The sequence below is a fragment of the Rattus norvegicus genome, chromosome 16, assembly GCF_021556685.1.
Source record: "Rattus norvegicus strain SHRSP/BbbUtx chromosome 16, alternate assembly SHRSP_T2T, whole genome shotgun sequence".
NCBI lineage: Eukaryota > Metazoa > Chordata > Mammalia > Rodentia > Muridae > Rattus > Rattus norvegicus.
In genome coordinates this window covers 17,011,812-17,154,983 of record NC_141549.1, presented here as the reverse complement: position 1 = coordinate 17,154,983, position 143,172 = coordinate 17,011,812, and the positions used below count along the sequence as shown (strand labels likewise).

General features: G+C 45.0%; 4 protein-coding genes and 1 non-coding gene across 27 annotated transcripts; 2 read left to right on the top strand and 3 right to left on the bottom strand.

The window, feature by feature from the left end:
• Positions 1-4,638: 4,638 nt before the first annotated feature.
• On the bottom strand, positions 4,639-23,149 carry Mat1a (methionine adenosyltransferase 1A). The gene is given in 9 exon segments (NM_012860.2): positions 4,639-6,413; positions 6,990-7,123; positions 7,434-7,616; positions 8,670-8,888; positions 13,766-13,909; positions 14,348-14,460; positions 17,045-17,167; positions 19,228-19,305; positions 22,894-23,149. Coding segments are annotated over 9 exon segments (1,191 nt in total). The 5' UTR covers positions 22,988-23,149; the 3' UTR covers positions 4,639-6,310.
• Trnaa-agc72 (transfer RNA alanine (anticodon AGC) 72) lies at positions 20,961-21,041 on the bottom strand. Its single transcript has one exon. It is a non-coding gene; the product is annotated as a tRNA-Ala (tRNA).
• Positions 23,150-44,741: 21,592 nt separating the features above from the next.
• Positions 44,742-65,287, bottom strand: Dydc1 (DPY30 domain containing 1). 12 transcript variants are annotated; one of them, NM_001433194.1, is given in 7 exon segments: positions 44,742-44,944; positions 48,974-49,078; positions 50,033-50,086; positions 53,895-53,987; positions 58,446-58,547; positions 58,989-59,144; positions 65,044-65,287. In NM_001433194.1, coding segments are annotated over 6 exon segments (531 nt in total). In that variant the 5' UTR covers positions 59,136-59,144; positions 65,044-65,287; the 3' UTR covers positions 44,742-44,914.
• On the top strand, positions 64,270-118,851 carry Dydc2 (DPY30 domain containing 2). 8 transcript variants are annotated; one of them, XR_015639575.1, is made up of 7 exons: positions 64,270-64,386; positions 67,060-67,107; positions 72,582-72,737; positions 73,064-73,186; positions 77,703-77,820; positions 107,564-107,643; positions 115,661-118,851. XR_015639575.1 is itself a non-coding variant. In NM_001134797.1 (6 exon segments), coding segments are annotated over 3 exon segments (420 nt in total). In that variant the 5' UTR covers positions 64,322-64,386; positions 67,060-67,107; positions 70,044-70,188; positions 72,582-72,590; the 3' UTR covers positions 77,853-78,014.
• Positions 118,852-119,917: 1,066 nt separating this feature from the next.
• Prxl2a (peroxiredoxin like 2A) lies at positions 119,918-139,606 on the top strand. 5 transcript variants are annotated; one of them, XM_087588589.1, is made up of 6 exons: positions 119,918-120,027; positions 130,199-130,361; positions 131,831-131,922; positions 134,998-135,138; positions 136,056-136,220; positions 138,823-139,606. In XM_087588589.1, exons 2-6 carry the CDS (start codon positions 130,217-130,219, stop codon positions 138,934-138,936), a joined length of 657 nt encoding a protein of 218 aa, XP_087444715.1. In that variant the 5' UTR covers positions 119,918-120,027; positions 130,199-130,216; the 3' UTR covers positions 138,937-139,606.
• The last annotated feature ends 3,566 nt before the right edge of the window (positions 139,607-143,172 follow it).

The following is a 143,172-nucleotide window of genomic DNA, read 5'->3' as shown; positions in this document are numbered from 1 at the left end:
TTCTGAAGTAGATGAACCTGGTGGCATAGGCCTATAACAGACCTAGGTGAGTCTGAGGCAGGAGGATCGCAGGCTCAAGGCTTGCCTGGGTTACAGAGTGAGTTCAAGGCCAGCCTAGACAACTTAGTAAGAGACTATATGAAAAACCAAAATTAAAAACCGTGAAAAGGGGAACTGAGGATATAGACCTGTGGTAGAGAAGTTACCTGTATGACCACCTCCAGAGAAAGCCAGAAGCTAGCAGGGAGTCACTGCGTCCTTTGATGTTCTTTCCAGGAGTAACAGAATGGGACAGTTTACATCATGGGGACCCAGCCAGGCTCAGGGTAACTGTGGTCCTGGTGGACAAGGCAGTGCTATTAAATAGGGATCATAAAGTTCTAGGATGCCGGGGTCATGGGGCTGGTGTCCTTAAGCAAAAGGACCCCGCGAGCCCCCCAAAGAGGGTTGTTTTTTAAGCCTGTGGCTCTCCTCCACTTCAGACCCTAAGATAACTGTTCTAAGATCAATGGAGCTTGGTGCCAGCCACTCCCTCTAAGCCATTCTCCTCCATAAGCACCGGGTTTTTGTCCCTCAAGGCAAGCCCAGAGGGAAGATGGGGAACACACACACATACAGAATTCACCACACTTCACTGGGCTCCATTACTTGCTGATCACAGTAACACTGCAGCAGGCTTCAGTGATTGTATTTGTAAAATAAATCGTTGCATTTATAAAATAGTTCTTAGCAGATCATTGCTGCAGGCAGCCCACGGAAGAGCATTTTTGTGTTCGGTCCTACTCTTTATTAAAGGACTCTCTCAACAAAGGAGAAAAAACGAAGCATCATGGCTGGGGATTTAGCTCAGTGGTAGAGCGCTTACCTAGGAAGCGCAAGGCCCTGGGTTCGGTCCCCAGCTCCGAAAAAAAGAACCAAAAAAAAAAAAAAAAAAAAAAAACCAAAAAAAAAAACGAAGCATCATATTGGACAGGAGGGTTCTGGGGCGCAGGTACACGAAGGCCTCCAAGAGCCCTGGGTGAATGGGTAGAGAAAGTAATAAATCAGTTGCAGGCTCGTCCTCTCTCTTGGAATGACCAGAACTTTCAAGAGTGCTTTCCCACGAGTATTGTGTGAATCAGCTCCGCCCTCTGCTGGTTGCATGGGAAAATGTAGCCAACTGAAGGGCCGTGCAGACAAACGTTAAACAGAATGCGCCCTCTCATCAGGTTCCGCATTTACAGAGCGCTGCTTTGACTCAGGAGGCCTGACAGGGCAGGAGATGGGGGTCACTTTGCTGTGTAATGAATTTCTCTCCTGATCCCGCTATCCTCATGACCTGGTCTGAGAGACAGACTCTTTCTTTGTTCCTGTGTGTCTTCCTTAGTCGATGCCCTTCTGGCAGATCGGTGCTGGGAACCTGGGGAAGTCTAATGGGAACTACTATCCACTCTGGCGTCCTTCAGAGGTATCAGGTACTGGCTAGACCCTTCGTGTCTTCTACATCCATTCCTCACTCGCCTCCTAACAAAATCTATCTTTATTCCCTGTAATATATGGGGAAGCTGAGTTTCAGGATAGCTCTGGGTCTTTCCAGAGATGATACAGCCTGCAAACTGTGAAGCCTGGGTCAGATCTCATCTTGCTGGACCTCTGAAGCTCTGTTTGGCTTTTCCTGAAGACCCCAGTGCAGGTTCTGTTCACAATAACCAACGCCATGAGCCAGGCTTAGGGTGGTCCAGCCTAGACCTCAGCTCCCAAGACTGTGCACCCTATCACACCGCAGCTCTGGCCTTAACTCATTCTTCTTCCATGGTGCACACAGCCCTGCCATGCTTAACGTTGGTTCAGCCAAGCTACTGAGCAGAACAGCCCTCGCTCCCCAGTCTTGGTCCTGAGGTTGTAGATCACAAATGGTAAAGGCTTCCCCAAAGTCCTCAGCATGTGACCTGTAAGGATGGTAGTGGTGTTGAGGCAGGCTCTTGGAACCAGATGCTCTGAAGAGGTGAAGAAGGGCTGAGGAACTCCAGAGACTACTTCCCTTCTCCTTCAATGAGAGGCTGAGCTCAGTCCTGCCAGTATCCTGGTGGCCACAGGGTAATGACCCTGCTGAAGCCAGGCCATCATTCCATCCAATGGGGGTCCTGTTTTCAGTTCAGTAGTTTGCTGCTAGTGTTTGCCTCTGTATTTGACATGCTCTGGTTGTGTCTCTTCAGAGACATCTATATCCGGTTCCTGTCATCACGCACTTCTTAGCTTCATCAATCTAATCTAGTTTTGCTGGCTGTATATATATATATATATATATATATATATATATATATATATATATATATATATGAGCCACATGTGGGGCAGGCTCTGAATGGCCATTCCTTCAGTCTCTGCTCTAAACTTTGTCTCCATATCCCCTCCTATGGATATTTTTGTTCCCCCTTTAAGAAGGAGTGAAGCATCCACATTTTGATCATTCTTCTTCTAGAGCTTCATGTGGTCTGTAAATTGTACCTTGAGTAATTCGAACTTTTGGGCTAATGTCCACTTATTAGTGAGTGCATACCATGTGTGTTTTTCTGTGATTGAGCTACCTCACTCAGGATGATATTTGCCTGTAAATTTCATGAACTCATTGTTTTTGATAGCTGAGTAGTACTCCATTGTGTAAATGAACCACATTTTCTGAATCCATTCCTCTGTTGAAGGGCATCTGGGTTCTTTCCAGCTTCTGGCTATTATAAATAAGGCTGCTATGAACATAGTGGAGCTCATGTCTTTGTTGTATGTTGGGGCATCTTTTGGGTATATGCCCAAGAGAGGTATAGCTGGGTCCTCAGGTAGTTCAATGTCCAATTTTCTGAGGAACCTCCAGACTGATTTCCAGAATGGTTGTACCAGTCTGCAATCCCACCAACAATGGAGGAGTGTTCCTCTTTCTCCACATCCTTGCCAGCATCTGCTGTCACCTAAGTTTTATATCTTAGCCATTCTGACTGTCAACCTTAATTCTTAAGGTAGGGTGTCTCAATTGAACCCAGGTTTTGTCGGTATTGTCTACCTGGCCACTTGACTCTGAGTTATTTCTGCCTCCATCTCCCGAGTGCTGGAATTATAGCTGAGCTGCCACACCTACCTGAAATTAACCTGGGTAATGGGGATCTGAGCTCTTATCCTCATGATTGCCACCAGCACAGCAAGTGCCTTAACCGTTGAGCCAACTTCTCAGCCCTTCCCTCTTCTTCTATTGAGAGTGTCAAACATGCATGTAACTCACTTTGATCAAATCCACCCATTTTCCTCCCCTTCACTTTCACCCCTGTGCCCTACCACAGTTTTTTTCCCCAACTTTATGTGGAAAAAACCCCACTAACAACAGCAACAAAAAGAAAACAAAGCCAAGAGTCCATTTAGTGTGCCTTTATGTGCATAGATATGTGACCAACTACTGGAGCTGCTCAGGGGTTGCCTCCCTGGAGGAAATGGACTCTTCTGTCCCCCAGCATCACCAATTGCCAATGGCTCTTTGGTGGGTGGTAAAGCTTCATGAGCTACTCTCCTACCCAGGCTGGAATTTTGAGCCCTTCACTTTCTTCCTTTTAGTAATAATTTTTCCTGTTTTCATTCACAAACCTCCATACTGCAAATAGGCATTCCCAGATGTTTCATGGGGGTCTTGCTGCTCACAGAGGTTCTTGAAGAAGGTCACTTTTCTGTGAAGAAACTATCTCCTGACTCTAGGACTAGAGGCTGTTCTGAATGTAGAACCAACCACACCCAAGACCTGAGACCAGAATGTCTTTGACTGGTGCCTCTGTCCTCTCCTCTCAGCAATAGGCCTGGGTCTTAGACTCCAGTCCTTCCCGATGCCCAGGGCATGGGAATGAGGAGTCATGCTGACCTGCCCTCAGCCTCCTGCAAGCACATGTCCCAGAATCGATGCCTTCCCCAGTACCAACTCCTAGGAAATTACAAGAGCTCGGCTCTACCTGCTGCTTCAGCACACCTTCAGGACTTGATGACTGCAAAAGGAATTAACTATAAGAATCTCTACCTTAGAGGGACATGGAGCCAATGCAGTAACTCGCTGACAGTACAGGAGCGAGTCAGTGAGAAAATGTTAGTTCACCAGGGTTGGAGGAGCTTCCCTACAGGTCAGGGCTGGGGTAATCCTGAAAACAGCACCCAGATTTTCTGGGTGTGGGGGAGTCAGAAGTGCTCCACAGTGAAGCAGCTCATTTGCCAACAAAGCCAAGCATAGCAAGTCTGCACAGATCCCTTAGGGGATAACAGCACTTACTGTGCAAGCATGAGAACCTGAGTTCAAATCCTTAGCGCTCATCTGAAATCGCCGTGTGTGTGTGTGTGTGGCCATGTGCACACCTGCCACTCCAGCATGGTGGTGAGGGACGAAGAAAGGAGGCTCGCTTGGGCTTGCTGGCCACCAGTCTCGCTCTGTGAAGGACTGTCTCAAGGGAGTAAGAAGCAGGATACCCAGTGTCCTAGTACCCTCCCTTGGACATACGCACACACCATAAACTGCAAGAAGAGAGTCATCGCTCCTTGAGTTTTTATTCGCCAACTATCATCAGGTAATATCGACAACTAATGTCTTTGTTTCATATGAAATGTTGAAAGAAAAAAAGAGGCTCATTACACTCAGGGTTAGAACAAGTATACAATTCTGGATTTTTATTTAGATAAAGCTTAAGTTACAGGAATTCAGCCTTCTGCACACCCATCCTTCCCTCTGCTGTAAGGAACTTGGCTCCCAGGCAGCCCTGACCCCATGGAAAGACCCAAGCTTCTACATCACATACAGCTTCAGGATCTGTTGGCTCCTGGGGCTTTTCTCTCTGCTGTTTCCTCGCCCTGGTGGAATGGGGAAAGCTGGGGTCTCTGTCCAGTTAAGGCAGATGCAAGGTGTCTGCTCCTTGATGAAGCTGCTCAGTCCTTCTCCTAAGCCAGAACCATCGATATGAGCCAGGTCCCTTCCTGAAGCCACGTGTTTGAGAGCTATGAGGGCAGTATGCTGTGGGGAAGCCCCAACGAGGGACAGGCTGGGTGTGTGATGCTGATCATGATGGGACACCTAGAGACATGTTCTCAGGACTCTGCTAGACAGACACACCCAGGCTACCTGGTAAAAGTCAGTTCTCGTGAGATCTTGGGCAACTTGTCAACTGCTTGGACGCTGGCTCCTCACCTGGATCACCCACTTCCCTAGCAGCATTCAGACTGCATAAGTGTGAGGGTCCAGGGCACAAGAAAGCCTTGAAGGGTCCCCTATAGAGGCTGGTTGTCTGTGCTGGAACAACGAACTGCCTCTCCTCTGTGAGGAAGCAAGCACATGGGGCTGTCCATGATTAGATCCCATGCTCAAAGAATTCACACACCTGTCTTTGAGTGTTGGGCGCTAGGACCATGAAGCTTCCTCTTAATTACAGACCCCAGTCCAGCTTTATAGACCAAGATGCTCAGCTTTCCTTAAGCCCTCTTCCAGAACAAATGAGACACTTACATGTTTCCATCTTGATTTTGTGGGAACACTGTCCAGGGCTCACCAAGAGCCATTAGGTTCATCTAATTCTCCTGAAACCCAGGCCTTAAATAAGAGGTCATAACCTCTTGTCAATCCATGTGTCGTCACTCTGGTCAACATCTTGTTTGGGATGCAGGTGTGAGGGTTAGAGTCAAAATTCCTAGAGTCAAGATCTGTTTCTTGACTCTGGTGCACGCAGCTATAGGAACCTGTCAGAGCTCCATAACTCTCCGAGCCTCAGTTTCCCCATCTGTCACTGTGGATAATGACGATACCACCTTATTGTGTTGGGATGAAGAACACACAGCTCAGTCCCTCACAGAATGCAGATGTTCAGGGGACACTGACCATATCCTAGGGAGCAGATGCCCAGTCTCAGAGGGACCCTGAGGAAGCCCCGGCTCAGGACCTCTGGCTGCCAATGTAAAGGGGAAGCCAGAGATATGGGACAAAACATTCATCTGGGCACATGTCCAGGACGGAGGAAGAGATGGCCTGGTTAGCTTCAGACTACGGGAGGGGATGACAGGAGCAACTTTTACACAAAATTAACATTGCTGTCATCTGAGAGACAGGGAGGGAACACTGACTATCCTTGCAAGGAGACCTGATGACCTAGCACCAGAAACCACCTGCCTTGCCACTATTAAGATGTTTGCAGATTGCCGGGTAGGGGGAAAATCGGAGGAAGCTGGCTTTGCCATGAGGGTGGGAAGCAGGGAGGGCTCTCTGAGACCAGGGAGTTGAGATCTTGAGGAGGTTGAGTATAGGACAGAGCTAAGCTTCCCGGCAGCTCTAAAACACAAGCTTCTTGGGGACCTCCCAGGGAAACTCGCTTCTTCCGAAATGACCATAGCATGCAGTCTTCTGGTAGATGGGCTTCTTCAGATCCAAGTCCCTGCACAGTCGGGGAAGGCAAAGATCATTTTTAGATGGGAAATGGTAGTGGGCCCTGGGGGTGGTCCTAGAAGGGGCTTTCCCTCCCACGCCTGCACCCTATCTACACCACAGTGCTCTCCTCTTTAGGTTAAGAAGTGGAAGCTCCAAGTCAGAGATGGCTGAGCAATAACACGCCAGGACCAGGATAAAAACTCTGCCTGAGGTAACTCTCTCTACTCCATTGGTTTAGCCAAGGCCAGTGTTCTCATAGCCAAGAGCCAGAGACTAGGGATGCCATGACAGCGTGTAGGAATGGACTGGCCTACTGAATTCCTAGACATCTGGCTGAGATGCTCCAGTTGCTCAAAGATGGATTCACCAGCACTACTTTCTGCTGGACCTCCTTCTGCTGAAAAGCAGACACCCTTGTTGAGGGCATGTACTGATCTATGTAGAGTCCAGGCACTGTGCTGAGGGGCTAGGCACTTGAGACCCTCCTGTTGTAAGTGTCTGAAAAACCCTTTCTGTTTGGGTGCCCACCTAAGGGTAGGAGTGGGAAGGTGCCAGGCAATGGCAGCACGATGGCACTTTTTACCTGACAATAACACCCGGCCGGAGGTCAAAGTTCTTGTTCACAACCTCTAGTAGCTCTCGCTCGGTCTTCTTGGAAGTTCCGTAGGTGAAAATGGAAATGGACAGAGGTTCTGCCACACCAATGGCATAGGACACCTTCAAGAAAGATCTGGCTCAGAGACCGAGCCTCTCACAGACTTTACAGAGCAGAGGCAGCAGGCATCACACTTCTCCTGCCAACAAAGCCCCTACTTCTCCTGCCCAGTAGCCCTCTGTCTTCAGGTGTGCTCCCTCCTTCCCTAGCTTGCCAGGGCTCCAGCCATGGTAGCCAGTGCAATCTATGCAGAGATGCAACCAATGACCAAAAGAAGGCTTTCCCACTGGGCTCATATCTCTTTATCCAGGCTAGGCTGGAGCCTTTGGCAAGGACAGGAAGGTAGGATCAGAGTAGGTGGGGGCAACCTACCTGAACAAGGACTCTCCGGCAGAGCCCAGCCTTCACCAGAGACTTGGCCACCCAGCGGGCGGCATAAGCTGCTGAGCGGTCCACCTTGGTGTAGTCCTTTCCAGAGAAGGCACCACCACCATGGGCACCCCAGCCTCCGTATGTGTCCACAATAATCTTGCGGCCTGTGACACCTGCATCCCCCTGCGGAGGGAGACAAATGGACAAGAGAAGAGAGCCACTGAGGCTGAATGCAGATTGAAAGGAAGAAGCGGTGCTGATCTCCTATGGATGCTCTCCAAGGCCCTTTCGTCAGGCAGAAGCCGTGAGTTCTCTTGTCTCAGTCCTTCCTGGCACTGACCAGCTATGAAAATCAGGCAACCTGTCAAAGCCTCATGGAAAAGTTCAGGAGATGGGCGAGAGGTCATCCAGGGTCATGCCTTCACTTTTGAGTCCACTATACAAAGCCATCCACCTGCGGTAGGAATTGTACTGCAATAAACATAACGCCAGGCTATCATCCTGATCAGTGCCACCATGTGGCTCACCTCGTAAGTGTGCTCTGTGCACACTTCAGCAGTTCAAAAACACATCTTCAAATGGAGCTGGATTTAACAAGTTGGAGAGAATGCAGTTACTTTAAGTCTACTTAGAGAGTCACGCTTTGCACTTACCCATCTAGACTTTGAGACATCCTTCAAGAAAACAAGGAACTTAGCCTTCTGCCTTATTATGACACTGTTTGATCATAGAACTTATTATAGGACTCAACCTTGTGACAATACCCTCAGTTCTGCTAACCCCTACCTCCCCAGTCCTGTGTATAGGAGAAAGGGACAATGGCTATATCTGCTTTTATAAAAATCACCTCTGCTGTCCTGGCAGTAATAGCTGGAGAGCCCCATAGCAAATTTCCAGCAAGTATGGCCTGGAGCAAGCAGTACAGAGATGAGTGAGTACCCGACCAAGCAGGGAGAGGTGACTGTGGCTCTGGGCAGGCGTGGGGGCATTTGGAAGGGCTGGTTAGGAGGGCGTAGTAGTACTACGTAGTAGACTCCTATGCGCATGTCCCTCTTTTTCCATATTGACAGATATACAGAGCGTCTACCATGTCTGCCAAAGCCCACATTTACTTCGTGGGCAGACACTGCTGAGATACTTAGAACGACATCTCTCATCTCTGTACACTGGGACACGAGCAGTGCAGGCATCAAGACCCAGCGACGAACGGGGCCTCATCCAGAGACAAATACCCACCTGGGGACCTCCGATGACAAACCGCCCACTTGGCTGCAGGTGGTAGATGGTGTCTTCATCCAGGTACTTGGCTGGCACCACAGCTTTGATCACCTGCTCCTTCAGGGCCTCTCGCATGGCCTCCAGTGTTATGTCTTCGTTGTGTTGCACAGAGATGACGATGGTGTGGACGCGAACAGGGATGACAGCACCATTATCCTGCACGTACTGAACTGTTACCTGTCCATCAGGGGAGATACTGTGAGGTCCAGACTTGAGCTGGGAGCATATGGCTGTCAGGCACAGATCTCCAGGAGGTGGCCTGAGCTCCTGAAGGGCCGAAAGAGTCCCCATGTCCCTAAAGGCTCTTTGGGGAGTGAATATGGCACATGCTCATATTTGTTAACTTGCTCGACTCTGTTGTGACAGCATAAGGCACACATATATGGCACTGTCTTTCAACTGGGATGGCCAGAGACTGCTGGTGCTAATGCCCCTCTCTGGTTACTTCCCATGCACTTCCCCCATTTCTATGAGTAAACACACAAATTCATTCGCAGAGACAAAGGTACCTTGGTCCTAGAATGTGAAGGACCAAGATGCATCTTTAGCCAAGGCTATATTTGTTGGCACAGAGAGCTTCTGAGATAGAGAGAAGGAGCCTGGCAAGTGGCTCTCTGCATTCAGTAAAGAATCCAGCAGTACGTTGGGACCAGCAGACTTTGCTAGGTGGATGGACAGGGTGAAGGAGGCTCTAGCCAGGACTGTTGGCTAAAAGGGCAGAAAGCAAGGAGTCCCCATTGTCCTGGTACTTTGCCAAAAGAAAGAAAAGCAGAGCACACTTGGGTAGAAGTCAGAATCCTGCCTATGAGGTCCTGTCGCTTCCACCATGTCCAGTTCTGTTCCCACCCTGTGTTTTACCAATTAAGATCTAAGATATCACAGTGAGGGAGGTGTCATGCCCCACACACTTTACAAATGACATAAACTAAGAGATCAGAACTTGACTCACATCACACAGTTTGGGAGGGTCCCAAGATCCAGACCTTGGCTCAAGCTGACCCAAAGCTTGTCACTCCTACTGTAGCATAGCCAAAATGCTCTTTAGCTCTCTAATGACATGTCACTGGGCACAGACACACGATATCTCAGGTGGCAAGGAAAAGCAGCTAGGTCCCCTTGGGTTTGCAAAGTGGAGGGGGGTGGGTTGGCAGAAGAGGTGGTCAAGAAAGAAGCAATGAGTGAACAAGCTTTGCATGTTAGAAGCCATGACATGAATTGGTCGCCATTGTGGCCCATTCTATAGACAACAAAGGTTAGGTTCCACAATGCAAACATTTTGGTCAAGATCACACACAGGAGCAGAGTTCTGACCCAGAGCTTTAGAGCTAAGGCTCTATTTAGCAGACAGTTGCTACTTAAGACCATGAACCATATTCTAGGTATCCATGCTGCCTGAGACAATATGTACCTAGGTGCAGTATACACACAGCTTAGGGTCATAAGATGCTTGCAACAGTGTGTCTATATTATACCAAAATCCTAAGTAGGGGTCTGACTGGCTGACCAGACAACATAGATGGCTGTCTATCCTAGGGCCCAGTTAGGACCCTGCAGCAAGCAATCCCTTGCTGAGGCCGTGCTGAAATATGGTCTCTCCTTGACCATGCCTTAGACAGCCATCCAAAGCCATCTGTTATTTTGCAGTCTTTCAGCTAAGATCAAGTATAGCCAATGGGGTATGTATCAGAATTCTGTTCAGTGTCCTGCTGGTCCAAAAAGCAACAGAAAGACATCCAGAAGAAGACACAGAAAGAGCCCTGGCCATCTACCATCTGACCCTAGTGAGACTGGCAGGTACACGATCATTGAGGACTAACCTTTAAATCCTTGTTTGTCCACACACGGGAATTACCCTCACATAGGACTCCACAAGGGGGAGCTAGAGTGGGGATGGAGACCCTTGGTAGGCTCCAGGATCAGAGTTATCTCATGTATCCTTGGGAGGAGGTTCAGTCTTGAGACAATTCTCCAACCAATCTGCTTTCCACTGAGCCCTGATGGCTCTGTCCCTACTGGGCAAATACTAGGCTGTGTTTTTGCAGAGCTCCAGGAACGGCATGACAGGGCAAAGGCCTGAGCTCTGCTCTTATCTCGTCCTGTCAGCAGATATGGGCAAAAACACACTATGGAAAACAGAGCTCTGACCTGGTACAAAAATAGCCACTGGACTGCCAGCCCTGATTCTAAGTATCAGCAGCAACAGTTTGTTCAGGTGGAAAGACTCATCCTGGTCACAGTCAACACAGGTGACAAGGGAAATCCTTTACAACGAGGCTGTGGAGGAGGAGGCCAGTTACTGTCCTGGAACAGCACTGCCTGCATAGAGGCAGACCTAGGAGGCAGCTGGGCTGTCCGGTGTCCCGTGGTCCCCTGTGACAGGCATATACATTGCATCTTATGGAGGCTCAATGTATCCTCTCAGGAAAGGACACCCCCTTAGACTCCCTCTTTCCCTAACTGCTCCTAAGACTTGGAAACCACTTTCTTATGCAGGGGAAATGAATGAGGCCTTTCTAACTGCAGCTACAGGAGCTCAAAGCACTCCCTCTGTTCCTCCCTTACCGGAGGGAAAGGAAACTTCAGGAGGCCTGTTGTCTTCTGCCCACCCCTACTCTGGGATGGTCTTTTCTGTGGAACTCCACATTTCTAAGCCCTTTCTTTTGGTACCACCGCAGTCTACCTGTTAGCTCTTCTGTCCCATAATCTCCAGCAATATTTGAGAGATCCTGATGGCCCCAACTCTACCTTGAAAGTCATACAAATAGCACAAGAAGCCCTACGAAAATGTTTTTTTTTTTTAGGACCATAAGCACATTCAGTTGCCCCAAGTGGAATCAGTATGAAACCTACCCAGAGAGAAGGATGGATCTTGGTGGTTGGAATAACTAGGCACAACTACATGCACCATATTGGGCCAGAAAAGCATCAATTGCAATTACAAGTACAAGAGAGAGAAAGAGAAAACAGTCTAGTGGGGCCACAAGAGGTGTTCACAAGGATATGGAGATGGCTGACCCTGAAGAAAAAACACAAATAAGTTGAAGAATGGTGTACGTGCCCTATGACCCAAGGGTAGGTCAAGGGGGATGATGCTAGTGAATTGGAGATGCTGAGAAAAGGGATGGCAGAGAAAAGTTATAGTGGGATGGCATCGAAGTCTAAATTCTGCCATGTCATGTGCATTCTGCTCTCCTCTCACAGGAAGTAAAAACTATAGAGAATTCTGAAGAGAAGGGGATGATGAGGAAAAATTAACTGTGGCTCGCAAGCAGGGAGAACCTTTTGGGGGCACAGAGTACTGTTGCTGGCTTGGATGAAGTAGGGACCAGTCCAAGAAAGGCTGGGCTGTGGTGAAAGGGATGCTCATCCGGGGAAACATGAGACACTAGTACCATGGAGACGGAGGGCACCACCCAGTCCTCTGCTGAGTAAAAGGTAATAGTGAGCAGCACAGGACGGCCTCTCAGCATGTGAGCTCGCCATGCTAAGAAACAGGGCTGCTGATTTGGAGGGACCAGGGTTGGAAGATTCATGAGCCAAGTGTGTGAAGAGATAAAGATTGCATGTGGGGAAAGATGTGCCAAGACCTTGGAGCATCACCCTTTGGAACATGAAAAAGGAGCCAGGGCAGGCAGCCATTGTCCAAAGGCCATCGGGAGACTGAAGAGGGTCAGGGAGCCTCAGTGTGTGCTAATGTTTGAAAGGGATTTCATCATGATGGGGAGGGAGGTCAAGGCCCGTGGGGCTGGAGTGGGACAAGTCAAGGGTAAAGACAAGGAAAGGGTTTCCGGAGAAAAGGCCTGCTCATGGTGGGAAGACCTGTGTGCTCATGGCCACCATGTCTGAAACTGGCAAGGATGTAAAACTGTGGCAGGAACTGAATTACCATCGGAGTCTACGTGTGCTGATGAAATAAAAGTAGAATTATTTTTTTAAGCCTGTCTGAGTTTTTGAATAATTTTATAATAAATTTTGACGAGGGTGAGGATGGGAAATGTATTTAGCCTGAAAGAGTTTTCAAATAAGTGAAAATGGATAATGGATAAGTTTCAAAATGGATAATGTGTTGAGTACCTAAGTAGACTATTTTCATCTTAAAAACAGCATGAGTAAGGTGTAATCAACCACATAGATTTGAGGCTCCCCCCACAAGAGGAGATTCACGTCTGGCACTGTATAGCACATGACTGGAGAGAGCGTAAGCCCAGTGAAGAGCCTACCAATGTTGTTTTACTAAACAGATGTGGTGTGAAGCAGCCTTCTACGGACTTTCATTTATATTCCCAAACTGCTAATGTGTCAACTGTGGTCGGAGAAGATCCTGTCTGCAGTCGGTGATGGCAAGGCAGAGACTCCTAGCAGATCGAAGTGCTGAGGACAAGCGATCGTTGAGTACTTATCCCTAAATGGAATGTTCCCATCTTGAACGCTCAGGGAACAAGGTGGAAGAGGGTGTGGAAAGAATAGGAGAATAGCCAGAAGGCGGGAAAGAGTGCTGTGAAATGCTGTTTTCTAGACACGACACGGCATTGCATCCATAAATCCAGGGGAGCTTGGCCTCTCTGCATGATATCTGCACAAGGTTGAGCCAGTCAATGCTTCATTGTGGATAGGAAAAAGGCGCATAACATTGCACTCTCCCTGAGGAAATGTAGGCCACGAATGGTCAGTTACCTTCATTCAAATAAGCAACCCCTTTACCCATGTTCATGCAAGCAACTATAATTAAAGGCAGTGGGCTATCCATACAGAGAAACACATGAAAGTGGGAGGGAGGACTGGAAAAAAGAAGAAGGGCTTGGTGGAAGTGGGAGGGAGATAAGGGAGGATAACAGGGCATATAACCAAGCATGTGGTGTGTGTGTGTGTGCTGTAAAAGGATGAATTAAAATACAGATCTTTTTGGCAAATGAATATATATATCATATATATGTGATATATATCATATATATATATATATATATATCATGGGGAAAATGTGCCCAGAACCACAATGACTCGGTGTACTTGAAGTTCCTGTAAGGAGGGCTGTGAGGGTGATGAATGCAGCTCACCTGAGTCTTAGAATCAGGTCTCAGCCAGGGAAGGACACCAGAGCGCCTCAGATCTGCCATCCGGGTGTTGAGTTTGTGAGCAAGAACAATGGTGAGCGGCATGCACTCCTCTGTCTCGTCAGTGGCATAGCCGAACATCAGACCCTGCAGTAGGACAGCTACCTTAGAACTCAGCAGCCACAGTCTCAAATCACACACACACACACACACACACACACACACACACACACACACACACACACACACACACATACACACACACATATATTTGGTGCTTCAACAGTTATGCAGAATTTCTCTCTCATACACAACACTGTTGTGTTTGGCATTTTAGAAGGAGAAGACATTGCCTCTGACCTCCAACACTCTGGAAGGAGGAAAGGAGACTAAATCTGTCATTAGCAATCACAGGCCTCTACCACACAGCCTGACATGGCCGCCAGGTAGCAACTTACTGCAGTCAGGATCCTCCCCATGTCTCCAGAGTGATGAGACCACCCAAGAGTGTAATTAACTCAGCAGGCTTCTCCTCATGCTCAGTTCAAACACCACACTGGTCCACCCCTCACACGGCTGACATACCTGATCTCCTGCACCAACGTCCTCCTCATTTCTGTCTAGATGGACACATTGGGCAATGTCTGGGGACTGTTGCTCCAGAGCCACGAGCACATTGCAGGTCTTGAAGTCGAAGCCTGGGTAGAAGTAAGCCGAGTAGGGACATGTGTCAAGACAGGACTGTAAGTTTCTTGGTGGACCTCTCGGTCACTGGTGTGGCATTTAGTGTTAGGGGTGGTAGCCTCTGGTTCACAGTTGAGGCCCAGGATATTGAAAGACCTCATATTTGCCTCCAAGGTCATGCAGAACTCTTTTAAAAGAGAATATTCTCCATGATATATTTTATTGTATTCAATTACATCTTGGTTTTTTTTTTTAAAAGGCTATCCTACACAGAAATGTGACAACCCACAACAATGGTACCAGCCAGACAGCATCAAGGACATTCTGACTGATGAGCAGGTAAGCAACATATGGCCTTGCTCCCTTAAGTATCCCAGAAAACCCTCCAGAATCCCACCTGAAAATCAAAACACTAGCAGGGCATGGTCCTGTTTGTAATCCCAGCACTTAGGAAGTGAAGCAGAAAGCCACTTTTGGTTAGTCTGGACCACTTTGAATCCTGTCTGAGAGAAAGGAAAAGAAAGAGAAAGCGGGATAGATGTAGGGAGAAAGGGAGGGAGGGAAGGAGGGAAGGAGAGAGAAGAGATAGAATATCACTGCAGTGATTGAAAATCAAGGGTCTTTCAAATATTGCCATTTAGAAGCCCAACTATATATACCTTACCCGTAGATATATATATGTATGTATATGTGTGTATGTGTGTGTATTTATTATTTGCACACATGTTGAATAATAAGTACCACGTATATGAACTCTCTAGAGAGACTCCTAGAGCTGGGGGTCCTATGACAAAGCTACAACTCTGGAACCAAGTCCCCATCTGCCAAGTTGCAGTAGAAAGTTGAGGTGGTCCTCTGCATGTTGTATGTGAGCTCAAGGAAGCCTCACTACCAGCAACCCCTGTCAGGGAGCCAGAACTCCTGTAGACAACAAACTTAGGTCTAGCTTTAAGCACTATGTACTTTTCCACCTCCCCAAGGTATCTCTGGATGGAATGTTCCTCCTCTGCCTCCTCCCCCGACACCTAAACTTGACCAGCTCCCAGTTAGTGTCCTTGAACATTTACCCACGCAATTCTACTCCAATATTGCATAAGATGAGAGCAGATTCACAGAGAACACCTCAGAGCTAGTCATTTGAAGCCAAGTAGTCCCTCTACCCCGAGCATGTGGTTTGCTTGGCTCTTTGTCTCCTCCTCACCCCCACCATTCCCCAGTGAATGTTTCTGATGCAAAACTCAATGGGTAATCTTTAGAGGGGGCCAATTTGAGTATTTCCATTTCCATTCTAATCATTGAGTAGAAATAATACCTCTTCCTGGTGCTAACTGAGTTCAATTTTGCCATAGTTGGGCTCAACAGACATTTAATCCTTTCTAAAGAACGTGCCTTATGGAAATGTTCTTTGCAACCTAATGCAAGGCATGGAATTGAATAAGGTATAGATGCAAATAAGTTGACTTCTCAGAGTATAACAGGGAGAGGCTATACATGGTAATGCCCCAAAATGCTGTTATTCAGGATTATAATTTTCTTCTATAAAGGCCACACATCTTAAATGGAAAATTAACTTGCATGTACTGTTTCTCTAGACATTCTAAAATATCCCCACACCCCAAGAAGTGGTCTTTCTCATGATTGTTCTAGGTCAACACATCTCTCACAGTGACCTCTGGAAATTGAAAGAAGTCCAACAGAGAGTCAGAGGGAATTTTCTTTTAGAAAAATAAGTCTGGAAAAAAATGAAATTTAAATTGCATGAATGCTAATTGCAAGAAGCCATAGTAGAACTTTGAGGAAGTCAGGTCTGAGCCTTTTCCAGGAAACTGAGGTGGATAAAGGACAAATCGAGGCGCCACCAAAATGTCTATGCAAGCAGGTGCCATCCCCTGGTCTCCTGATTCACCCCCAGGCTCAGCTGCTTCCTGCCATGCCCAGGCATAAGCAGTGGCATCTTCTGGGACGCTCTCAGTTCTGTTTGTTTTACCTGGTGCTTCCTTGTCCCCTTACTTCCTTGCCTGGCCTATACCTCTTCCCTGAGGCTCAGCTCCTTTATCACCTGGCATGGGTGCTAACCTGGATTTCCAGTCTCCTTTGCCTATAATTAGGCCCAGGTGCTTGAAAATGAGGCATCATTTTCTGTATCTGTAGTGAAACGGAGTATAGCTGAGTGAAAAGTACTGGCCAAGCCACCCTGTCTTTTATACTCTAGGCCAGGATGACCTCATTTGTCTAAGAAACACTCCAGGGTATTCTGGAATGATGATGTCAGATGACGTAAGTAGACACTAGCACCCCTGCTTGGCACAGAGCATGTTGTCACTAGAGGGCCACCTCCCTCATTTGGAGCTTCACTCAAAGCTTCTGCAAGCCAGGAAAGCAGGGCCTTAAATGAGACTTGTCAATAGTGAAAAGGTACATGCTGGCCCCTCCAGCTGTAATTCGCCACAGAAGGTGGCCAGACCTTGGTCTAGGAATGTTTACCATCCAGACAGGATTTCTACTTCTGTAAAACTGAAGGATTAGACTTGACTCAGTATGGGAAATGGACACAGCCAGAGACCTACATGCACACAGACGGAGCGAACCCATCCTTACCCTTGGCAGAGTCATCGTAGCCAATGTGCTTAATGGTGTCTCTCACCACCCGCTGGTAGTCAATCATGGCCATTGAGGTGATCTCTCCACACAGGAGCACCATCCCTGTCTTGCACACTGTCTCTGTAAGGAAAGAAAGGTAGGTAGTAGTCATGGGGCAGCAGATAGAAGCTCAAGCGCCTATACCTATCAAAACGAAGATGGAATGACTCATTGGGGGCTTCGTGAGGAGTAGTTTCTAAGAAAGAATAACTGTGCCAACAAAAAGAACAACTCCAGCACTAATCACTGATTATCTGCAAGTGTGGTAGAAGAACGAAGCTTTGAAAAAGATGAGTTGTATTTGAGTTTTGTACAAAGTACTTACTAACTCTGTTATCTTGGACAACCTACTTAACCTGTCTCCAGTCATGTAGCTTGCATGTGACACATCCTCTCCCAACACACACACACACATACACACACATACACTCACACACATACACACATACACACACATACAACATACACACCAAACACATACATACACACACACATACATACACACACATACACTCACACACATACACACATACACACACATACAACATACACACCAAACACATACATACACACACATACATACACACAAACACATACACACACATACACACACAAACACACACATGCACATATACATACACACATACACACACATACAACATACACACCAAACACATACATACACACACAAACACATACATACACACAAACACATACACACACATACACACACATACACTCACACACATACACACATACACACATACACACATACACACACAAACACACACATACACACACAAACACACACACATACATACACAAACACACACATACACACACAAACACACACACATACAAACACACACATAAACATATACATACACATACAACATACACACACAAACACATACATACACACATACACACACATATATATACACACACAGAGAGAGAGAGAGAGAGAGAGAGAGAGAGAGAGAGAGAGAATGCCAGAACATGTGGATTCTGATCTATAGATCGAGACAGACCAACTTTCTCAAAAGGAATTTCTCTTTAAGAACTGGAATCGCATAAATATCTACCATGAGAGGCTCTCAATGGAATATTTAAAAACAGAAGCAAGAGCCCTAGCTTCAGATCTAGTGTGGATACAGTGCCAGAATCTTACGGAAAAGTGTTTGTTTCAATGCTGTCGGGGTGAGATTTACTCTAAGAGTAACATGGGGGCTTGACATACATGTCATGGGCTGAGATGCCTCTAGAGAAGGAAGGAAGGTCTTCCCAGAGGACAGGACAAAGCACAGACAGTGACAGTGTACACTGGTCTCCACGCAGGGGCCTCCTGCACCGTAAGGTAAGGCAAAGAGCCTGGGGTGTACCTAGCACTGTTTCCCCATCAGGAAGGTCAACGATTAGACATGGATCTTCCACACTCTTAAGTCAAGGGATGTGTTGTGAAACAAAGCCTTCTTCTAGCACACAAGGATTTGATGCTGGAGAACTTATTCCACAAACAACAGTAAAGATATTTTGCCTACAGGGACTCCCAGAGGCCATGGGTAGACGGCGTGGATAGACAAGGGCTTCAGTGCTTTATTCAACGCTGCTGGCCCTTTGGAAGGCAGTTGGTTTGGTTATGGGTAGTTAATGGAACTGCTGTTCTTTGGTGCTGGCAAATGGGATGCATAAATTAATTTAACATCTGAGGCACACCACAAACTAGGAAAGGAAATCGAAGGAGTTGGACACGCATAGCCATCCAATGAGCCTCTAGACAGCCTCAAGCATTTCCAGCTCTTCATTTTCTCTGAAGGATTCATCTAAGAACTTAGAAAGCCCTGCATATGCACACTCCCAAGTCAAGCCTTTGCTAGGGAATCCATGTTTGCCACCTAGCCTTCTGCTAGTCTTGGTTGTGATGACATCTAACATCAACTTCTAGGTAAAGAATCTGTTTCATCATTAGAAATGTTTTCTGCCCTGATACAACATAAGAAAGTCACTTAAAGAAGAACTCTCCTGTGGACAGGAGGACATTGACTTTGGACTTGAATATGACTCTACGATCTATGTGCACCCTGAACTTCTTTTTCCAACATACTCAGGTCTCCAGCAAAAAAAGGGAACTTGTCTCTTACCACAGGCCACCTTGGCATTGGGGTCTTGCTTGAGATGGGCATCCAGCACTGCATCACTAATCTGGTCACAGATCTTATCTGGGTAAGAACAAACACTGAGTGTAACAAGTAATATAATTGGTAAGCATGGCAAACTTAAATGCTAAAATAATTAGACATCTTACGAGGCAGCCTAACCTACCTATCAAAAATAAACAGGATAATCTCTTATATATCAGAAATGAGAAATCCTTTTATAGATTTTGAATTTTTCCCTATTCTTTGACAGTTTTATATATATATATATACACACACATATATATATATATACAGATATATACAGATATATGTGTGTATATATATATATATATACACAATATATCTTGCTCATAACCAATCCCCATTACCCTTTCTTATAGTTGTTTTTTTTTCTTTTTTTTTCTTTTTTGCAGAGCTGGGGACCGAACCCAGGGCCTTGCGCTTGCTAGGCAAGCACCCTACCACTGAGCTAAATCCCCAAACCCCCATTACCCTTTCTTATTCCCCTCCATTCCCTTGGAGCCTTTTCTTTAGGTCCCCTCTCCACCTTGCTGTTTTGTTTTGGTGACCCACTAACTTTGACTGGGGTAGCCTGCATGAGTGTGGATGTGTTGTTATTTACCAACGCATGACAGCCTTGCCACCAGTGGCTATACCACAGAGAGAAAAGGACCTTCACTTCCTTAGCAGCCATTAAGGGCCAATACAATAATTCCTTGGCTAGGTGAGGCCCCCAGAAATGAAAAATATTTCTTCTAATTCCTCTCTCATTTAGGATGGCATGCATTATATAAACTCATGAATACCTTAAAAGAAAAATGCATTTCAAAGCCAGCTCTTCTAAGAGTCTAAGGAGCTCACAATCACATTTTACTGAGAAGCCTTTCATCCCCCAAATCCTATTCTCTAGTACTAACATCTAGAAAAGTTATGGCTATAACATCCTTCATAACATCGGTAAGATTGGGTACTAAGTGACCAGACAAATGCCTTATTGAGGTTCCACAGACGCAAGCTAAAAGATGCAAAACACAAACCAAGGTAGATGGCACCACCTACGATTCCCTCCACGAGGGAACCCACAGGCACCATTGTTGTTCATCGGAACACTACCATAAGCAGCTCTCAGATCCTCCCTCTGGTCACTCAGCCTCCTTGCAAGTCAGATGTCCTAAAAGCTGGGCTCAGATGGACTGACAAAGATTGAGCAAGAGGCAGGAATAGTCTAATATGTAGACCACCAAGTGACGTCTTACACAAATGTGCTCCAGCTTTGCAGTTCAAATGTGTCTACTTTAACTGCAAGTAACAGATTAGGAGATAAAAGAACTTCCTATTTAGGAAATAGTCTTTCACTTAACGTTCAAAATACCCAGAGTCTTCTCTTTCAGAGTGTTTTTAAGATTTCTCTTTATTTGTGTAAATGCATGTGTGCAATACGTGTGGGAGAATGTAGACATATGGCCACAGATACCCATGGAATCTAGAAGCAGATGTTGGTCCTCTGAAGCTGGAGTGGATGCTGGGCCCCAAACCCCAGCCTTCTGCAAAGGCACTGAGTGCCCTTAGCACTGAGCATCTCTACAGCCCCTAGAGATTATTTTTAAGCATTCAGATCCCGAGTCAAGGAGTTTAGTTATCAAACATAGGTACTAAGATATTGATTTATTTGCCATTGAAAGTCAACTTTTTTTTTCTTTTTTCTTTTTTTTTTTTTTCGGAGCTGGGGATCGAACCCAGGGCCTTCCGCTTGCTAGGCAAGCGCTCTACCACTGAGCTAAATCCCCAACCCCGAAAGTCAACTTTTTAATTTTAAATAAACGATGGAGTTTTTCTATCCATCCTCTTGCTGGTTTTAAATCTGGGAAGATGTGAGTCCACAGCCTCTGGGATTCATATCAGCAAAGGCCTCCTTACATCCTAAAATAAATTGCGTGGTGGCCAATATTGGCCTGTTAGCATGCACAGTTCTTTTTTTTTTTTTTTTTTTTGGTTCTTTTTTTCCGGAGCTGGGGACCGAACCCAGGGCCTTGCGCTTCCTAGGCAAGCGCTCTACCACTGAGCTAAATCCCCAACCCAATATTGGCCTGTTAGAATGCCTAGAAGCTATTCATCAGTTAACCACAGATAGACAACCAGAAATCCCTTTCGTTTAAAGGACCCAGCTCACCCAAGATACCGCACTATGTAGGGAAATACAGGTACAGGAAAGTCGTGAAGAGAGTTGGGTGATAAGTCCCTGAGAGACCTCTCCCTCTCTCCTCCCTCCCCCTCCCCTATGGGATTTCTGAGAGTCACACAATGAGGTTTGCCTTGAACTTGCTCTACAGTCAAGGGTGATCTTGATGTCTTAACTCCCCTGTCTCCAGCTTACAAGTATTGTGATTACAGTTCAGATCTTTTCTTTTTCCCTATCCAGGTGTGAAGTCACAAAGTAGGAGGAGGCAAGCTCCGTTCGCACTGCCGGAAGGCGTCTGCTCAGGATTTCAAAGATTCTATCACTCTGCAGGCTTAAGACAGTCATCTTTATCTTCCTAGTAGTGGAGAACTCCACCAGGCCTTCGAGGAAACCAACCAGCTTGGACACTTCAATTCACAGTGGAAAGTGAATGAGGGAGACAAATGAATAGGCTACCACTAAGGAAGCAAAACGGTCAGTGGATTGGCAGATGTCTCCGTGCTCTGTCCACTAAGCACATTGCTGTTAGGTACAATGGGCTAACTTGAGACAAGTAGCCACTAAGAAGAACTCACTTCCCCTGGGAGTGTTCTTCACACACACTGGTGACTATCAGAAACTATGGAGCTGTCCGGTGTGTACTGAGTACCAGAGATGGACTATGATGAACAGCTGCCCTAGTGACATTTGGGACCAAACTGATCTCGACGGTGGGGCTCACTCGTGTATTGTGGGATGTTTAGCTGCCTGTCTGGTCTCTACCCAACAGCCTCCGGGAGCATCCTGCCTCCAAGCCCTAGAGTGTAACAATCGAACAATGGCCCTAGACATACCAAAATGCCTCTGAAAGAAGAGGGCCTGGATTGCCTTCCGTTGGGAACCTGTGCATGTTTCATGTGCAAAACTTGTTCCTGGGGCTGGGGATTTAGCTCAGTGGTAGAGCGCTTACCTAGGAAGCGCAAGGCCCTGGGTTCGGTCCCCAGCTCCGAAAAAAAAAAAAAAAAAAAAAAAAAAAAAAAACTTGTTCCTATCTGGGACCCATTCTCCACTGATTTTTTTTTTTTTTTTGTTTTTTGTTTTTTTTTTTCAGAGCTGGGGACCGAACCCAGGGCCTTGCGCTTGCTAGGCAAGCGCTCTACCACTGAGCTAAATCCCCAACCCCCATTCTCCACTGATTTTAACAGATCACTGGTAATAGATGAAAGCTTTACCCAAAAATGTATTGTTTAGTTTAGTCCTGTTAGTGCATACAGTGCATAGCCACCAGCCCCTGGCTGCGGAGATGCTGAGTGGGCTGCATCATGGACCTAGGCTTCAAGATGGGTGACAGCTTTACGACCAGCTCACACTCTGCAGAGTCTCTACAGCAACCGATGACCCTTGTTTTTAAGGTACCTAGTTAAAAAAGGAACTCTCTGGGCACAAGCTGGGGACGGCAGGCTTGCCTGAGTTCAGGACAACCTACTTACCTGGATGCCCTTCTCCTACCGATTCAGATGTGAACATGAAGGCTCCCTCTTCACTTAGAGAATGGTCACACAAGCCATCCACAGGTCCATTCATGGTGTCACACTTCTCGACTTCACTTCTCCAAGGTGACAACTTCAAAGCTGAAAGTTTGCCTGTAGTTTCTTTTCTCTGTCTCTCTCTTTTTTTTCTTCCTCCCCCTACAAACCCAACGGGCAGATCTTGGGCAGAATCACAAGGAGATGACTTCTGCCTAAGTGCCTATGAGCTTATGAGAACAGATTGAGGATGGGCAAAGAGGGAGAGAATGGATGGAATACAGATGTGTCACTCCTGGCTGGTCACAGCTTGCTCCCGGGTGACTCCTATATATGGAAAAGTGAAAGTGGCTGAATAATCAAGTAAGGACAACGGAGGAGTCCATTTCCTGGGAGGGGAGTCTTTTTACCTTGAGGAATTTCAGCCTTCAGCTCTGACGTTTCAAGTAGGAAGCCTGTGGTCCATGGGAGATGAGGAAAGGCTGTTTAGCCTCTCAGAACGGAAGCGCCTCCTGGACTTCCTTCAGCTCCTTAGCAGCTCTCTGAGTGGTTCCCGAGATACCATCCCACTCTGGAGAGTTGAGGGCTTGGGGTTACTCAGAGGTAGCCAGAAACTCTCCCAGAGACTTGGTATGGGCTAAGGTTGCAACACTGTGTGGCTCTGTGAGTGCGTCCCTCCACCCCCACACCTGATCTGGATTGGGCTCAACCCCTCTGTCTCCTCAGGGCAGAGCAGGAGCCAAGAACACGCACCTGTACCCTGAACCAGCTGTACCATTACACAACAGATTCGTTTGAGTTCGAGGGAAATCTTTGGCGCCAGCATTTGCTTTTTCTGCCACAAGAAAGCACCTAAGTTGTCAATATCTCTTAAGAGACCTGCAAACAAATTAACAAGCTAGAGGTTTGGTGGTGGTGGTGGTGGTGGTGGGGATCCAGGACACAAGGATTATTACTATTTTAAAATGTAATTTTGAGAAACAGATCCATTATGTGCACATTAGAACACATGCGATAATCAAACCTTCCACGAATTCAGTTTTGCTCCTCTCATAAACACCGGATTCCTGTAACTTCCTCATTCTTTTTGCTTTGCCCAAGAAAAAAGGAGTAGGCAGGATTGATAATATCCTTAATTAGCTTGTGTCATAAATGATAGCATCTGTCTGCAGCTTTTTCTCCTACTCGCAGATCTATAGTCTTTGAAAAATGGGGAGTTGAGAGCAGACAGGGGAGTAGTAAGAAACCAGTTCCTTCTAGAATACAATAAAAAGTAACCAACCAAAACTCTGTGCATACAAAGTGGACTGGAGGAAGCTTGAAATAGGAGGAGGTGATGTCCCAAAAAAACTAACCTTAGTGACTAAAACCTCCCCTCCTCTTATACAGGTACTTAATACTTTTTTTTTTTCTGGCACAAATTCTAGTGCTCCAAACATCGAGGTGAGTTAATCAATACGTTCACTCTAGGAAATTAAAACTATCTTAAATCGACGTGGGATGCTATGAGGCAGTTGGTAAATACCCAAGTATCAAAGTACTTAGCAAGAAGTGAGCTAACTTGTTAGACACATGGCTGCTAAAAGGTGGGAGTGAAAATGGCTCCTGGGAAGGGACAGAAAAATGAAGGATCAGAGTGGGATTTTAGATCAAATAGCCAGCACACGAGATCTTTCCTGTGTGTACCGAAAATATTTCAACATTGTTGTCTCTTTGTAAATTACTTTTGGGTACATTAGTTTCAAGCCTAGAGACGATACAAGCTAATGTTTAATTTGAACCACAGACCTAGGTTGCCCTGGCTAGTGGAACTGTAGCAATTGGGCTATGAATTTGCTTCAAGAGCAACTTAAAGTCTAAATATCAAGAATTCTTCAAAGTTCTTAGATCCAGCAAGGAGAGAGAAAACAAGACACTTTTCTTTTGAATTCCAAAACAAGTAATAACATGATGGGGGCAGAGGGTACCAGTTAGAAGATGTCCTTTATAGAGAAGTGAGCCTTCAGAAATATGTGCCACGAATTCAAAATGAGGGGAAAATCCTGAAGGCAATAGATTCAGCCTAGATTCTATGCGAGCTCCGTACAACATGGCCACTAAATACAACGATGCCTCATGTTTTTTCATAAAATAAATGACAAGAAACCACAGAATATGGCAGGTGGCAGGTTAGGCTTCAGGGGTGGAGCCTCAGTTGTTTCTCTAACCTATTGCACAGCCCAGAGCAAACCTCTGTACTTCTGCAACAGGCAAAATAATTACCTGTCTTATAGAATTACTGTAAGAATGAGATTAGACTATTTATACAGAATGAGTCTTTAACTGCTAGAAAGCAATATGATGTTATAAATATTAGCAAATATAATTAGACAAGCTGTGCATGCATGTATGGTACTCTTCTGAACAAAAATAGAACATTGTATATGTGCATATGTTTATCCACATACACATATTTGCAGTTTTTCCATATCTATATGTAGCCCACATTTTATATTTGACATACAGATAGATATTTCTTCTAGCACCTGAACAGTATCCCACAATAGGAATGTACTATATATTATTCAGCTGCTCATCCCCTGGTGCTTGAATATTTTTACTTTTCCATTTATATTAACATCACAAATATATTCATCATACACATGTTTTGATGAAGTAGATAATGGAAATAGATTTTGCTGTTTTCACCTATAAATTGAAGCATTTTACAGGAGGCTGAGGCAAGAGGATTGTGAGTTGGAGGCCAGTTTTGGATAGTAAAATGATGTTTCCAAACAAAAACAAAGGCAGGACTTAGCAATGCTGAAGCAGATAAAGATTTAACCTCCATAATAAATGTTATTAGTTATATAAACACCAATCTATACAAGAATTAAAATAGTAGCTTCAGTCCTCTTCACAAATAACTAACAGATCTTGGCAGAGGTATAATTATTCTAAGAGCCAAACCCACGAAGACTTCATAGCTCTAAATTGCCAACTAAATGTAAATTGAATCTTTCTAGTGCACAGGCTGTCCTGGTGTCCCTTACGCATGAATTGTCCTCTTCCCAGAACTACTGATAACCTAAGTTCAACACATCAAAGTCTCAAATTTGACCTCAATTCCATGAGCACCCTTCTGCTCTAAAAAACAATTGACTGACAAGTCCCTGAAGAAACTTTTTGTTTATGCTCCTTAAAGGGAACTTTATGAGTGCCTATGTAATAAGATGAGGCCGCTCTCAAATAAATACCCTAATGATGTACCTCCAGGTCTTAGAAAACAAGCCAAACTTTAAATTTGGAGATAAAAATAAATAATAAAGATCAAGGTGGATATTAAAGAAATGGACATAAAAAGAATAATACAAGTAGTCCTAGTTGATGGAATAGTTAATTCTTCAAAAGGTTAAATAAGACAAACAGCCAAATGAAGGAAAAGGATATTCAGGTTAATACATTTTAAAACTAAAAGTGATATTAAAACAGATACCAGTGAGTTCAAGAGGAGCAGTAGAAAATATTTTGAGTTCCCTGGAAGACACCATATCCTGAAACATTCCAGAAGGTCAACTGTACTCAGAGCATTTGGTAAGAACCCTCCCAAAGTCCCACAGATGCTGCTGGGAGCCCAGTGGACTCGGGGATCCATCAACCCCCAAAACCTCCACCCACTGAATACCCCTCCTCCCAGTCCTTTCTGCTGGGACAGACTGCTAATTAGTCTGTTCCCTGGAACACACCATATCCTGAGGCATCCCCAGAAGATCCACTGTACTCAGGACATCAGGGTTTGAAGACATCCCAGGAGTTCCTCTGTACAGGAACTGTACAGGGTACAGGGTAACTGGGCAACGAACACCATAGCCTGAAGACTGTGGACCTATGGCATGCAAAGCAACTGACCCAAAAGACTGAAAATCTACCTGGAGTTCTGATGCACACAGGGAAACAGAAACCATACACCCCCACACCCACAGTACACATCCCCCCCACACCCACAGAGAACAGCTGCACACAGGACAACAGCTTGACTACTCTACTAAAGATCCAACAGTCTGAAGGCCCTGCCAGAAGATCTACTGCAGCCAATAGTAGTACAGACCAGCAACTTCTCTGTCCATCTGAAGACTCTCTAGTAGGAAGGCCCCACAGTAGGTCTGCAACAGCCAGGACTGTGGGCCTACAAAGAGACCTGAAGCAACCCAGGGACAAAAGAGGCAGATTCCAGACAAAGTTATCCAGACCAGCAAACACCAGGGATAGCCAGATGGTGAGAAGCAAGTATAAGACCATAAGCAGGGGCTGGGGATTTAGCTCAGTGGTAGAGCGCTTACCTAGGAAGCGCAAGGCCCTGGGTTCGGTCCCCAGCTCCTAAAAAAAGAACCAAAAAAAAAAAAAAAAGACCATAAGCAACAGGAGTCAATACATGTGGGCATCATCAGAACCCAGTTCTCCCACCACAGCAATCCCTGAATACACCAACTCATCTGAAAATCAGGAAGCTGACCTAAAACCCTATCTCATGAAAATAATAGAGTCCCTTAAGGAGAATATAGAAAGCTCACTGAAAGAAATACAGGGAAACAGGTAGAAGCCCTTAAAGAAGAAACAAACAAACCCCTTAAAGAAATACAAGAAAACACAATCAAACAAGTAAAGGAATTGCAAAAAGTGGTCCAAGATCTAAAAGTGGAAGTAGAAACAATAAAAAAAAAACCACAAACAAACTTGGAAGTGGAAAACACAGGAAAGAGGTCAGGAATTACAGGTGTAAGTATCACCAACAGAATACAAGAGATAGAAGAGAGAATCCCAGGTGTAGACAATACTGTAGAAGAGATTGACATAATTGTCAATGAAAATTCAAAATATAAAAAACTCCTAACCCAAAACATCCAGGAAATTCAGGACACAATGAACAGACCAAATCTAAGAATTGAAATAGAGAACAAAAATTCTCAACTCAAAGGACGTGAAAACAACTTCAACAAAATCATAGAAGAAAACTTCCCCAACCTAAAGGAAGAGATTGCCATACAAGAAGCCTATAGAACACCGAGCAAATGGGACCAGAAAAGAAAATCCTCTCATCACATAATAATCAAAGCACTAAATGCACAGAACAAAGAAAGAATATTAAAAGCTGCAAGGGAAAGGGGCCAAGTAACATACAAAGGTAGATCTATTAGAATTACACCAGACTTCTCAACAACGACTATGAAAGCCAGAAGAGCCTGGTCAGATGTCATGCAGACTCTAAGAGAACACAAATGCCAGCCCAGGATTCTACACCAGCAAAACTCTCAATCAACATAGATGGAGAAACCAAAATGTTCCAGGACAAAACCAAATTCAAACAGTATCTATCTACCAATCTAGTCCTACAGAGGATCCTAGAAAGAAAACTCCAACACAAGTAAGGTACCAAAAAAAGATATTAAGCGTATCCCAACAAAGCCAAAAGGAAAGAACCACAAGCACATAATGACAGCTACAAAAACAAATATAATAGGAACTAACAGTTATCTGTCTTTATTATCTCTCAATATTAAAGAATGCAACTCACGTATAAAATGACATAAGCTAACAGACTGGATATGCAAACAAGATCCAGCATTTTGCTGCATACAAGAAACACACCTCAATAATAAAGACAGACACTATCTCAGAGTAAAAGGATGAAAAAGCTCTTCCAAGCAAATGGTCCCAAGAAACAAGCTGGAGTTGACATCCTAATATCCAATAAAATAGACTTTCAACCAAAAGTTATCAAGTGTGATGAGGAAGGAGACTTCATATTCATCAAAGGGAAAAATCCACTAAGAGAAATTCTCAATTCAGAACATCGATGCCCCAAATGCAAGGGCACCCATATTCATAAAAGAAACTTTACTAAAGCTCGAAACACATATTGAACCCCACATCATAATAGTGGAAGATTTCAACATCCCACTGTCACCAATGGACAGGTCATTGAAACAGAAACTAAACAGAGACACAGTGAAACTAATAGAGGTTATGAACCAAATGGATTTAACAGATATCTACAGAACATTTCACCCTAAAACAAAAGAATACACCTTTTTCTCTACAGCTCGTGCTACCTTTTCCAAAATTGACCATATAATTGGCCACAAAACAACCCTCAACCGATACAAGAAGACTGAAATAATCCCATGCATCCTATCAGACCACCATAGCCTAAGAATGGTCTTCAATAACAGCAAAAACAACAGAAAGCCCACATACACATGGAAACTGAACAACTCTCTACTCAATGATAACTTGGACAGGGAAGAAATAAAGAAATTAAAGACTACCTGGAATTTAATGAAAATGTTGACACATCATACCCAAACCTATGGGACACAATGAAAGCAATTCTAAGAGGAAAATTCATAGCACTAAGTGCCATGGTAATGAAACGGGAAAGATCTTACACTAGCAACTTAACTGCACACCTCAGAGCTCTAGGAAAAAAAGAAGGAAACTCACCCAAGAGGAGCAGGACATCGTCAAACTCAGGGCTGAAACCAACCAAATAGAAACAAAGAGAACAATACAAAGAATCAACAAAACCAAAAGATGGTTCTCCGAGGAAATCAACAAGATAAATAAACCCCTAGCCGAACTAACTAATGGGCCCAGAGGCAGTATACACATTAACAAAATCAGAAATGGAGAGGGAGACATAATAACAAAAATGGAGGAAATTCAAAATATCATGTGATAATCCTACTACAAAAGCCTATGCTCAATAAAACTGGAAAATCTAGATGAAATGGATGGTTTTGTAGACAGATACCACAAACCAAAGTTAAATCAAGAGCAGGTATCTAAGTGGGCCCATATCCCATCAGGAAATAGAAGTCATTAAAACCTCCCAACCAGTGCAGAATTCTATCAGACCTTCAAAGAAGACCTAATACCAGTACTCTCCAAACTATTCCACAAAAGAGAAACAGAAGGAACACTACCTAATTCATTCTATGGAGCCCCAATTACTCTGACACCTAAACCACACAAGGACCCAAACTAAAAGGAGAACTTCAGACCAATCTTGCTTATAAATATCAATGCAAAAATACTCAATAAAAGTCTTGCAAACAGAATCCAAGAACACATCAAAACCATCATTCACCACAGTCAAGTAGGCTTCATCCCAGGGATGTAAGGTTGGTTCAATATACAAAAATCCATCAATGTAATCCACTATATAAACAAACTCAAAGAGAAAATTACATTATCGTCTCCTTAGATGCAGAAAAAGCATTTGACAAAAAACAACACCCCTTCACGTTAGATTTATTGGAGAGATCTGGAATTCAAGGACCATACCTAAACATAATAAAAAGCAATTTACTGCAAACCAACAGCCAATATTGAATTAAATGGAGAGACACTTGAAGCAATCCCACTAAAATCAGGGATGGGACAAAGATGTCCACTCTCCCCATAATTATTCAATATAATACTCGAAGTGCTAGCTAGAACAGTAAGACAACAAAAAGAGATCAAGGGGTAATACACATTGGCAAATAAGAAATAAAGGTATCACTATTTGCAGATAATATGATAGCACATAAGTGACCCCCCAAAATTCTATCAGAGAGCTTCTCGAGCTAATAAACAACTTCAGCAAAGAGGCTGGATATAAAATTAACTCAAATAAATCAAATGATAAGCAGGCATAGAAAGGAATTCGAGAAACAACTCCCTTCACAATAGTCACAGATAATATAAAATATCTTGGTGTAACTCTAACCAAACAAGTGAAAGATCTGTATGACAATAACTTCAAGTATCTCAAGAAAGAAATTGAAGAAGATCTCAGAAAATGAAGAGATTTTCCATGCTCATGGATTGGCAGAATTAACATAGTAAAAATGGCCATCCCACCAAAGGCAATCTACAGATTCAATGCAATCCCCAGCAAAATCCCAACACAATTCTTCAAAGACATAGAAAAAGCAATTTTTAAATTCATCTGGCAAGGCAAAAAACCCAGAATAGCAAAAACAATTCTTAACAATAAAAGAATGGCTAGGGAAATCACCATCCCTGACCTCAAGCTCTACTACAGAGAAATAACAATAAAAACTGCATGGTATTGGTACAGATTGACCAATGGAATAGAATTGAAGACCCAGAAATAAAACCACACACTTACACATAGTTGATCATTGACAAAAAAGCCAAAAGTATACAGTGGACAAAAGAAAGCATCTTTAATAAATGGTGCTGGTCTAACTGGCAGTAGGTATGTAGAAAAATGAATATAGATCAATACTTGTCACCAAGTCCAGGTGATCAACATAAAACCAGATACATTCAATCTAATAGAAGAGAAAGTGTGAAATAGCCTTGAAATCATTGGCACAGGGGGAAATTTCCTAAACAGAACTCCAATGGCTCACTCTCTAAAATCAAGAATTAGCAAATGGGACCTCATGAAACTGGAAAGCTTCTGTAAGGCATTGGACATAGTCAATAAGACAAATCAGCAACCTTCAGATTGGGAAAAAATTATTCACTAACCCCACATCTGATAGAGGGATAATATCCAAAATATATAAAGAACTCAAGAAGCTAACCACCAAAAAACCAAACAACCCAATCAAAAAGTGGGGTATAGAGCTAAACCGAGATTTCACAACAGAGGGATCTTGAATGGTTAAGAAACACCTAAAGAAATGTTCAAAGTCCTTAGTGATCAGAGAAATGCAAATCAAAACGACCTTGAGATTCCTCCTTACACCAATCAGAATGGCGAAGATCAAAACCTCAGGTAACAACCCAGGTGATGCGAGGATGTGGAGAAAGAGGAACAGTCCTCCATTGGTGGTGGGATTGCAAACTGGTACAACCACTCTAGAAATCAACTGGGAGGTTCCTCAGAGAATTGGAAATAGACCAATAGACCTACCTGAAGACTCTCAATACCACTCTTGGGATATACTCAAAAGATGCCTACCGTGTCACAGGGGCACATGTTCCGCTATGTTCATAGTGGCCCCCTATTTGTGATAGCCAGAAGCTGGAAACAACCCAGATGTCCCATGACAGAAGAATGAATACACAAAATGTAGTTCATTTACACAATGGAGTACTACTCAGCTATTAAGAACGAGGACATCCTGAGTTTTGCAGGCAAATGGATGGAACTAGAAAATATCGTTTTGAGTGAAATAACTCAGACCCAAAAGGATATGTACTGTATGTACTCACTAATAAGTGGATAAAAAAAGTTAAAAAAAAAGTACAGAATACCCAAGCTACAGTCCACAGAACTCAAAGAGTCAACAAGCTGAAAGGCCCAAGTTAGGACGCCTCAGTCCTACTTGGGAGGGAGAAGAAAGCAACCACAAGGGAGGAGGGAAGGAGGGACCTAGGAGGGAAAGGGGATGGAGCAGGGTAGTGGGAGGACATGATCTGGTATTGGGTGGAGGAAAAGGACTGAATCCCCGAGGGCCAGCATACAGAGTAGAAAGAGGCAACCTCAAGAGGTAGGAGGTTGGGAGGACCCTCCAAAATGTACCAGAGACCTGGGAGGTGAGAGACTCTCAGGACTCAAAGGGAGGGACCCTAGATGAAATGTCCTACAGTGGGGAGAGGGAACTTGTAGAGCCCACCTGCAGCAGAAAGACGAGGCATCAAGTGAGGGATGGGGTTGCTATCACACAGTCAAAACTCTGACCCATAATTGTTCCTGTCTGAAAGAACTTCAGGGATGGAAACTGAGAAAAGCCCGAGGAAAAGAAAGTCCAGTAACAGGCCCAACGTGGGAATCTAGCTCAAGGGGAGGCCACAAAGCCTGACACTATTACTGAGGCTATAGAGCGCTCACGAAAAGGGACCTATCATGACTTCCCTCTGAAAGACCCAACAAGCAGCTGAGTCAGATGCAGATATTTGCACCCAACCAATGAACAGAAGCTGCTGACCCTGTGGTTGAATTAGGGAAAAGTTGGAAGAAGCTGAGGAGGAGGGTGACCCTGAAGGAGGACCAGCAGTCTCAATTTAACCTGGACCCCCGAGATCTCTCAGACACTGGATCACTGACTAGCTGACATGAGGCCCCCAACACACATACAGCAGAGGACTGTCAGGTCTGGGTTCATTCAGAGAAGATGCACCTAACTTTCAAGAGACTGGATGTCCCAGGGAGTCTAGAAGTCTGGTGGGGAAAGGACATCCTCGTGGAGACAGGGAGGGACAGGGAGGAGGTATGAGATGTGGAACAGTTGGAGGATGGACAGGGAGGGGAATGAAACCTGAAGTATAAAAATAAAATAAAAAAACAATAATAAAAAGAAAATATTTTGAAAAGTTACATTGTAATACACTAGAAAAACTAGAAGAAATGAACAAATTTCAAATACATAAAACCCACTGTTCTGGTTAAACTTGACTGTGAATTCAGTAGGATGCTGAGTTGCCATGAAAAGAAACATCTGAATATGTCTATGAGGGAGTTTCTAGACTGTGTTACGGCGAAGAAATTTCACCCTAAATGTGCTGAAGTCCTGAACTGGATTTCAAACAGAGAAGAAGATAAAAGGGAGTTCCATCTAGATGGTGGTGGTGCACGTCTTTACTCCCAGGACTTCAGAGGCAGAGGCAGGCAGATCTCTGAGTTTTAGGCCAGGACATATTGAGTTCCAGGAGAGCCATGGCTACATTGAGAAACCCTGTTTTGAGCCCAGGGTCAGTCCATGTATAGTCTTTGGGTAGTGGCTTAGTCCCCTGGAAGCTCTGGTTGGTTGGCATTGTTGTTCTTATGGGGTTGCAAGCCCCTTTAGCTCTTTCAATCCTTTCTCTAATTCCTTCAATGGGGGTGTCGTTCTCAGTTCAGTAGTTTGCTGCTAGCATTCAGCTCTGTATTTGACATGTTCTGGACATGTCTCTCAGGAGAGATCTATATCTGGTTCCTGTCAGCATACACTTCTTAGCTTCATCCATCTTATCTTGTTTTGGTGGCTGTATATGTGGGGCAGGCTCTGAATGAATGAATTTAGTCTCTGCTCTAAACTTTGCCTCTCCATCCCCTCCTATGGATATTTTTCCCCTTTTAAAAAGGAGTGAAGCATCTTCATTTTGGTCATCCTTCTTCTTGAGTTTCATGTGGTCCGTGGATTGCTTCTTGGGTAATTTGAGCTTTTGGGCTAATATCCACTTATTAGTGAGTGCATACCATGTGTGTTTTTCTGTGATTGTAACCCAAGAATGTTATAAGCAGAGGTTAGTGGGCCATTGCCGTGGGTTTGAGAGAGCAGAATACTAACATATAACCCCCAGAGGGTTAGCCTCTAAGGTTTTGGAGAACAAGAACTCTATGGGAGCTGAAGCCATAACATATTCTGGAAAAGAATCTGGCTGCATTCTGCTTGTGTCCTGATTATTTGAGTCAGGCTACAATTTTTTTTTTTTTTTGGTTCTTTTTTTCGGAGCTGGGGACCGAACCCAGGGCCTTGCGCTTCCTAGGTAAGCGCTCTACCACTGAGCTAAATCCCCAGCCCCAACAATTTTTTAAATGGATTAGCTTGTTTAGCATACAAAATTTCAAGATAAAATACCATGCAGGGTATGCTATAATTAATGTTCACTGTGGTTATCCAGATATGTAATGACAGGTGGCAAAATATGTAGAAGAATATATATATGCAGATAAGACAAGTTTGAAAGCAGTTATGACTGTTAAAGAGATTTGCACCATTAAACAAATACCCAGTGCTCTGCATAGCTACAAGAGGATAGGGGCTGCCAGACATTACCAAAAGAAAGGTGTATGTTGTAAAAACAAAAAATGCATTTTGGGAGAGAATCTAAACTGAGAATTCCACTGAACGAGTTTCCCACCTCAAAAACAAGGAAAGTGGGGCTGGGGATTTAGCTCAGTGGTAGAGCGCTTACCTAGGAAGCGCAAAGCCCTGGGTTCGGTCCCCAGCTCAAAAAAAAAAAAAAACAAAAAAACAAAAAAACAAAAAAAAACAAAAAAAAAACAAAACAAAAAAAAAAAAAAAAAAAAAAAAAAAAACAAGGAAAGTGTTTTCTCAGAGTCAGAACACAGAGACTCACAGAGTCGGCTGCAACAGGAGTCCAAGGAGGCCCAGCTGCATACCGGGCTGGCCAACGAAACTTAGAAGCATTGTTCATATAGTACTCTGAGCATGAACAATTCAAAATGGAGTAGTCTGAGACCTTGAGTCATCATTTCAGAGTGCTGCTGGGGCAAGCAAATGCTCGAAAGAGTTGGAATCCTGCGTGAAGTTGGAAAGGTAAAAGCTAAGTTATAGTGATGATTCAAGGATGTTAAAGACACAGGAATCAAGGAATAGACAGTGTATAATGTTGCATGCATGGAGTGGGGCTGCTTCTCGGGAGAGGCTGCCTGTGTCGTAAGCAACAAAGCAAGAAAATGGGGCTACCCAAGCCCTTTGCAGCCCAGATGATTCTGTTATGCGCTCTAGATATTGGAGGTGGAACTGCATGGTTTGCTATGCACCATGCTGGGAGTTTGTTTTGCTTTTGTCTTTGCTATGCAGCCCCTCTTCCCTTTGTGATGAGAATGTTTACTTCTGTATTCCAGAAGCAGTTTTTTTTTCTTGTTCGATTGTTTGACTGTGAGGAGTTCATTATTAAGAGATTGGCTGGATTTTAGAATACAACGCTGTATGTGACACATTTTGAGCACTGTTGAACTATTAAAGACTGTAGGAACTCAGGTTAGCCTCTGTTCATTTCGTATGAGATGAACATGTGCCTAGGAAGACAAGCACTAGAAGGGTTAAAGTGATGAGTTCGGGTCTAGAGTTGACAAGAGGTAGAGTTGTAATGGTTAACCTTAACCGTCAACCTGTTTGGATTTAGAATCATCATGTGAACAAATCCCTGGGTGAAGTGGAAGTTTCTGGTTGTGTCATGTGATACAGACTCATATGGTGTTTTGCCAAAGGAAAACCCATGGGAGGTCACATGATGTTTGGCGATCGTATAAGTGAGCCTTGGCAGACATTGATGGGGCACTTGCATAGCTAGCTGTGCAACTCTTTATTGGTCCCTCATCTTCGATGATCTTCAGTTCATTGAGAGAGGAGCAGCAGAGAACTTCTGGCATTCCAGCTGGCGTACCATCCTGGCTGCTCCCACTGCCTCATGCCAATTCAGCAGAGGCCTGGTGGTTTCTGCTGGATCATGCTACTGTTGCTGATTTATGTTTGGTGACACTTTTGAACTGGACTGTTGGTATCCTAACACTACTGACCAGGACTGCTGGTATCCTGACAACAGACACTGGAATCACCTCAAAGAATACTTCTAAACAGGAGGACTGCCCCTTGTCCTACTTACCATCTTTACTTCCCTAACTTTATGGAGTAGGTTTGGAAAAATAGAAGCCTACAACTTGGAATACCTATTGGGCCAGTTTCTAGGTTATGCTGGGGGCACTATTCTATGGGGTCCTGATATAACATGACCAGCTGTCCCATGTTCCTGCCGCTATGTTTATCATCCACTGAGAAGGGAAACAAGGGACACTGCATGATGCTTAAGCTATAGAAAGAATTAGTCTCTTTCTTATAGAGAAAACTTGGAGGAAAGCTAAGGTTGGACAAATAACCTGGCAACTAAAGAGGTTGACTTTGAAAGAGGAACAAATTGCTGCCCCTCAACCAATTAATTAAAATTCCCTAGGGGGAACCCACTTTCCTAATCCTAGTAACTATTATTCTGAGTCTAGAGTTGTGTCAGAAAGCTTTGGCCTTCCTAAGCCAGATCAGTGCTGGGGGTCAAGATTTAAATAGAAGTCCTCCGGTTTTGCTGGAAACCTGTCTCTGAATTGGCCATGGAGACATCCATCCATCCATCCCCCTTCCAGTCTATACATTCTCTGAATGTGATTTAAAGACCTGCCATAGACCAACCCCATGGTAGTCTTTCTACAGTAAAAGGATCTGATGCAACAGAAAGAAAAGATACTAAGCCCATGAGTCAGAAATGCATGGGATCTCAGGGACACTTCAGGTGTGCTGTGAGGTTGGGGCACGGAGTGTGGTCTAGAAAACAGCCAGAGAGTAGCAAAGGAGTCCAGAGTCACAACAAAAAGAATCCTCTGGGTTCTGTAAGGAGTTTAGTCTTGATGACCGAGGTAAGTGCATGAAGGCTATCAAACAAACTATGTCAGTTGACATGAACTGTAACCAGATACAGTTGTTTACAAACATGTTGCTGGCCACTGGACTAGACGAGCCTGCCTTAGAGGAGCTAATTGACTGGTGTAGTCAGAGAGTAGGAGTATGGTCTGATACTTCATTGAGTCTGGTAAGCAGGGAAGTAGGAGGATTCAGGAGTGACTTCCAACTTTCCGGCCTGAGTAAATATGCAATAGTCCAGAAGAGACAACAACAGCAATAGATACAAACACTGTGCCCAGCATAGGCATGAGGTAGTGCTGGTGCCCTGGGTGAGAGTGCTACTCCTAGCAACCTTACTTGGCCTTTCAACTGTGCTAACATTGTATAATTCCCTTGTATGGGTAACTGAAGGATTTATTGAGCATGAATCTAAGAAGCGTTAAGCAAAACTCGTCTGTGGGCGAAAAATGTAAAAGTAAACAACTCTGGCAAAAAGGGAAATTTTTACAAGTCATGTAGAGTCACGTGGCTCTAGTCACTACGCAATCTGCTGAAGCCTCTTGGGATCGCTAAGTCAACAGAACTCACCTTGCATAAGCAAACACACCAAGATAAATATTCCAGCAGTGTCAAAACTGAGATGAGCATGGATGTGTTCAGAATTAACCAATAATTTCAGAGGAAAACACACAACGTTGGGCGGGATGAAGAGCAGGGTAGGATTGGCCGGTCCATCTCCCAACCAACGTAAGCACAGTGAGGGGAGGAAAAGGAACAAGATGCGTGCCCAGAACATATCAGGAATTCTGAGCTGCTGAGGACTCTATCCAGCTAACAGAACTCTATTCTGTTCCAATACTTTCAAGAAATTACGAGGCCAAATTTATGATTCGATCTACAACAATTAATATATTAAATTCTATACCAAGGAATCAGATGTTGCCTCTCCATTCTAGCCCTTTTTCATCTACAGCTTTCTTTGTTCTGATGTGTTGAGAATTGTGTAGACATCTGGAGGCATCCCTGAAGCCACTTTGAATAAGGTCAGCACGGCCATAGCTACCTAATGTAAAATGGTCTTGTTTTCAAAACAGTCTCAAGAAATCTTATTAAATGTATAGAGATTTCAACTGTGAACTCATCGAAATTCAACAACAAAAATAGGAAAGCTAGAAAATACACTTTGTCCAAGCTGAGTGACCTCAGTTTGCTCCCGTAGCTGACATTAGGTCGTCGGCCTAGGGTTGTGTAATATCACCAACAGCCGTGGCAAAGTCACTGACAGTTCATCTTTTCCCCAACACAACTTCTCCAGTAAACCACACACCAACACATCAATAAAGCAGGGATTTGCAACACCCCAAAGACAGAGACTGTGGAGGAAAGAAAGAGAGAGAGAGAGCTTGATTTCTTTTATTAATCTTTTGTGCTTTAGAAAAAAATCTTATAAGATTTGTTTTATTTTTTTATATGTCTGCGTGTGTGTGTGTGTGTGTGTGTGTGTGTGTGTGTGTGTGTGTGTATGCATGAGGGGTGGGGGTTGCCCATGAAGAATGTCAGATTTCTTTTTTTTTTTTTTTGGTTCTTTTTTTCGGAGCTGGGGACCGAACCCAGGGCCTTGTGCTTCCTAGGCAAGCGCTCTAACCACTGAGCTAAATCCCCAGCCCCGAATGTCAGATTTCTTGAAGCTGAAGTTACAGACATAAGTACTAGGAACAAAACTCTGCAGGAATAGCAAGTGTTCTTACCTGCTGAGCCATCTTCAGCCCTTAGACTCTCTCTCTCCCTCTCTCTCTCCCTCACTCTCACTCGCTGACTTGCTTTCTCTCTGTGTGTGTGTACATGTGTATGTATGTTGTATATGCATGTGTGCACACGTGCCTGGAGAGCAGAGGACAGCCTGGGCTGTCCTCAGGAGCCGTGCACCTTGTTTTCTATTTGTGATATGGCTTCTCTTACTAGCCTGACTGAGGCTTGCTCAGTTAGCTAACCCGGCTGATCGCCAGGACCCAAGGATCCTCCGGGCTCCTCTGCTGGAGTTAAACAAACGAGTTTTCTCCTTCACCGCCTGAGTTCAGGAGATCCAACTCAGCTCATCGGACTCAGCAGTCAGTACCTTTCCTGGCTGAGTCAATCTGCTGCCATCTTTTTGTTTCCACCCGAGTGTCTTGTGTACCTTAGGCCCCAGACCCCTGTGTAGCTGAAGCTGGCCTTGAACTCCTGGCGCTTTTGTGTTTGTCCTGTAAGTGCTGGAGTTCTACCCGTGGCTTCTGATTAATAATGATCACCTGTTACATCAGGAAGGGTAAAGTAACAGCAGCTCTTGGACTGGATTCAGATCCTGCCCCGTGGGCCAGAGGCCAGCTAGCACTGTGTCCACCATCTACTTTCCCACCAGAGGTAGCCCTTTCATGCCTTCCCCGGGGCTCTGCCCTGCTTTCAGAAGTCTCCAGCAGGCCATTTCTGTCACACTCCTCTCTTTTTCTCTCCAGTCCATGCTCTCTGAACTTACACCTCTGCCTCTATAAAACACAGACACTAGCGAGGCTCGACAGAGCCCAGATTATGTAGACTCTTGCATCATGTCTGGATCATAGTACATGTTTTCTTCCTTTTAAAGGAATGGACCAAAATACCAGAGGTAGCTGAATTTCAAAACGGGACTGACGCAAATAAATACCTCGTTGGGCAGAATGGTCACACGGAAGTTATTTTGGAGCATGTAAACATTTCTTGTGACTCATAAAATCTGTCCACCAACCATGGTCAGCCTCACAGCATGGAAAGTCAGTCCGTGTGCCTCCCAGCTGTGAATCCTCCCACACTAACTTGTACTTTGGGATTCAAAAAAATCTCGGGGTGGGTTGACCTGCTGGAGCAGCAGCAGACAGGTTCGGCCTCAGCGCCTCAAATCCATTTGTCACCGTTTGAGTCAGGAACCAGAATCCTTTTCTTCTGTATAACCGCTAACAGTACACTTTACCACACCTTTACATTTTAAGTTTGATTCCTGGTCAGCTTGGAATAGAATAAACTTGAAAAGATAATCCTTTGGCCAAGTGACCCATCCATCCTAGAAGATTTGAAAAATTATTTATGGAAATGGGGGAAGACATAAATGGAGTATTTAAATAAAATAAAACCAAATGCTTTTCCCAAACAGTAAGCACGGTAAGGCATGTGAAGTCAGTCTACCACCTGAGTGGTTTCCCAACATACATTCAACAAGAAAAATCAATAAGATAGACACAGACAAATCAATACGGTGTGTAAGCAAACACTGAGCATGTGGCCCCTGGAGGCGCAAATCAATCAGCAGTAAACACGAAACGATGTCGTCTTACACGTAATAGAAGAAAATGCAAATGAAACCACAAAGAAACTGTGAAGTGTGCTTCTGCGATGGGGGGATGGTAGGAGCGAAGCATTCCTGGGTACCAGAAAGGAAGACCGCAATAGGGACCCCCATGCCCAACTGAGAGCGCAGTGCAAATTCTTTGGCTACTTTGGAAAGCAATGCGATGCTCTCTAGGATCTTGGGAACGGACTCGACCTATGCCCAAGGCTTCCACAAGGCTCCCTTGTGTACCCTAGAGTGCCTGGAAATTTGGTAGCAATACAAATTTCAATCAGGGTGCGGTGGTAGATGCAGGAGAATTGGGAGTTCAAGGCCACATGAGACCCTTCCTAAATAAACAAATAAAATAAAGACAGAAAAGAGTGTAAGATTTTCAGTCCCAGCCCAGACTTACTGAGTGGGAGTTGGAACATCATAATTTTTAAATCTGAGGGACAACAGTAGGGGGCAAGTACTGACCCAGGAGGGGGAGCTGCATGGGGTTTCTATGGTTGAGGAAAAAAAATGTAACAACTGCTTAATGTTGATGAAATGAACCTGTCTTGGAGGCATTGAGCCTATGCATTCTAAGACTCTGGGATGGTGCTCTGGGCGGGAGATGCTGCAGGGTTCAAATGAAACCCCTTTGCTGACAGCTAGAGAAGCCTGGACTATTCAAAGCTGACAGCAAGCACACTTGTTTCCCACTTGTTATCACCAGAACAAGAAAGTCTGGGTAATGGTGGCATTGTCTGAAGACCAGTCTTTGGACTATTTTACCCTACAGGCAAGAGCATTCTACATACTGAAATAGCATGACTTTCAAGCATCTTTTGATCTTATGGGTATCCAAAGTACGTGGGCGCCATCCACACTGGTGACTAGCTTGAAGGCTGTGTTTACCAACTGTGACTACACTCATTCAACCAACGGACCAAGGTGCGAGAGCTTTCTTCATAGCAACCTATTTACAACAAATGGTTGCCCGGGCCATTGGACACGATCAAATCTAACCGAAAGCCACCAGAATTGTGGAATAGGATTAATGTTCTGCCGTCCAAACTGCTGCAGAAGCATCAGGAGAAGTCACGACAGGCACACCAGCGGCCTTTGGGAAAGCAATTAAAAAACATATTCAATGGTTAGGGTTATCCTCAAGGTAAGAGATTTATTGGTGCCTTGGCAAACAGGGTGGCAGGAGTCTGGAGTAAGTAATATCAGTTTCCCCTTTGCCTGGCAAAGTTTCTAATCTTAAAGGTTTCTGAGGGGAGGGGAGAGGAGGAGAAGGGAGGGGAGGGGAGGGGAGGGGAGGGGAGGGGAGGAGAGGGAGGCTTACGTTGTGAGGAAACGGGCTCAATGAGTATGTCGCCTGTGCCGTGCGAAAGAGAATGTACGACTCAGGCTGAGAGTTAGTCAGGAGACGTCCAGAACAGGCATTGATAAAGATCTTCACAAGCCCCTTGGGACGGAGGCTGAAGAGTCACAGAGTGGGAGCAGAGACACCAAGAAATCTCACGAGGGAGCTGGCAGAGGTACCCGGTATCCTCATCCAAGAGCACACAAGTTAGAAGAGGTAAACAGCACAGGTTTACAGGACCGGACAGGCGGACGCCAGATGCTCTTGATTTACCATGAAGAAACGACATCGAAAGAAGAAACGAATGGTGTAGCCAATGCTTGGTGTCTCCCCAAACAAACACTGTACCTGCTAAACCAGTCCTTGTACTTTCTGCCTCCTGTTCTTGAGTCTCACCATGAAAGGGAGGAATTCATGATTACGTCACCATAGCTACTGCAGGCGATTTTAGCGAGATGCCTTAAGCATCCTCAAGACCACGGTTCCTTCAGCTCTGTGGGTTAGGAACCTGTTCACCCACTCTGTTCACTTTCCGTACAACACGCAACAAACCTCCCAAGTATTAAACACTTCATTGTAACATTGGCTTTAAATGATTTTGTCTAGCTATAGACGTAAAGGAAGTCTCCCCAGCATGTTTAAGTTGGGGAATGATCATGGTTGACGGGATGGCCATACTAATTGTGGATTTGTTGAGCTGTAAGGCAAGGAGCAGCTCTGGTTGAATTGAATCGTTGCGACATCTAGTGGTCACAAGAAGTATTACAGCCACACAACCAGAAACAATTACAGTTTAGTAAGTCAAAATCTGGGTTCCTGGATTTTTTTTTTTTTTCAAAAGTTTCTGCTTTCACTTTGTAGTCACTGCTTCCAGGCATCTATAAATCTGTCTTTTCAATGTGTAGGAAGCTTTGGGACAGTGTGCCATGTATGCATGTGTTATGCGGGTTAGCAGCCAGCCTCCTGGCAAATGTAACCATTATGTCAGTTCCAACGTTCCTGGATAGGTGCCTCCTATCCCACTCTCCAGGCCAAGGAACAACAGAAAAAATCTCTGAGCTCTTGATTTGTGTGCTTGGAACCAAACGTGGGCAATCTGCATTCTTAATTGTTGCTGGGCCATTTCTTCAGTTCCGACAGTTTTAAAATAATATTGGGGCTAGAGAAATGGTTCAGTACAAACATGAGGACCTGTGTTTAGATATGTCAACACCCACCTGAAAGTCAAATGTGAATGCACAAGCCTGTAACATCACTGGATCTTGAAGGCTCACCGACCAGACAGTCTAGCCAAGAGGTGAACTCCAGGTTCATTGGAGAGAATCTGTTTCAAAAGAAAAAAAAAAAAAAAAAAAAAACTAGAGAAAAAGGAAGCTCTCAAAGCTAACTTCTTTTTTTTTAAATATTTATTTATTATATATGAGTACACTGTAGCTGTCTCCAGACACATCAGAAGAGGGCATCAGATCTCATTACAGATGGTTGTGAGCCGCCATGTGGTTGCTGGGATTTGAACTCAGGACCTCTGGAAGAGCAGTCAGTGCTCTTAACCACTGAGCCATCTCTCCAGCCCTCAAAGCTAACTTCTAAACTCTACAAGCACACACATACACACTACCACCACCACCACCATAATAAACTGAAGGATTTATCAGATCAATTAAAGATCATAAACCCATGATAATGAACATCAATTAAAAGAAAACCAAGGTGATGGAGAGGCTCGGTGGATAAAATTGCTTACTATAGGAGCCAGATAAAACAGCCAGATGTGCTGGTATGTGTCTCACAGCACTCCTAGCACTATGTGGTAGGAGGTAGAAACAGGAGAATTACCCAGAAGCTCGTAAGACAGCTGGCTTGGAATATACAGCCAAGAAAGAGGCCCTGGCTAACAACATGGAGGAAAAAATCAACTCCCTATATTGTTCTGACCTCCACGTGTACATCATGGTACACATGCATCTGCTGTACACACACACACACACACACACACACACACACACACACACACACAAGAAATTAAAGTTTTTAAAATCCAGAAAAAGTCTCTACTTACTTAGGAAAAGGATATTATATACAAAATCATATTTAAAAGCAAAAGTTTTCTTTCTAGCGTTTGTGGTTTTATACCCATGTCATTTATTTATTTATTTATTTATTTATTTATTTATTTATTTATTTACCTTTATTGTATGTGCACTGGTATTTTGCCTGCATGTGTATCTATGTGAGAGTGTCGGATCTCAGGGTTACGGACAGAGCTGCCAACATGGGTGCTGGGATTTGAACCCTGGTCATCTAGGAAGAGCAGTCAGTGCCACTGCTAAGCCATCTCTCCAGCCCCAATGCCCATGTCTTGAAGAACTGAAAACTCACACCATAATCTTGGATTTAGAAGAGTTCTGTAAAGGGAGTTCTCCCAAGATCCCTAGGTACATACTTTATAGGTACCAAAGATCTGTCTGACCAGTGCGCCCTGCTGCCTGTGCCTACTGGCTGATCAGGAAAAAGAACTCCCCAGGTTCTCCAAGACTGTTTCCCGCTGCACTGTCTCTGTGTGAACACTCATTTCACAAGCCTTGAATAGACAGACAGGACCTGGCTACCCAGCTGCACAGAGTGAAGAAAAGGAATCCCCCACATCTGTTCTCCAGTGGGGGTGGCTGAGCCAAGCTCCTCCTGACCCCACACCTCCAGAGTAATGGGGAAAATACTCTCTCCAATCCTGGCTATGTCATGGGAGTTTGAATGTTCTATGGGGCTCCACCTGCCAGCAATCTGGAAAATACTTTGCAGTTCAATCTCAAAGGAGGGGCCATATCTGAGGCTTGTAGAAACTCTTGAGACCACCGTCCTCTGTACAGTAGTAGTTTCTAGAACTTTCCAGGCAATCTTGTTTTTCATAGAGGTGTATATTCTTTTGGCTCATCTCTTGCCTCTTTTCGTTGCTTCAACAAATTCTGTCATACTCCCTCAATGTATCATAAGAAACCAATTTGTATTGAGATATCTAAACTTTATTTTAAGGATACACTTGAAGCCTGTTTATAAAATTAATGGGTATGGGGGGTTAGAGTTCAAGTTTGGAAGGAGAAAAATACATGCTTAGGGTCCTTGTGATTTGAAGTTTGAAGCAGGTAGAAAATATTTCTTTTCAGTTGGTTGGTCCTACAGATCTTGATCAATGTTTAAGGCAATCTGAAAATACAAGGTAAGTAAACCTTACTACAATGAAAAGACGCAAGGCAACGAAAATCAAGCTTAAATAATGTCAGCGTGAACCTATAAAGGTAGCTGTTTGAGTTCCAGGTGATTTCAAAGAGTACCAGTGTAGTATATAATTACAAATGATGTTCCAAAGAATGTCCTAGCCACACCTTTCTCATCCTTCTTGAGAGACCCTCCTTTTCCAGAGACATCCCATATGGGTAACATAAGCCTTGTCCTGTTGATAATGAACCTTGGCCTTTAAGGGTCTGGGAATTCCTAATGGTTTCTTCCTACCTAGACCTCAGGCCTTCCCACTCTGCACTCTCTTCAACGCTGTGCTTCCTCTATCTCAGTTAACATACATACCCTTGGCTACTAAAATTGTATCTTCTGTATGGCCCTCCTATCCCTACCAGAGCATGAAGCCCTACTTCCTTTTCTAATGTCCACCAGTTCACCCAATGATAACACTCACAGCTCAGCTGCTCAGGGAAAAAGGCTGGGTTTCCTTCTCGGCTCCCTCTCCCCCATCTCATGAGCCAAACTTAAGTCTATTCCGGCTATAACTTCCCAGGCCTCGGGGAAGCACCGAGACACTGTTCTGGGGGTAGGAAAATGCAGTCTGAGATGTGAGAAGCTAAGCGGGTATCCTCTGACCCCCAGACATCTAGTTTCTACTAGAGTCACACTGAGGACTCAGAAATGAGGGATCAGGGGTCCACTGGCCTGCAATGAGGGGTCCCACGGGCTGAGGATGGCGTTTAGCTGGGGCGGAGGCTGGGAGCTCCAGCTTAGCTCAGCATCTATTATCCTTAGCACAGAGAGGCCTTCTACAGGAGACTTGGGCAGTGCAGCTCTGTAGGCGAAGGCCTTCTCCATGATCCCCATGGTGGTGGTAGATGAAAGACAGTCCTTGGTGCAAAACTGTTTACTGGTTGTTCATCATGGAAAATGGATATGCACCAGTCTCTTAGCGTGGATAAATGCCCTTTGCAGGGAGAAATGTCTGGGAAGGGGAGCTTATTGGCTAACTCCTCAGGACCTCTATGTCATTCATTAGCCTAGAGAAGTCTGTTCCAGGCCTATATGACCACAGGTCATGTTTCCATATGTAGGAACTGTGGCATGTGTTTCAGGGCACCCCGAGTTTCACTCAGAGACTCAGGCCTGCTCTACCTTACCAAGTTCCCTGGCAAGGTCCATTGCCCCACACCAACATGCCCAACCCCCACGTGATCTGGCTTTTCCACTCCCCCAACCCCGCCTTTAAGTCTCACCACTCTCCCAGCTCTGTGACGCCAGAAGCACAGGGCTCCTTGCCAGCTTCTTGCTGTCTCTAGTTCCAAGTCTCTTTGCCTGGTCTCTTATAGCCCCTTCTCAGAGGCCCATAGGCTCAAAGGGGAGACATTATTTATTGGTTTAGCTCCCTGCTTTCTATCACCAAGTCCTGCTGGCCCCGCTTTCTGAATAGCTCTTGAAAACAACTTTTTCTTCTACCTCCCAATAAGCGCTATTAAATATTGCAAGTCCGAGTGGTCCCCACTCAACCCGCAGGCCTTCTTATGCTGTACAGGCCTTGTTCCTTCCCTTAGCTCCTTTAGCTCTTTCTTCCCCTTTCTCCTCCCACACTGTGGCTGCCACATGCTCTTTCCAAAGTGCAGCTCTGACAACATAGGCCTCCCTGCCCTGCCTGCAGGTAACATCAGAGGAAGCCCCGAGTAGAATTACAAGTCTTTTCAGGGTCTGGCCCCTGCTGTCTCCTGACTGCTCTTTACTCTCTCCTACCTGAGTCTTTTTACCCCTCTTGTGTTGTCCACCTGTAATTCTTCCTCGGAATTCCCTTTCCCCACCACTGAGTGACAGTCCCTAAGTTCTTCCCAGAACTATCCTCCTTCAGCTTGCTCCACCCTTGTCCTATCCCACCCTCTCAGTACCCACAGAATGAAATGGCAAGATGTCCTAGTTTGCTTTCTTTCTTTTGCTGTGACAAACACCACAGCCAAAGCAGCATGGCAGGAGGGGGGTAATTTGCTTCCAGGTCACAACTCATCACTGAGTGAAGCTGGGGCAGGAACTGAATCAAAAGCCATAGATGACTTGAACCAGGCCAGACTGAAAGGACACCACCATCTCCACTTCAGAACCAGGCCTGGCTTCAGAAGGAAAGACATCAGGCTCAGGAACAACATCATAGGTCACCAGTTCCATAAAATCCCCATCCAAAGAACACCTGGGAGATAACCATGAGGATGGGGAAACATCTCAGGATTGACCTGGGCAGCCTTGTATGGTTTGGGTAACTCATCCTATGGCTAAACGGTCATGACATAGAAATGCAGACCACCTGGCACAAGCCAATCAGAAACCAGCCCATTTAGCACCCAACCAATGAAATTTTAGATTACCTAACCAACTCTCTAAGGTCTCACCAAATAGAGAAGAATGTAGCAGCCAATCAAAATTCTACTAATGTCACCACTTTGGCCCCTACCGATCACATTAGAGATTACCTAGTCCCTCTGGAAAATTCCTCTAACCCCGCATTAAGAAGGGCTGGAAGCTCCTCTTGGGTGGCCATTTTGATGAATGGTTGGCCTCCGCATGCTGGTTATTTCTGCAGAATAAACACTCTTTGTCTTTGCATACTCTTTGCATACATATTCAAGCCTGGTGTCTTCCTTCAGACCCTAACAAGATCGCTACTTGCTGGCTGACTCCCTCACTTTCCTTATTTCTTATTCAGCCCAGGCCTACAGTAGCTCTCCTACATCAATTAGCAGTCGAGAAAATGCCCCCACAGGCTCATCTGGTGGAAGAAATTAAAATTCAATTCCAGGTATGTCACATTGACAACCAAAATTAGCCATCACAGTGTTCTCCTGGCAGGAAAGTCCCCTGATGGTCTGACCCAGTTATTCATAGGCCTCTCTCTCATCAATAAACCACACTGGTATGCATAGTAGATTTCCTGATCATTCTCATGAGGAGCCCCTAATACCGGTCAGATTGCATTTCTCCTCTAAACAGGCAACACCCGCAGGTAAAAACTGCCTTATTCCCCACTCCCTCTGGCACAACGCCTGACATGGACGTCACCACATGCTTGATGAATGAACATACGCACTCACATACCACAACACACTTGTTCACACTATTTATGTGTTTGCAGAGTTTCCGCCATAGAGCCAAAATGATCCTTTCCCTAGTGAATTCAAGAACTGCATAGCTCACAAAATTCTTTTACACATGTATTTCTTTTCTCTTTTTTTCCTCTTGTGACCTTGGTAGTCTTTTTATTATTATTTTATTAATTAACATTCCAGCCATTGTCCTTCCCCCCACTCCCTTACACATGTATTTCTAAGAGGTTCTGATGCTTTCAAAATTCAACTGTAAAATATATTACAGATTATTATATATTACATATAATATGGATTATTATATATTGATAGAAGCATAGAAAGCTATAGAGCTGTGCATGGAAATTGACAGAGGTGTTCTGGCGTTGCCTCCTTCACAGGCAGAACACAGGTTAAGAATTTGGTTTTGTGGGGTTAAGGATTTAGCTCAGTGGTAGAGCGCTTGCCTAGCAAGTGCAAGGCCCTGGGTTCGGTCCCCAGCTCTGAAAAATAAAAAATAAAAATAAAAATAAAAAATTTGGTTCCATGAGGCTGGGGAAATGGCTCAGCAGTTAAGAGCACCGGCTGCTAGAGAGGTCTTGGATTTCAATCCCAGCACCTATATAACAGCTCAAAACCTTTCCCAGGGAATCTGGAACCCTCCTCTGGCCTCCACTGGCACTGTACATGTATAGTACACGGACATGCATACATGCCAGCAAAATATCCACACACATAAAATAAAGGTCTAAAAAAAAAAAAGAATCAGGTTAGCGCCTGCACTTTTGGTCTTTCTTTGCATAAAGAAAAACTATTACTTGCCAACCAATTCCATACATACTAGACTTTATGAACATGAAGAATGATCTGTCTTGGGATGACGCATCGTGGTACTTACATCGGATAACATTGGTTCATCCAGTTCTTCCACTCGGCTTAAGTTAGGCGCCCCATACCGGTCGCTGATTTCTGCTAGGGTTTTGCCCGAGTCCATCATCGATTCCTATAGTGATAAAATTCACTTTCTGCTTTCACATAGCTTCAAAATGAACATGATCCTTTCCTTTCTACTTGGAAACGAAATTTCTGGATGAAACACTTAGATCAACACTTTCAGTTGGTCGAACTCACACCTACCACGGTATGAGAATTCTAGCAAGGAGCACTAAATGCTATTTTTAAATTCATTTGGAATCGCAAACTATATAATTTGCAAGCAACCCTATGGGCAACATAACAGGACACTGTGGCTTTAAAATATATCGGCACATACAGAGTGCCCGAATTCAAGGCACTGCACCCCTGTGACATTGCTAAAGTACCCATCTGGACTGTCACTTTCAAGGGGTTTTGGTTTTGTTTTTATTTTATTAAGGCAGGGTCTTACTAAAGCTTTAGGCATGCATAGAAGGAATCAGAACTTTCCAGCCTCAGGCGCTGGGATCACAGCTGTATGCCACCAGAATGGGGACATTCTGACATCGACAGGGCCCTTATTAAAAGTTTAACCACTTGTGATGGTTTGTATATGCTCATCCTTGGGAGTGGCACTATTAGAGGGTATGGCCTTGTTGGAGGAGGTGTGAGACTATGGGTGTGGGTTTTAAGACCTTCATCCTAACTGTCTGGAAGCCAGTTTTCTGCTAGCAGCCTTGAGATGAAGGTGTAGAACTCTTAGCTCCTCCTGTACTGTGCTTGCCTGGATGCTGCCATGCTCCCACCACCTTGATGATAACGGACAGAACCTCTGAGCCTGTAAGCCAGCCCCAACTAATTGTTGTCCTTATAAGAGTTGCCTTGGTCACAGTCTCTGTTCACAGCAGTAAAACCCTGTTTTAAGGTCTGGGTTCATTTCAGATGGCACACAGTAGGTCATCCCTCTCATGAGCTCTGACTGCGTGCCCTCCTCACCCCTAGACGTGCTATCACAGGACGCACAGTAGGTCTTCCCTCTCACCTCTGACGGCATGGCCTCCTCACCCTTAGATATGCTCTCTGTGCTCATCGTGTCCTGCATAAGGTCAAGAAAACATTGGATACTGTTCATTCCTGTTCCATGTTTAGCTTTTTAAGTCCTGTTTTTATAAAGTACTATGATCCGTTTGATGGCAAAAGCAATGCCACTTTCCAAGGACTCATCAGAACACAGTACACACGAAACAATGAATCACAGTTTAATTTATTACTGCCTACTAAATATGCATAACTGTTTATAACGAAACACAATTCTTTTTTAAAAACAGAGCAGACCGGAGGTGGAAGGTAAATCTCATGCCCTTCAGACACACAGTCCTGGGCTGAAAGAGACCTGACTACACTTTATCCTGGAGACCAGTTTTTATGGTACCAGAAGATACCATGCAAGCTTCCATAGGAAAGGAGCGACAGCTATGATGCCAATGAACCACAGTGACCAGCAGGGCAGGATAGCCCAATGGTCCAGTGGTGGTAACCAAGAGCTCTCTAATGGGACTTAAGATCTAATCAATAAGAGAGGCATCCTGCTTGGTCCCGGAAACCTAGCTAACCACTGGGGCTGAGTGAATTCACGGATCTTAAACCACCATTTTTCTAAACCAATGTAATTCCTAATGGCACTCTAAATATTTGTTCTTGAACCCATATGTAAATGTTTGGGCTCATCTAAGGAAACTCATTAAACTTCTCTGAGCAACAGGCAGAGACTGTTACAGAAAACCACATTAAGCTAAATGGAAACCACATTAAAATTAAATTAATATAAAACCTCATTAAATTAAATTGCGGAATCGAGGAGTCTAGTTCCAATGAATGCGTCTACAAAACAACTCATGCACCTAAGGCTCAGGGGACATGAACAAGGGGACAAAAAGATTGTAAGGACCGAAGGATCAGGGAGTTGGCTATGAGGCTATGTCTCCTAGTAATGTCAGAAGTCTCACAGCCATGATTGCACAAACACAAATTGAACAAGGACAACAATAGCCAAAGAAGACAGGGAAAGCAGACGAGACCGTAACCCTACGCAAAGAAGTACAGGCAGCTAAGGAATACTGGGAGTGGGCTGGGGATTTAGCTCAGTGGTAGAGCGCTTACCTAGGAAGCGCAAGGCCCTGGGTTCGGTCCCCAGCTCCAAAAAAAAGAACCAAAAAAAAAAAAAAAAAAAAAAAGGAATACTGGGAGTAGGAGAAATGGTCTTCCTCAGAGAAAAGCACACTAATGAGTTATCCAAGGCCAAATTCAGGGCCCAGGCCCTGAAAACATATACAAAAGTTACATAATACAGACAGAGCAGGAATATATATATACATATGTGGGAATGATGGGAAATTATTAATTATTAATGGGAATTATTAATTAATTAATTATTAATGGGAAATAATTAACTAATGGGAAAAGGCAATGAATTTGAAAGAAAATAAGGAGAAGTCTATGGGAGGGTTTGGTTGGAGGAAAGAAAATAGAGAAATGATGTGATTACATTGTAGTCTTAAAAATAAAAGGGAAATGTATAAAAGAGATACACTGTATGAAATTTTTAAAGACTTAATAAATATTATGAATTTTAAAGATGGGCTGAAACATTAAAACTGAAGCAAGCATTCTAACAACTATGAAAAACACCCATATTAAAAGAGCATCTTAAGTAAGATTTTTAAAGAGAATTTGAAGTTGGGTATAAAGGAAAAAAGGAATGTATATTTCTAAATGAATTAACCTTGTCCAAGCTACCGTACCATGCGCAAGTGGTCTCCATAGGTCCTTAGCAACACTTAGACTCTGCAGTGGAAATGTTTGCCCAGCATGGAAGGCCACTTCTGAATGAGAAGGCGTTCTTCTAACCAAGCCAACCTACTATGGCACCCTTCTCTTCATCACTATGACCTTCAGCAAGGTCACATGACTCTCGCCAGGTTAAGGCAGTTTGGTAGTTGGAAGAGGACTCGATCTGTGATTGTGCATATGACCACCCTACTAGAGATATATGTGGTACTATTTTGCAATGCTGATTGCATTTTTTTTCTGGGAAGTTTTCACCTCTTTACTTTTGACCTTTTTTGAGATGGGGGTCTCACCATGTAGTCCTGGCTGTCCTTGAGCTATGTGAACCAGCCTGGTCTTGAACTCAGAGATTCCTTTGCCTCACCGCATACTAGGATCAAAAGTACGGACCAGTATACCTGGCTTTTCCAGGAAGCTATTACCTTGCATCCACGCAGTAGCCCCAGGCTGTTTATAAGCTTACAAGAGCATGACCCTCAACCATACGGATGACTGTTTGAGACTACCTTTTCCCCAAGTTCTTTTAACTGAACTAGAAAATGAATGCATTCCTCTGTAATGCAGGGAGCTTCAACATATGACCCTCTGGAACCCAATAAATTCCAAGGCCCTCATCCTCTGCCATAAACCAGAGCATCAGGAGAGAGGCTAAAATCAACAGCAAGGTGCAGCAGGGGAGATGTTCCCTTTAGCTCTTTATGTTTGCTCCCAGGGGTCTGAAGCAAGCATCCCTGACTGGTCTCTTTTTAACTCGGGAGTCCTCATACATTTGAGAATAATAGTTTTTATATAGTGCATCTATAGGCCCCGAACAAGGGACATGAAAGGACTCTTAGCAGTGATTAAGTGTTTCCAAGGTGGAGATGAGGGTCATTAAGCCAATATGGACACAAAGTATTAGAGTTGTGTTGGCTCTGTGGTCACACAGGCTTGATACCTGGAGCCATTCATATGACCCTCTGGTGTGCTGGATATGTGTAAGCTTATGCACACCCCCCAAAAATGCTCCTGCTACCCAAGCTAACAGATCAGCATGTGGATAGTAAAGTTATGCAGATACTTGAATTCACCCTTGAACATCTCACCTCTTTTACTCAATTCACCCTGACCCTAAGTGTTTTTTTTTCTTCTTTTTTTTTTTTTTTTCGGAGCTGGGGACCGATCCCAGGGCCTTGCGCTTGCTAGGCAAGCACTCTACCACTGAGCTAAATCCCCAACCCGACCCTAAGTGTTTTTAAAGAGTTGTTCACCCAGTCTTTAATCCCAGGACTCAGAAGGCAGAATCATGATCTCTGAGATCTCTAAGCACTGGGCCAGCCTGGTATACAGAGTAAATTTCATGACAGCAAGGACTACACAGAGAAACCCTGTCTCAAAAAAAAAAAGTTTCAAATGATGGACTTTTTCCTCATTTAATGTATTAATAAACATATCCAATATATTTGATAAAAGTTGCTTCTGATATCAGTATTAATTGAGGGTTCAATAAAGAGAGCTTCATTGGATAGGGAAGACAGTAGCCATAGACAGTCATTCAGAACTCTGGCCTATATGGGACACATTTTCAGGATATCAGAGACTATTACCAATGAAAATAGGTGTTTTTAAAAATTAACTCACTTCATTGTTTATTTTCATAAGAGACATGGAAGTCAACATGAGAACAGATTTTTTTTTAGGTGTAAATTATTTTTTTTGATAAATGTAACATCATGATGAAAAGTTACATATCTCATCTACCAAGTGCCTTCCAATCAGTCGCCATAATTAACAACAGCTGTCTCCTGACAAAACCTTTGGCTGAGTCCCTCTAGAGACCATTGTGACTCACAAAGGTTCACTTCCTGAGCGATCCCTATGGTCCTCCTATCTACGCTGTAACCACTGTCGTTAAACAGGAGAGCGGCCAGAAAGACCAGGGCTTGATCCCATAGCTGATGGAAGTCAGAGCTCTGGGATATGCACCCTACAGTCTTTCTGCTGGCATGGCTGGAGGCAACAACCTCAAGAGGCTAGAAGCTTCTCACAAGCAGACATGTAACAGAGCTTCAGATTACCTTAGTGGATTTTTCTTGCTCTGTCTTGAAATCTTCTGTCTTCTGTTTCTCTTTTTCTTGCATTTCCAACTCCAACTGGAATGCCAGCTGCTGCTGAAAAATCACAAGCATTGAAATCATACGGCAGTTACAGCAGATTAATAGCTGCACATTAGCTCTACCCCTCCATTTTGCTTCTTTGTCTTAGACAGGTCTTGCCTGTATAGTCCAGGCTGGACTCTAGCTCCTAACGATCCTCTTGCCTCTACCACTCTAGCATTAACATTCCTGGAACCACAACAACTGCTTAGGGCACACTTTTAAGTCCCCAACTAAGTTTCAGGAAACTAGAACTTATAACAGTCAAATACTTCTCAGCTTCTACAATGATTGATTTCCCTAAGACACTTCTTTAATTGCTGAAGGCAGGAAGCAGCGCTCACAGTAAGTCTTGAGTGCATGACGACAAGAGAGAACGATCTGATAAACGTGAAGCTGAATCTGGAAACGGACTGACTGACAGTGTGCTTGGTCCTCACACACCATCAGGTCACGCTAGACAGATGTCCAATAATGCCTTTCGACCAAGGGAGACACTGCTCCTGTTTGGTTACAGCTCAGAAGCCAAACGTATCGTGTATATCCTGTGACGGCTAAGGGAAAGCATGATGGAAAAAAATAACGATGCAAAATACACGAAAAGGATATCGCACCCAAGTTTCAAAATGTGCAAATAAAGTTTTATTGAAATGTAGCTAGGCTCGTTGAATTGTGAATTGTCTGTGACTGCTTTTCACTGACCACAGAAGAGCAAAGCGGCCACGACGAAGGCCTGTGGCACCACTGCGGGACGGATCAGAGCTAACACAGCACACTAACCATGTTTGAAATGTTGTAATATCACTATGCTCCAGCGTTATCTTTAAAAGAAAATGATACCATCTTATCAAACAAAGGAGCTAGGTGCAGTGACACACACTTATAATTCCAGCTTTTAGGAGCTTAGGACAGGAGGATCTGGGATGGGAGGCTTATTTGGGTTAATACAATGAGACACTGTTGCAAGCAAACAAACAATAAAAGACCAGGATGTTGAAAGGCACGCTTTGAAAACACAGTGAGACAGGAATGTTTTCTTACCTCAATAGCAAGCTACAGTTTGTTTTCTTTAACATGGTGACACTGCCCTAAAAGAACCTGGTGAGTGAGAATGGCTAAGATCAAAAACTCAGGTGACAGCAGATGCTGGCGAGGATGTGGAGAAAGAGGAACACTCCTCCATTGTTGGTGGGATTGCAGACTGGTACAACCATTCTGGAAATCAGTCTGGAGGTTCCTCAGAAAATTGGACATTGAACTACCTGAGGACCCAGCTATACCTCTCTTGGGCATATACCCAAAAGATGCTCCAACATATAACAAAGACACGTGCTCCACTATGTTCATAGCAGCCTTATTTATAATAGCCAGAAACTGGAAAGAACCCAGACGCCCTTCAACAGAGGAATGGATACAGAAAATGTGGTACATCTACACAATGGAATATTACTCAGCTATCAAAAACAATGACTTTATGAAATTCATAGGCAAATGGATGGAACTGGAAAATATCATCCTGAGTGAGGTAAACCAATCACAGAAAAACACACATGGTATGCACTCATTGATAAGTGGCTATTAGCCCAAATGTTTGAATTACCCTAGATGCACAGAACACATGAAACTCAAGAAGGATGACCAAAATGCAAATGCTTAACTCCTTCTTTAAAAGGGGAACAAGAATACCCTTAGCAGGGAATAGTGGGCAAAGTTTAGAACAGAGGCAGAAGGAACACCCATTCAGAGCCTGCCCCACATGTGGCCCATACATGTACAGCCACCAAACTAGATAAGATGGATGAAGCAAAGAAGTGCAGGCCACCAGGAGCCGGATGTAGATCTCTCCTGAGAGACACAGCCAGAATACAGCAAATACATAGTTGAATGCCAGCAGCAAACCACTGAACTGAGAATAGGATCCCCGTTGAAGGAATCAGAGAAAAGACTGGAAGAGCTTGAAGGGGCTTGAGACCCCATATGAACAACAATGCCAACCAACCAGAGCTTCCAGGGACTAGGCCACTACCCAAAGAGTATACATGGACTGACCCTGGACTCTGACCTCATAGGTAGCAATGAATATCCTAGTAAGATCACCAGTAGAAGAGGAAGCCCTTGGTCCTGCCAAAACTGAACCCCCAGTGAACATGATTGTTGGGGGGGAGGGCGGTAATGGGAGGAGGATGGGGAGGGGAACACCCATAGAGAAGGGGAGGGGTAGGGGCTGGGGGATGTTGGCCCCGAAACCCGGAAGGGGAATAACAATCGAAATGTAAATAAGAAATACTCAAGTTAATAAAGATTAAAAAAAAAAAAGAAAAAAAAAAAAAAGAACCCGGTGAATGTCATTCACGGACGAGGCACCCACCAATAGTCTCGACTTACGAGAAGGCAAAGGTCAAAGGTCATCAGACAGCTTAGTGGGTAAAAGCACCATCAGGGAGCCTACTGACCTGAATTCAATCCCCATAACCAGTCTGAAGGGGGGAAAAACAGAAGCAACTCCACAATGCAGACTTCTGACCTCCGCACATGGGCCGTGGTGTGTATGCATTCTGTTCCCACCCCTGCATAAATCGCACACTCATAATAGTATTCTTTTAATTTTAAAAAGAAAGTAAATGTTAAAAAAAATAGAAAAGTTGCAGGGTGTGGTGGTACATGCCTTTAATCCCAGCACTTGGGAGCTAGAGGCAAATTGATTTCCGTGAATTGGAGGCCACCCTGGTTTACAGAGTGAATTCCAGGACTTCTAGGGCTACACAGAAAACGTCTATCTCAAAAAAAAAAAAAAAAAAAAAAAAGAAGAAAGAAATTTTAAGATTGATTCTCTTATTACAGCAAAAGTTCTTCATAAAACATAGAACAAGCCTGCAAAAAATATTGAGTATCTAAGTAATTCACTTGTTGTCAAAGCGAGAATGACATTTGCCAGTGTGAGTTAATTTAAACAATGTTGATTTCCACATTCAAAGAAATGACTTGTCCCCTGCAGAATCAGCTTGTTTGTATTATTAGACTTTTGGTGAGAAAGCCTTCTCTGCTGGGCCAGCCCTCCTCCTCTCATGTGTTTCTGCTCACCAAACCGACGCCTTTAACCAGCCGCAGTCTCCTTGTAGAATGTCACCGGACCTTCCGCATACCTGGCACAGGAAGTGCTTCGCTTTCAACGCACAGCAGATCAGCTTTGCCGGCTAGCATGGCTAGGAAAATGCTTACTTTCTGGTGTTGCTAACGTTTATTCAAGTAGGGTAAAAGAGATGAGTGAAAGGAAGTGGAGTATCTTCCCGTGAACTCGCTGTCCCAGAGAAGGAAAACTACAGAGATCCCTGCTTCTCTTCAGTAGGACACAGACCAGCAGAAGAAGCTGTCAGGGGAGGATGGGCCAAGGGACCAGCACTATTGTGAATATCGGTCTCGAAACGTGGCGTCATGCAGGCTGAGGATTTTGTTTCAGAGATGCTTCGGACTAGATCTGCTCCAGATCTCTTAATTTTGACATATTTACATATCTTTAATATGTAAATCAAAATAGAAAGATGCCTTAGGTATGGTACCCAAGCCTAAACATGAAATTCAGTTACGTTTTGCCTTCTACCTGAAAATAATTGTATGCCATATTTTAATAATTTTTGCGTGAAACAAAGATTAACAGTGTGGGATTTCTCACTTTTTGGTGTTGTGTAAGTTCACAAAAAGTTTCGTGCTTAGGAACAGTTTTTGGATTTTTTTTTCAGGTTAGAGATGTTCAACATGTAAAGCTTGATCAGCCCACTCTTTCATCCCCTACCGTATTATTTAATGATAATAAAATATAATTATTATTAGTACCATATTATTTCATTATTCTTCATGTGTGTTCACGGTTGGTTCTTACTTTGTACAGACAATAGAGACGGTAGCATGAAGTCTGCTTTTAACTTGTCACCAGGTGACACACCCACCTAAAACGGAGGCCACCCATTCTCTGTCCCTGAACTACAATAAGAAGCACTCGTCCACTCGTTTCCCAGACCCATTTTCTCTCATGCCTGTGGACAGAGCCTCTAGACTATTTTTTTCTACTTTCTAGTGTCACTCATTGTACTCTGTGTGTTCTTAAACCAAAATAAAGCCCACTGCTCGTCCCCTCACAAGCTCCATGAAAGGACTATGCTCACTCATTATCTCTCTCCTCACCTACCGCCCTCCCCCCTGCCCACTCTTCCTAGAGAGATTGCCTGGCCTTAGAATGAGCACCAGCTCAGCAGTGGGGCTGTTGGCTACTGTCCCTTGGCCTCACTGTTGCCTTGGCTTTCACCCCAACTCACTTTCTGGGTTGTCCTATTATCTCATGCTATAGACTTTTCCAGAAAGAGAAACGGAATACTGGAGAGCCATGTCTAAGTGGCCGGAGATCGTCAGTACCTCAGGATGTGGGTGCACTCACCAAGGGCGATGTTCACTTCAGCCACGCCCTCCCTCTTGTCTCACCTGCTGAAACAAGAGTTCCTCTGCTTTGAGTCGATCCATCATTTCCTGCTCCATCATAGCTAATTCTCTCTCGTGCTCCAACGCAATCAGTTCTTTCTGTCTCTAGCAATTGGTATGAAAGCAACAGCACACAGTTAGAGATCCAGAAGTGTGTAAATGCGATCTCAGAAGCGCCTCAATTACAAGCATTAGAAGGTCTGTTAAGCAAATGATGGTCTATTCGCTTGGAAACTATGCAACGATTTTGGGGGAGTTTTAGGTTTTAGCTGAATGAAGAACGCAAAATTAAGATTATACCATAAATATAAATAAAAAGAAAGCAGAGAGAGAAAAAGTGTACAGATAACTATGTCAACATATTTGACATATTCAAACACAACAGAAAAAGACAACACAGAGAAGAAAATATTGAAAATCAAAACAAACTTTCAGTTTCCTCCCCTCTCCACTTTTATATATTGTAATAGAAAAACAGATTGAATACAGAAATATAGACAAGAAGAACCAATTGTCGTGCTCTTCTAAAAGGAGCCCCATATTTACCAATTGCTCCATGTTCTCGTTTTCCTTGTACTTATAAATCCACAAGGCTAAATATTCAATGGGATCCAGTGGGCGAACTCTTGCAACTTCCGCAAGACCTTGAGTTAGGCAGGTCCCCAGGCACTGTTGAAGGTATCTTGACTCCATTTCTAACTCCTAAATAAAACCAGCCACAGAAGTTTTTCATTAGAGCCAAAAGTGTTCTGAGTAGGCACAGTTTGAAAGAAAGTGGAGGTTGGGAAGTCAGTGGGGGCGCACATCTTTAATCCCAGCACTAGAGAGACAAAGGCATGTAGAGCCTGGTCTACAGGGAGAGTTCCAGGACAGCCGGGGTGACACAGAAAAACCTTGTCTTGAAAAACCAAAACTAAGCAAATAAGCAAAGAGTGATCAAGGGAGGCCACCTGAACATTCTACCAGGCCACTAGTCATGGTGCTTCTTATAAGGCATGGCATAAGCAAGTTGGCCTCAGGAAGCTTCAAACCATCTACAAGAGAACTCAGCAGTAGCCATAGTTATATTAGCTTCTACATCCCAAAGGCTCTCCAGCTTAGTCCCAAAACCAGGATGAGACATTAGCATTATTAATAGCACTGTGCTAAGTAATGCTGGTGCCAGTTTAAGCCTACCCCATCCGAGGCAACTGGCAGATAAGGCGCTAGACTCAGAGAGCTTGACTGAACAGCTGTGAGCTCTTGGCTGGCAGATTAATGGAGGGTTTGTGCTCACTTCTTGACTTCAGGGTCATAACTCTAGTGACTCTAAGATACTTCTCCTAAGCACTTCAATAAAACATCATAAACTGTCCATCTCCTCTGTAAAATCGTGTATTGTCGAAGCCAGAGGATATCAGTTCAAATCCCAATAAACAGCAAGGGTTACTCATAAACTTCTGTATTAGTCAGGGTTTTCATTGCTGTGAAGCAACACCATGACCAAGGCAACTCTTACAAAGGGGAGCATTTAATCGGGGTTGGCGTACACTTTCAGTGGTTCACTCTATTATAATCATGGCAGGAGCACGGCAGTATCTGGGCAGGCATGGCTCGGAGGAAGCTGAGAGTTCTCCATCTTGATCTGAAGGCCTCCAGAAGAAGATTGTCAGTTTCAGGTAGCTTAGGGGGAAGCTCTCCAAGCCCAGCCCCAACAGTGACACGCTTCCTCCAACAAGGCCACTCCCTGGGCCAAGGATATTCAGACAAGCACGTTCCACTCCCTTGCCCCCATAGGCTTGTTCAAATACATGAGCCTGCGGGGACCATACCTAGCCATAGAATAAAGCAAATACATTTCTTCCAACTTCAAAAATCCTCATACTCTGTCACAGTTTCATCAAAGTTTAAAAGCCCAAGTTTGAAGTCTCTACTGAGGTTCATGAAATTTCTTAACTGTAATCTCCTATAAAAATCAAAATAAAATATCAGATCATATACACATGGCACAGTACCAAAGCAAACCCAAAAACCAGCTGAGCAAACTCCAAACTCCATGTCTCCAAGTCTGATATCCAACTCCTTTGATGACTACAATAACTTCTCTCCCCTGGGCTGGTTCCACTCCGTTGGTAGCTTTCCTTAGCTTTGACGTCTCTAACATCTTGGGGTGTCCGAGGCAACTTCAACTTCACAGCTTCTTGTTCCAATGACAGAGTCACACATGATCTTCTGGGCTCCTCCTAAGGGCTTGGGTCACTTCTCCAGCTCTGCCCTCTGTAGCACTCGAGGCTCTGGTTGACTCCACTCCACTGCTGCTGCTGTTCTTGGTGATCACCCCATGAGACGGGCATCTCCAATTCACTGGAGTCTTCTGTTGCAACTAGGCTTCACCAGTAGCCTCTCATAGGCTCTCTTCATGGTGCCAAGCCTCAGTTTCTTTGCATGACCCCTTCAGTCCTGGGCTATCAACTGCAATTGAGGCTCAATCTTCACCAATGTCCTTCCCTCATCTCAGTGCCTTGCCTCAGCTGCTCTCCATGACCACTTTATTTCTTCCAAACCAGTACCACCTGTGTGGTTCTTACCCATTCCAAGTCCAGCTGCAGCACAAGGTACAACCCGGAACACAGGTTCTGGAACACAGCTTCTTTGTGCTCTCAAAAAACACTTCCCAGATGTTACCTCACTGATATTGGTCTCTTCTTACTCACCACTAATTTCTTAACTGCAGCTAATCAGCATCAATTTTCCCAGTAGTCCTGTCTAGTTTTGACTCTACAGCCAGAGCTGTGTGGCTGAAGCTGGCGAGTCCTGCTGCTTGCCGAGGCTGGAACATTGCTCCCTCGTTCTATTACATTATTACCAGCCTTCTGTTTTCCAACTCCTTCACTGCTTAAGATTAGCTCTCCTGGAACTTGCTCTGCAAACTGAACTTCAACTTAGAGATGTACTTGTCTCAGTGTCCTGAGTTCTGGGATTATAGGTATGTACCATCACACCTGGACCTAAGCTTTCCTTTACTTAGAACTTGCTCCGTAGCAGACTGACCTTGAACTCAGGTATCTGTCTCTCTGTCCTCTCTCCTCTCCTCTCCTCTCGTCTCCTCTCCTCTCCTCTCCTCTCCTCTCTTCTCCTCTCCTCTCTTCTCCTTTCTTCTTCTTCTTCTTCTTCTTCTTCTTCTTCTTCTTCTTCTTCTTCTTCTTCTTCTTCTTCTTCTTCTTCTTCTTTTTCTTCTTCTCTTCCTCTCTCTCTCTCTCTCTCTCTCTCTCTCTCTCTCTCTCTCTCTCTCTCTCTCCCCCCCCCGGGATTAAAGACATGTACCATAATGCCTGGACCTAAGTTTTTCATGGTCACTGTTCCTCAAGATCTGGATCAAAAGTATGTGTCATTCTACATCAAGATCCGAATCAAGCCTGTCTCTTCCAACCTTAAGACATGGATCACAGGTGTACTCTCCATTTCTGGACTGTAGTTCATTCTAGACTAAAAGTCAAAATGAAAACAATAACCAGGTAACAATACCTAACGTGATATATAACTATTCCTTGTCCAACTGCAAACACATAAACAATAAGCTTAGCTGGGTGGGATCTTGTCCTGAGGTCACCACTCCCTTAATCTATTTAATATACTTGAACGCAGGATTTCATTCCATTGCACTTCCTGGTGCCCATTTATTATTTGAACCATACATCTTGTAGTTTTTCTTTTTAGGCTTGCTATGCTTAATCAGAGCAATCTTCATGACAGTAATCCAGAGGACAAAGTCTATGCTGGGTGTTCCTGAGACTTTCTTTATCAGTGTGATTAATCTGAGTCCTTTCACCTGAGTCTCAGACAGACTCTTCAGACAAGGGAAAAGAGCAGCAACATTCTTCACCAAAGCATAAGAAAGATCTCCAGAGTTCAAATCACCAATATCTTCTATATTCCTACTAGGACGAACCATTAAGCCTCACTTGAAGCATTCCATGGCTTTCCAAATCCAAAGTCCCAAAAGCCACATTCCTCCAGCCAAAACCATGGTATCACAGCGATCCTCAGTCTCTGGTATCAGCTTCTGTGTTAGTCAGTGCCCGTGACCAAGGCCACTATTATAAGGACAACACTTAATTGGGGTTGGCTTGCATTTTCAGAGTTTCAGTTCATTATCCATAAAGCAGGACCATGGCAGTATCCAGGCAGGCATTGCAGGAGAGAAGCTGAGAATTCTACATCTTAATGTGAAGGCCTCCAGGAGAAGACTGGCATCCTCCTCAGGCAGCTAGGAAGAAGCTCTCAAAGCCCACTTTCAGAGTGACGCACTTCTTCCAACAAGGCCACACCTCCTAACAGTGCCACTCCCTGGACCAAGCATATTCAAACCACCACAGCTTCCCTTAAGACTCACCTCAAGCACGTCCCTGTCATCATATATCCTGGGCTCTTACCCCACTGAATATCCTGCCATATTCTAGCTATCACACTGTGCTTTCCCATCTCAATAATCCTTTCCTCTCTACTCTTGGAACATACCTCCTCCTTCGAGCCACAGATCATGTCTGGCTCTGGAGTTTTGTCAAGCAGTACAAGGGAGTTTCTCCTACTTCAAGTAGCTCATACAGCCCTTGTCATGCTGCCTACAAAGTGTATAAGAGAGTGTTAGTATGTGTGTGCATGCATGCGCATGCGTGTGCCCTGCTGTCTCTCCATGGTGGCAAGTAATCAAACGTGTGCCTACTCTCAGCTGTTCCCCAGTCTTTTCAGGTATGAAGGCAGATACGTGAGTATTTTTTAGGGTGACTATTTCTATTTATAGTTATATAGGATAACAGACCAAACAAATGATCCCACCCAAGCCCAGAATTGTGACCCAATGAGATTAAAAGACCAGAATATGTTCACCATTGCAGTTCTCGACTCCTGTCTCAAAGGTGCAGACTCAAGACTGGAGTGACATGTGAACGTGGTTATTCACACGTTATTATTATAGTCAGACTGAAAGTGCTGTCTGAATGTCCTGGCAGGGGATCAATTACATACAACACCATGGAATCCAGCCACAATATAAGGGGCTGGAAATGCTCTCTAAAATAGGCAGTGGTTTCCTAGTGAGGCACAATGCAGGAGGAAAAGGGAGATGTAGAAATTGCTCCTGCTTCCAAAGGAATATACACGTGTATGTATAGTGTAGCCCTAAGAACGACTGGAGCTGGCACAAATACGCTGATTTCCAACTAGATTGGCACTGGTGTCCTAATCACAGAGAGACAAACACGGCAACTGACTGGGCTGTGTCTTCACGGTGCTTCTTCTGTGGGAAATTCTCTATAGATAAGATCACCACATGGACGTATCAGTGTCATTTATATACAACATGGAATACACTCTTCCTGCTGCTCCAAAAACATAGGATCTGGGGCTCTGGCAGCTGCTTAGCGTTCTCCGTGGGGCTTTCATGAGGTCCCTCTGTCATCTCTGCAACATACATTTCCTGGTCAGGTTAGGAAACTACTAGCCATCTCTTCTGTCCTAAGAAGTGTTATTTCCCAGCAAACACCAGTGCTCATCCAGCTTCACAGAAGAAAGTCCGTTCCCACAGAAACATCTGGAGCAGCTGCTCTGAGACACTGGAGGAGGTTCTCTGCCAGGACCTGGGAAGAGTGCTGGATTCGGCACTCAAAACCACCGCAGACCTAATTTCTGAGAAACAATGAATAATTGTCTTATATATATTTGTGCTAGCAAGTAACCTGCTTATCTAAAAGTAAATTTCAATCAGGCAGCCACCAACCTAGACACTTAGATTAGTTTTCCTATTGGGTGGCTAGAGGGCGGGAGAAGGAGGGGGGGGGGAGGAAGAAGAGAAAGAGGAGGAGCCGGAAGAGAGGAGGAAGGAGAAGGAGTCCTTGCGCTCCAAAGGCTCCTACAGGAGAACTAACCCTCCCTCGGATTCTGAGTTGAGACCTACTTGACTCTCAAGGTGAAAATTTTAGAATTGCTTCTGCAGAGACACTAGAGGGCCGGTTCGAAGGAAAACGCTCCAGCCTCCTTGGTGCACGCATCGGTTGCACGTTCTGGCCACACGCCAGTGAGTCGCGTCCCGTTGCCTGGCAACGAGAGCACGCTCTAGTGTAGAGCTAAGGTTCCATTGCAGCCCCAGTAGTGGAGGCAAAGGGAAATGAAAGGAGAATTCGCACTCTAGGGGAGGGGGTGCACGCTCGATAGAGCCAGGAACGCGCACTGTAGGGGAGGGGGCACGCAGATGGGAGAACCAGATTTATGGGAAAGGAAACACTGTGGAGAAACAGCGGGAGGAACCCAGCAGACACGGGGACTCTTCTTAGATAGGAGCCTTGTGGAGCAGCAGATCTTTGAAGTCAGGAGAGACACTTTCGGTCCCTGGGGGTTAAGGCTGCAGGCTTGTTGGCTTGGTAATTTTAAGACCTTTCAGAGTGAACTCACGGGCTGGAGAGATGGCTCAGCCGTTAAAGGCTAGGCTCACAACCAAAATATCAGAGTGAACTCACACACAAGCAACTTCAGCTAGCCCAAAGACACCCTCCACCAGGCTCTAGCTTGCACTCTCCCCTGGTGTGCGTGGTTAGTTCTTGTCAATGTGACACAAACCTAGATATACCTGGGGGCAGGAAATCTCAAATGAAGAATTGTCTCCATCAGATTGACTCGTGGGCGTGTCTGGGAGGCATTTTCTTGGTTGCTAATTATGGGCATATGTCCACTATGGGGAGTGCTTGTCCCTGAGAAGGCAGGCTTGGGCTGTGTAGAAAAGGTAGCCGAATCAGCCAGAGAACGAAAGCCTTCCTTTCATGGTTACTGTTTCACGCTCGCTCTCCCATTGCGTTGCTGGCTTGGCTTTCCTTGATGATAGACTGAGTGTAATCTGTAAACCAAATAAATTCTTCCCCCCTCCCCCCGGGTCATAGTGTTTACCAGAGCAACAAAAAGCAAACAATGGGCCTGGCATTGCTCGGTGGTAGAGGCTTGCATAAATGCAAGAAGGGACGCTGATGGATCAACAGAGTCTGAGCCCTTCCTTTGCCCACCCGCCCCCAACATCAGAGCACTCAGACATCTTTACTCGGTACTGAATGTGGGACAAGTGCCAGGGGTTTGTCGAGTTTAAGCAGTGCAGCAGTCACTCAGTAATCCTGGCATGGAGAGACGCTCTGGCAGTGCATTGGTGATTCTGTGCTGGGATTCTACGAGAATAGCGAGAGGATCAGTGACTGGGGTTTGCACTGGGGATTTCGTCGAGCCACACATATATTCAATCTACGATATCGGAAGTTGCACTTCACCAATCAACAACTCCTCGTCCGATCACATGAAGCAGCAGGGATGTGGAAAACTTAATCCACACAAACCCTTCTGTATGTTCCGTTTCCCTGTTTTCTGACTTCTAGAAGCTATCTCTGGACATGATCTTGACTTTCATGCTCCTTCTTCCATGTGTTTTGTCACTCTGCCACCCTCCACGTCTGGCCTTACTGACACCTCTGGCAATTACAGCCGTGCCTATGTGGCGCTTTCCGTGAGAATGAGCCCGAGAGGCTCAGATATTTGAATGCTTGGTTGACAGTTGCTGCAACTCTTTTGAAAGGCTTCGGAGATGTCTTGTTGGAGGAGGTGTGTCACTGGGGGTGGACTTTGAGGTTTCAAAAGTCCACAGCAGGCTCGCTCTGTCTGCCCCTACCTCCAACGTGAAGACAAGCTTTTGAGAACTGTTCCAGCACCGTGCCTGCTTGTGCCCATGCTCCCAATCCCATGGCGGCTGTGATTCCCCCTCTAAAACTGCAAAGCTTCAAGTTAAGTGCTTTCTTTTGTAAACCGTCTTGATCGTGGTATCTCTTCACCACCAATAGAAAAGTAACTGAGAGGTCCCGCTTGTATAACACACACTCCTTATTTAAGATCCTTAATCACAATTCCAAAGCCCCCTTTATCATATAACATAACATCCACAGGTTCCGGGTTTGAGATTATGGGTTCCTGTGGAAGCAAAAATGTAGCACTGGAATAAGCCTTCAAGATGGCTCCTGTGTCTACATTGTCAGAGTCTTACTTCCTGGCATAATAAACTGTCTCTGGCTGCTTATATTTTTTTTTTGCCCCAACCCTGGAGCCAAACTTTTCCTTAAGGATCTACGATCCCTTAATTCATGAACAATATTTAATCCCCCTTTGCAGCTGGGTATGGTGGTGCACACCTCGCATCCATCACTGGGAAGGGATCAGCAGGAAAAAGCATGTTCAACCATGGTGGGCTACCTAGGGAGTTGCTGGCAAGCCTAGCACAGTGAAAGCCCGCCTCATGGAGAAAAACAAAGAAACAAAGAGTGCTGGCAGCATTCACTGCTCCTGGGGTGTTTGCGATTCTAGACTCTGATATCAGTGAGGGGTAGAATGTATTTATATTTTCTATACCAATGTCTAGTTATTCAGTCGTGAGCTGAAAAACTGGGAATATGGAGGCTTGGTGCTAGGAACATATGTTGACAAAATCTTGTTCCGTAATAGCTCCTGTTTCTTAAATTCTTGCTGTATGCCAGGCTCAGTGCCTTTCACGTGATCAGTAGCTCCATTCGCTCCTTCCATATTGTGAGGTATGTATTTTACTTCTGTTTTCTAAAAGGTGCCAAGACTCTGAGACACCAAGCAACTTGCTGACGAGCACACCGCTGTAAGTGGCAACACCAAGACGTGGGCTGTCTGGTGCAGGTCTCTGTGCTGCTGTGGCTCTGCTCTGGTACTGCAACTTCTGTGTCAGACGACATTATCTGCCACTCTTGACACCTATTAGGAAATGCAGGATCATCCGCTCTCCCTAAAGCCGTGCTGTGGTATTGCATGTCAGATGAGGCTTGGCAGGCCCATCATTTGCAGGCCCATCATTTTCTTCCTCCTTCTCTCTCCCTGTAAAGTAAATGAGCCTCTGCTGTCTATGTCATAGAATAGCTTCCAACCTCACAATAGCACAGCTTGCTGTATACACAGAGTTTCTCTCCAGGGCCTTATTTTCTCTGTACTTAAGAGGGAATATTGTGTGGGTTGGTTAAAAGTCTTCAGCACCCTTGACTAATAATGAGCCAGGCCCTTTCAACACTGATGACCACTGGGACTCCTGGTCTGACGTATTCTAGCTGAAAAGCTGAAGAAGCGGGCTTGAACGTAACAGCGATCGGCAAGGGTGATTTGGTTGGTTATTCTAAGAAAGGTAATGTTACGGTTTGCATCTTTTAAGTGACCCCCAAAGTCTTGGTTGCCAGTCTGTAGTTTTAGCTCCAAATGAAATCACAGTTCCTCAAACTCCAGAAGGCAGTCCGAGTATCCAGAAATGGGTCCAGCTTGAACTATAGGAGAACTTGTGGTGCTTGTTAAGAGCCAGCATGCTGCAGGAACTTGTGAAGCCAAAGCCAATTCCTCTCTACCAAAAAAAGTATGTTCCCTTATCACTGGCAGAATGTGGTGCCTATTAGCATACCAAAGTGCATACTGACCTCCAGGCTCCCTCAGTGTCACACGTAGTGTTTCAAGGTTCATGCTAGCATCCAAGGTCTTCTCACCTTCTCTCCTACCCTAAACTCCATCATGGGCTTCCCTTCCCCCAGCTACTCATTCTCCTTATAACCCTGCTAATCTTGGTATACGTTTCCTGCCCCACTGTGTCCTCCTCTCCCATGCCCTGCTCCTGCTTCTTTCCCGGCCAGGTCCAGTCCACTGGCCACGTTCAGTCTGCTTCTTTCTCTGTCTCTCCCCAGCCTCTCTGCTCCTAACATTTCCAGATGCCTCTGGCTGTTCTCTCTCTCCTATCTACAATAAGAGCCTTCCCTGACCCATACTATGGACAGTCATGCCATCGGTTTGTACGTGTAGTATTGCTGGAGGCTGATGGAGTCTTTAATGGGTAGGGTCTACTGGAGGAAGCTGTATCAGTAGAGCGTGCCCTGAAGGGAACTGCAGGATTCTGACCCTTTATTCTCTCTCTCCTTATTTTCCTGAGGTAGCAGCTTTGTCCTCATATGTTACTCCACACCCTGAGGTTTCTTCTGCTTTCCAAAGGCCCCAAATCAATGAAGCCAAGTAAATATGAAGGCTTGGGCAAAAGTAAACCTTGTCTCTTTAGTTGATTATCTTAGCCTTTCTGTAATAGCAACATTAAGTTTGCTGATACAGAAAATCGGCACCATGAAGTCAGGCTTATCGCTCTGATGACTTGCTAATGTGCTTCAGAAATCTTTGGAACTTGAAAATTTTGGAGAAGCAGGCCTACAGTGCTATAAGCAGAACTCGATGGGCAGTTGTAGCAAGGGCTCAGAAGACCAGAGTACTAATAAGGATATAAACTGAAGATATGACTGATTGATGGTGTGGGTAAGGGGAGGGTTTCATTGTAGATGGAGGGAGAGAGCAGCCAGAAGTATCTGCAGAGTCCAGAGCATAGAGAGAAAGAAGTAGGCTGAACAAGAAGAAGTAGTTGACTGGACCTGGCCATTAGAGAAGCAGGAGCAGAGAGATAAGAGGAGAGGGGTGGGTGGAGAGAGAGAGAGAGAGAGAGAGAGAGAGAGAGAGAGAGAGAGAGAGAACACGAACATGAGGAGAAGGCAGGAGAAAGAGAGCACATAGCTGAAAAAGCAGAGTTATAAGAAGAATGAGTACCTAAGACGGGGAGGAAGCTGTGAGCTGGGGGAGTTCAGGTAGGGGAGGAGGTGAGAAGAGGAGGCTGGACTTTGAAGTGTGTGACAGGTGCTTGTGACACTGAGGGAGGCTGGAGGCCAGCAAGTGCCTTGGTGAGTTAATAGAAGCCATGGGAATTTGGGGAAATGGAGCTTTCTTTGGACCTGACACTAAGAATGTGAAGACAGTGTGGAGCCCACAGACAGGTTCCTGAGGTTCAGGTAGAGAGAAGCTCTTACTGAGAACTCGACTGGAGGCCCTTTGTGTTGTATTCTGGCAAACTGCTTGTCTGCATTTGTCCATGCCCGGCAATTTTACATGAGACGGAGTTTAGATGTAGGACTAACCTGGCAGGAGAAGTTTTCAGACAGTCCAGCATTCAGGCTAAGTACTGCAGGCTGTTTATTGCCAGGTTTACCATGAGATTGGGGAGTGAAAAGTAAAGAAGAAAGATTCGAAGAGCTTGCAGTTGAAGGAGTGTTGCATTAATTATTAACACTACTCAAATCGTCCTGCCAGTGGCTGTGGCGTGGGTTCCTTGCCACTAGCCAAAGTGCTCTGGATTCTCAAATGAAAGACACACATGCACGTACACAGTGCACGCACACACACAGCCTTTTATTTTAATACGCCTTAAACAGCTCAATGGCTGGACCCCTCTCAAACTTCTATGTAGCTAATGCCTCCCCTCCAATACTTCTAAACCATTACTTACTAAAAGCCTATATTTTATCTTTGCTATCCAGACCCAATCGGGGGAGAGGCCCCCGGGTCTCTGTTTTCCACAGCTCTCGAGCCTGCATCCAATTCCTTCCCTGGGCTGCTGATTCCCAATCCTCCTCCTTCCTGTGATTCCCTTGCCCAGGAAATCTTAAGTCTCAAAGTCCTGCTTCTGCTTCCCTGCTCAGCCCTTGGTCACCGGCAACTTCATTTACCCATTAGAACCAGCTGGAGGAAGGGACGCTCAGAGTCTCACACACACCAGATGTGCAAATTCCTGTGAATTTGGAAACCCAGTTAACATAATATAAGCAAATCCCCAACAGAGGAGGAGAGGAGAGTCTCTACAGTCACAGCCAAGCAGGAGGTAATTGCCAGGGAAGTCACATCCTTAGTGGTGGGCACACCGTGACTCACAGCACTCGGGGGTTTGAGGAGGCTAAGGAAGGTGGATCTCTATGAACTTGAGGTCAGCCTTGTCTACAGAGATGCTGTCTCTGCTGTCCCCTACCCCCAGCCCCAAAGAAAAAGAAGTGGACAGATATCTCACATCGGCACAATTGAAAGGATCCTTTGAAGGCATCTCAAGAGTCAACGATGCTCTATACATCAAAGATTTCAAAACATGATTGACGAAGTCATGGAGTTGCATAGCTCTGGGAACACAGGAAGCCCAAGGAATTACTTTTTCATGACTCATTTCCCTGTATTTAAACATCCAGTCGTCTGCAGTTCTGATCCAAGTGGACCCCCCACACCCCCCATACTACTCGGTTCTGTAATTGTGGTTTTGCCCATGTCATGTTGGTCTTTCAGGCATACAGAATGGATGGGCTGTAGGGTCGTGAAGGCTTCCACTTAAAACTCAAAGGAGGCCCTGGAAGACCAGGTAGTGTGTGACAGGACAGAATCCCTGCAGGCAGCTCCAGAGAGGGCAATATCTGAGGCTGTGAGGGTGAAGTGGGGGAGGACCCAGAGATGCCAGAAATGTGGACAGGTGAGCTAGTCCCAGAGAGAGGCCACGTGGACTGCAGCCAGGCAGGCGTAGACAAGAGACTGCCCAGCACTTAACTTCCATTATAATGCTACTACGCTAGTAGACATGGAGTTACAGGATTTCAGGTTTGCCTTTCTGGGCTTTGGTCTCGCTATGCTTAGATTCCAACATGGCACCCTTTCCTGCTTTACGCTTTAGTAGAAAGTTTTCTCTGTGCAGCTGTCTCTATCTCTTCTCCCTCTTTCTCCTCCTCCTCTTGTTCTCCTTGCAGTATTGAGAATGAAACTGGAGCATGGTGTATGCCAGCCAAGTGCGCTACCACTGAACTATGCCCCTGAGAATGTTGCACTTTGAAACAGGGTCTTACTAAGGTGCCAAGACACTTGAAGTTGGTCTGCCACCTAGGAAGACTTTGAGCCGTTGATCATCTTGCACTGGGCTCCTAAATGACTAGATGTCTTCACCATCAGGCTTGTGTTGCAGGAAAAATTAAAACACGCTGGAACCGGTTCCTGCGCATACCCAGGCAGTCATACTCTCTTGATTGTTCTGGCTCCAGTGGGCCATTGGAACTAGCACTAAGTATCTCAGCAGCTCCATGCTGTCCCCATCTACTTTCTGACCTGCTGTCCTTGAGCCATTCCAACATGGCACCCTGTCAGACTGCCCCACCCTCACTCACAGCTGTCTTGGCTGGTTTCCACCATGCCAGGCATACACATCCCAAGTCTGTGGCAGCCCAGTGCATCCGGCCACCATACACTCTCTTGAATTCCATTAAGTTGCCACATGAAAGAACACATCACACAATATCCTCTGAGGCAACTGATATGATATAATTTGCCCATCTAGACAACACAAAATCCATAACAACCTGTAATAAATGCAGAGAAGAATCTTAACATCTACTGCCATGTTCTCTCAGTTTCAGAGGCAGGCAGATCTCTGAGCTTGAGGCCATCCTCTTCTACCAAGTGAGTTCCAGGACAGCCAGGGCTAATACAAAGAAACCCTGTCTCAAAAACCAACAAAAACAAAACCAACCCCCCCCCAAAACAAAAAACAAAAACAAACAAACAAACAAAAAAACGAGGGAAATACTCCAGAGACTCTTGACAATATACTGAGTGTATCTTTCATTGTAAGGTAAGTGACCATCTTGGGAACCAGTGGCACAATGTTGTGATTCAGATCTTAAAGATTCCCCCAAATGGTCACATGCTAAAAGCGTGTTTGTGGATGTGGCAATACTTGGAAAAAGCAGAGTCCTTAAGACAGAAAGCCTAAGACAGGGAGCCTAGTGGAAGGAAATTAGGTCATTGGGTCAAACCATTGAAGAGCGCTCTCTCTCTCTCTCTCTCTCTCTCTCTCTCTCTCTCTCTCTCTCTCTCTCTGTTTGTGTGTGTGTGTGTGTGTGTGTGTGTGTGTGTGTGTTGTAAGGGAGGGGTTGGGAATATATGTCCGTCCCTCCCTTTCTCTTTTCCTCCTTTCTTTCCATCCTTTTCCTAAAGTGGGCTGGTCTTACCTACCATATACCCTTTCTTACAAGCCAAGAGAGATGGGACCAAATGTCCATAGAGCCAAGCCTTTCCCTCTTTAGTTGATGAGATCAAGCACTTAGTTACATTAACGGAAAGCTAATACTAAGTGTGATCCAAAAATATTTCTTATTTTTCCTGGAACAAACCTAACTTGTGAGAATGGACCTACTTTAAAAGTTAGATTGTGTTTGTAATTAGAGTATCCGATTTGGTGTTTCCCAGGTCCCCAGCATGGAAACTGCTTACCTGAAGAAATGCTTTGGAAACACCCTGACCCAGGCACTGGCAGAGGTGGCAAGGGTGCAGCCAAATGATCCAATAGAGTACCTGGCTCACTGGCTTTACCATCACAGGAATATAACCAAAGCTGAAGAGAAGGTGTGTTGTGCACTGGGTCTGCTGAGGGAGGGTGCGGCTTGCTCAGAACAACTTGGAATCCAAGTCACAGTCCTGAGCTGGCCCAGGGGTGTTTGACTCATATGCCTTCTGAGGATTGAGTTGTCCTAGCTGTATCTGAAATATGAGGACTGGGGGGGGGGGAGGAAATCTAGCTCAGTGGGTTGTGGGGTTGGGTTTGCAGTTACTGCTAGCTAATGCTTGCAATCAGAAGTTCAGTAGGCTTCATCAGCCCAGGCCTGCCTCAGATGAGGGAAAGCTCCCTTCTAAGGGATGTGACCTGATTGGTCTTTCTCGTATTCCTGCAGAAAAAGCAAGAGGAGCTACAACTTCAAGAAGTGCATGACAGCAACTCCAAGGAAGCAAAAGCTACAGCAACACTGAAAGAAGGAAGCTATCAGATTAAGCAGAAGTGTGAAAAGCGTCACCAGGTAGGAAGGAGGAGTGGAAAAGTCAGCTCGGCCTCTCTCAGCCAGGGGTCAGAAATTCCTCAAGGTGCCTAGCACAGGGTAAAGCATACTGAAGCTACCCGGGGCCTGCTTGTCCCTCAGAGCCACACACACTAGGCATAGTAAGTGACTCCCGTTGACATCTTGCCCACAGAATCCTTGAAAATAGAAAAAAAAATGAATGTGAAAAGGCAAATTTAAATTTTAGATTTTAGAAAATGTCATGAATACAGCTGGCTTTAAGAACTTCAGATTTAAAATACTTTTTCATTCGAGTTCCTTAGAGCCCCCTAAAAACATTCCAAAGTTTTCAGAAACTAGATATGATTGTCGATGGATATATTTGATACATTATAGTTATTCCATTTAGTATTTTATCTCTAGATTATGACTATCTGTGTGTCAAGCGTCAGGCATGCCCTCTATGACGTAATGCAGACATCAGTTACCAACTCCAGTTGACAGCAACTCTGCCCTCTTCAGATTGGCAGTCAGAACTTGAGTATCCCACAGTCTTTTCTACAAACCCCTAAAAGCTGTGCCATTTCACACAGAATTAGAAAATTCACTCAACTACAATACTGGGATTGACACCAGACAAGATGTCTTAAATTTCTTTTTTAGTATTTTTTTAAAGATGTATTTATTTGTTTGTTTATAAGATTTACTTATTTATAAGAACATTGTAGCTGTCTTCAGACACACCAGAAGGGGGCATCGGATCTCATTACAGATGGTTGTGAGCCCCCATGTGGTTGCTGGGATTTGAACTCAGGACCTCTGGAAGAGCAGTCAGTGCTCTTAACCGCTGAGCCATCTCTCCAGCCCAAGATTATTTAATAATCAATATGTCCTCAATATCCTCAGTGAGGTCCTCTACGTTTGCCAGCTTTGCTGGTTCCCAAAGCCAAATCAGAGGACACTGAGATTGTTTACATTTGATTCGAAGAGACTCCATAGTCTAATAACTCTCATAATCAGCAGGCTTATTTGTAAGGCTTGCATGTCTTGTCAATAAATTAAAAGGGAGATGCACTAAGTTTGGAAGCCTGGGCTACATGGAAAGTTGAAGGCCAGTCTGACAAATAAAAGTCTTAAGGAAGAGCTGAAACTATATTTCTGTGTTAGAGAGCTGGCTGGTATGTATAAGGTGCTAGGTACAATCCACCAGAATGAAAGGATGGGGAAGAAGAGGGAAAGAGAGAAGAGAAGAAGGAGAGAGAGAGATTCTCTTACGTAGTCCAGGAACTCATTGTGCTAAGAATTGTAGCCACAAGCTACCACGCCTACCAGAAAGTTAGATAGTACTTTTGACAATCACAAGAGTCCAATCCAGGTACTCCAAGGCAGCTCTGATTTTGGGTGTTGCAATATTTTTTTTGTGTAACTACATTGCGTAGGTCTCAAACTTGAACTTTGTAGTATCTGAGGGTTGGGCACGCGTGAGAAAGAACGTGCCCTCCAGGGTCCATTCTTTGAACAACTGAGATGGAAGGGAGAAGGCGCGTTAAGCAAATGCCTCACCGTTTGCTGTCCATGCCAATCATTTTCCAACACTGTTTTCTTGTGACTAGAAAGAAATCAGCAGGTAAGACGTGACTCCCCTGCACGACCTTCTTTTCTGTTGCATTACTGGAGAAAGCTTTGCCCACACTAACTGCACTAGCAGTGTCAATTGGCCCTCCATGTTTTCCCTGGAAGGTTTTTGCACCCTGTAGCAAGGGTTAGATAAACGAAAAGTATGCCATTCTTTTCCCAAGTGTGAGAGGAAGCCCTTGTAAGGGAAGACAGGAAATGAGAACCAGTGATGCCCAGACTGTACAAGCTTTCCTTTTCTTTTTCTTTTTTTGAAAAGTGTTTATAGGCAAGTTGTAGTCGTGGACATTGATTCCCTTCATTAGAAGCCTGGGACTGAATCAAGCTGATCAGATGGCTCGCCTGGTCTCCTGACTCAGGTGTGCATTGATATCCCAGCCAAAGTTGAAAAGATTAGGGGAAGTGGTGAGGGTTCCGGTTCCTGGGTGACTGGGCGTAGACCTCAGATTACTGCTTGCTATGTTTGCCTTTAAGTTCTGTGTCTAGTGTGGGAAGCTTGGTTTCAGCCAGGCCTAGGATGACCTTAACGGTATTTCAGATGACTTGCTGATTTACCTGATACCTTACATTCACTTTCTTTTGCGATTTTTCCTTTTTTAGGTGGTGAAGTGGTTTGACTTGTTTGTCTTGGTTTTGTGCCATGTTTGGTTGTTTTGTTTGGTTTTTGAGATTTTTTTTTTTCAGACAGGTTCCTATCGTACGATTCTGGCTTTCCTGGAACTCAATATAGCCTAGGATGACCTGAAGCTCATAGCAATCCTCCAGCCTCAACCTCCCCAGTGCGAGGATGTCAGGCATAAGACGCCATGTCCGGCTGTCCTCTCTGAAAACTAGGCTTAGATCTAAGTCTTTTGACTTTCTCTGATCAGATGCTGTTAGTAGACGTAGATGTGTCAAAAGAGGAATAAAGACTAAGTGTTAAATGTGGGAGGGACCATATCCAATGGAACTCGGGGAGAATATCATGGAGGATGTAGCCCATGAGTTCAGCCTATGGAAGAGTTTGCAAACATGGTCTTCAGTTGGTTTCCATTTATTAAGCAGAGAGACTCTAATCAGGAACCCATAAGACACAAAGCATTCCTATTATTTATATGGATCTGAACCACACACGTGTCTTAGAAAACATTTTCTTAGCCCCAACACAAGTATTTGCTGCATAGCCTCAGCACTGTGAATTTAGAAATGTCTCAGAGGGTGTGTCATGGGACTCTCTGTGGGGTTCACACTGTAGAATGGACTTCTGGGGCTTCCGTACAAAGGCCACGTAGAAGTAACCCATCAGGCTTCAGTTCTAATTCTCCCTTTAGCCAGGGACTACGGTAACATTATTCCCCAAATCACTGGAGCTCTGGTTTCTTTGGCTTTTGCGTGTATTGTATCTGAGTGTGCACACGTGATTTGTGCGTGTGGGACATATTTGTGTGTGGTACATGTTCGCACATGCACGTGTGTACACGTGAGTGTGAAAACCTGAGGCTGATGTCAAGAGACTCCCTCAACTGCTCTCCACCTTATTCATCCAGGCAGGGTTGCGTAATTGGACACAGAAACGATTAGTGTAACTGGCTAGCTTGCTCTTGGCATTGGTGGTTTACCCACAAAATCATCTCTTCAGCCCTTCCGTTTTTCTTTTGGGCATGCCCCACCCAGAAGACAGTGTTCACTGCCTTTCCACCCCTTCCTTCTGATCTTACGTTCTTTCTAGCCTCTCTGCTGCCTTTGAGGAAGTGGTAACGATATTCCATTTCAGGCTGAGCATCCAAACAGTCAAGCCACTTACCCTCAGCACCTTTTTTCTCAGCTTCAGGTTGAATTATTTCTATTGATTTTCTGTCAAGGTTAAGCCTTTTTTCCTCTCAGAGCCAGCATTCTATTTAGGTATTTCCTTGATAACCTTTTTTTTTAATGTGTGAGTAGCTGTGCATGTTTGTCTACATGTGGAAGTCTCTAGTGACGTCCATCTTGGGTTTTGTTTTCTAAGATTTATTTTTATTTTATGTGAATGAGTGTTTAAGTGTCCGTGTGCATACAGGAGTCATGGAGGCCAGAAGAGGGTGTTGGGCCTCCTAGAACTAGAATTACAAACAGTTATGAGTGTCCATGTGGGTGCTGGGAACCAAACATAGGTCCTCTTCGAGAGCAGCAAGTCCTCTTAACTACTGAACCGTCTTTCTAGCCCCCATCCTGTTTTCTGAGGCAGGATCTCTCAGTGGCCCACAGCTTAATTATTAGGTCTGACTGACCAGGGAGCCCCAGGGATCTGCCTGCCCTGCCTTTTCCAGCACTGGGGTTACAAGCACATGCCCCCACTCCTGATTGTTTTGTTTTGTTGTTTTGATTTTTTTGCTTCATTTTGCAGATGAAACTCAGGACCTCCTGCTTGAATAGCAACTTCTCCTCTGGTCGAACTTTCTCTCCAAAATCCTCTATGATTTTATTAAAATGCAGATATTCTTTTCCCCTCTAGAGTTCCTCTATTTCTATTTTCTTGACTGTCCTCCTTAATTTCCACTTATTATGTCTGTGTCTCCCTTACGATTTTGAAAATATTGACTGACTATTTTAAATCCCTGTCTGTTATTCCCATCATCGGTGACATACAGAAGTTAATGGCTCATGTTCGCCTCCTTCCTCATCTATCTAGTAACTCCTATGTGCAAGCAGTTGATGTTTTGCAGGGAATCCAGAGCGCATTGTGTTAGGTTTTACCCCTGCAGGCGATTGACTCCCTGGTACACCACTTCAACCCCAGTGCGACCGATTTCGTGATTCTTTGGAGCAGATTTATTTCAGCTTTGTTCTTTGTCGGTGTCTGCCATAAGAATAACAGTTCTGTGTGCTTGCTATTTCCGTGTTTAACCTCTACATACTCCTCCTTTCCTTTGTGTTTTCTTTTTAGGAACTGCCCTCGACCTCTGTTTCCTCAGACCAGACCCCAGCCCTGCAGGAAGACCTGGCACTCCGTGAGGAGAAGAGTACGAGGCAGGAAGCTCCACTGGGTGTCTCGAATGTGATTAGTAAGACGCCTCAGAATGCTATTCCCTCATAAAAAAAAAAAATAGCCAGCATGAGAAGCACTCATCTCATCTAAGATTTAAGAGACTGAGAAGGAGGGGTCTACAGATTCTCGGGTCTGCTAGCCATAGCTACCTTTAATCATGTGAAGTTTTGAATTATCTACTAGAGAAAAGTGAACAAGAATTAAAAACAATAAGTCATCAAACCAGAGAGGCCTTTTTCTCCTGACATTACAGTGTGAGAACACAAACCCCTTCTACTGTATTCGTCTTAACTTTAACTGTGCTTTGCAGTCAGGGCTCTGGTAATCCTTGCCAGTGTCCGGGAGGCTGCCAGTGGCACCAATAACTGATGTTTTCTTCACTGTATGTCACCATTTTAAAAGAAAGTTTCGGGGTTGGGGATTTGGCTCAATGGTAGAGCACTTGCCTAGGAAGCGCAAGGCCCTGGGTTCGGTCCCCAGCTCCGAAAAAAAGAAAAAAAAAGTTTCCATTTTTTATTATGATAAAACACATGACATAAAATTTACAGTTCAGTGACAATAACACATTCTACCTACCAACCAACCAACATTCAAACTATTTATTTACCTTGTAAGGCTGAAACTCTGTCCCATTAAATAATAACCCCATTCCCCTGCCCCCCCCTCCAAACTCTAAAAACCATCATTCTACTTTGCCTGGGTTGTTTTGACTATTCCAAGCACCTTATATAGTTGGAATCATATAGTAGTAGGGGAGGGGAGCATGTGTGTGTGTGTGTGTGTGTGTGTGTGTGTGTGTGTGTGTGATTTCATCTAGAATTCTGTAGCTATCCTTGGTGTTCTAGTGGCTAGGAATTAGAGTTTTTTATTTGGCATACTATGTCCTCAGGGTTCACTCATACTTAATATAGATCAGAATTTCCTTCCTTCTTAAAGCTGATCAATATTCTACCCTGATATGGAATGCATAGAATATAAGCATTTAATCACACAGTATGTTGCCTTGTGGATGTGAGAAATAACTAAGAAGGAAACGGAAGGGGATTCATTTGCTGACAAGATAAAGAGACTGGAAATAAGGGTCATTTAAGATGGTCGCTCTGTTTTTCCATTGCATCCCAGGAGTGGATGGAGATAGTTTTCCCTTCAGTATAGGACAGAAGAAAAATGTGTTGTGCTAAGTATATGGTACCTGTGAAAGGGACAGGCATGGGAACGCCACAAAAGACAGCAGCCCTGGGATACTGCTCCCCCAACCCCCAAAATAGTCAAAGACTCAAGCCCAGGCCGGGATCTTCTGTAAAATGCTAAATCAGGAGGAAATTTTTCTATTCATCTAAAGTGGGTCTCAGGACCAGAGTGGGGGAGAGGGAGAGGGAGACAGAGAGAGATGGGAGGGGGAGTGAGAGAGGAAGAGAAGGGGAGGGAGGGAGGGAGAGAGAGAGAGAGAGGTATATAATATAAATACACGCCAAGGACCAGCCTCGGCTTGGTTGGGAGTCCTGAGGAAGGGGTATTTGAGAGCAATGAAAAGAACAACTTGAAGTTAACTCATGATACAAGTTCACAGCCTTGACTTTTGCTCAAGACAGTTCTCTCCAGATATCTCCAAACAGCTCATCCAGATAACACAGCTCTAGCAGACCAAAGCCCCATCTTTTGATTGCATATCAATTCAATTGTCCACCCCAGGTTCCCTTTTGATTAATTCATGAATCAGAATTTTTTGACCTTAGCCACTTGATTCTTAGAAAAAGAGAGCAAGTACATTTTTTTTTAAGCATGGCAAACGAAATTCGGAAATCTTCCTGCTTTTGTAAGCAATCTGGGTGGGATCTCAAGCTGACATTGCCATTACCACCACACTTGGCTCTGTCCCAGGATAATCTTGAATTCAGGAATTTGCCTGCTTTTGTCAACACAAACAAAAAACTTGGCTGGGTGGGATATTGTACTGCAATCACCACTCCCCAAATCTTGTTATCTCCTTCCTTATCTTTCTGATAAGCTCATAATGCAACTGCCTCTGTTTTATTAGGTTCATGAAACCACTCATAGGATTCATATTGCATTCTTATATTTTGCATAGTTGAGTAATTATACATTCGTGAATTCATGTTTTCAGTGTTCTTTCCCACAGCCTTAAGGCCCCTGTCCTGAAAGTCACAGTGTTTGCCATTTTGCAATGCACTCTCTCCTCCTGGATTCCTGCTGTCTCTGATTATCATAGAGTCGATAACCTTGACAGAGAGGACAAAACATAAAGGAAGAACATAAAGTAAAATATACAAACAAGCCTTATACTTAACAACTACCAACACTCATAGAGACCCATGCCCTACTGGTTCTGCTCCAGAGGTGGGAACCATGTCATGTCATTCCTTGCATATGGTCATGCAAGCCTTGACAATTACATATATATGTATATGACATTTGTGTGTGTGCATACACCACAGCATACATGTAGCTGTCCGAGGACAACTTTCAGAAGAACCACATGGATTCTGGGGATGGAACTTGGGTTGTCATGTTGTCTCAGGAAGCTAAACCATCTCACAGTTCCATATTTAGATAAATTTAAACTTAAAATAGTTTAAACTATTGGAATTGTATAATGGAATTCTGATCAAAGTGTGGCATATTTTTGCAAATAATTTCAAATCCTATATATACTCTACTTTAAATAACTCATATCCATTTTCCACTATTTGTATGGGTCCTACCTTTGCACTTTTTTTTTAAGTACTGTGAAATTATTCTAGAAAAACATTAAATTTTGCTTTTTAGTTTTACCATTAATGCTAATGGAAGCAAAATAAAACAAAATGGTACTACTGGTCAGTGGTGGCACAAAGTCAACTTTGAGTTAGAATAGTTTTATGATTATTCTTCAAAGTGATTTTTAAGCTACGCCTTCTGCGCTTGATAGTTTTGTGATGACTTGACACAAGCCACAGTTATGTGAAAGGAAGAAACCTCAATAGAGAAAATTATTCCATAGCCTCCTTTTCTTAATTAGTGATTAGTGGGGAGGACCTAGCTCATGGTGGGTGTCACCATCCCCGGGGCTGATGGTCCTGGGTTCTAAAAGAAAGCAGGTTGATGAGGCCAGGAAACGGCACCTCTCCATTGCCTTTGCTCTAGCTTCTTCACTGAGGTTCCTTCCCAGTTTAACGGTCCTGTCATACCCTGTACTGACTTCCTTCAGTGATGAGCAGTGATATAGAAATGAAGCCAAATAAACTCTTTCCTCCCCGAGTTGCTTTGGTCATAGTGTGGCATCGCAGCAATAGAAAACCCAAGACCCCTTCCATTATTAAGCTCCCCGTGGAACTAGCATTCAAGGTCCAGCAGGAATGTCCAACCTCTGTGTCTGAGAACCAGGCATATGTTGGAACATCCAGGAGTTAGCACAGGTCTTTCATCTTAATGCAGAAGACTAGGCATATTTATTTTCTCTCCTGAGCAACAACTACTACCACCTAGCAGCTTAGAACTATACCCAGGAGTTCCTTAGGTCGTAGGACCAAGCAGCTTGTAGAGCCTTGAGGTAGAGCCTTAGTGTTGTCCATGGCAACCATCTTAACTAGAGACTGGAGCTTCTCCTTCTCACACTTATGTTTTCCTTTTTGAGGTAGAATCTGATGTGTCTCGGGATGAAATTGAACTCCCTGTGCAATATACTCTTATACTCTTGCTTCCACCTCCTCACGACTTAGATTGCAGACATAGAACCAGTTTTTATAGGGCTGGGGAATCAAACCTACGACTGCATACATACTAAGCAAGCACCCTAGCTACTGAGCTATGTCCCTCGCCCAGCAATTTCACTTTTAATGGACACAAAGTCAATGGATTATAGTTTAGTCATGGCCCTGATATCCCATGGTGTTCATCAGCTCTACACACACACACACACACACACACACACACACACACACACACACACTAAACACAGACATACGCCAAGGAGTAACATCCCCAAGGCTATCTTAGAGCTCTGCACTAAACAAAAAGCTTTTCAGAAAACAAAGGGTTATGACTACAAGTGTAAAATAGCACATGAGGAATTCAGTGACCAGAGTCCATGGGGGTGCACGCACTGGAAGAGTCTTCACTGAGCAGTGAGGATCAAAGACCCAAAGGGTTCAAGTATGGATGGATGCAAAAGAGAGATTGGACCAATGGAGTACCCTGGGGAAACCAGCAACAAAGAACAAATAGATATACACTGGGGAAAATAGGAGCTCACTCAGCCTACAGGCTGCTTGGGAAACAAGGACAGGGAAATAAGGAGAGCCCAGTCTGAGGTCAGAAAACATAAATGTCTACTTCAAACTGCAAGCCTTTCACTGAGAAATGCTCCTACCTTGTGAGTTTTTAGTGTAATCACTAACTTTTCAAACCCATGACTTCCTATTAACTAAGTGTCCACATTAAAAATATCACCTAAACATTCCCTGGTTAAGGCTTAGAGACCATAATTTAACCTCTCCATTTTGTAATGCTCCCAAATCTCCATCAACTAGCATATGGTGCTCACCTTCAGACTAAAGTCTGGAGTTACCTGAAATGGCATGCAGAGACCTTTTTACAATTTTTATTAGAATATGCTAATTATTCCAAGAATGACATTTTCATAATATATTTTGACTGTATTCACCTCCTATTACACAATTTTATTCTCCAACTCCAGATGATTCCCTTCCTCTTGCCAACTAATCCCCTCTACTTTCAGTCAAAAATATTCCACAGAGGATTTTGGTGCATGGGATGAGTTGCATGTGTTTTGACAGAGTTTATCTATATAGTTCAGGCTGGCCATGAAGTGGTTATATAGCTCAGGCTGGACCTCGGACTCTCTGCCTCAAGCTCAAAAGTGCTTCACAACTTGCTTAGCTGATGTTAGTGGTTAAACATGGTGGTTTTCCCATTAGGATCATGAACAAGATAATATCCCTTCTCACCATTCCTTGTCAACACTCCTTGTCAATGTCATTGCTGCAATCATAGCTGTTACAGCAAGACAAGACAAAACAGTAAAATACAGACAGGCGCACATCGGTAACCCAGTGCTTGAGAAGCTGAGGAGAGGGGTTATGAATTCAAAGCCAGCCTAAGCTACATAGAGAGACCCGGTCCAAGACTTCGGTTGTGTTTATATGAGAGACTTGTTGCAAATAAAGAACAGAAAAGTACACCAATAGGAAGGATGAAATCAAACTGTTTTTCTTCAGGATGTCTCAACCGTTGATGTAAGAACAAGGAACAAAGAGAAGATTCTTGAAACTGATAAGCAGTTTGCATACAGTTTCAGGCTGCAAGGTCAACACAGACTGTCATATTCCTAAGTGTCAGCAATTAACACAGAAATCAAAATTAACCTAATACTTAAGGCCAGGCCAGACAGTGGTGACACACACCTTTAATCCCAGTACTTGGGAGACAGAGGCAGGCAACTCTCCAAGTTTGAGACCAGTCTGTTCCACAGGGTAAATTCCAGAACAGCCAGGGGTACACAGAGAAACCCTGTCTCAAGAAAACAAAACAACAACAAAACAAAAAACCAAACTAGCAAACAAACAAAAAAATACCCCACCATAATATTTAAATTAGCATCCTCAAAAATACTTAGGTATAAGTCAAACACAGAGAGAGACAGACAGACAGACAGACAGACAGACAGACAGAGACAGAGAGACAGAGACAGAGAGAGAGACAGAGAGAGAGAAAATCTTTTGTTCTTTGTTCTTTGTTCCTATACCAACTATTGGGACACACGCACGCGCGCGCGCGCGCACACACACACACACACACACACACACATACACACACACATACACACACTTTATGAAGAAAACTGCAGGACTCCAATGAATGAAATCAAAGAACTGAAATGGAAGAAATGTTCTGTTTCATGGATAGGACAGTGGAAGGCTCAATGCTGCAAAGATATCAGTTACTATCAATTTTTTTAAAACATTTATTTATTTATTATGAATATATCATACAGCTTTCTGCCTGCATGTATGTACCTGCAGGCCAGAAGAGGGCACCAGACCTGATTATAGATGGTTGTGAGCCACCATGTGGTTGCTGGGAATTGAACTCAGGACCTCTGGAAGAGCAGTCAGTGCTCTTAACCTCTGAGCCATCTCTCCAGCCCCAGTTACTATCAATTTTATAGACTCAGTGTAATTAAGTAAAAATAGCAGCAGACAAATGCATACTGGTAAAATGGTTCTGAAGTACCTATGGAGAGGTAAGAGTCCTCCTGAAATTTACAAGTCCCACAGAACAGTGTCAGAAATGGATCCTGTCCAAAGTCAACTCTTACAGTAAAGCCACTGCAATTAAGATGATATGATCTTAGTGCAAGAGTAGAAAAGTTAAGTCCTTGGAGCATAATAAGGATCCCAGAAAACGCCACAGAAGCATAGTCACAGACCACTGACAAAGGAACAAAGGTAAGCTTTGAATTTGTGCTCCTCCTACCTCGTCTGAGTAGCTTGGGTTACAGGCCTGCACCATTGGGCCTAGTTTGAAATATTTCTCTTTCTGGGTATTGAACCCATGGCCTTGTACATGCTAGGCAAACGCTGTACCAGTTGAGCTCGATTCTCAGCTTTCAAAATAAAAACTTTTAACAGACAAGCATATGCAAAAGAATGTACCAAGAGAGGGGGCTGGAGAAATGGCTCAGTAGTAAGAGTATCTGATGCTCTTACAGAGGACCCACGTTCAGTTCCTACTGCTCATATCAGGTTGTGGTCCCAGTTCCCAGAGATCCAACACTGTCTTCTGACTCCCACATGCACAGACGCACACACAGGTGTATCCATATACGTGATTAAACTTTGCGTCTTTTTAACTGGGCAGCGGCGGTGCACCCCTTTAATGAAGCACCGAGGAGGTAAAAGCAGGAAGATTTCTGTGAGTTCAAGACAGCATGGTCTACAGAGCCAGTTCCAAGACAGCCAAAGCCACACAGAGAAACCCAGTCTCAGAAAAAAAAAATTAAATCTTCTCTTTAAAAAAGAGTTTTGTTTTTGCATTTTAAGCTAAACGTTCCCATAAAAATTCTAATATATTTTTGAAGTCTATACAGTAAAAGAATTACATTAAACGAGGTGTATCACTTAAGAAAGCAGACAGACGTGATGCAGCCTCTTATGCAGCTGTTTGCAATGCCTCCAGTAACAGACGTGGCCTAGGCCATGATGTTAGTGAGTATTCACTCTCTGAACCCCCCCCCCCCCAGAGCAATGTCCAGCCCTGCGAACTCCACTGATGGGAAAAGTCCTGTACAGGTGCACCGGTTTTTGATCTTTTATAACACATTTATACTGTATACGCTCTGAGTTTAGAGATGTTTAGATATTTTTTTTTAAAAATTGATTGTACTATGCAAATTCATAGCCTGGAGCAATAGGCTGTCCCACGTGGCTTGGACGGGTATTCCTTCTAGGTGTGTGGGTATATATTAAGATGTTTGTCTGATGACAAAGTTTCCCAGCAATAGATTTATCAAAATGGATGCCATTCATCAAGCAACATAGGACCATTTCCACTAAAGCCCACCAAGCCTGGATCTCTCAGCTGTGTGGGTATCACCCAGCTAAATGCCAGACCTAGGGTGCGTGTTGCTTTTTATCTACTATTTCCTTACGTTTCATAGGACATCTTCAGCCATACGCCTTGGCAACTATTGACTGTGCACTTATGTGTGCCGGCAGGGCAGCCATATGATTTGGGTGTTGTTGTTGTTGTTTTAAGTTAAGTTATAGATCCCACAAAATGCAAAGCTTTTATTTGTCTTTGATTTCTTAAGGAAAGTGTTCATAATACATTTCAAATGACTGTTACATTATTTTTTATTGGATATTTTATTTATTTACTTATTTATTTATTTAATATATTTGGATATATTTCAAATGTTATCCCCTTTCCAGGTTTTCCCTCTAGAAACCCCCATCTTGTCCTCCTTCCCCCTACTTCTTTTTTTTTTTTCTTTTCTTTTTTTTCGGAGATGGGGACCGAACCCAGGGCCTTGTGCTTGCTAGGCAAGCGCTCTACCACTGAGCTAAATCCCCAACCCCCCTTCCCCCTACTTCTATGAGGGTGCTCACCCACCCATCCATCCACCCACTCCCGCCTCCCCACCCTGGCATTTCCCTACAGCCATGTCATTTGTAACAGTCTCTGAGTTTTACTTGCCTAGGGACTGAGGGAGCACCATAAAGTAAAATGGCCAAGCTCCTGTTTCCTTCAGATGGTAGGTACTTTGATGTCATTGTTGATGCCCCATCTGAAAGATGCATTCTAAGGGGAACTGTGGCAGTCTTCTTCACCTCTTTCTTTGGATGACACCATTATGTATGGTAGTTCTGCCCAGGCTTGCCTAGTTTCTCACAGATAAGCTGAAGAGACTGTATGGGTTTCCTCACTGCCTCGTTCCTGTGCTGGCCAGCTCACCACCCACACTGCCTGCCTCTCAGGGCTGCTGTGACGGAGAAGAGAAGTGAGAGCTTTCACCCTGAGAATGCAGGGGGTGTCTAATGGCTACTGCAAGATTCCTGTTGTCAAGGAACAGATGCCATAAACCGGCAGGTAGAAGACACCATGTCTCAGGACAGGAGCACAGCACGCTCAAGGACACAGGAGACAGCAGTGAACACTCACTGGAGCACAAGTAGGGGATGCTCAGAGGAACTGCCCTAGAGGCTTAGGGGCACATCGGAGGGTCTGGATTTGAGAAGGTTGGCAAGCCAGACTCAGCGGTGAGGGAGAGGGCGAGAATGACTCCCATCTTTCATTTATTAGGGACAAATTGAAGATCCGAGTAAGTTTATTTTCCCCAACAATGCCTGCTTTTTAAGTGACATAGATAAAACCCACTCCCAAAGATCTATGGTCAAGAATAGAAACACCTCTGCCCCAAAGGTAGAGATAGGAGAATCAAAAGTTCTGTATCATCCTTGACTACATAACAAGTTGGGTTCAAAGACAGCCTGGGCTACATCAGAACCTATCATGAAACACAAAATGAGAGGAGAATGAGGCAATCTAAATCGGTTAGACGTTTGGGTATCAGAAGATGCCTATCAGCTAAGTAAGGTCAACTTGTAAATTTTCCAGGCAGTATTAAAATCCGTGATCCATGTATAAGGAAGGTCAGGGGTCTGAGCCCTGCTGCTGCTGAATCACAGCGCAGGCCAAATGAAGTGAAAGAAAATTCCAGAGCTCCCTGCTGTCCTGTTCCAGCCTATTTGTTAAGAAAGAAAAGTTTCTCCAGTGTCTTTCAACAACAGGTGATTGCCACAAAGGAAAGAGAGTCCCTGTAAGCGTCCCCAGAAACCAGACCCAGGAGCTCTACTTGGACCTCCCAGGACTGAAGAACTCTTAGGTACCAATCAAAACCCACGAATTCCAAAAGAGTGGCAAGGGTGCTTTTCAGTGATCATCTTCTAAAGGATCGTCTTCACAAAATAAATGACAGGACCCAAACCTCTTGCTGCCCACACAACTCCCAACTGTAGAAAAATCAGATTATATAAATGGCCAATAAGAATCAAAAATACATATTTATGAGACCTCTCAAAAGTCACTTGTTATGAAATGAGTTAACCACAAAGTAACCTGGGGTCCTCCTTATATGAAGAACTGAACACCCAAGTCCAAAATGACGGGGTGTGTGTGTGTGTGTGTGTGTGTGTGTGTGTGTGTGTGTGCATAGCCTGTGTGTGCATATAAATGAGTGTGTGTACATACATGACTTTATGAGGTCTGTGTGTGATATGTGTGTGAGTGATGTATGATGTATGATGTGTGATGTGGTGTGTGTGTGTGTGTGTGTGTGTGTGTGATGTGTGTGTATGATGTATGATATGTGATGTGGTGTGTGTGTGTGTGTTGTTGTTGTTGTAAAAATATAAAAATAAAAAAAGTAAGGTTGTCTTTTTCCCTGCTTGGTCTGCACCGCGGTGCCCCAAGATATCTGCTAGATATCTTGGCATAAACACATCCTAGCCACACACTTTCCTACACTCAAACCCTCACATAAAAGAACACACAACACAATAATCTTTGACCCAATTGGTAAGATATAATTGCCCACTTAAACATACAAAGCCCAGTACCATCCATCCCTTAGGAACATTGATAACAACCTGTAAATACACAGAGCAGAATCTTAACATCACCTGCCACGGCTTCTCCCTTCTCTCTGTCTCTCCTGTCTCTGTTCTAGTCTCCTCCTCTTCCTTCAAACTTCTCTCCCGCCCATCCTTCCTTCTCCTCCAATGATAGGCCTCCTTCTATCCTATACCTGCCCCTCACCTGTACTTTACAAAATCAATGGGGAGAAGGTTCTGGTGAAGTCACCTGATTCCAGAGTACATGACTAGGCAGCTGTCCTTGGCGCAGTGGAATTAGCATCAAAATACAGATAACTTCAGGACAAACCACAACAGGTGTGTGTGTGTATGTTTGATGTATGATGTGTGATGTAGTGTGTGTGTGATGTGTGTGATGTGTGTGTGTGATGTGTGTGTGTGTATGTTTGATGTATGATGTGTGATGTGGTGTGTGTGATGTGTGTGTATATGTTTGATGTATGATGTATGATGTGGTGTTTGTGTGATATATGTGATGTGTGTGTGTGTATGTTTGATGTATGATGTGTGATGTGGTGTGTGTGTGATGTATGTGTGTGTGTACACGTGTGTGATGTGTGTGTATGATTTGTAAAGGTGTTTGAGGGCACATTTCCTCAAGTGATGTCATGAGTATGTCATCAATATACAAATGTAAGTAAGACTCAATTCCCCAAGCACCAATTTCACCAAAGGTCACCACACTGAAAAAAACTTAACCAGCATAGAACATCTCACATTTCTCAGATTATTCGAGCCAAAATGATGGATAAATCTAAAAATGAAAAATTCCCAGAATTCTAAATGGGATGAAAACATTTCCAATGCCACAATTAGAACTTACTTAACTGAAAAAAAAATAACCTTAGAAGTAGGTCTAGGGGCACAGTCCTATAACCCTATCTACTAGAGAGGCTGAGGTATAGATAACAGAACTTCAAGTCCAGCCTATAATAATATTTTACATATATTAAAGTAAAAAAAATGCTAAGGATCTGCTCTATGGTAGAGTGTTTTCCAGCACACATACCCTGGGTTCTACTCCAACTATGGAGGGAAAAAGAAGTCTTTACAAATAGGATTAACTAGAACAGAAGATGTTCAGGTGATTTATATATAAAATAACATCCAAACATCAAGATATTCAGAAGAAAACCCTTACTGGAGAGGATTTTGAAGAGTGGTTCGCTGACTTGATGAGAAACAACAACTAAGGGAATCCACAAAGTGGGTTTTTTAAAGAATGTGGTATGTTTGCATGAATAACCATCATTAGACCCTTCCCAAACAGAATGTCAGAGGATTGATCATCGCCATGGGTAAAGCTCCCAGGTTAAGAGCAAATGCCTTGGGGTTGGGGATTTAGCTCAGTGGTAGAGCGCTTGCCTAGGAAGCGCAAGGCCCTGGGTTCGGTCCCCAGCTCCGAAAAAAAGAACCAAAAAAAAAAAAAAAAAAAAAGAGCAAATTCCTTAGGAACTGTCACCAAAAATAACAGTATAATATATGCATGTGTGCATATTTAAATGATATCTCCTGAAGATTGGGGGTTTTAATGTTCCATAATAATAAAACTCTTTCAGTCAGTTCTCTAGGAGAGGGAATGCAGTAACTTTCAGGGAAGGCAGTTGTCCCCAGAAGAGACTGAGAAGTGCTGCCAAAGAATCAGTGGATGAAACTCCCAGGCAAGCACAAAGGTACAAAGTCTCCAGAGGAAGATGGCTAACCCCAAACGCTGTAGGGCCTGAGCAGTTTGCAGCAAGGTTGAAGGGATGCTGTGCTCAGAAGCCTGTGCTTCTTTCCTGTAGGAATTACCTTTATGAAGGTCGGTTCCTGTATCTCAGTTCGCCTCTTCCCAGGAAAGCCAGAAAATCAAGTAAGTTAGTCAGGGTTCTCTAGAGGAACAGAAACAAACACACACAGTACAAGAGGGGATCTAATAGTACAGAGCCTGGTTACTTCCACAATGACCGTCTTGCATGATGGACAGGCAGAGAAATTAGTGCCTGCCCAATCCAAGAAGAGGAGCACCTCAGAGTTTTATTTCTGTTTCTGTTATAACAAAAGCACATTGGAGAAGGAAGAGTTTGCTTTAACTGGGATTAGCTAAAACCCCAAAATATCTGGGCACACCTTTAAGGGATTTTTGCTTAATTAAATCATTAGAGGTGGGAAGACCCACTTCAAACCTGGGTCACACCTTCCGGGGGGCAGCCTATATAAGGACATGGAAGAGGGAAGCCTTGCTCTTTTCCTGCTTGCTCTTGCCCTCACTAGCAGCAAGCCCGTTCCCTCAGCTGGCATTAGCGCCTACTCTCTGAGATTCCAGTGTATACTGAAGACCAGGCGAGACATCCAGCCTTGTGAACAACTACTGTATTCTTGGAACTTCCTCTCACTCACATGCAGCCATTGTTGGATTAGCTAGATACATAGCCTGTAAGTTATTCTAAAAAATCATATATATATAATATATGTATATTATATATATTATATTATATATCCTCTAATTGTTACTCTAGAGAACCCTGACTAATACATTAACACATCAAAATGTATGCACAAGGTCATTCACCAACATCTCCTCCTCTGTGGACTATCTGAGATAATTCAAGTATCTATCAGGAGCTGGTATGATTGTGTTGGTGGGAGGGAGCAGATATGGAAGGCAGGGGGAGAGAAAAAATGGATTGGGTTATCCTCTTCCTTGGAAACTCTATTTCATTAGGTCCAGCATTTAAATAAAGCCCTGTTGTACAACAGTTCCTCTGAGCAGAAAGCTCCTTAAACGGAAAGGTAAATGACTGAAGACAGCTCAGGGAATCCATGAGACTGGATTCACCCTGCCAGAGTAAGCACTAAGAACTGAGGTTCCCTCTCTTGGGTGAGCAGAAGCTGAGCTACAAAAGAAGACCCACAGATAAGCCGAGCTGCAGAGAAGACGCTGAGACCGGACCAGCTGTCTGGAAACGGCAGAACCAAGCTGAGCTACCAGGAAGACATCTAGACCAACTGACCTACCTGGAAAGGACACACTCCAACCTGGTGAGCTGCCTGTAGGCTCTGTAGTGTGCTCAGGGTTTCAAACTTTTGAGCTGTCGCCCATACTGGGGTAGGTTTGGGTGATGCGGCTGAAAGAGACAGACTTAGGGCCAATCTAGGGCCAGTGGGAAAATTCCCACCACAAACCTCCGAGCACAAGAACCCCTCCCTTCCGGGAAGAAAAAAAGCTGGCTTAGTTCCTGGAGCAGCTACAAGCCAAACTGTCACACAGAGCTCCTGTGGCTTTCAACCGACCCCTATTTGGGAAAGTCTTGAGTGGTGCACTGAGTCCGATCTGAAAGTGGTTTCACTCCACCAAATACGCATAGTACCCTGCCTAGTTATCATTGTACAAATTCTGCCCCAATTGTTTGAATTCTACCCGAATTGTTTGCAAGGTATGTAACTCTCTATTGAGTCTGCTCAGGGTCATCTCCCCTTGAAGTGGGAGGACCCCAACATGTCGGAATTAAACTCTTCTTGCTATTACATTGATCACTGCCTCTGTGAGTCTCATTCAACCGGTCCTGGAAGAGGTTCAACTCGGACCTCACACAGCCATCTTTGAGTCAGTTCTGCTCCTGTAAGTAAGCCCTCACCCATTCTCCTGTAAGTAGCATCAGTAAAACTCACTGGTTGGACTTTGGTGCTGTCTGTACTGTGGTCTGTTGTGGGTTCTCTATCTGGTGTGAGTAGACATGTGTTGAATCTCCCCAGGGAAAGTTTTGTCACAAAACAAGCACTTCCTCATTTTATAACGTTTTTCTTTCAAACACCTGAGAGAAAGAAAAGACAGGCTTAACCGGAAGTTGCTACGAACAGCTTCAGTCACTTCTCTCCACCTGAAGGGGGAAGTATAGAGCCAAGAGAGGCAAGTGAGGATGCGCTACTGGCCTGACGACCATCTCTGCAAACATTTCAGGTTTCATAATTAGTGGGCTAAACTCCATAATCTTTCTTTATATACCAGATTCTGATGTATAGACCCACTTAGCATCTAGCCTTTTCTTAAAAGAGCTGAACATTTCCTTAAGCAACCTCACAGAACAAAATTAAAAATGCACAAACGTGGATTGAATGGTTAGAGAAGAAACTATATAAAAATATTTTGGCGTGGCACTTATGCTTCCTAAATATTTCAGGTATATAATTAGGTGAAACTGAATTCCTCGTGGACCATCTACTGTGGCTGTTATGTAGCTGAGAGATGATAATGTCGTAAGTTAGTTGTCCTCACAAATGCATCATCTACGGGTGAGCATGTGTGTGCATGTGCATGTATGCATTCATGTGCTTATGCATGCACGCTTGTATGTATAAGATGGCCATTTGAGTGATAGGATTACTACGAAATGTGTGTCTTATTATGCTTTTCTTTCATGTTGTGTCAACATGATTCTGAGTCCTTTATAAAACTCAAAGCATATACACAAACGTTTTCATTTGCCAGAAAATAATTTTAAGCAAACCTTGTTAATATGCGAATGAACAGCTCTGTTTCTTCATTTTCACCACCGTGGAATCCTATTTATAGTTTAGCTTTTTTGTGACTTGGATGGTGTAGTGGTTTGGGTAAGAATGATCATATATGGGCTGGAGAGACGGCTCAGCAGTTAAGAGCACTGCCTGCTCTTCCAGAGGTCCTGAGTTCAAATCCCAGCAACCATGTGGTGGCTCACAACCATCTGTAATGAGATCCAATGCCCTCTTCTGGTGTATCTGAAGACAGTGACAGTGTACTCATATACATTAAATAAATAAGAAATAAATCTAAAAAAAAAAAAAAAAGAATGATCATATATTTGAATGTTTGGTCCCAAGTTGGTGGAAGCATTTAGGAAGGATTTGGAGGCGTGGCCTGGTGGAAGGAAGTGATCTGGGATCACACCTTGAGGTTTCAGGAGCCCACACCAAGCTCAATCTCCTCTCTCTCTCTCTCTCTCTCTCTCTCTCTCTCTCTCTCTCTCTCCCTCTCCCTCTCCCTCTCCCTCTCCCTCCCTCCCTCCCTCCCCCTCCCCCTCCCCTTCCCTCTATCCCTTCTTCCTCCCTCCTTTCTTCCCTCCCTCTGTCCCTCCTTCCCCTTTCCCTCCTGCAACTTCTGCCTCAGAGTTGTGAATGAGATGTGAACTTTCAGCTACTACCGCAGTGCCACGACTGTCCACCTGCTCCCATGCTCCCTGCTCTGGCAGTCATGGCCTCACCCTCCGCAACTGTAAAGCCCCAATAAACGCTTACTTCTGTAAGTTGCCTTAGTCGTGGTACCTCTGTCTTCACAACAATGGAAAAGGCCTCAGCACCTGACAGTCATGGAGTAACTTCCCCGGCGGCTTCTCTTTCTGCCTTATTCTCTGGCTTTGTGGATGTGAGGGATCTGCTAGTCCTGGGAACCTCTTCCTCCGCGGAGCAGGGCGATTGTATTGCTATTGCACTGTGTGATTTGTCCTCTTCGGACTTCTGAACTTGCCGGTCCTTGCCTGGGGTTCGGCAGGCCTTTGGGAGCTTTCTAAAGGCGCTCTACCCACAGTGCAATGGCAAAGCTAGGCTACGGGAGGGAGACGTGATTCTCAGTCATGTTCTTCCGGTCATATGATTATTTACCACCTAAGCAGTGAAAGAAACGACCAAAATGCTCCCGTCCTCAGCTTCTCTGTCATTTAAATGAGTTATTCTGTGAAGGACATATCAGGGTCACCAAGAATTCCCAGGCTGCTGGTGGTACCACGGTTCTTACCATCACTGATGGTTTTTTTCCTGGACTCACATCATTTTAAGCCAGTTCTTGTAGCTGCAAGGGGTCAATGCAGCTTCCAGTACTTCTGCTCTCTGTGGATGAGAGGCCTACTGCCTTTCCTTATATCGCCACAGGGTGGCAGCAGTGCTTCATGACTTTAACTTGCCTCTGCCCAGGCTCGGAACTGTTTTTGTGGGTGGTGGCTTTTCTTTGTTTGGTTGGTTGGTTTTTGTTGTTTTGGTTTGGTTTTTTGGTTTGTTCATTTAACAAAAACTACATATATTTATAGTACAACATAACGTTACATATATATATCGTTACAACATAACGATTTGAAATATGTATTCATTGTGGAATGGCCAAATATAGACATAATTAGCTTAAACATTATTGCTCATCCTTACTCTCTTTTTTGTAGTAAGCTCACTTAAAAATCTAGTTTCTTCGTGATTTTCTTATATGCATGCTTGATTAACTATAGTCTCCGTGCTGGACAGCAGATCTCTTGAGCTCATCCTTTCAATCTAATGGAAATGTATCTTTTAACTACTTCCCAAACCACTTCACACACACACACACACACACACACACACACACACACACAGACACACACAGACACACAGACACACATACACACACAGGCACACACACAGGCACACACACACAGACACACACATACACACACAGGCACACACACAGGAATATACACACACACAGGCACACACACAGGCACACACACACAGACACACACATACACACACAGGCACACACACAGGAATACACACACACATAGGCACACACACACAGGCACACACACACAGACACACACATACACACACAGGCACACACACACAGGAACACACACACACATAGGCACACACACACAGGTACACACACAGGCACACACACACAGGCACACACACACAGGCACACACACATACATACAGGCACACACACACACAGGCACACACACACACATACATACAGGCACACACACACAGGCACATACACAGGCACACATGCTCTGGTAACTGTTCTTTGGAATGGTGCTTAGCTCCAGGGGCCCATCAGAAGCAAGGCTCCTGGTGTCAGTCTTCCACAGAGTCAGAGGACAATGGAGTCTTTCACGAGCTTCAAAGAGTGAATTGAGGACTGTTCAGTCACCAGTGAGGCATCTACAGTACACTCGCACACACAAACACACGCATACTCACACTTATATACACACACACATACGCACACATAGTCTCTCTCTCTCTCTCTCTCACACACACACACACACACACACACACACACACACACACACACACTCACACAACCCAAGGATCAACTCAAGAGAAAGGGTAGAAAACAGTAAAAGTCAGAAGTTAAGAGGAACCCATATGGTCTGGGCACAACAGGACTGCTGCGTTTATGAACTCACAACTATAGTTGCCTGCACAAAATAAAGCCAGTTTACATTCCAGACCTGAGGAAGAAGACCCTATCTAAGTGCTCCCAGCAGCCATAACTTCTAGGGAAGGGAGAATCAGCCTTCTTTTGGGCTAAGGTCCATGGTCGGTTGACTCCATGCTCTGGTGGATGGTCCCTCACTCACAAGTGTAGGAGCAGCACAAATGGACTCCGTGGACCATTCAAACAAAACAAACAGAACAGAAGCAGACCACACAGGTGGGATGGGGCTTAGAGGAGTCACAGGGGACTGAAGGTAAATATGATCAAATTGTATTGTATACATGTATGAAATCACAAAGAATAAAATGCTTTTAAAGGCCTAAATAAAAAGTTTCCTTTTGTGGTTTTCTTCCCATGAATATTTAATTAGCACACAATTTTCTGTAAAGGTGCCCTGCTTTGGCTTATATAGATTTTAATAATTTGCAAAACTGCAAAACAATGACCAATTCAAAAATAGTAGTGATTCGTTAAGCACCTACCAAGTTCAACTACCCCTTAAATGTGCTTTGGTTGGTTGGTTGTTTTGGCGCTTGATTTAGAAAGCAGAGGTGGAAATTAAAGAGTCCCAGGTTCCTGGCTTCTGATAAGGGCACGGGCTGCGAGTATTACAACATGGCTGAAAAGGCAGACAGGGAAACCAGCACATACAAAGGCCATCAAAACATTTGAGCAAGAGAAAGGACAGAAGACTTATTTCGTGCAAACTGCCACCAACTTTAAGTTTGTCTGAGCCTGCCTGTAAACTGTTGACTGTCTCTCATAGAAGGAGGGAATGGGAGAGTCATGTGAGCCTCGATTGAATATCCATCTGGACTCTAGCCAGTCATCTGCCCTAATTGCAGATGGCCTCTGGGTCTCCTGGGAGAGGCTGTAGTAGACTGTTTGAGGGAGATTCAAGAAGAAGGTTCAGCTCTGGGAAAGCATTTGCAATGTGGCTGCCTTGGAATTGGCATACTCCTGTCAGTAAACCCTCAGCCATGTTTTGTAAGTAAGCCCAATAAACTCCCTGGTTTCCCTGGAGGAAGGCTGGAGGAATCCAACTGTGGTTTGTCATTGAGACCTGAAGGAAGGAACGTGGGTGTGGTCTAACCCCCTCTCCCACAAGGAGAAAATTGTCATGGCTCCAGCTCTCTTGGCTCCCAACCCATTTCTTAGTGGCAGACATTAATCCTTTCGGGGGTGGTGCTTTCATGGCCTGATCACCTTGTACCTCTTAAAGATCCTACCTCCCACTACAGTTACATTAAAGACCAAGTCTTCAGCACATAACCCATGAGGCAACTAACTCCATTCAGCCCACAGCCAGGTCTATGATTCATTTTGGATCAACTTTTATGGAGGGCTCAAGGTGTGGATCCAGATTCTTTTTTATTTCATCTGTTTGTCTGATTATTCTGGCACCGTTCATTGGAAAGACTGTCCTTTCTCCCGTGAGTCACTTCTGTGCATTCGTCAAAGGTCAGTTGTCTGTACTTGCCTGACTCTATTTCTAGACTGCTTTCTGCTCCGCTGGACCGTGCCTGTGTACAGCTGTTGTGCTACGGTTCTAAGCAGTGCAGATGTCTAGGAAGTTTTGAGATGGGATCTCAAGAACAGTTTTGAGAGTACATCAACACTTATTACTAGACTCGTTATTTAAATTCTTCACACTTCATATAAACTTGAAGTTGAACTTCTTGACCTTTACAAAGTACCTTGCTAGAATTTTACTGAGATTCTGTTCATCCTATAATTCAAGTTGGAAACAGTTGGCACATTGAGTCTTCGAATCTGTGAGCAGAGAGTAGCTTCCACTAATCCAAATTATCTTTGCTTTCCCTCACCACTGTCTTGTAGATTCCCATAAATGGTCTGATTGGATTGATCTTAGCGTTCATCTCATTTGGATATGTCTGAGCAGTGTGTAGAAGCAATTGGTTGAAAGGTTGGCTGTTATGGTTGATCAGGACTCTTACTGTCATCAGAATTCAACCTGGTTGTTCATTACAATTCCTTTCTTAATGTGCGATACATACGGAGGCTGCTTTAGGTCAAATTTAATTCAGTTGAAAGTTTTAAAAAGAATGCATGTTGTTGGTATTGCATGAAACATTTTATAAACATTAATAAAAATCCAATCGATTGATAGGGATCCCTAGGTGATTGTATACGTACTGTCTTCTTCCTATTTGAGTTTTACCAAGAGAGAGCGAGAAGCTAAATTCCTCCACTCTACTTCTGACTGTTTCTCTTGTTGCTTTTATCAATTTGGATCTTACTACATCTTGTATTTTTTTGTAGAATCCCCGAAACAGGGTAATTTGCCAAGGCCAAAGAATAATTTTTGAGAATTCTGAAGTCTAAGATGTCCAGGGTCAAGGAGCCTGCCTGCATCTGGTACAGCCCTTCTTGCTGCCTCATTTCTTAGTAAAAACAGAGAGCAAGAAAATGAGCGTTTGGGGAAGGGACGGGGGACAGGCAAACAGTTTTTCATCAGAGCTTGCTCCTGCAAAGACAAAGCAGTTGCTTGAAGCTACTCTTGATAACAGTGTTCATTTGTGAGAACTGAGCCTTCCTAATCTTCAATGTCTTGAGTAACTGAGGAGCAATGGGTTTGCTAATGTGGATGGAGAAAAGCTTGGGAGGCCACGCCCTGGCAACTAAGCAAAGTAAGAGAAATAGTCTTACACAGAGAAAACCGGTTATCCAGTACTAAGTAGTCAGTCCTGAAAACAAGTTATGGTATACTGACAGAGCAGGTTGTATTTCTATATTTAAAAAGATATGTATGTATATGTACATATACACATATATATAATGTATGTGTATAAAATATATCACACACACATATATAAATGCCTGTAACATCAATTAAAGAACGAGCAACAATGGGGGAGGGGTGCGTGTATGGGAGGGTTTGGAGGGAAGAAAGTGAAGTGAATTTTCAATTTCAAAGGTAAGTTTAAATGTCTCATGTAGCAACAGTATTCTAACATGAATTTGGTGGAGTAGGTTGAAACAGTGACTCTCTACTCCAGCTTTCCCATCCAAACCCTTCTTGTATGCATCTAGTCTATACGTACAGCCCCCAAAGTCCAAACTTCTAGCACCAACTGAGGAGTTCAATGTGCAAAGTTTCATCTGAATGAGCTCTGGTGAGACTAAAGTGACACTCACCTTTTGGGAAAGTTCTCTCCAACTCTGAGCTGATTAAAGGAACAAACTAGCCAGTGTCGGGGTACCCTCCTGTAATCCTGGCGCTCAGAAGACACAGAAGATCGTGAGTTCCAGGCCTGCCTGGTCTAAGTGCCAAGATCCTGTCTCAAAAAGTTAAAAAAAAAAAAAAAGAGGAGGGAGGAAGGAACAAGGGAAGGAACAGAGGAAAGAAGGGGAAGGGTGGGAAGGAGAAAGAAAGGTGGGAGAAAGGATAGAAGAGAGAAGAAAGGGAATTAACAAATGGCTTCTAGAACATGGCCATAGGGCAATATAACTGACATCTCATTCTTGAAAAGGAGAAATAACAAAGACAAAATGGGTTACTGCCCAAAGTAAAGGAAAAAAACTGAACGAAGAAAGTCACAGTAGCTATAAGGTTGAGGAGGGTCAGTCCCGCCATAATCACACTAGGGTAGGACTGGAAGGCCCAAGTCCTCAGGCAACCCTGTCCTTCTGGCTTTGTTAGGCTCTGCAGTCTCCTAGTCTCACTAAAAGCTCTTCCAGGATGTAGTCTCAAGCATTTTCCTAGACTAAAAGTTCAGATCAGAAGCACCTAGTGATTCTGCTTTCTTGAATGCTACCCGACTCCACAACGGGGACTCTCTGTGATGGAGCACTTTTATTTGGATTATTTTTGGCATTTCCACTTCCGATTGCGTGACCCAGCAGTTCTTACATTCCGGCCGTTTTTTTCCCCATTCAGGACTTCCTGTCAATCATCGTTATGTTGGCATCCCTGTCTGTTCTAATATCTGTGTCACATCTGCTTCATCTTTTCAAACTCTGCTTTTGCTTGCCAGTTAGCAGCTATTGTGACTTTTATTGCAGAAGGACAGCCGTGTTATGTCAGGCAAATAGAAAATAATCTAAGTCGACCTTCTATAAAGCCGTTCTCTTCAGGAGGAGTTGGGGGTGTTTAGTGTGTACTATCTTGCTGGTGTGACAGGCGACTATCCCCATGGCCATGTTTCTCTGTCTTCCCTTTTGGGTTCCCTCTATATGATCTTGCAGCTGTAGTCTTGTGAGTTATGTGAGTGCGCGTGCGCATATTGTTTCTTGCGGCTGTAGCCCATTTATGTGAATGCGCATGCGCATGTTATAGACTGGTGGTAAAAGTTTCAGCTGTAGTCTATTTATTTATGTGAGTGCGCATGCGCATATTATAGAATGTCTGTAAAGCCCAAAGGGAATAAGGCTTTTTTCCTGTTTTGTTTTTGGTCTTTGGTTTGGGTTGTGATTTGGTTGGTTTGGTAAGTTTTGTTTTGGCTTTGGGGTGGGAGGTTGTGGTACGGCTTCTCTGCATACCCCTGGCTGTCCTGGAACTCACTTTGTAGACCAAGCTGGCCTCATCTCACAGATCTGCCTGCCTCTGCCTCCTGAACGCTGGGATTAAAGGCATGTGACATCACTGCCGTAAGAGGCAAAGGATTTTTAAAAAGGCCTGAGAAGCCAAAACTAGGAAATAACTGGTAAGCAAGAGTCTGTAGCGTTGAAATAAACGAACCAGCTAGATTTCTCTGGAGAGCCACAGCCTGTGTCGTCACTGCTGCCACTACCTCTGCCACCAGTAACCACAGGTTGGAACAGGCCCAGCTTCAGGACTGAGAGGGCAGGGCCAGGGCCAGGGCCAGACAAAGGAGCAGTTGGAGGATGACAACAGAGGGTAAGTCAAGGAACCTACGTCATCAGCCAGGACCACCCTGAGCCGAAGCCCCTGGCTTAGCGAGAGTTTTCTGCCTGTCTGTCCCTTGACAGACTCCAGGCAGATGGAGCCCACTGACAGTACAGCGCTACCTCTTTATGGGGTCCAGATACAGGAGTTCTAGTCTCCTTGGTCTGCCGTGCCCAAAAGTCCTTGGGCCTGACTTTCCTGATGCAGTTTCCACATGCCTTGGGTGTACCTCTGGTCCCAGTTCAACTCACCCAGATACATTTTCTACTTCAAGGATTAAGTCGTTTGTCATTCTGTGCCATGAAGTGGTATCAGACAGATGGTGTGATCCACATGTCTCCCCGGGTACAGCAGCATCCTGTATCCTCAGAACAGGGTCAAAAGGTGCTTATAAGATAGGGTCTGTCCCAGCAAAGCGGGGTCTGAAAGCCCACTGTTTTATACGATGTGGAAGAACTGAAACCAGGGACAGAGCCATCTCAACACGAACCTGAGATAGCATAGCTAGTGATCAGCACTGTTTCAGACACGTGACTTGGTAACTCGAAATTGATATAATTATTAACATAATCATAGCGACCCATAACTGTTAAGAGCCTAACAAATGAATACTGAGGCACGAGCCGTTCGTGCTTGATGGCACAGGCCAAAAAGAAACTGGAGCCCAGCACGTTGGAGCCGGGCACAGTAGCACACATGTGTAATTCTGGCACTTTGGAGGCTGAGACAGGTAGATGACAGTTTAAGACCAGCCTGGCCTACATAGTGAGAGCCTTCCTATGGAAACCTAAAAGAAAGAGAGCTTGGCCAGGTGTGGCGGTGCAGTCCTGTACATGTGGCGCTCAGGAGTCAATAAAGCAGGAGGAGTATTGCCACAGTTCGAGACCCACCTGGTCTGCGTACACAGTTCCAGGCCTGTGAGATTAAAAAACAAAAAAGGAAGAAAGATAAAGAAATCAGTCCAACACACAGTCCTGGCCGTAATCCTTCTCATCCAGTAATGGAACAGTAACCACGTGTGGTACACTGCAGCCACACCTGAAAACAGTTGCCTGAAATCCTGAGAGCAACAAGGCAGGGACACTGGCTCTTGGGGAGGGCAGGAAAACAGAGCTGTCCTCGACTTTGAGATGTAACCCAGGCAGGAAGTGGAGGGACAGAGATTAGGTCCATGGACTCAAAAGGGAAACCAGCTGCACTGCCCAGAGTTTCATTCATGGGTGAATTGAAGCACAGCCCACAGCCCGTCAGGACCTAGGTGATAGTCTTCAGAGAGCTTTTTTAGTCACATGCTCTTATTGGCCAAGGCTTGCACTGGCCAACAAGACTCCTGGATCATAAAGGAAATGCCCTTTACCTAAGGGGTTGCATAGACTTAGTTTGGCGATAGGAGCTGTGATGTCTACAAAGAGACTATTCCCACATGCTCAGAAGAAGCCTAAGTAACTACCTCAGAGCCTCCCACATGGCTCAAGCATCTCTGAGGTACTCAGCAGGACCTACCCACCTATAGCAGTTACCTTACAGCTACACTACAGTACAGAGATGCGGCCATTTCCCGGAGACTGTAAACCAACCCTGGTCCTTCCTGTAAGGGTCTGTATAGCCTTCAGGAAGAAGGTGGGATACGTCTGGGACTTGGTGGAAGAAATGCTTATTGTGGGACGAGCAGAGGCAGAGGTTGGGACGAAGACAATGTCTTAGCATAGGAAAGGATCCCTCTGTCAGCGACCTTGGCTTGGTTTGCACGGTGCTAGAAAGAGTGCGCCTAGTATGAGGCTCTAGAGCTAAGACCTGGAAGGCAATGTGTCATCAGCCCCGCCACCCCCTGCACTGACTAGAAACTGTTACCTTATTCGCTTCAGAGAAAGCACAGCTGTAGCGAGATAAGTGACTGTGCTCCCAGAGATAAAGCCTTTTACGTACAGAGTTCAACCCAGACCCCATGTCTGAAATTTAATAGCTGTGTAATGTTAGTCTAATAAGATAGGACTGGAATGTAAATTAGGTGTGAGGAAGGGAGCCTCCAAGTGTTTTGCATTCAGTGACGTCACAACCTGTGCAGGCAGAGGAATTTCGGGAACTCTGAAGTAACAGCTCTCTAAAAGCAGGAGCTAAAAGCTTTATCCAGGCCAACTAGGAGGCCTAGAAAACTGCTACGAGGTAGGCCGGTGTCTGCTGGGACTGAGACTTCTTGTGCCAGGCTCGGAATATCCCCTAGGGACTGCGTGTGCTCATTCTGCCATTCATTGGCAACACCCTCGGCTTCTACCATCTTCAGAACCCAAGGCACTGATGAAACTTATTCCATATATATATACATATATATATACATATGTATATATATATATGTGTGTGTGTGTGTGTGTGTGTGTATATATATATATATATATATATATATTCTAGTATAATAAGAAACCCAACACCACAGTAAAGAAAACCACAAGACTGGTGAGAATGAGGGGTTCACCAGCTAGTTGTGTGTGCATGTGTGTGTGTGTGTGTGTGTTATATATATATATATATACATATATATGTATATATGTATATATGTATATATATCTATATCTATATCTATATATCTATATCTATATCTATATCTATATATATATCTATATATATATATATATATATATAATCTGTGTATCTACTTGTGGGTTGGTAGATCTGTGTATTGACTTGTACGGGTGTGGATGTGCCCACAGAGCTCAGAAGGGGACCCAGAGTTACAGACACTTGTGAGCCACCTGACGTGGTGCTGGCATCTGAACTCTGATTCTCTAACAGCAGTAAGTGCTCTTCCTCCCCTCCCCCAACCGGGTTTCTCTATGTAGCCCAGGTTATCCTGTAACTCTGTCGGCCAGGCTGGCCGCAAACTCAAGGATCCACCTGCTTTTGCCTTCTAGGCTTAAGCTTTGAGCCACCTCTCCAGCTTCAATTTTGTTTACTTAAACTTTTTTTTATTGTGGTTTCTAGAAAGCAGACCATCCAATTGGACATTTTAACCAGTTACACAGTTCAGTAGCATATATATGTTTTCATCGGTGCCCAAGACTTCCAGAAGCTGTTTGTCTCGCAGGATCGAAACTCAATCCTCATTAAATAACTCCCTGTTTTTCTCTTAACCTTGCAACCACGCCTGGGCTTTGTGTCTGTGAATCTGACCATCATATATATTTCATAAAGTGGAATGTTGTAGTATTTGTGATTTTGTAACTGCATTTCTTCACTTAGGATAATGTTTCCACAGCTCATCCATGTTGTAGCATTTGTCAGAATTCCATTTTTAGGAGTGAAGATAGATAGATAGATGATAGATAGATAGATAGATAGATAGATAATGATAGAGGGTGGACATTTGCATGTAAATACACATATGTGTTTATATATATAGTATTGAACTGGCAGATACCCGTATTGGAATACATCCCACATAACAGATAGTGGGATACGTTTGGGGATTTGGTTCAGTGGTAGAGCGCTTGCCTAGCAAGTGCAAGGCCCTGGGTTTGGTCCCCAGCTCCGAAAAAGAAAAAGAAAAAGAAAACAAAAACAAAAACAAATAGTGGGATAGACTCAGCACAGCACAGCACACTGAGTGTGTGTGTGTGTGTGTGTGTGGTGGGGTGTTGAGAGTGTTTGAGCACAAGTGTGCCTGCTGGTCAGGGTATAGAAATAACTAATCAGTATTAGCCAAATCCTCTTTGAAGAAATACTGTAACAAAAACTTGGGCCAATCTGCAAAATATTTCTGGGCTGGTTTCCACACTCTGAATGTGAGCTTGGTAGACCAATCTATCTCAAACCTTGTCTATTGATCCGCGGATGGATTCTTGAGTGGCTTCTGCCTCTTGACTGCTGTGGCATTGCTACAAACTTGAGTGTGTAATATTTTTTCCTTTGAATCCTAGTCTGACTCTTCAGTCTTCAGATAATCAGATAAATGAGTTCAGTTGCACGTTTCCTTACTACTTGTTTTTTTTTTTTTTTACAAAGTTATAAGAAGGACAAGCCTCTCAGACAGTAACCGAAACTAAATATTGTTTCAGGTGGCACTGGATGTGTTCATTCTGGGAAATGTAATCATTCAAAGCTAAAGCCTGGGCAGACCTGCAACTCCTAATATATCCTACCAGAATGAGCTTGAGTTGATCCTTACAAAGGCAGCCCAGCTTCTAGCACAGCTTTGGTCACGATAACCTAATGGAAATCCTTTCATGATGATAATGGGTGTCTATCAATATAAGTCATTTACTAAATATGCCATGAATGGATTTGATGGAATCAATGGAGATAACTTGCCAGGTGTGCAGAAAAGCATCCTCCACATTGGTCCTCCAGGAGAAAACAAAAGATTTAGAATCTGTATCTCCTTCAGTGACAGAAAGACTTAGTTTTCTCTCCTGGGTAGCATGGTTGAAAGGCTCGAAAGCATGCTCATCGATACTGGATCCTGTTCCCCTAGTGTGGTGACTCAATGGGCCAGCGATTAAGATGATTGATACGTGAGTGTAGGTGTGTGTACCTGCTCGTTGACGTACAGAAGAGACTAATCACTAACCACACAACCTACTTTAGAGGGAACTATAGAAAAGGTGGAGCTGAAACCCTTTCTGGTTTCATGCCCATAATCTAAACGCCAGCTCCATTTGGGACGTCATTGTAAGAGGAATGAGAGAGTTTGCGGCACCTGTCACAACAAGCATCAATATGCAGAGTCAAGAGTCGAATCTTTGAATGTCGCTGCAGTGAGTCAGCAGTTGGAGAAGGCGGCTACCGTGAAACCGATCTGTCTTCCATCCCGTTTCCAGCCAGCAGATTATACAGGGAGGGAGGAATGAAGGCAGTCAATCATTTCACAGTTTAGTCTTGTCTTCCTGGTCAGGTGATCAGCCACACATCTGAGCCATGAGATGCCTACGTCTCTCGCGTTACTATACTCCTCTCACATTTTCTGGGTTCTTCTATGGGGCCATCTAAGGTGTAGAGCATTAACTATTAATACTATTAATTGTGCGTTAAGCTATTGGTGAGTATGCAGATTCCCTTTCACAACAGGAAGTGAATATACGCACATACAATACGGAGTATTAAAAAATGTCCTTATCCAAGTCTCTTCTGCCCCCTATATTTTCCACTGTCAACAGTAACTTATATCTATAAAATCTCTTTTTATGGAAGACTTCAGCCCACCCTTATGCCTTTTAATAAGTTGTATGTATTTACTGTAGCTCTTATCTGTCTAGGATTCTTTAGCACATCGTTGTGACGTTGGTGCTTACCAAAGACAACAGCAAACAGTTATCCTTAAAGGAGCACGGAAACCAAGGCCATCGAGCTGACTCAGTAGCAGAAATTAGTCCATATAGACCTAATTGCCCGAGTTAGATCTTTGGAAGCCACAAAGAAAGGAGAAAACTGACTCCGAAAATGTTGTCCTCTGACCTCCACATATGCATGCATGGGGTAAGCATGTACCTTTGCTCACATATGGATCATACACAGCAAGTAATTTTTATAATTAAAAGGAGTATTAAAAACTAAGAAGGCGGGCTGGAGAGATGGCTCAGCGGTTAAGAGCACCGACTGCTCTTCCAGAGGTCCTGAGTTCAATTCCTAGCAACCACATGGTGGCTCACAACCATCTGTAAAAGAGATCTGATGCCCTCTTCTGGTGTGTCTGAAAACAGCTATAGTGTACTTATATATAATAAATTAATAAATCTTTAAAAACAACAACAACAAAAAAAAAAAGCTAAGAAGGCTTCCCTTTCTATAGAGGTATAGGAGTCAGGAGAGAAGAAAACAGGAAAAAAAATTCATCGAAACAGAAGACATTGCCCTTTTTCTTTACACAAGAGACTTTTTTTCTTTTCTTTTCTTTTCTTTTCTTTTCTTTTTTTTTTTTTTTTTCGGAGCTGGGGACCAAAATCAGGGCCTTGCGCTTGCTAGGCAAGCGCTCTACCACTGAGCTAAATCCCCAACCCCCAAGAGACTTTTTTTTATTAGCTATTTTAACCTTCTGTTAGATTTATACATTTTTTAGTACATCTTGTGAAGAACAAGACTTTTGGGGGGCAGATGGGATATATTTTAGGATCTCCTCTCTTGCAAGGGAAGTTATACTATATGCAGAACCAAGTTGCTATGAGAAGACCAATGGTTTTTCCTAAGAGTCAACATTTCCTTGCTTGGAACGTGGGCAGTGGAAGATTAATAACCTAAAACCCTCAGATAGTCTTAGAAAGTCCTTATAGGAAGAGTTGTCCAGGCCCTAGGAACTGGAAGGCTCCTGACAAAACATCAAAATGTCAGGAGGGCTGACACTTACGCCAACACAATCAGACCTCCACCAAAAATCAGTCTTTGAACAAAATCTTCCCATCCAAAAATTCTACTTTCTGCCCTGTAAGACCTCTGGCTCTTGGGGCAAGACTGACCGACGTCTGTTGTTCTGATTGAAAGAGAATGCTGTTCTGTAGAGGTTGATCTCTTTAAATCTCACATCACCTCAGTCAATCCTGATCTAACGGATAGGATGTGCCTAGTCTCTGGCTTTTATAGAGGGAGTCGGGTAAAGAGGGTTGTGACAGGGCAGTACTAATATCAAGAACAAACTCTAGGAGTCGTAAAGCGAGTAACTAATCCAAGAAGCGTGTACAGAGAAAACTGATGCTTTACCTAGGCACTGAAGCATGAAGGCTTTCGCAGACAAATAAGCACGAGGAAGGGCAGTCGAGACTAAGATAGCACGTGCGCCAAGACACCTGGGAGTCTGCAGGCAAAAACCACAGTGTGATGGGATAGAAGCAGGCCTGTGTGTTGGGACATGTGAGGATCTCTTAGTGAAGTGAGTGCTTCTGAACTGGGGCCCTGGCTAGAGCCACTCCCTCGGCTAGCTAACGTCCTTGGTGCCAGAGACAAGTCAGAGCTATCACTTTAGGTTCCAAGGGAAAGAAGGCTCGTTTGCAGGTCCCATGAGGATCGGTTCTATGGCAACTGACAGGGTGACAGGGATTCCAACCCCCCGAAGAGAAGACCTGCTAGGCAAGAGCTTTGAGCGGATGCCTGCTGAAGGGAGTGTGGAGGGAGCACAGAAACAGCTGCTGCTGGCTCCTCCCTTAGCTGGCGTCACACCAGCTCTAACAGCTCGGTAGCATTCCTTAGGAGCAGAAACCCAGTGCACTGATTCCACATTAGCTCCTGAGGTCTCTGTCCCTGTGCCCATGAAGAAATACGGTTGGTACTTTAGGGTATCATCGAGACGGTCTCCAGTAAGGGGTCAGAAGGGTGGCGGTATTCTACTCAAAGCAGGCTATCGTCTGAGAGGCAGAGTTTCCCCTCATCCCAACTGAGACTTGTCTGGACACATGTCACCCTGAACAGGATGCTAGGAAAAGGACTACATCTGCAGACTTTTTCTCCAAGGCTCTTTCTTTTAAGCATTTCTAGACAAAATATGAGCATGTCCTTTTTGTGAATAGAATAATGGGTCTTTCCTCTTCTACAGATGATTTTTCTATAACAATGAACGATTAAACGAGATGGAGAAAGCCATCTTCCAGAACCCAGGTACCCAGGATATGAAGTGTGAGTATACTTTTTTTTTGTCAGTATTTTATTTTTCAATTACTTGGGTTTAAATTTTCCAACAACACCCATGTCTATAAGTTTCAAAGGGACCTCTCTCTCATCTTTTACTCCTGTACTTCTCTCTCACCAAAACCATCGTTACCAACAGATAATGCTCCTTTCTGAGTCTTCTATGTATGTACAATCTTAGCACGCATGGAGAGAACCAATGCATACTTCCCATCTGCAACGGCAGAGAGCCATGAGCTAACAATGCCAACAGTAGCTATAGGAGTTTCCTTTCTCATTCAGGGCCGCCACTCAAGTAAAAATGGACACTTCTTGACTGTGACACAGAAACGTATTTCAGATCAAGTTGGAGTGAAGCAAAGTAAGTTTAGTAATTATCAGAGAGAGTGGAAGGAATGAACAGGGCACATTGCAATTCCACCCTGCAGAGAGGAATCTGAACATAAGCCTTATTACTGAGCGGCCTACTTGTTCTGAGTTAGGTCTCCAGTCCAGGTAGCACATGAAGTGCAGGACTTATACAACAGACATTTATAAGACTCAATATCGCTGGAGGGGCCAGAACCCAGCCCTTCAGAGAGACAATAATAAAGACGTCCAGGAATGATAAGGCAATTGCCATGGCCTGAAGAAACTCAAGGAAGAAAGTCTATTTAAGCATATAGCTTCAGAATGGCGGAGTCCCTGTGGCTGGGAGAGCATGGCAGCCGGTGGCAGGAGGCCAGCCCGTCACATCTTTCATCTACAACACAGAAACAGGGAAAGCAAGAACTAGAGTTGGGGTGAGGCTATGAACCATCAAACTCACCTCCAGTGATATAATTCCTTCAGCAAGCCTCCAAGTTCTACAAACTCTAAACCTTCTCCCAAGTAGTGCTACCAACGGGTAACAAAGTATTCGAATACGTACGTCCTCCGGGGACATTTCTCATTCAAACCACTCCAGGCCAAATAACCTGAAACCATTAAGTACCTTCAAGGGTCTGGGGGGCTGGTAGGCTTTCAGTGGGGAATGCATGCAGGATTGAGTGTTGGCAAAAGTATCAACTGGAAATCTCAAGCATCGCTGGTGGGAATGGTGATGATTCTGTCCATTCATGTTCCTTTATAAAAATTGTAATATTCTATTGGTTATATCACATTTACATATAAGTGACAGAAAATTGCCTAACGCTGGTTAAGCAATGTAAACTTTTACTGTGTACAAGATGCTCATGAATAGACTGTCCATGATTAGATAAAAAAATAAAGACTCTTCTGCCTCCCCACCCTTGTGGGACGGTAAAACCATGCCAGGAGGCTTGGTAAGGTAAAGCTGGTTGAGACCCTGCGATTCGGTGGGCACACGCCTGAGACTAGGCGACTTTCCACTCCCTGCCAGATTCCTGACCTGAAACGCATGCTACACTCCTCTCCCATAAGGAACCATGACCCCTGGTCACATAGGTCCAGAGTTCTCCATGCTAAAGAGGTACCTAGAGGCCTTGAGTGCTTAGCCAATAATGTCCCTTCCCAGACGTTCCTCCCTTCACAGGTTTTCAATCTCAGGTCCACCCTGAGAAGTGTGTCAGTATAGGAACGTAATCATTTTCAACCATTAACAGTCAACAAACAGTTTAGACACATGGACTGTCTCTTTCATCAAGATCCTCCCGTGGGAAGCCATGCAGGCAAGATAGGAACAACCACCACGGAGACAAGCCGGAGCTCCCCTTTACCCTGGCCCTGGGCTAGACGCTGTCCCCAGTCCAGGGGCCCTGGCTCTTCTGTGACTCCCAGCAGCGCCTGGATGTCCAAGAGTCAGAGAATCCCATGGCTCTGGCTTCATCGCAGGTTTGGGGACTCCCCAGAATCCAGGTCTGGCTTTCCCACATCTCAGACTGCACCTTCCCACCCCACCCTCATCCCCATCCCCATCCCCATCCCCATCCCCATCCCCATCCCCATCCCCATCCCCATCCCCATCCCCATCCCCATCCCCGAGCGGTGTCTCGATGCTTCCCTGCAGTCCGGCACCCACCCCACTGGTATAAGCACAGTGAAACCCCCTGTGTTTTACCTCCTGAGTAGTTGTGCCATGAGGCGGGCAGAACATGGACACACAACCCTCAGCTTGCTGAAAACAAGTGCTGCTTGTTTGCCTCCTCATCATTACATGGCTGTGTATGTAGATCTGAACACAGCAAGTATATCCAGGGGATAACATCTTTATTTTTTCCTTCATAAAACAATTTTTAAAAACAACTTATTTTTATGTGTATGAGTGTTTTGCCTTTGTGAATATATATGTGCACTGTGTGGGTATGGTGCCAACAGAGGCCAGAAGAGAGCATTAGATCTCCTGGATCTAGAATTACAGATAGTTGTGACCTGCCCTGTGCTGCTGGGACGAAAATCCTGGGTATCCTCTGCAGTAACCCCTAGTGCTCCTAACCACTGAGCCATCTCTCCAGCCACTCACACCCCTGTTAAAAAGGTGTGTTTTATATGTAGTGTATTTGTATGGTAAAGTGCTTGTAAATGTAGATGCCTTTAGAGGCATTGGATCCTATGGATCTTTAGTTACAGATAATTGTGAGCCACCCAAAGTTGGATCCTCTGCGGAAACAGTGCATGTTCTTAACTAGCGAGCCATCATTCTTGGAAAAATCACTGCAAAAAAAAATCACTAGAAAAAGAGGGAGTGTGTGGTTGCTGTAGCAAATAGTTATAACTCCCTGGAATGAGGTTAAGACTCAACCTTCTCTGAAAACAAGTTCTATCTAAACCCAACTGTGGTTCTGTTGGATAGAAACTAATGGGAAACAATAGTAGGTAGGTAATAGTTTCTGCCACATCTTTACATCAAAGAATATTCCATTCTTTCAAGAGAGGGAGGGAGAAAGGGAGGGAGGAAGGCAGGAAGGGAGGGAGACAGAGAGAGAGAGAGAGAGAGAGAGAGAGAGAGGGAGAGAGAGAGGGAGAGAGAGAATGGAGAATGTGCTTTAAGGCTTTTATTTGAAAACAGATTAAATTCATTTGAAAGAAAGGTTTCATATTTTCATAATATTTTTCATCAAGAACTGATATAAATCCCTGTCTATTTTGAGCCTGTTTTAAGATTTTTAATAACATTTTGGATCTCCTTAATATAACTCTGGTTCAATGTCAACCCACATAAATATTTTAGGGCATTTGTGTAAATGGCGAATAAAATCTTTCCCGCCGTGTACAATCACTTGTAGATACAAATCCCTCATGCCCTGCCACCTTTCTATAGTATGTCACGATGAAAGGTTCTTCACAACACTTAGCAACATGAGATCTAACCTCAGGAGAGCCACTCTCAACCCAATTTCTATCTGTGTGACGGTCTTTGTTTGGGTTTCTATTCCTATGATAAAATGCCATGACCAAAACAACTTGGGCAATAAAGAGTTTATTTCATCTTATGTCATCAAGGGAAACCAAGAAAGAAACTTAAAGCAGAAACCTGGAGACAAGGACAGAAGCAAAGACCATCGAGGAATGCTGCTTGCTAGCTTGCTCCCCAGGGCTTGCTCAGCCCGCTTTCTATACACTCCAGAACCACTTTCCATTGCCCTCATTGAGTGGGAACCCTATCATATCAATTAATAATCAATGCCCCACAAGTTTGCCTATGACACTCAAATGGAGGCTCTTTTTTTTTTTAGTTGTATTTCCTCTTCCCAAATAACCCTAGCTTGTGTTAAGTTGACAGAAAACTAACAAGGACAGCGACTCAGTCAAGTTACTACTCCGAATCAACTTCCTCCTCTGCAGAATAATGATGCCTGTAGGGGCTGTTACAAAGATTTAACTGAGTGTCACATATAAAGATTTACACAGTCCTTGGTACATACTAAATTATCTATGAAGATGTACTATGATTATAAAATAACGTCCTGTTGTTTTCGTGGTGCTGGGGATTGAAGCCAAGGTCTTCCTCATGCAGGAAAACCTTTTTATCACTAAACAGAGTCCCAAGCCAGTTAATTAATTCAATCATTTTATTTTTTAAAGATTTATTTATTTATTTATTTGCTTACTTATTTATGTGAGTACACTGTCGCTGTCTTCAGACACACCAGAAGAGGGCATTGGATCCCATTACAGATGGTTGTGAGCCACCATGTGGTTGCTGGGAATTGAACTCAGGACCTCTGGAAGAGCAGTCGGGTGCTCTTAACTGCTGAGCCATCTCTCCAGCCCTAATTATTTATTTTTTTAATTTTTATTTTTGTAAACTAAATCTTGTTTGGCATCTAGTAACAGAGATAAGCACGTTTGTTGCATTAAACTGATAGGTCTACTGATATTTGCTTTGTGAGATTCAATTCTATTGTAGTTATTGTCCTTGTTTCGTTTCCTGCTCCCATGATAAAATACCCTGAAAAATGCAACTTAAAAGAGGAAGGGTTTCCCTGGCTCACAATTCTAGGCGACACACAGTCCATCATTTTAGGGAGGTAAGAGTTGCAAGAACAGCTAGTCATATCTTCAGTCAAGAGCAGAGAAAGTGGAACCACACACATACTTAGTCTTCACCTACCTTTCTCCCTATTACACAGTTTAGAGCTCAAACCCAAGGCAACCCTCACAGCCATGCCCAAGGCAACCTGATGTAGACAGTTCTTCATTAAGACCTCCTTCCCAAGAAGATTTGGAAGGAAGGAAGATTGTTAAGAGCCAGGGCTGATGGATGGCCCCAAGGAATCTGTGTCTTTCGGACACAGTGGGATTGGTGCTTAGGTGAACTCAAACTGTGGCGGCCTGCACAAGACTTACACAGGTTCAAGCCAGACTAGGTCCCAGCACCGAGAGGGAGGGAAGTAGACCTGGAGTTCCACCACTAACAGTGAAGCTATTAGCCATTGATACCTGCTGGTAAATAGGAATACAGTTCAATGCTCGGGAGTATTGGCCAGCAGGAAATGAACTCTGGTTGTGTTGTTGTTCTTTTGTTATGTTTTGGTGAACTTTTTGTTTTGTTTTATTTTGTCCTTTTTTTGTCTTGTGGATATTCATGTTTGATTTTTTTTTTATTCTTCTCTCATTCAATACATCTTGATTGCAGCTTCCCCTCCCGCCACACCTCCCAACACACACACACACCTCCCCTCTCCTTCAGATCCATGGCTCCTCTGTTTCCCTTTGGAAAAGGGCAGGCTTCCCAGCGACATCAACAAAACATGGATAACAAGATGCAATGAGTAGATTTTTGTTTTTTTTTTTTTAAGGGAGAGGAAGAAAGGGAGGGAAGTTGGGAAGAATCGAGAAAAAGAGAGTTAAGTCGAGTGGGCAGGGAGGTAGGGGGATCTGGGACAAGTTGGGTAAGGGAAAAACATAATCAAATTATATTGTGTGAAAAAAATTTGATTAGAAAAAGGAGGGGTTGGGGATTTAACTCAGTGGTAGAGCGCTTGCCCTGGGTTCGGTCCTCAGCTCCAAAAGAAAAAAAAAAAAAGAAAGAAAGAAAGAAAAAGAAAAAGGAAAAAGCTAAGAGTCTAGATTGAGTCAAGCTGGCAGCTAAAACTAACATAGCCTAAGCTATGACGCTGTCATGGCTCCTCCTGATCTGGAGTTCAGGGCTGAGCTCAGCTACCTGTCCAACTCTCCTCGGTAGAGAACGACAAAGCTTTCCAGTTCTAACTTTCATACCTCTGAAGTCAGTCATGCATTACAACCCATGACATTCTGTCCTACAGCAACTACTTAGCAACTACATAGAAACCTTGTTTCTATGACCCGAGAGCCTGCCAATGTGGTCATAACTGCTCAGATCATGGACCCTTATTTGAATTATGTGCACTGTGGGTTTTTTTTTATTATATGTATATAGGTGGCAGGAATGGAGATGGTTGGAGAATGCACATATGTTGTAAGGGTCTGAAACTTGCCTATGATGTGAGTCTGAAAGAAGACCTCGGACTCACATCGTAGGCAAGGACAAAGAGGTTTATCAGCATGCAGAGTGACAACCATTTTTTGAAATGGCAACCCCAGACAAAGGCATGCTGACCTTCTTATAGGAAACCAGAGGAACTCTCTAGAAAGATTAAGTAATCCAAATTTTTATTAGTAGCTGCTATGTGGTCTGCATTCTTTTGTCATGAACATTTAGCCATGGGGTGAGGTAGGGTCTACCCAGCACAGATGGCCCATCCTGAGATATTTCCCCATTTTTGTGGTTATCCCCAGATTGTTCTTTGGGAAGGGGTTTTATGACCTCGTTTATAGTCTGTTCCTGGAGCTGGTGCCTTATCGCCTAATTTTGGGGATTTATGGTCTATTCCTGGAGCTGGTGTTTATGGTCTTCTTTCGAAGTCAGGCCTGGTCCTTATATGGAGACACATGGGGTTTATGTTGTCCTTTCAATGTGAGTGAGGACAGGTGCTTACAGAGTCCATAAGGGGACATCAGTCCCTGTCTTAGTTAGGGTTTTATTGCTGTGAACAGGCCAATGTAAGTTTTATAAAGGACGACATTTAATTGGGGCTGGCTTACAGGTTCAGAGGTTCAGTCCATCATCATCAAGGCTGGAGCATGGCAGCATCCAGGAAGGCATGGTGCAGGGGGAGCTGAGTTCTACATCTTCACCCGGAGGAAGCCAGGAACAGACTGAGCATCCTCGGGCAGCTAGGAGGAGGGTCTCCAAGCCCACCCCACAGTGATATACTTCTTCCAACAAGGCCACACCTTCTAATAGTGCCATTCCCTGGGCCAAGCACATGCAAACCATCACAGCCCCCATGGAGCTATAGTTGCAGGTAGTTGCAAGCTGTTTAATGTAGGTGCTAGGAACTGAACCCAGGTACTCTGCAAGAACAGTACATACTCTTGGCCACAGAGTCCTTTCTCCAGGCCCTATGCACACTTTCATACTGTGTGAGTTATAGTCCATCACTATAGTTTACTTTAGGGTAAATCCTAAAGTATTATACTATAAGTTGGTACTGACCTGAAAAGGTCCTTCCACCTTCATGTAACCTGAGCCGGCAAATGTAAATTTGATAACAATTGTCTTCATTAGGGTTTTATTGCTGTGAACAGACACCATGACCAAGGCAACTCTTATAAAGGACAACATCTAATTGGGGCTGGCTTACAGGTTCAGAGGTTCAGTCCATTATCATCAAAGTTGGCAGCATGGCAGCATCTAGACGGGCATGGTGCAGGAGGAGCTGAGTTCTACATCTTGCTCCAAAGGTAGCCAGGAGAAGACTGTCTCCTGGACAGGTAGGAAAAGGGTCTCAAAACCCACCCCCTGCAGTGACCCACATCCTTCAACAAGGCCACACCTCCTAACAGTATCACTTCCCCACGGGTCAAGCATATTCAAATCACCATGACTAAAATAAGTTTTGTCATCAATGTTGACTCAATGTCCTTATTTTCTTCCAGATAGAGGAAAGACTTACAGTACTGAGGAAGAAAGGAACAATGTACACTTAAAAGGAATTTTTTATGTTCGTTGTGTCTAGGGATTGAGACACATAGCCAAGAACTGTAGTATACTGTCAAAGTTGCTGAATCTTTTAAAATGTGTAAGAAATTCCAAAGAATGAAAGGTTACAGTTAGCATGTACGTGTTTTGCTTTTTATATTTTTGTTACTTTTCTTGTTATTTTGGTCTCAATAAGCCCACAGCAACTTCAACAGAATGCTATCCCCAGAAAGAGCATCCCCTAAGAGGTACTATGTCTGATACAGCCGGGCTGGTACTGCAGGCTGCAACCACGACATTCGGACCACGAGTTCCATGATCACCTGTGGTACATAGTATGACTGGGGCTCAAAAAAAACAAAAATTCAAACAAGCAAAACACAGACACACAAAAAAGAGGGCATGCTTCGTAACTAATCTTTTGTTAGCCAGCTGATAATATTGTGTGCAAATCCAGACACCAGTGAGTGTTAAAAAGAGCAGAGTTAGCTTTGGTTGCAAAGAAATGTAAGGAATGAATGCCTTAACATGTTTGTTTCATTTCTGTTTTTCTTCTAGATCCACAGTGATACTGATTGAGACCAGAATACTTTACACAGGCCACAGGACCAGACATCCCAGGAAAGCTCGTTCATTTCTTAGTGTGTAGACACTCTCCTCTCTATAATGGGTCCTAGGAACCATTTCAAAATGACCATAGCAGAATCAGCCTTAGCATGATGCCATCATGTGACTAAAATCAAGGAAGCAAATGAACCAGGGTCACTTCCACACAATTTGGGGCGTTTTTTTCCCTATTATGTGTAAATAAATCCTTCCTAACTGAACAGGCCTAGTTAAAAGAATAACAGAAAGGACACCACAGAGGCCTTCTTTCCTTAATCTGGAAAGAATAATTCACTACTCATCCTCCAAGCAAGCACTCATTGGTTTATCTGATAATCCCCTGGGATTATCTAGAAAGAGCTCTACTGACTTTGCCGTGAGGTACTCTGTGGAAGGAGGGCATCCTCATGCTTCAAAAAGTAAGAAAAGACCCAGGCACACTGGGGCACACTGGGGCACACTGGGGCACACTGGAGCACGCTGGGGCACTGGTAACCCCAGCACCCAGTAGGTGCAGTAGAAGCACAGGACTGTGAGAAACTGAGTTAAGGATATTGACAAGTCAGGAAGAGCTGCGTGGCCACTCATCAGTGCCCACTCATGCTTGTGGCTCACAGACAATTCTTGGTCTTAATTTGACTTCTTATGCATATACGGGATGGGGATATGGACCTGTGGCAATGAAGTCAGGTATTAATCTTTGACATTTTGCATTCAATGCCAGCTCCTTCTCGAACTCTTCCTCCATGAGCCCAAATGCTGTAGGGCTTAGAGGAGCCAGCATGTCATGGCCTCTTGGGGCACTGTGGAGCAAACAGAGGAAGACAGCTGAGTCTAAAGATGCTGTGCACTAAGTGACAAGTTTTTACCCAGCTCTGTCTCCTGTTTCTGCTCTAATGACACTGGTGGTACAAAAATGTATCACAATCCACCAGGATGGTAACCTCCGTGTATACTAAGCTGTCCCAGGGCTTCCAGTCAGCTTTAACTTTTACCTCCTTGGGTTCAAATTCTAAGGCTAGCCAGGCATGGCTAATCCCAGCACTCAGGGACTGAGGCAGGAGGATTACGAGTTTGAGGAAGCACAGACAACATAGCAACACCCTGCTCCAAAACGAACAAATCTATCTTGTGACCTTTCTACGCCTAGAATTGCTTTTCTCTTGAAATCTTTCAGGCTATGTGGATTTTGGTGATGGAGATTGCTTCTGGTTTAGGGTTTTCCTGCTGCTGCTATTTTGCTTTTCTTTTGAAACAAGATTTTGACGCGTACAAGATTAGTTTGAACTTCTTATCCGTCTGCCTCTACCTTCCAAGTTCCAATTCCTGGAACTGCAAGCGTGCACTACTTACAAAGTTGACCGTGTGCTGGGAATCAAACCTGAACCCAAGACTTCACGAGGTCCCTCTCTTTAGCTACATGCCTGCCTCTTCCTCATTCAAGGGTTTCCTTTGGATCTTTTAAAATCTGCTGAGCTCTATAAATAAGTTTTCCTGTGTTGGCTTTCTCATAACTTATTTTTCTGGTCTGCTGGCAGTTTAATGGGTTCAGCCTGTGCCTTCTTGAACAAAGAGAAACTTGGGGATATTGGGTGCATGTTAATTAGCTCCCAGAGCCAGTCTTCTCTTCTGAGGTCCAGAGATTTGGGGTGTTAAAAAAAACATAAATATAAACATGTCATCTTACATTTGAATAGTCTGTAGGTCATAGCAGACTCTTAGTTTCCCCCACCCTAGAATTTTACTGCTTTTAACCAGATAGCATTAACCATAACCATTAGCCATCAAGTTCTGAGTGCCCATGTCTCCAAGAACTGGTCTTCTGTTTTAATCATAGTGGAAACCCCTGGGAATGTTCCTCACCTTTAGCCGAAGTTCCTATTTCAGGCCAGATGCGCAGTAAGAAATGAGGTGTACGTGAGAAAAGTCTTCTGGGAGTGGTGGTGAATTGGCATTTTATAAGTACACTCACGCTGTACCAAATTATACTAAATCTTTTCCGTGAAAGGTCAGATCTCTCAGGCTAACGACCATTCTCAGTTTAGACCTTTTTTTTTTTCTTTCACAAACCTCCCAGGTACATCTGGATGCTATTCCAGGACGAGGCTCTGGGGTCCCAGCGGGGAAACAAAGATACTCACTATATAGCTCAGGAGAGCTCCCTGAACAGACTCTCTGGGTTGAATATTACCAGACTCTCTGGGTTGAAATACACATTTATATGGAATGTGTGGTGGACTTGAGAGGCAAATCTGGAAAGCCTTTGGATATTGTACACCACAATGTGTTTCCCAGGAGAAAGGGCAGGGGGAACACTGCTGGGAGATGACCATCTTCTAGGTTTGGGGTGTGGTTTAGCAGGTAACAGCATTTTCAGCTCAAGCATGAGAACCTGATTTCAAACCCTTGGTATCAGTGAAAATCCAGATATGATTGCAAGAGTACAGGCCTGGAATCTCAGTGCTATGGTGGACAGAAATAGAAGGCTCACTGCAGTTTGCTGGCTACCAGACTAGCCCCAGGTTCTGAGTAAAAGAAATGCACCATTCCAAACTATCAGGAGACACCTGGACTCTGCTCTTTCCCAGTTGTCAGATAACACCTATTCGTCTAAGTGTTCTGTTTATCTTAGGGTGGAGAGTCAGTTTACTACCGGAATGGCTCATTTTATGTCAACCTGACACAAGCTAGAGTCTGGAGAGGAGGGAGGTTCAATTGAGAAAATGCCTTCATAAAATCAGAATGTAGGCAAGCCACCAAGCAGTGCCCCTCCACTGTCTGTTTATCAGCTCTGTTTCCAGGTTTCTGCCTTGTTTGAGTTCTTATCCTGACATCCTTCAGAGATAGGCTATGATGTGGAAGTGTAAGCCAAATAAACCCTTTCCTCCCCAACTTGCTTTTGCTCATGGTAACCCTAATTAGGGCAGCTACTGATTAAGCTACATATCAGGAAAGCACGGCAGGGTCTTCAGCTCTAGGAGGAAGTGGGATATAGTGTGGGGGTGATGCTTTTGAGGGAATGATTGTAACTCTTCAAATCACCCCACTGATGGGGAAGAGAGGACAAGAATATTCATGACCAGGACTGTAAAAAGCATATTTGTCTTGACACCAAAATGGCAGGCCAGCCTTTTTTTTTTTTTTTTTAAAAAAAACCTTTTGTCTAGGGTAACACCTAACTTTACAAGATAGTAAAATAAAAACTGTCTTACCTTCTCTAGTCTCTTGATTTGTTATTACATAGAGTCTTGCTTCTTACAGTGAGAAACATGAGAGGAAGGTAAAGAAAGATAGACCAGGACAGCCTGATCCTCTGGCCAGATGTTCAGGCCCAACACACACAGGACAGATGATCGTTTCTGACCAATGTGACGGTCTGGCTGCTGTAACTTCTTTGCAAACTTCTCTGAGATCTCTTTCTGCCTTTGTCTCCTCCACCCCCATATTTAACTCTTCTGTGTGAGTCAGTTAATCCTGTCTTTGAAACTGTTCTTCTGACCATGGCTTTTTTTTTTTTTTTTTTGGTTCTTTTTTTTCGGAGCTGGGGACCGAACCCAGGGCCTTGCGCTTCCTAGGCAAGCGCTCTACCACTGAGCTAAATCCCCAACCCCCTGACTATGGCTTTTATACGACAGTAATGAACACTTACTACAGGAGTGAGAAAAATTGGTGAAAGCCAGACATGGCGGTGCGGTGCACGCCTGTAATCCCAGCACCTGGGGAACTGCGGCAGGAGGATAAACAATTCCAGACCAGTCTGAGCTACATTAAACAAACGACCACGAAAGAGTGAAAGACAAGCCCGCCACAGGGTTGCTCAGAAGCTGGAGGAGTGGTATTATCCTAGAGCCAGTTCTCAGCTGCTCTTCTTCATTCTGATAACCAGCATTTGGGGGTGAAGACAGGCACTGGGACATCTAAGTTTTATGGGGTTGGGGGCTGCAACACACACACACACACACACACACACACACACACACACACACACACACGCATGCACGCACACTACATGCTTCTGGATATGACAGCGCAGCACCCCTACAGAGCACGCCAGTTCCAAACTAGCGCTGTGGAAATCAGAGAGCAAAGAACTGCCCCAAGGCAACCCCATTTCTGCGCAGTCCGGGGTCTGGAGCTGCGGGGGCGTGTCTGTCACGTGAAAGTGGCGTGGTGGCGTAGGCGCTGAACTGCGCAGGCGCGGGGAATCTTAGTCCCACGAGCCTCCAAAGCTGCGCTACAACGGAGGAGCCTCCTGCGTCCGCTGGCGTAGCTCAGGGGACCAGTGAAGTCCACGGAGGCGGGGTCCTTGGGGGGCGCAGGTGAGGATCGAGGCAGGCCAGGGGCGGCGGAGAGTGGATGCGGGATGGAGGATGCGGCCAGGTCCTCCCCAGGTACCTCTCTCCGACAAGCTCCGCCCACCGCAGCGATCAGTTCAAACTTCACGCTTGGGGCCCAGAGACCCCCGTCCCGGAATGGCGCTGGTGGCACTCAGCTGTCTGAATTGTTGGGACAGAGGACAGAAAAACTCTTGTCCGTCTCGCACCCAGATGTTTGAATTACTGGGACAGAGGACTGAAAGAAACGCTCGTCCACCTCGCAGTGGGGCGCGCGGAGGGAGGGGGGGCCGTCCACCCAAGGTGGGCTGAAGGCTGCTGGGGTGGCCGTGGCTGTCCAATTTCAGTGTTTGGGTGTCCTGTCAGGAAGTCTCTGAGATACCTGTTCTTCCTTCTCTTCCAAAGGTTGCAAACCTTTGACTTAGAAAGCTCAGTAGTACATTTCATAACGCTGCTGAGGTGTGGTAATGAGAGCCGAGCTCCAACCCTCCGAATTGTTAGGTCGTTGGAGTTGGCGAAAATGACCCGAGGGAGATAAAGAAATTTAAGGTCGCATGGGAAAGGCGTATTCTGAGATTCCCGCTGGCACCGTGCCGCCTATGTTTTCACAGCCCTGTTACCTACTTTTTTGGTTTTACTTTTACTTCGACAGTTTTTTTTTTCCCCTCGGAGCTTGGTAAATGACTTATTTGAAAAGAAAATACTCACTTCTTGATTTTTTTTTTAATTTCGAAAAGCATTGTCATGGAGCCTGCTAATAGAGTCTTCTATGCTCCTGCTTTCGCCCATCCTTGGAGACAAAACTGGGGTTCACACTGCACACCCTAGGTCCTCAAAAGAGATTCGTCAGAAAATCCATTTCAAATATTTGGGGCGATCACTGACTAATGCAGGAATAAGTAAATCTGGCAGTCTTTGTAAAGACTTATAGCATCTTCACTGATTCAGCTCTCTTTCAGAAGGTGATTAAGAAATTGTTCCCACTTGGCTAATGTGGAACCTGGTTGGTCCAGGCTCATACAACTTGTAGGTATTGGACTTAGTTCTTCTTGGCCTGACCTTTCCTTAGTCTCCTTCCTTATAAGGGATGGCATTTACTTGAGACCCTTTGTGCTGTTCCTGGAGGGGTACGAAGCATTCATACCCTACCTCTTTCCCCCTTTCTTCTCAGAGGGGCGCGTCTTAGGTCGTTCAGGGTAGCTTTGAACATCCCTGAAGCTTTCTTTGAACTTGCAGTCCTCCACTCTCTGCCTTTGGGATTGCAGTCTTCGTGTCTAATGATCATTTCAAGCCTGTGTGGCACCAGAAGGTTTGGTCGGTCTGGAGTTCTAAGGTGCGTGCCCAGACTTCGTTAGTATCTCAGATTAAAAGCAACTCTCCTGCTAGTTGGCTCTCTGCTTCTTTGAAATGCTCTCAGCTCAGACTCTGTTTGGACAGAGCCTTGTGTGGCAGGAACTGTCCAGAGATGCTTTGGAAGGAGCCAGCCTCACCCACGAGTTCAGTGGCCTCTGCCAAGGGAGACTGCAGTTGACCTTGACCTTTGGCACTGCCAGGAGCAGTGTGAGAGAGCCAAAGAGTTAACTCAAAGTATGTGCTGTGGAGAACGTGGACACAAGGCAGGACTCCCCCAGACCTGAAACTTCCACCCAGAAAACTGACTTGTCATGACATTGCTGGAGAAATTGTCCCGTATTTGGTGTCTGTCTTGCCCTCCTAGGACAGTGAGTGAATCTGAAACCTGCCAAAGGTAAAGACCACCCAGTGGGGTGGTCTGTGCCTAAAATGCCAGTGCTAAGGAGGCTGAGTTAGGAAGGTGGCAAGCTGTTGGCTATCCTGGGCCTCACAGAAAGGTATTGTCTTCTTTAAAAAAGGAAAAAGAAAGGGTTGGGGATTTAGCTCAGTGGTAGAGCGCTTGCCTAGCAAGCGCAAGGCCCTGGGTTTGGTCCCCAGCTCCAAGAAAAAAGAAAAAAGAAGAAAAAAGGAAAAAGGATAAGCAAACGAAAACTGTAAGGAAGACTTTTTGGTCTCCCATTGCCCCCGCCAGCGGGGACCCAGTTATTTGTGGGGGTCGAGAGGGACCCATACCTGCGGGAGAACGGGCGAGAAAGAGGAGGGAAAAGGTCAAGCCCTTCTCAGGAATCTGCTCAGGGCAGGGCACTAGCTTTGCCTAGTCCAGCAGTCCGGTCCCCGACATCCCAGGGTGCCTGCCGCTGTGTTTCGTGTTGCTCTTCTCAAACACGGGCCGCCACTGGATGCAGCTTGTTCTTCAGACAATTCAAGGTGATAAGCAAGAAAATGGTCTCTAGGGCAGAATGAGAACTGAGATTTGGTGGCCCGAACCCAGTGTCTCTTGGAGGTTTGTCCTCGTCTTCCTGTCCGTATTCACAGGACTTGAGAGGACAGGTCTTCTGAGCCAAGGCAAGAGGCTGAAAAGTTAGCAGAACGCCCAGGTCTTTGGAACCACTTCCCGGAGGCAAGGACTTTCCAGGCAGCTGTCCCGCTCCCTCTCAGTTGTGCCTCTGTTTCTCCGTCTCTGAGTGTGTGGTGTTTTTCTCCTCTGATCATATGTTCACAATTCTGACTCTTAGCGTCTCAGTGGAGGGTGGGATAGAAGCAGGCACGTGCCCCAGACAACAGAACTGACTGGGGCAGACGAGCATTGGTCACTGCAGTGGCCATTTCCACAGGTGCTTGTGGGAGTTCTCTGCTGCCTCTCACTGTGACAGTAACTGCTAAGCTGGCATTTTTCGGTGGCATCCGGAATTAACAGGGCCTTGTCACTGTGTATAGGAAAAAAACTGCAGGCCAGCTTCTCAGCAGAGAGTGGGCAGAATGGTCCTTAAGAAAACATTTGGCACTGGTTTGTGAGCTGCTGGCCAAGGATTGGGCCTGGGAGAGACTGGGCTTCTCTTCAGACACCAGGCCCCATTCAGGAGGAATCTCTCGCTCAGCTTGTTCAAGGCCAGTGAACAGGTTTCAGCACCGGCTGTATCTGGTGTCAGTGTGTGTGCATGTTGTCCTAGTTTTAGTGCCGGGTTCATGGTGGGTGGTGTAGGACCTTGAGAATCCGAAGCAGGGTAAGCTGCCATGGAGTGGGAATTGGGAGACCCATACCTGAGTCCCAACATAGACACTGCTGCCCCTCTTACCCGTGTGACTTTAGGCTAGCCAGCTTCTCTGGGTCTTAGCTCTTCATTTACTCAGTGAAGGGGCTACTGACGTAGAGCTTTTAGAGCAGAGGACATTAACAGTGGGGGATGGTAGAGGAGTGGCGGGGAACCATCTTTCCTGTCTGTTCACTGAAGGCCTGAGCCAAGGAAGTCATGTGCCTCTTCCCCTCGTTTTCCCTCCATTTCCTTTCTTCCATCCCTTGGGTCTGCCTCAGGCCAGCTTTTTCTGAGATGGGAAGAGTCCCTGGGTGAGGCTGGGCAGGGCAGGTGTTCCCTTGATGTTTAGAATTTCTTGCTGTCCCTACATGTTTCAGACATGAGTTAACCCACCCACTGCTGATGCTTTTGCTTTGTTAAGACTTTATCGGTCCCTGCCTAGAGGCAGCTCTTTGAACAAGTCTCTGACTTCAACGCCTGTGCGCGTGATGCTGTGCTCACGCGGAAGGAGCGCAGTAGTGCCGGGTGCCCTCCAGTCTCTCCCTGTAGGTGTAGTCATCGGGTGCTACAGAACCTGAGTGGGAGTGAGAGTGGGAACGGGGCCGTGTTAGCTCCCGTTGCCAGTGAGCAGCAGAGCTGGGACTCTCTGCAAGGTCAAGTCCCAAGCTTGAGTGTTTTCTATAGTACCAGGCTAGCCATGTCCACGCAGAGGTAAAATTAGGCAGCAACAAATACCTCCGACTCTGCTCCAGTGTGACATTTGAAGAGTAAAATCCAACTCGCTTCCTTCTTGCTTCGACATTCTGTGCTCGTTACTGTCCCTGCATTACATTCAGCAGATCCTTGGCAAGTTCTGTTGATGTAGGAGTGAATCCCCCTTGCCCTCTGTGTACTGTGAAGCCAGCCAGACAGCCACAACACAACACATGAGCCCTGTTTTCCACAGTGTGCAGAGAAGTTCACAGAGTCGTGGGCCCTATAATCAGGGAGAGCATTCAGTAGGCAACGCTTTCAAGGAAGGGTGTGCAATGTAAGTGGTTTCTCTGAACCTATACATCCTTCCTGGGTGACCTTACCTACTTCCAGGAGTTCACCCACTGGCTTGGCAATGCCCTCCAAGTCCCCATTCCCCCCCCCCTCTCTTAAAGATTTATTTATTTATTATCTATAAGTACACTGTAGCTGTCTTCAGATACACCAGAAGAGGGCATCAGATCTCTTTACAGATGGTTGTGAGCCACCATGTGGTTGCTGGGAATTGAACTCATGACCTCTGGAAGAGCAGTCGGGTGCTCTTAACCGCTGAGCCATCTCTCCAGCCCCCCCCCTCTCTCTCTTTAAAGATTTACTTATTTACTTTATGTATATGAGGACACTCACTCTCTTCAGACACCAGAGGAGGGCATCAGATCCCATTACAGATGGCTGTGAGCCACCATGTGGTTGCTGGGAATTGAACTCTGGACCTCTGGAAGAGCAGTCGGTGCTCTTAACCACTGAGCTACCTCTCCAGTGCCCCATTCCTGTTTCTGACTCAAAGTTTCCAGGTAGTGGGTTTTATATGGACATGCTGTAGTAGATCCAAAGCTGTCCTCCATCCACTACTGACTTCTAGAGCTCCCTAGTCAGCGACTGACACGAGTGTCCAGCCCAACTACTCAAGACAGAAACGTGGCGTCCATTTTCCTTTCATTGGCCTACACTTTACATTCTGTCCATCTCATATGACTCTGCTGCCCAGCCTCTTCTTCCCTGACTGCACAGCCTAAGACCGGATCCCCATTCCTCTGAACTTGGCCAGGCTACTTTGGTTCACTTCACTCTCCATGCTGTAACCAGAGTGATTTTTATTTATTTATTATTTTATTCGTGTGTAGAGCTGTTTTGCCTGCATGTAGGTCTATGTACCATGTGCACACCTGCCAGGTGTCAGTGAGGCCAGAAGAGGGCTTTGGATCCCTGGGACTGGCATTTCCGATGGTTACGAGCTGCCATACAGGTGCTGGGACTCGAACCCAGGCCTCTGGAAGCCTTGCCAAAGCTCTTAACTGCTGAGCCATCTCTCCAGTCCCTAGCCAGAATGATCATATCACCCCGAAACCTTTATTTCAGCTTCTCATACAATGAGTGTTTCAGCAGAGCTGACAGAGCCTAACTTCCGCTCCCATTCTGGTCTCTCCCCTGGCCACTACAGCACCCTCACCAACCATGCTACTATGGATAGGACACTATTTACTACTCATGCCCTTCCTTTTCCCAGCGTTTGTTCACTCGGCCACTCTGAGTCCTTACAGCTCTTGTATGCCAACTAGGTAAATGCCTGCCTGTTGACGAGATAAGCAGTACCCTGTGCTAAAACTCTTTTCTGAAAGCATGGCCACCCGAAGGTTCTATCTGATCACAGGACCCATGCCTAAGTGAACACGCGTACACCTTTGTGCCCTGGGAAGGGAGTGGAAAGGCGAAGATGACTAGATCAGGTCAGGATCCTTGGCAGTCCAGGGCTTCCTGGTGGAGAGTAAAGAAGGGTACAGAGCAGGCTGGGCAAAGAGCCTTGAACAAAAGGACCTGTCCCTTTGATGCTGTGTGACACATGGGCCTGGTTTCGTATGCACCCATAGCACAGGGGAGTCTGCTGGCACTTAAGAAATGTTACAGTCTGCATGACTGCAAATTGCAAATGACTCAAAACTTTGCTCAATTTTTTTTTGAAGAGCTAGGGGGCCTTGGCAGCTGGCCACTTTGATGCTTTCTGGAGATTAACCATTGGCAGCTGGAGGGTGTCTGTGTGGCCCAGTCCTGCCTCTGGAGTGGTTAAGCTTAGGGGCCTAGGCGAGACTCCAGAGCTCCACCTCCAGCCCTCCCTGTGCCTGGCCATCCTGCCTACATAGCCTGTGGGTCAGAGTCCTTTGTCAGTAGAAGCAGAGGCGTGGACACGGCACATGGTAAGTGCTCTTCCTGGGTTTGGCCCGCTGAAGGATGGATATTTAGGGGAAGGGCACCAAGCTGGATGAAGCCTAAAACGGCAGGTGGGCCAAAGTGGGCTTAATGAAGATGAATGTTGGGGTTCCAAGTAAGCTGTTAGTGTTTCTGTCGGAAGATGTCCCTGGGGTCTAAGGGGCTGTGTCACTCCTTCATTCTGGAGTTCAGAGGGTGAGCCTGGGGAAGATGGTAGCAGTTTGGCTTAGGGGACCCAGCTGGCTTCCCTCTACCCACCCTCAGCTCTCTCCAGACCAAAGCTGCCACTGTGAGCCCTTACAGCTGCTGTTTATTTAGTCTTATCCAGCTTCACCTTCTGGGAGCCGGCAGGGATCTGATAAGCCTCCCCCTGGGGAGCTGCGTGGTATGGCTGTCAGGTGGGGGTTGGCTCTTCTGTAAACAACCTTGCAGATCTCTTCTGGAGAGACTGGGCTTCTTTTGAAGGAAGGGAACAGAGTGGGAGAAAAGAGAAGGGACAGCTGGTCTATGGTAAATTTCCTTTAGACCAGAAAGGAACGTAGTGACGTTACGTTTGATGACTGAATACAAGAAGCCTCCTGCTTGAAATTCTTCTGAAGGGGGCGGGTCGCATCCTTGGCCTCCACAGACCCACTTTTGAATGTGTGGCGAGACCAGGAGTGACATCAGAAAGACTCTAAGCTTTGGAGTGCTGTTCTTGTTGACTACCGATGGCAGAATTGCTACCTGCTGGCCCTGTGACAGAAGGGAGTTCCTGAACTTCAGAGCCTTAGTGTTGCCCCCTGCAAAGAGAATATCCTCTGCTCCACCAGGCAATTGAGACAATAAACTTAAGCCAAACATGTCAAGTAACATTTAGACAATTCGGGGTTACTGGCCTCCCCGTTTCTCCGGTTAGTGGTCTTTCATGTGGAAAAGCACTGGTAGTTATTAGCCCGTGGGAGTGGGAGTAGGTAATTCAGGGTCCGAGAGACTGTGCCCCACGTTTTTGTCATATCTGTTCCTATATTTGTCAGGAGTTCTTTGAGTTCTGGAGGCTTGGTACTTCTCGAGAAGTCTGCCTCCACCAGGACGGGTGATAAAGCCGGGATGCGGAGCCTGCTGGCATGTTCTCCCCAGAGGAGTGACTCTACCCCCCCCCCCTTTTTTTTTAAAGCACAGTATAGGTGAGGGTAAGGGCAAGGGTGGAAAATATCGTGACTGGGGTAGCTTTGAAGCTCACGTATTGAATACAAGCTTCTTGAGCTTGAGGTCCGGAGATGGGCACCTCTGGGCCATGTGAGTTCTTAGGGCACCTTTAGCACAGGATCAAATCCCGCAGAGGAGGGCTGAGTCTGGTAGGTGGTTCTACCCTAGACCCATCCCCAGTGATGTAAACACATAGAATGAAGCGGGGGCCCGAGAATACCTGAGATCTTAGGATGGTACGAGAGCCATGAGGAAACCCAGATGCCTCAGACGGCCATGAGAAAATGGGGTGGATGAAGCCGCCATTGCTGTTACAGGGCAGGCTGCTTCTGCTTCTCCTCTCCCAGAGGATGGATGAAGCCGCCATTGCTGCTACAGGGGCAGGCTGCTTCTGCTTCTCCTCTCCCAGAGGATGGATGAAGCCGCCATTGCTGCTACAGGGCAGGCTGCTTCTGCTTCTCCTCTCCCAGAGGCTCCCAGCGTCTTCCATGCCAGGCTAGATCATTCCTTGCCCAGCCAAGCTTTCGTGTCAATGGTGTCCCACACCAATTCCAAAGCCACTTCCTCTATCTCTGTGGTCGTCTGGACTGGCTCTCTTCCTTGTGGCCCCACAACCCAAGTGTCCTTTCCCTCCAACTTCCCACTTACTATTACGATACTTTTTGAGCTGGGCCTGTGTCTCCTTAAGGATTGCGTGTCATACTAGGTTCTCCAAAATCGCTATTTCGGTTGATTGTAAATTAGTCATAAAAATAAATGTTCAGTCTAGTCGTGAGTTCCCTCGATGTGTTCATGAGCGAACCAGCCGAATGCTTGTCATCGAGTGGTGGGGAAGTAGAGCCATGGTGCCTCTACGAGTGCAGTAGGGGACGCATCCGGAGGGAAGAGGTCCCAGGACTGCCCAACTGCACTGCTGGTTCCACTGGGAGGGTTGACATAAGCTGACCTCTTACAGAAATGCTTACACATGTGTAACCAGATGACCGCACTCATGTGCTCCTTAATTATGTAAGCCTGCCCATAATCCAGAACTGTGGTAGACAGTATAATGGCCCCGACATTTTTTCCAGGCTCCTGTTTACAGCAGGTGCTTGGGAGACGTCCTTTCCCTCCTCGTCATTCTGTGAACCATAATCCAGTTATGTGTAACTTTGCCAAAGAAAAGTTGGAAGCAGGCCTGCGGAATGTTCCTTCCCGCCGAGCCCGAGACCTTGATTGTGTATAAGTCATGCTCATCACTCATCTGAATTCATTTCAGCACTTGGTTGTGGTGAGCCATTGCTCATAGAACCACGTTGTGGGGTTCTAAGTCTTCCCTCTTCCCTCTCAGCTGAAAGCAGGGATACAGTAGCAGTCGCAGCCACCAGGCCTTTAAACACCCATACCGGCCTCCTCCTTTCTCCAAGTGAATCAGTACTAGGTCCATCCGTTCTTTCTTTCTTCTTTTCTTTTTCTTTTTCTTTGTGTGTCATATTTCCTTGGCCATTCCTTTCCTGGAGTTCTCTTTTAATTATTGGTTGATTAACTTAACTTTAATAATACTGAGAATTAAAACTTGAGGATACTGTGGAAGCACTCTACCCACAAGCTAGAGCTCAGCCTCTTTTTCCCTTGGGAATGTGACTCAATGAATTGGCCAGAATGGCCTCGAACTTCATGGGGTCCTCCTGTCTCACCCTGCTGAGAAGCTGAGGTACAGGCCTGTGCCACCAGACGTGACCTCTCTCTTATTGCGTAACTCAAATTTGAACTCCCTAAGCTGGCTTCAGTCCGGTCCTGGTGTTAAATCCTTTTCTGTCTCCCCCATAGGTCACTTCCTCCTTCCTCAAAGTCCCATGTCTCAGCAGTGATGTGGGCTTCCCAGCCTCCACTCAGGCTTTGAAGATATTTCCAGGTCAAATCGTGCCAGGTGGACTTAAACCTGTTAGGTGGTTTACTCCTGTCCCTGTCCCTGTCGATGTCCTGTCCCCAGTGACCCAAGCTGGGTTTGAGGGAAGAACCAGGAGGGGTGAGATCTTAAGATACTGGCAGTTGACAGTGGCCGGGTGACAGGCTTCAGGCAGTATCTGCTTTCTTGTCAGGTGTGGTTTTATGCACTGATGTGTTGGTGCTGTTGAAACTGTGTTTTTGTTTTTGTTTTTGTTGTTGTTGGTTTTGCTTTTGTTTTTTGTTTTTTGTTTTTTTTTTTTTCTATTTTTCGGAGCTGGGGACCAAACCCAGGGCCTTGTGTTTGCTAGGCAAGCACTCTACCACTGAGCTAAATCCCCAACCCTTTTGCTTTTGTTTTTAAATGGCAGCCTATTTCATTTTTATAATCAGTGAGAAAGCTCTTCTCAGCTGGGAGAAATTGACTAAGATTATCTGTCTCCCCAGAGTGAGGCCCTGCTGGGCAGTCGCTGGGGTTTTGATGAATAGAATGCGGGCCTTGTTTCTGGGAGAGTCTTAAACTCCAGAGGAAGACAGATAGGGTAACAAAACCAAGTATCCTCTGATCACAGCCGAGAAGGCTGTCCCTACCCAGGGAGGTGATAGCTGAGCCACTCGCCACCCCCTCCCCCACGTGAACAAGAATGAAAGGAAAGCAGCCCGCAGAGCAGCACAGACCAGGAAAGCACAGGTGTGAGGAAAGCCCCTAGACACCACCATTTCTTTCATGACTCCTCATGCCCTAGTAAGCTCCTTGGGACACAAACCCAAGTGTGCCTGTGCTTCTCCCAAGCTCTCAAATGGGGCTGAGACAAGGGGTTGAGCAGCTCTGAGCCATCCCATCTCGCCCTGCTTCGGACCCTCCCCCTCTGGCCAGTTGTCCACTGGAGCCTTGGGCAGGAGGTCAGATTCCAGCTGTCCTGTGGGAACAGTAACATCTTCCTTCTTCTTATTCTCCAGACATGTCTTTTCTCCAGGACTCAAGTTTCTTTTCCATGGGTATGTGGTCCATCGGTGTGGGAGCTTTTGGGGCTGCTGCACTGGCACTGCTCCTGGCCAACACAGACATGTTTCTCTCTAAGCCCCAAAAGGCGGCACTGGAATATTTGGAAGACATAGATCTGAAAACACTGGAGAAAGGTAAGGGGTGACTTTGTGTACTTTTCCAGGATGGTAGGATACATGCTTAACTCCTTTAGATTTCTTCTTAAAATCGTCCCTTTTTCTCGAAGCAATGTTATGGTGAAATCTAATAACAATTTTAAATTACCAGGAGTTGTACCCACCTAGCACAATCATTTTTTATTTTGCTGTGTTCCTCTCCTTGCTTCTGTAGTCACATAGAGGTGGTCTTGGTATTAATGGCTAATTCATCTTTATCTTTTCAAAGTAATTTTTCACTCTCTGTTACTGTTGCCTTAACTGCCATGATAAATTGCTCTGTAATATTTCGCGATATTTTACCATCACATAATAAGCCAGCTATTCCGGAGAGCATTCTGAGGAATTCCAAGGCTTTCGAGATTGTCACAAAGAATAAAATAAATCGAACTGTCTGGGCAGAATGAGCTCGAGAAACACCGTTCCCCCCATTCTGTATTCCTCATGCATGGTACAGGGCCCGTGCACAGTAAGAAAATGCACATTGTAAAGGGGGATTTGGAGAGCTGGTTACTCTGTGGTTACTCTGCCTGTGAGGAAGCTGCAGAAGAAGGGGGCCGACTTTAGGACAAAGGAGCCTATGTACCTGTCCTCAGGTGCTCACCTGTGAGCCCCACTCAATCATGCCCCCCGTACCCCTGCCAGGTACACTCCCACATCAGTGCCCAGGCTCCGTGCGGGGGAGATTTCTTGGTAAACATTAGGGCTCACTGATCAGAAGGTCCTCTGGCTAGTGCCCCAGAGAAAAGCTATTCTCTTATATCAGTGCAAGGTGAGGGAGCTGCCCTCGGAAGACAGGGGTGTGGTGGCTCACATTCATGGCAGGTCACCTTAGAAAAAGCGCAGAGAGAGAGAAATGCCAAGGCTTTGTTCAGCCCCGGTCTTAGAAATCTCATGTGACTACAACCTCCCTTCTTTCCTGTTTTTTCACACTGTATCCCACAAGTGCATGGTGACCTCTGAGGAATACTAAAATAATTAAGGTTAATCTAAAATGAGTCCACACCAATTCTCCCAAGCACTTGCTCGTTGGGTGTCTTCTACCCTCTTCTAGTTACAGGTATTGCACTTAAAATGTTTAGGTCATTCTTTTTTATTTTGAATATGCTTTTAAGAGTATTTGTGGGAGGGGTATCAAATGCAAAACTCATTTTGGGCTCTACACAATTATTAGACTGACCAGTGCTGCCAGCCATAAAAGGAATTTTAATTTTGCCAGATATTATCACAGTTTGGATATTCGAGTTGAAAGTTGGCTTTTGTAGGGGAGGGGCTTTTCAGTGTAGAGTCGGATCCTGAGTCTTCCCTATCAGTGCTTGCCTTCTCCTGGTCCCCTCCTAGGCTGGGTCCTGAGCTGAGGTCAGCTGGACGTAGTTCAGGACCTTCTAAACAGTTGAAGGAGGACTGGGCAGGCCGGAAGGAAGCCATAACCATTTCTTCTCTCTCAGAACCAAGGACATTCAAAGCAAAGGAGCTATGGGAAAAGAATGGGGCTGTGATTATGGCTGTGCGAAGGCCAGGCTGCTTCCTCTGTCGAGCGGTGAGTGCCTTTGAAGATCTGTTGGAAGTAAAGCATTCAGGCAGTGGGGTCTGGAGTATTTCCAGCAGGACCAAGGGCTTAGGTGTGCTCCTAAGCAGTCTGACATTTCTGGATGCCTCTGTTATTTGCTCTATGCATTTGTTTTGACATTGGCTCTGATCGTGTTTTTAACAACTCCAAATACCCTGGTGGGGTTAGCCACACACGTCTCACTTTCTCTGTCCCTCAAGCCTTTTGCCCAATATGGTAGCAGCTATGTCCTGCACTGCCTTTTCATCTAATCCGGGGCAGCAACAGGAGAACATTCTATTGAGAGTTCCTATTGGTCCGCATGGATGCATACTTGTTGAAGTAAGGGTCTAATCCTCGAGGAACGCTCCCTGCCCACTTTCAGCTGTCAGCTTCCCTCTGACAAAGGTGCAGCAAGCAGGGACCTCCTCTAGGAGGCGCTTTAGAGCGTTCCTGTTCCTTGGGATCCACCATAGTCCCTTTCCACTCTAGATCATGAACTGCTCTTTCTCCCCTCTTGCTCTCACAGAATGGGCGGCTACGCAGGGGTTCAGTCATACCATTAGTGCGGATGCATTTGCCTGTAAGCTTGAGTGATGCTGAGGCTTATGTACAGTGTGGCTCCAGGTCAGCAACTCAAGAGGAAGCCATTCCCGAAACTGAACACACGTATTAGGGCAGGAACTGTAGTTATTTTTTTTTTCCTTTTCTTTTTTCGGAGCTGGGGACCGAACCCAGGGCCTTGCGCTTGCTAGGCAAGCACTCTACCACTGAGCTAAATCCCCAACCCCAGGAACTGTAGTTATTGAGATGCAAAATGCTAATGCAACAAGGAATTTTACTGTGGCCTGAGCCTGACCTTGTCACTCCATAAATGAGTAAAAAGAGGGCAAGGATAGTTCGAAGACGGCCTGCCCAGGTGGTACCAAAAGCCCCAAGTTCTGAGATAATTGCTTTGACCAGGAGAAAAATGGACTGGGGTTCTCTTGCCTTGAAACCACTTGGCTTCCCAAGTAACAAACACCCTTGGCCTCGTCGGGGTTATCACTCTCATTCCTCTGGAAGCCTGAGTCAACCCTAAGAGATCTCCTTCTGCCTCTGTGTGTGATAAAGAATCCACTGACACTATTGAGTGCACACTTTGCAGTGTTTTACCTGCAAGGCACCTTTTTTCCTTCAGTTTTTTAAGACAGGATCTCATGCAGCCCAGGCCGATCTCTCATTCGCTAGGTAGCCCTTGAGTTTCTGATCTTCTCCTCTCTGCCTCCTGAGTGCTGGGATCACAGACGTGCACCACCACTGTGTCATTTTCTGTGATGTTGGGGATGGAACCCAGGGCTTTGTCCACGCTAGACAGTCTGCTAACTGAGCTGCATCCCCAGGCTGTGCACAGTTTCTCAGGGTTCTCTTAGAAACGCAACCTATTGTCACCATTCTCATTTTACAGAATTTGCCCCAAAGCCAAACTGCCTGCTTAGTGTGTTTTCAGTTACAACTGCTGGGACAAAATGACACACGTTTGCTGGCTTTAACAGCAGTCAGCGTACAGGTCTAGAGTTCTGTTTGCACTCCCCCTGGAAACTGTAGTGGAAGTTCATGTCCTTGTCTCTGCACCCTTCCAGAGCCCACCAGTGTTCTCGGCTTGTGAGTTCTCCCTCTGTTTCTAAAGTCAGCAATAGCTGCTCAGATCATTGGTACATCCCATCCCTCCAACACTGACTTCCTTCCTCTCTTTTCCACATTTAAGACCCCAGTGATGGAACTGGACCTGTCCAGTTAACATAGACCCCTCTTTCTTTAAGGTCAGGGTGATTGGCAAGCTAACTTTCTGATCAGTCTCAGTCCCCCCCCCCCCGTCATGTGACAGGTCACAGTCATTTAGACTTGGCCAACTTGAGGGGTTCACTATTTTCTTTCATGCTGGAGATGGAGTGTAAGCTGCGGGCTTTTAATTCCATATCTGATATGCCTCCAGACACCATCTGGGAAACTGCTCTGACATGATCTGTTGAAGCCAGTGATACAGAGAACTTTCCAGGAGCAATGGCACTTCCTAATTGCAGCCTGTTCTCCGGTGTTCTGCTCTGTGCCCTGGCACAGCGTCTTGTGGAAACTTACAGGGTCCAGAAATGTGGGTGGATAGACGTGTGTGAGTGGCTTAACAGAGGAGATATATGACTCTGTTCCTCTCAATAGCTTTATATAGCAACATCCCCAGAGGAAAGGGCCGGGAGAGCAGTGAACCGCATCTCCGGCAGGTGGTCTTCAACCACATCAGACACTGTAGCCCCTCCCTTCTGTTGTACTCAGACTTTGCAACTCAGTCGCATTCTTGGTAAATATGTTACAATCAGTGCTGTTCTGTCTAGCTTTGCTTGTGCTTCTTTCTGTTTTGTTCTTGTTATAGAAAATATCCTCTCACTATATATATATATATATATATATATATATATATCAGAGGTGGGCAGGCTACACTTAAAAGAACTTCCTGGTGGTTCTTTAATTAGGACCTCTAATGTGAAAAGCTTCTTAAGCGTTTCCGTGATTCACGGGGTATTGTTGATTCTTCCAGCACACGGTTCACGAGGATCAAGGATGTCTGTTCCACTCAGCACAGCCACACCCTCCCCTTTTCCACCTTCAGCTCCTTCTACCAAGGGTTTAGTGCCTTCCGTATAGCCGGCCATGTTCTAGACACTGGGAATGAAGCAGAAGACAGAATTTCTTATAGTAAGGCATGCTTTGGAACCTGAGTGACCGTGTTCGTTGGTGACATGAAGACCTAGCACCAAAAAAGCCCCTGGCAGAAAGCACAGAACATGCTTGAGAAGTAGGACAGGTCTGGGAATCTTTCTAGAACAAAGATACCATTCCAGTAGGTTAGACTAGAGACGGAAAGAGAAAGTTCTAGCAGGGACTGGGGGGAGAGGAGGGCTTTCACAGAAGCTTGATTCTGGAATTTTGTTACCTTTGTCTCTCCGCTTAGTGTCAACCCTGGGCCATGGTTTGTTTCTTGACTGCTGAGCTGTGGGAGCTCATGTCACTGAACCTTCCTGTCTTCCACAGGAAGCAGCAGATCTGATGTCCTTGAAGCCCAAGCTGGATGAGCTAGGTGTCCCTCTCTACGCAGTGGTGAAGGAGAAGGTCAAGAGGGAAGTGGAGGATTTCCAGCCTTACTTCAAAGGGGAAATCTTCCTGGATGAAAAGGTGAGCGTGTTGTGGCTTGCAGAGACACCCCAGTGCTTAAGAGTTCTTCCAGAGGAACCACATTCAGCTTCCAGCACCCATGGTGAATGGCTGACCTTGGCCTGTAACACCAGCTCCCTGGAATCCAGTGTCCCCCTCTGGCCTCTCGAGTACTTTGCTCAGTTGCGTAAACGCACACAGAGATGCTCTTAGTCACATAATTAAAAATAAAACACAGAAAGAACGAGTGTGTTACAGGCTTGTGAGCCCTGGGCTGTATGCTGGTGGGACTAGTTTCTCAGCTGGGAGAGGTCACTGACCTAGGGTAGGTTTGTCCTGGAGATGGAGGTAGGCCTCCCCCTTTAGTTTCCCTGAACTTTCAGGGTCCCCCAGCTCTCAGAGCACAGCACAGGCAGACTCTTGAAAGTCATTCTCCATTGTTACTGAAGCCTCTTGTCAGGTGACCCAGGAGGGAGGGAAAGAACAGAAGATCCTTGCACCATAGCCAAACCCTTGTCCCTTAATATATGCAGTTACCTCCTTTGTTCTCTCTCCCTACAAGATGTTGTAAGGACTGTGAGAAAGCACATGGTGGCGGGTGGCAGGAGCGGGTGTCTCAGATCGAAAGGGTCTTGAGAGCATACGTTGAACCCAGTGGTAGAGGACCCACCTAACATACATGTACAAGGCCCTGGGTTCAAGCACTACATTACAAAAGCAACGTGAAATTAAATTTAATTTTTTTTTCATATTTTTCCTTTTCCTTTTCTGTAAAGAAGTCAGAGCTGGCAGCTTTTTTGTTTCCCTAGGCAGCTGAGTGTGACCCTGGGAAGAGAATTACACGTATTACTGCAGGATCCGGGGCTTTTGGCTCTGGCTTCCTTCTTGGGGCTGAGAGGCATGCAGACTGCTCACGTGGGGTCTTCCTTGCTCTGTAGAAAAAGTTCTATGGTCCAGAGAGGCGGAAGATGATGCTTATGGGCCTCGTGCGTTTGGGTGTGTGGTATAACTCCTTCCGGGCCTGGAAGGGAGGCTTCTCTGGAAACTTTGAAGGCGAAGGCTTCATCCTCGGAGGGGTTTTTGTGATAGGATCTGGAAAGCAGGTAAGATCTCGGTATTTACTACAGACCTAGGGGTTTGGAATTGAGGCTGAAGTAGGGGCGTGAATCTCCACATTTAGCGCCTTCCGTCCTTCCTCCCAGCGTCGTCACTGGTCACACATCTTCCATAGGCTTGCTTCTCATACATGCACTCTAAGTCAGGTCACCAGACAGTCAGGATGCCTGGACTGCAGACCGAGAGCAGTTGGGCAGCTGGACCAGTGGGCTTAGTCCAGTGTGGTCCTGCAGAGGCCTGAGCCTGACTTCCTGTTTCAAGCTGTGTTTCAGTTCTTGCCCAGGTAGCTCACTTTTATTCTGTCTGTGAATATACACAATTGGCCATGTCCCCCAGCCATCAAGGACAGATGTGGAGGAAAGTAAAAAAGGGAGAAGGAGTAGAAGGAATAGGTGGGAGCGTGTTAGGAACGTATGAGAGTCCTGTGGAACTCTTGGTGTCAGGACCGTGCCTGGGGAGAAAACGATTCTCCTGAACAGGGTGTTAGGAGTCCTGGCAATGAGGACCCAGAGTCAGTGTGAGGATCCTGAGGAAGGGTATGGGCAAGAGAGATGAGGTAGGTCCTTGTGGGCCTGGGAGGCAGACGAGTACTCCACGTGGGCTTGGGGCTTTCAGTGGACAGTCATGGGTCACAGGAGGACCCGGAGACAACAAGCCTGCGTGGAAACCATAGAATCAGTGACATGCACGTGTGTGGGGTGTGGCTGGACTTCTGCTGTTTTGTTTCTGTAGAAAAGCAGCCTCACTCTGCATTGTTAGATCTCCCAACATAAAAGAAGTCAGAATAGGAAGCTCGATTTCTAATCTTAAAAAAAAAAAAATGTGCTGGTAATCGTTCTTACTCATTTGTATTAGAGTTTAGCATTAAATGGTATCTAATTTGATGTAGTTCTGTCTCTTGACTTCTAGTAAGTATATCAAAGCGTTGTAATAGGAGTGGCCACCAGGCACCTGCCTTGTTAGAGGTGCCCGTTGGTATGGCTCCATATCTTCCTATGCCCCACCAGCAGTCTGGGAGGTTCGTTTCCTCATTCCCATCTACATAGAAGCGGACCAGACATGGCTGGTGAGTAGCACAGGAGAAATTAAACTCAGGAACCCAGAAGGACAGCACCCCACTGTGTGTACAGGTTATCTGCAGACGTGGCTCTCAGTGACCTGGTCTAGGTGACCATAGAAGGTCTTTTTCCTGGTCTAGCCCCGTGGCATTTCATTGTCCTACCTTGGCCTCCTACGGTGGCCTCTAGGGCAGGGTTTGGTACACCTGCCAGCCTTTTCTTGCCTGGTGGTGACTCACTGGGTACTCATGGCCAGGCTAGCACATTCCTGGTGTTGTTAGGTGTGGTGTTTGTTGGTCCCCTCAGAGCTGGCAAGGTAGTGGGTGAGCTGGGTTGGCTGGGCAGCAACCCTAGTTCCTCCTGGAGGCATTTCTGCAGTTATGTCAAGTGCCTGCAGGTATGAACTTTTTAAAAGTGACTCGTGATGCCTCGCTTATTGTAAAGAATATAGTAACCTATATTCTTTACGCCTATGCTGTGTAGAGAATCTAAAAACAGCAAAATAGTGAAAAGCATGTGGGGCCTTCGTAGGGGGTGCTGAAGGCAGCCCACTAGAACAGAGCTGGGTGGCAGTTGGTTGGTCTCTCTCTCTCCACAGTGATGACGAGTGTTTCCCATGCCATCAAACATTCTTCCCCTGATTTTTCACTGTCTGCATTTGACTTACACAGTAAACAATCAGTTTCCTTACTCACTTCCTAATGGTCAACCTAATGTGGTGGACTTTTCTTTATTATTTATTGGAGTGTGTGTGTGTGTACGTGTGTGTGTGTGTGTGTGTGTGTACAGGCATGTGCACATCATAATGTGTGTGTGGAGGTTAAAGGACAACCCTCAGGACTTGGCTCCCTCTCGCCTCGTTGTGCAAGACCCAGGGATTACCCTGGGGTCATAAGGCCTGTATATGGCAAGTGCCTCGGCTGGACAAGCCACCTCACTGACTGGACTTCCTCTCTTTTTCCTGTTTTCTTGTCTTTATAATGACAGGACACATTTCAGATTATTTGAAATTTAAGACAAGTGTCCAGATACCACAGTGAATTAAGACCTCAAGCATGTCCTTTTATCATTTCACTACCTCACAGTGACTTTAGAATGTCCTCTATCTTGGTGTGTTTGATTCACTGTGTTAGAAGTGTGACCCCAGTTTATGAGGTTTAAAGAAAAGAATGGGTCTCCCTTCTCAGACGGTCCTCCAGCAGCCATCGAGGTGGCCTCTGAGCGCTGCTTCCTAGCTGTTTTCTGTCTTCATTCTTTTTCCTCCAGATAGATTGTTCTCTTATCTGCATGAAGCCTTCCACATACCTTTGTCTTAATTAACTAGCTTCATTTGTCCCAAGTACTGGGACATGACTGCTTCAGTCCCCTTCCTCAGAAGACCGGACAACTCAAGGGAAGGTGCCGGGTTTGATTCAGATCTGAGCTCTCAGCCGCCCAAGCGCAGGACTGACGGACAGCTGGTGCTCAGAGTCTGTTTCATGAGTGAACACCTCTGAGTAGAGACTGACATCCCTTCCTGTTTCCCCTTTAGGGCGTTCTTCTTGAGCACCGAGAAAAAGAGTTTGGAGACAGAGTGAACCTGCTCTCTGTTCTGGAAGCCGTAAAGAAGATCAAGCCACAGACCCCAGCCTCCAGGCAAAGCTGATCACCTGCTGGCTGGGGGGGGGGGGAACGGGGGCCTGTGCAGTGTTCACCAGATGAGCTGTGCTTTCACTGTGACCCCAAGAGCTAGGAGGCCATTGCACCATATTTACTGGGAATTGGTGATGTATTTTAAAATTGTCTGTTTAGGTCCCAGAATGTTTAACATTCCGTTTAGACCCAATAGGGCAAATAGGTCCCAGACAGAACAGAGTAAAATCTAACAAATCAGTGAGAGTTATTTGAGGAAAGATCTAGAAAATTTAAGGCCTAAAGTTGACTGTTAAGCCTCCCGTCACAGGAATATGTCCTAAGTGCTGGGATGTGAAGTAGATTTTGTTTTCATGCCTAATTAAAAAGAAAACATCTGAAATCTGAGAAAAGTGGGACTAAGAAACAACTACAACTCAGTGGTAGAGCATTTACCTAACGTGCACATGGCCCTGGGTAGGATACACAGACAGACAGACATACACACACCTAAGAGAAGCTGATGGTTGACTTGATAATTAGAGAATATCATAAAGCAATTGTGCTGTGTTCTTGGACAGTTTGACAAAGGTAAATTACAAGGGGAGGTTTCTCATGGCCTTCCCTCAGGACACAGATGTGTTTCAGTGGAAAAAGCTGTCACCTCTGGCTCTAATAAAAATGCATCAGGAATCACCTCTGAACACGCGTTTCTCTTGTCCTTGTTCCTTTCGCTTCAGCCTCCTAAGCTCAGGTCTTAGCTTAGGACATGAGCCACCACACCCAGCAGGACACAAGGGGTTAGGTCTCCTGGAACTGTAGTTACAGATGGTTTTGAGCCTCTGTGTCGGTACTGGGAATCAGATTTGAGTCCTGGAAAGGTAACAAGTGCTCTTAACTGCTAAGCCGTCTCTCCAGACCCTTATTTTATTTTTTAGGATTATTATTTTAATTTAATAAGTATGAATGTTTTACCTGCATATATGTCTGTGGTGTGTGTGTGTGTGTGTGTGTGTGTGTGTGTGTGTGTGTGTGTGTGTGTGATGTGTGTACAGTGCCTGAGGAGGCCAGAAGATAGTATCAGATCCCCTGGGACTGGACCCAGTACAGACAGTTGTCAGCTACTCTGTGAGTGCTGGAGATGGGACCTGGTCCTCTAGAACCTAGCCCAGGCCTTTACCTATCCAGCCCCATGACTCTTTAAAGGAGGTATGAGGAAGGGCATGAGGAGAGGATTGGGCTGAAGTGTAGGGTCAGAGAAATGAAAATGTTCAAAACTTGGTTAAATGTGTCCGGTGACTGGCAGGGGTTTAAAGTTAGACTTCTAGGCTCTCATGGGTCTAAGAATTAGTGTTCCTTATTTGGTAACTATATTTTGATGGAGTGGCTTGCAGGTCCTTGCAGACACTCCGTAAGACATACATACATATCTCAATGGGATGGGGAAAGGGCTGACAGATACAAATTTTAGGGAAGTGGGGGTGGAGCAGGGTCTCATGTATCCTAGGCTAACCCCAAACTCACTATTGAGGAAAAACAGGGGCGTTACCGCTCCTAGATATAGTGGAAGAGAAAGTTTATTGTAGATGTGAGGGAGAGCACAGCCAGAAATATCTAGAAGTGTCCAGACCTAACATGACCAATGAACTGAACCAGGGCATGGGAGGAGAGAGTGGCAGGGCAGAGCATAAGAGGAAAAATGGAGAGAGTGGTGAAGAGAAGGCAAAAAAAAAAAGCCATGGGCCAGGAAGCCAAGAATGAACCAGGAATCCAAGACACTGCATGTCCAAAATGGCGGAGTTACATAGGGATCAGAAGCTGGGGAAGGAAAAGGAAGCCCAGCCCCTGAGAGGGAGGGGCTTAGTGGGTGTGTGCGAAAAGTTCTGGAAGGAGCCACAGGTGCCTAGTGACACTTATCCCAGGTTTCTTTGAGACCCTATAGCAAGGTAGGGCTCGAATGTTGAACAAGATCAAGGTGATCTTGACATTAAGCTGCTCCGCAGGCCACACTTGGAGTGGCAAGGCTCTAACGTGGACCGTGGAAAAGTGTTCATGTCTGTGGGCTCTGGGCCTGAGGCTTCAACAGTTCCATCCCAGTGCCAGCAGGCGCTCCTCTCCTTTCTCTGGTAATTCATGGGGGAGTGTACAGCAGAGCGTGCAACCCCATCTCGCGGCAGTGAAAGGAACGAAGACATTCATTTCCTTCCTTTTCCACTTTTTAATAAACAACTCCTGATGCTGAAAATGCTGGTTGCTTCAGAATCTCTGGGGTGGGTTCCAGGCAACATTCTTTTTTTTTTTTTTTTTTTTTTTTTTAATGAGACAGAATCTTGATATGTATAGCCCTGAGTAACCTGGGTAGTAGTAACTCCAATATACAGCAGGGTTGGGAAGGGCCACTCTAAAAACACAGTGTAAATCGAGAAGAGCCACAGTCATAGTTTAAAGACCTTTCCAGAACTAGGCGACTGGCGACTGTGGAGAAGGTATAGATGGCAGATGATGTAGACTGTGTGTGTGTGTGTGTGTGTGTGTGTGTGTGTGTGTGTGTGTGTAAATGTAGGCACAAGCACAGCGTGCTTGTGGAAACTATGGAGGTGAGAAAACAAGCTTCGGGGTGGCTTTTCTCCTTCTACCGTGAGCTCTGGGGACCAGATCAAACTCACGTCTTCAGGCTTGAGTGAGATGCTTTTATACACTGAACCATCCTGCTGGCTTCCAAGTTCTGAGTTTTTGTGAGCAAGATGGGAGTCAGTGGAAGGAGGGTTCTAAGAAGAGGAGACACAGGATCAAGTATCCAGTATTCTGACTGCTTGTAGAGAATGGAGCATAGACGATCAAAGCCGGTAAGCAGCAGGCAAACCCCGGGGGAATGGGGGCCGGGACGTAGGGGACAGTGGTGACGGGAACAACACACAGGCAAGGCTGGCACTGCGAACTCTCAGAAGCTGAGCCGATTGAAAGCAGAGCCAAGGGGATCATAGATGTGGGATGTGAGGGCAAGGAGCCAAGGATGACCCACGGTCTTCCTCAATAGCTCGTAGCTCGTAGCTCGTAAGATTCACATAGGAAGAGCAGAAGTCGATAGGGCAGTGGAAGATTCTGATGTGCTGCCACGGTGATAAGAGATGAGGTAGAGGAGTAACTATCAACTTGCTCACATGGCAACAATGTTAGTGATGCTAGGAGAGCCACACCAAGGACCAGCCTCGGCATGCAGGGGTTCTGAGAGAACGGGTGTCTGGTAGCAGCAACAAGAATGACTCGAAGTCAAATCGTGGGTACAAGCTGGCGGCCTAGGTCCTGCTGAGATAGCTTTACAGACTGCTTGAACACGAGGTGTGTGTGTATGTGGTGTGTGTGTGTGTGTGTGTGTGTGGTGTGTGTCTGTGTGTGTGTGGTGTGTGTGGTGTGTGTGTGTGGTGTGTGTGTGTGTGGTGTGTGTGTCTGTGTGTGTGTGGTGTGTGTGTGGTGTGTGTGTGTCTGTGTGTGTGTGTGGTGTGTGTGTGGTGTGTGTGTGTCTGTGTGTGTGTGGTGTGTGTGTGTGTGTGTGTGTGTGTGTGTGTTTTCTGCTTTCCTCTAGACAACTTTTTCTTGCTATTCTAAAAACTCACTGGTTGAGACAGCTCTCTCTGCTAGTAAAAATTCTAAAAGCTATTTGGATAGCTCATGGGTTTTCTGTCCAATGTCAGAAAAGCTGCTATAAAAAAAATTATTGGATCTTCCAACCAAATCAGAAATCCTGTTAAGAAAAAAGAATCTTGAAGAGCTGCTCCAGAGATCTCTAGACAGCTCAGCTCCTGCTAGAGAAAATCTGAAAGAACTGTTCTCGCCTTCTGCTAGCTCATCTCTCGGAGATCAAGGCTCAGTTTTTTATTCACATACCAATTCAGTTATTTATTCCACATTCTCTTTTGATTATCCTATGAGCCAGCATCCCAGTGACCCCAGCCCTTTGGTTCTTAGGAGGCCGGAAGCACACGTTTTCTTTTCACATCGCAAAAAAATTCAGAGATCTGCCTGCCTCTGTCACACACAGGTGCCAAGCTCACTGGCTGGAACCTCGTCCTGAAATTATCATTTCTACCACACCTAGGCCTAACTTTGCAAGGTCCCAGGCTGACCTTGAACTCAGGAATCTGCCTGTGTTTCTATCTTTCTAACAAGATGTCTCACCAATGCAGCTGCCTTTATACTTTAGATTCTTGAGGTACCTTATATAATTCTTACCAGATACTTATTTTTGCATAGTTGAAAAAATATATCCTGA

Excerpts from the sequence above, each read along its gene's own strand:
- Dydc1 (XM_087589144.1), bottom strand. The coding sequence starts at position 59,135 with ATGGAGTCAAGATACCTTCAACAGTGCCTGGGGACCTGCCTAACTCAA. Across the intron at positions 58,548-58,988 it reads ACGAGAACATGGAGCAATTG|AGACAGAAAGAACTGATTGC; the intron begins GTAAATATGGGG and ends ACCAATTGCTAG. Across the intron at positions 50,087-53,894 it reads AGCAAGAAAAATCCACTAAG|GACACGATGAGCACAGAGAG; the intron begins GTAATCTGAAGC and ends GACCTTATGCAG.
- Prxl2a (XM_087588586.1), top strand. The coding sequence starts at position 120,072 with ATGGAGGATGCGGCCAGGTCCTCCCCAG. Across the intron at positions 130,362-131,830 it reads TCTGAAAACACTGGAGAAAG|AACCAAGGACATTCAAAGCA; the intron begins GTAAGGGGTGAC and ends CTTCTCTCTCAG. Across the intron at positions 136,221-138,822 it reads TGATAGGATCTGGAAAGCAG|GGCGTTCTTCTTGAGCACCG; the intron begins GTAAGATCTCGG and ends TTTCCCCTTTAG.